The 144,179-nt window shown below is 32.3% G+C and overlaps 3 protein-coding genes, 1 long non-coding RNA gene and 2 other non-coding genes across 10 annotated transcripts in view; 4 read left to right on the forward strand and 2 right to left on the reverse strand.

Annotated features, from left to right (window-relative positions):
* The first annotated feature begins 11,545 nt into the window (after positions 1 to 11,545).
* Positions 11,546 to 15,955, forward strand: LOC143238944 (cytochrome P450 2J3-like). Of its 2 annotated transcripts, XM_076479610.1 has the most exons (4): positions 11,546 to 11,893; positions 13,195 to 13,305; positions 14,782 to 14,877; positions 15,822 to 15,955. In XM_076479610.1, exons 1-3 carry the CDS (start codon positions 11,670 to 11,672, stop codon positions 14,846 to 14,848), a joined length of 402 nt encoding a protein of 133 aa, XP_076335725.1. In that variant the 5' UTR covers positions 11,546 to 11,669; the 3' UTR covers positions 14,849 to 14,877; positions 15,822 to 15,955. The 2 variants fall into 2 exon arrangements, with proteins under 2 accessions (XP_076335725.1, XP_076335724.1); XM_076479609.1 differs by lacking the exon at positions 15,822 to 15,955 and having other exon boundaries at positions 14,782 to 15,241.
* Positions 15,956 to 19,273: 3,318 nt separating this feature from the next.
* On the forward strand, positions 19,274 to 19,346 carry TRNAK-CUU (transfer RNA lysine (anticodon CUU)). Its single transcript has one exon. It is a non-coding gene; the product is annotated as a tRNA-Lys (tRNA).
* Positions 19,347 to 25,695: 6,349 nt separating this feature from the next.
* Positions 25,696 to 77,904, forward strand: LOC143236881 (RNA exonuclease 1 homolog). Its single transcript, XM_076475532.1, has 15 exons — positions 25,696 to 26,006; positions 27,274 to 28,853; positions 38,325 to 38,414; positions 45,245 to 45,349; positions 47,845 to 48,060; positions 55,394 to 55,528; positions 56,049 to 56,361; positions 60,691 to 60,831; positions 62,694 to 62,807; positions 63,785 to 63,858; positions 65,703 to 65,816; positions 69,898 to 70,013; positions 71,144 to 71,282; positions 74,055 to 74,175; positions 76,054 to 77,904. The coding sequence occupies exons 1-15, from the start codon at positions 25,907 to 25,909 to the stop codon at positions 76,143 to 76,145; spliced, it is 3,450 nt and encodes a 1,149-aa protein (XP_076331647.1). The 5' UTR covers positions 25,696 to 25,906; the 3' UTR covers positions 76,146 to 77,904.
* A 4,514-nt stretch (positions 77,905 to 82,418) lies between these two features.
* LOC143238138 (uncharacterized) lies at positions 82,419 to 90,864 on the forward strand. 2 transcript variants are annotated; one of them, XR_013020424.1, is made up of 2 exons: positions 82,419 to 82,792; positions 90,538 to 90,864. It is a non-coding gene; the product is annotated as an uncharacterized LOC143238138 (long non-coding RNA). The 2 variants fall into 2 exon arrangements; XR_013020425.1 differs by lacking the exon at positions 90,538 to 90,864 and adding an exon at positions 83,185 to 83,595 and having other exon boundaries at positions 82,424 to 82,792.
* On the reverse strand, positions 87,789 to 87,861 carry TRNAK-CUU (transfer RNA lysine (anticodon CUU)). The gene has a single exon. It is a non-coding gene; the product is annotated as a tRNA-Lys (tRNA).
* Positions 90,865 to 100,408: 9,544 nt separating the features above from the next.
* The window catches only part of Rip11 (Rab11 interacting protein), a 71,976-nt gene continuing 28,205 nt past the window's right edge, over positions 100,409 to 144,179 (reverse strand). The window contains exons 4-12 of one of the 3 annotated variants that reach the window (XM_076475557.1): positions 142,602 to 142,733; positions 141,500 to 141,666; positions 138,186 to 138,448; positions 135,360 to 135,509; positions 128,389 to 128,530; positions 124,119 to 124,220; positions 118,621 to 118,835; positions 112,386 to 112,543; positions 100,409 to 107,023 (exon numbers count right to left, since the gene is read on the reverse strand). In XM_076475557.1, coding sequence (XP_076331672.1) covers positions 106,966 to 107,023; positions 112,386 to 112,543; positions 118,621 to 118,835; positions 124,119 to 124,220; positions 128,389 to 128,530; positions 135,360 to 135,509; positions 138,186 to 138,448; positions 141,500 to 141,666; positions 142,602 to 142,733 — 1,387 coding nt within the window. In that variant the 3' untranslated portion in view covers positions 100,409 to 106,965. The other 2 variants (XM_076475559.1, XM_076475558.1) reach the window with 2 other exon arrangements.

The following is a 144,179-nucleotide window of genomic DNA, read 5'->3' on the forward strand; positions in this document are numbered from 1 at the left end:
TATACAGGTATACATGATTATAAAACAGGTAGATTTGATTATAATGTAAATAGACTTCATTAGAATAGTGATAGACATGATTATAATGCGGGTAATCTTGATTATAATATAGGTAGACTTGATAATAATTGAGATATACTTGATTATAATATAGGTAGATTGGTCAGAATGAAGATAGACTTGATCGTAATACACGTATACTTTTTTCATAATGCAAACAGACTAGATTGTAATACAGATAGACTTAAATATAATAAGGCAAACATGACTGTAATATAGGTAGACTTGATTGTAATATGGGTAGACTTGAGTATAATAGAGGTAAACATAATTATAATATAGATAGACTTGGTCATAATGCAAATAGACTTGCTGTTATACTGCTGTACTTGATTATAATATGGGTAGACTTAATAAAAATACATTTAGAGTTGATCATAATAGAGGGGGGACTTGATAAAAATATAGGTAGCCTGGATAATAATACAGGTAGACTTTATTACAATACAGGTAGACTTGATCGTGATACATTGAGACTTTATTCTAATACAGGTAGACTTGATTATAATACAGGTAAAGTTGGTCATAATATAGGTAAACTTGATTATAATATACGTAGATTTGATCGTAATGAACTTATACTTGATCATAATAAGGCTATATTTGGTCATAACGTAATTAGATTTGGTCATAATACTGGTAGACTTGTTTATAATATAGGTAGACTTTATTACAATATAGGGTGACTTCATTATAATACAGATAGACATAATTATAATTCTAGTAGACTTTATTATAATACAGGTAGACTGGATCATAATACAGTTAGATTTGATCATAATATATGCACTCGTGATTACAATATAAGTAGTCTAAATTAGAATGCAGTTAAACTTTATTAAAATCTAGGTAGACTTGATTGTAATACAGAAAAACTTGATTTTACTACAGGTTGACTTCGTCATAATGCAAATAGACTTGATTATAACACTGGTAGACTTGATTATAATACTGGTAGACTTGATCATAATACCGCTAGATTTGATTATAATAGAAGTATACCTGATTATAATCTAGACATACTTCGTCATAGTGCAGATAGACTTGCTTTTAATACATATAGACTTGGTCATAAGGCAGATAGACTTGATTGTAATACAGGTACACTTAATTATAATTCAGATATACTCCATTATAATACAGTTCGACCACGTGATAATGCAGATAAACTTGATTATAATTCAGGTGGATTTTATTATTATGTTAGTAGAATTGATTACAATATAGGTAATCTTCATTATAATACAAGTAGATTTCATTGTAATACCGGTAGACTTTATTACAATATAAATAGACTTGATTATTACATAACTAAACATGACTATAGTGCAGGTAGACTTGATTATAATACAGGTAGAATTGATTTTAATAGAGATAGACTTGATTATACTACAGGTAGATTTAGTCATGATACAGGTAGACTTGACAGGTAGATTTGGTCATGATGCAGGTAGACCATTCCGACATACTCGAGTAGCAATGTTTGAAGATAAAGTATAGTGTTTAAAAATCTCTGTTGAATTTGAGTTTTCTATCAGACATGGCAGATCGGTATTGTAATTTAGGGCGTACGTTTGACAGTAACTTGGCATTTCTGAATCATGTCGATTTTCCGTTGGCCGAATTAACATCATCTTTTGTTAATCACTTAAGTTAGCTTTCACTATTTCAGGAACGTAGCACCAGTGGTCTGGAACTGACATAATAAAAACCTGATTATAACTAACCCAGCTAATAGGAATGCAAAGAAGTAAGAAAAAATAAAACAATAAACGTTTCTGGAAGATTCCATAATTTCCGACTTCCGCGAGAATGTCTTCGAATTCCATATTTACTTCCAATATTTTTTCCCTCTCTCTCTCCTTTTCGTTTCTTCTATTTTCGATCTTCCCTTTTTCAGTTTCTGACTGCATTTTATTTGTTGTTCTTTGGCCCTCAAGCGACCTTTCTTAATTAAACTCATAAACTGTTTGCGGAAAACAGAAGAGACAATCTTCACCAACAGACATATGTCTTCTTGAGTACCTTTGTGGTACGTTTCAATAATACAGCTACAACCAACAGTTTGTGTGAATGCGAAACGTGTTGAAAGAATTGTGTTTAGAATTAAGCACAAAGCTACACAATGGGTTATTTGTGCTCTACCCAACCACCCGATTTTGGTGGTGTGAGTCCGCAGACACACAGCTGTACCATTGATAGGGGCCATCAAAAGAAGAATACATCCTTGCATTGATGAGTTTACATTAAGGTATGCCTAGTCTTTCTCCTTATATATGTATATATGTCGAAATATATGTGTCTACATTGAAGTACATATAAAGGAACTGTGAAGTTACAATTAATTTTTTAAATTTTAAACAGTCTCAAAATACGCTGTCTAAAAGAAATATGGCCATACGTCTGGTATTTACGTTCATATTTTTGACTCCAATGGTGGGTGACTTATTGGACAATAAGATACAACCTAGTCTTTCTCGTTATATATGTACACTACAGCGTGTACCTTTAAACCTTGATGTTGTTATTTCTTGTATGTGAATTATATTAACAGTCGAACATAAGTTTTTAAGATGTGGTATCTCTTTATTTAACGTAAAATCAGTGAAAGAAGTTGTACAAGTAACATTTTTACTTTTATTAAAATATTTATGTCCAGTCTAATAACTTTTAACATATTACAATCTATACTGGAAGACTTATTAACATTTGAAGGAAAGTACATAAATTTAATAAACTTATATTAACTCATAAAGGACTATTTAGACCAACATATACGATTTATCTTGAAGTTACGAAGTAGTTCTAGGATTGTACAATCAAGTCTTATTTCAATACTGGTATTTCGTATCTGTAAACGTTTGCTTATTAATCTATCTCTAACTTGTATACTGACATTCTTAAAATTTAACTTTTCCACAACGTTTACTAAAATTATAAGTAACTGTAGATAACGATTCCTATTATCATAGACAAAAAAATACATCCTTACTTTTTAAACATTGGTGACATCCTTTTTCTTGTAAGACCCAAATAACCAAACTTTTCCTAGAAATGTATATTGATTATACTGATGGAGATGTTCCAGTTCATAAATGAAAATAATTGTGATTATAAACGTCCATTGGACATAAATAAGATGTTTATTGTATAATATACTATACTGAAATTTACTAGATACCACAGACAGGCTAAGACATCTCCACGACTAAACCTGCCTTCCGTCCCAAATATAAAAAAAAAATTTTTAACAGTAGTTCTAATTTAAATTTGGTTATGGTCAACCTTCATATTATGCTGTCTCACGCTGAATGGCTATTTCATATGACAGGGGCAGCTCGAGACCAGGGAATTACATGATGCCATAGTGCATGAGTTTGTACCATAGGACATTGAAATGGACAGATAATGTGTAATCACATAGTTGCAGAAGTGTAACAGGTGAGATTATCTATAAAGGGCGTCCAGGAGGTTTGCAATCGAATCAACAGAGAGTATAATAGAGTTTGTAAGGTATCTGAGCATGCAATCTTTGTGGGACAACAGAGGATCTATTGGTCCATCTTCTCTTCTATTACCTAAATGATATTAAAATAATTTTTTAAAAAATCTTCGAGCTAACTTTTATCATTCACATACATTTCAAGCTTTTTCTTAAAGTCACCTAAATTTACTGCTTCTACAACATCAGAATGCAACCCACTCCAGGGGACAACCACCCTGTTGGAAAAATGAAACAGTATTAGCTAAAAATGACACCTACTTTGCCACAATTTCTTCTCGTGTCCTTTAGTCTTGGTAGGCTATTCTCACTGTTAATTATAAAACAATTTAATGTCTTTCCTAAGGTAAGGCGCCTAAGACTGAACATAATATTCCAATTTGATCTAACAAGTGGCTTGTAAAATGAAACAATGATCTCTTGAGACTTGTATTTCATAGATAAAACCGATAATCCTATTTGCCCTACAACAAACAACAGGACACTGCTTGGATGGCTTTTGAGACTGAACCAGTAGTACACACAATTCTTGTTCCTTCATAACACTGTTAAAGTTATTTCACATGAATTATTATTATAATCCAATTTATGGTAGCCCACAAGTATTATATTGCATTTATTGTAAGTAAAACTCATCTGCAATTTATTTAAATTATCTAAATTCTTTTGTAATTAAGAAACATCCTATTCTCAGCCAGCAATACACAAGATATTAATACTATCTACAAACTTAACTAATTTATTGGCTATTCCTTTACCTATGTAAAGCTATGAGGTACCCCATTTGTGACATTAATCAGGTTTGACTGAACTGTATTTGTAACAAACCTCTGTTTTTTGTATATCTACCCACTCTTCTATCTATTTACTAATTTATCCTCCCCATAAAATCGATATTTTTATAAGCCTTTTGATCACACCTTACTAAATGATTTTTAAAAATTCAAATATTTTTAGTGAAATTACATTGTCTATCTAATATAATTCTAAACTTTGTTAAATGACTTTACAAAATATCTTTTAAGAAACTTTCCAAAATTTTCACATATTGATGTAAGACTAATGGGCCTTTTATTATTAGAACACTTTTCACCTCCCTTGGATAAAAAAGTAACATTGGCTAACTTCCAATCTCTGGTGCTTGCTCACTGTCCAAGTACTGACAATATGTATTAGCAAGTGGCTTACATATCCAACTTTTAAATTCATTCAAAACCCTCAAAAAATATTAGACCCCGCTAGTACAGTGGTAAGTCTACGGATTTATAACACTAAAATCAAGGGTTCAATTCCCTCGGTGGGCTCCGCAGATAGCTCGATGTGGCTTTGCTACAAGAAGACACAAACACTGAAAAATGTTATGTGGATCAGGAGACTTATCGGTTTTTTTTCATTTCCAATTTTGTTTCTTAACCATCTCATAACGATCAGATACTAACCTTCTTTACTATCCCTCAAAGGTCCTACCACCATCCTTTACTTACTCTCAGATTACTTAAAGAAATTATTCCTGTTAACATTTACGTCTTCAACAAACCTTTTCTCGTACATTTATTTTGATGTCCTAATTTCCTGTTGCACCAACTTTCTTGATCATATATAATAATCTAAATCTCCTATTTAACCGGTCAGTTTAATTTTTAAATTTATTACGTTTCTCTCTAAATTTCTCTTTTAATTTCTTCGTGACTCAACCTACTTTTCAGTAGAAACTACATTCTTCTTTTTATAAGAAATATGATTATCTTTAATATTTAAACATTTTCGTCACTTGATCAATGTCTTCAACTACCTCACATACCAAGTTTACAATATTAAGTTCTTTTCACCAATTTGTGACCAAAACATCAAATCTAATAGATCACTTGCACCTAGATGTTCTCCAGTTTACATTCTCTCGATCATTTCTCTGTTTGAAGTTAACAGTAAATCTAATATAACATTGTTTTATAAGATCATTCACCAATTGGTGAAGAAAGCCATCCTGAAGAATTTCCATCCTTCATGGTTGGACTTTAGAATTTTCCACTCTACATTCCTGAAATTAAGTTCACCCATGATTATGACTTTTTAAAAAACTGTAATATCAGTCTCATTGTAAAGTTTCTTTCTTACAAATCCCCACTAAAATACTTCATTTGTATTCATTGATATGACCCCAAATGGATTCGCTCTTGTTGCTATAATCCTTAATATCCTATACTTCAAGAGGATGTAACATACATCTCACATACAAAGCCACTCCTTCCTCCTCTTTAATACTCTATTCATATTAAATAACCTGTAACCTTGTATTTCAAAGAAACTTCTGTCATCAAAATTTTGTGCGTTTAACTACGTTTCAGTTATTCCCAGTATATCAAACCTATGAACTTCTCACCAGTTTCATTATAGTCATCTGTTTTATTTCTTATACTTTTTGCCTATCGATAGTAACAGTTAAGCCTATCCTTATAACTACTTCTAAACTCATTTCCTATCCTCATCTATTCTCTGCCTTTAATTATTTTATTAAATAATAACGAAATCTATAAATTAATATTATATTTAATTTGCATGAGGTAATTGTTTTAATTGTACTACTTTATCAATTAGTCCTAAAAGGATTATTACGGATCGTTTTATACGTAAAATATTCCAACTACATATATAACAAATGTTTCACTAATTATAATGTATAACTTTACAGACTAGACATGTTCTAATGTAGTCAATGTACACATGTAGTAGTATAGCTACGTTTTCATCGTGTCTTTATTTTTTTCAAACAAATTATTAAATACTCATTCTTGGTCCAACTACACACATAATGTTCGTACTTTTATAAAACGTAACATTTACTCTCAAATAAAAACTTTGATGCAGCTAAGTAAATTTTTCGTATTTTCTTATAAGATAAATTAAAATGTCAATACTGGTCAACCAAGATAATTTAAATCACTGGAACTGGTAAAACATATGGTAATTATAATGTTAACATGTCACACAAGTGAAATTAGAAATTTTCTTTACTGTATATCGTTTACACATAAGTATTTGAAGTACATTTTCTATTAAGCTGAACATATACTGTTGTTTGAACAGCTGGTTTGATGACATATATTATAGTTCAGATGATGAAGCTTTACGAAGTAAGGTTAATGAGTGACCTCACTGATCTGTACTGGAAAGAAACACAAGGATTAAAATTCCGAGTTACGTTTGTTATATTCATGGTAAGATTACTCGTGTAAGTTTCTCTTATTTATAGAAAATCAAGCAAGATAACGGATAGTATAAAGACGGATCAATCAAATAGTGTAAAACCACTAAATGGACTGATTAATATAAACTTGAAATAATTAAGTAGTGTATTATTTGAAGGACTGATTAGGGTAAGGTTGCCTTGAATAAAGAATGAACGTATGTTGGATTTACTTCGAAGCCTACTTTAACCTGAATATAATTGATCTATAATCACAAGATTTATCACTGATTAGGGTAAGGTTGCCTTGAATAAAGAATGAACGTATGTTGGATTTACTTCGAAGCCTACTTTAACCTGAATATAATATATAATATCAACATAGGATGTAACATATCTGTTTGATAAGCAATTTACTAACTAATAATGATCACCCTGGTTAAAATAATCTTGTTAATTAAATTAACGAACCAAATAACTGTGATGTAGAATTAAAATTTTTCATACTCTCGTGTTTTTTTACCTACTAACCTACTTCTAAAAGTAATTTTAATATCCACATATTTTCTTAGTTTGTTCACAACATCAACTCTATTTACGACAGAACAGAAGACATTTTATTATTTTATCTAAACAACGTCCATCTTTGGGTCAACTCTTAAGTTCGCGAACATGCGATCCTACAATCTGTACAGAGCACAGAAAGTCCATTCAGTAGCTTTGCGCTCAACGAATGACGTAAAATTGTTTTATGATCTATAATCACAAGATTTATCACTGATTATTGAATTTCTATACATTTCATGAAATGACGAGTCAAATCCGTATCGTAAATAAAACATCTAGCTTTATACACAAGTAACGATATTAGTTACGTTTTTAGAAGTCCTAAAGAAATAAAATGTTCAGTTATAATCCCAATTTTTGGGCACGCTAGACCAGAGAAATATGATTATAAAGTATACCTATAAATATTCTTAGTTTAATTTGTATTTTGTATCAGAAATAGGAACCAGTGATGTAATTTTGGGCATGCATTTGACATTGGCTATGCTTTTATAATTCAGGTCGATTTTTAATTGGCTGAATTAACATGACACTTGACTAGTTCAGAAATGCAACACCAGTGGTCTGGAACTGACATAATAAAAATCTTATTATAAACAACCTACATTATAGGAATACAAATAGATAACAATTAACAATACAGTAGTTTCTTTCACAAAACTACCTGATTTTCTATTTCCACAAGAATATCTTTGAATTCCATGTTTTGTTCCGGCATTCTTCGTACTCTTTCTTTCCGTTATTTGTTTGGTGTTAATAATTCTTTATATCAATTTCGGATTATATTTTGTTTATTATATCGATTTTTTTTCTTTTTATCCCAAAAATACTTTTTACCACACCAAAACTTATGACGGTCGTCGACTACAAAGAATTTTTGACTTGAGATAAAGAGAATGAAAAACTAAATTCGTAGCAGCTTTGGTCATGGTGAGTTTTACGAAAGTAAACACGATACTGGTTTAAAACTCGACAAATATGTTGGAACATGTGCACCTTTAAACCTAATGCTAATAGCAAATAGTTGTTCGTATCCATAAATATAAACGCTTGTAGTTATTACATGTACAATTTCTTGGACAATTTAATCTTTAAATAAAAAAAACCTGTACACACTAACAAATGTAATTATGTGCTTCTTTCGTTTAACTTGGTAAATGTTATGGACCACTTTAAAGGACTCTCAAGATATTTCCGAATAACAGGCGGGTGGCTGTTTAGCAGTATTTAAAGGAAACTGTAATTGGAAAATATTTCAATATTAAAACGTAATTCTTGTGTATGACATATTCATGTGTTGATTTTCTGGTGCTTTCATGAATGAATCTGTAAGAACATGACCAGTTCTGATAATCTTAATATACTGTTACACACAAGTTGTTTTGATAGTAAAAAATACAAGGAATATTAGGAAGTTCATGACGTTCACAATTTATGTATTTTAAGTCTTTATCTCCTTTTGTATTTATATTAGATAAAATTAATATTAATAAAGTTGTGTAAACAAAATTAAAATGAAGGACTGCATTAGAAAAAGCAAATCCAAGCATCTGACTAATTATATTAGTTCGTTATAACCTAAAAACAAGCCGAAACAAGAATAAATTAAAAAATTATAGACAAACGTCTGTAACCATCAATGGTTTAGAAGCTCTTCTTAATTTTTGTTACGTGACTGGTTATGGCGATGTCAAAACACGAGAAGGTTGAGGTAGTTATGATGTTACTTCAAACTTGTTTTGAATTAAAAGGACAACAAGTGGAACATCCTTTGAAACATCTATGGTTCTATACATTTTAGACACCCTGTGCATGTATATGTGTGTATATATATACACTCCTGGCCAAAATCTTAAGGCCAATAAACATACGGAAAAAATATGCATTTTGCGTTTTTACACTCAACCACTTATTTGACTAGAGCTTCGAAAAATGAAAATAAAAAAAAGGAAAATAAAATAAAAAACCTTTTTTAGCATTTAATAGGGAAAATATGAACACTATGAAATTAGCCTAAATACTAGCTGGTCCAAAGTTTAAGACCATACTGAAACAAAGAGTTAATCGGAAAACATGTAACGAAATTTAGTCATTTGTGTTCAAGCATTAGCGTTGTCAACATTTCCCACTGACATCTGTGTTACATTGGGTAAAAACATGGCAAACTCTAAAACGTTAACAGAGTTTGAACGTGACAGAATTGTCGATCTGTGAAAGCAAGGTCTCTCTCAACATGCCATCGCTGGTGAGATTGGGCGTAGTAAAACTGTTGTTGCAAATTTCTTAAAAGACCCTGAGGGATACGAAACAAAAATTTCAAGTGATCGGCCCAACAAAACTTTGCCGTCGTTGAGCAATACGATTCGACGGGTTGTCCGGCAAAACACCTGCCCATCGCCGAACCAGATTAAGGTCCTTACGGACGCAGAATGCAGCTCAAGAACAATAAGATGGCATCTTCGAGAGAAAGGCTTTAAAAACCGTAAACATCTTCAAAAGCCACGCCTCCTTCCACACCATGAAACAGCTCGGTTAAACTTTGATGACAAGCACCAAACATGTGACGTAGAAAAGTGGACGAAGGTTTTGTTCTCTTATGAGAAAAAATTAAACCTGGATGGTCCAATGGCTTTCAACGTTACTGGCACGATAAGGATATCCCACCGGAGACGTTTGCTACATGACACAGTGGAGAATGTTACATCGTTATCTGGGATGCTTTCTCCTTCCATGGAACAATGGAAGTTTAGGTTATACAGGGGCGTCAAACAACAGCTGGCTACATTGGCATGTTGGGGAGAGCATCCTTATTGACTGAAGGGCCTCGGTCGTGTGGAAATAAAAACTGGATCTTTCAGCAAGACAATGTTGCAATCCACAATGTCAGTAGGACAAAGAACTTTTTCATGGCAAATAGCGTGATTCTTTTGGACCGTCCAGCATGTCCGCCCGAACTGAACCCCATTGAAATGTTTGGGGGTGAATAGCAAGGGAAGTCTATAGAAATGGACCTCAATTCCGAACAGTGCATGATCTTCGTGAATCCATCTTCACCACTTGAATTTACATTCCAGCCAGCCTTCTGCAAACGCTTTTTTCGATCATGCCAAAACAAATCTTTGAATTTATTCGCAATATCGGCCGTGCAACTCACTTCTGAGACCTCTTGTTGGGCATTTTCTACCCTGTTTAGGACTTCTTTTTTGGTATGGTATTAATCTTTTAACCAGTTAGTATTTAGATAATTTTATATTTTTCACATTTTCCCTATTTAATGATAAAAGGTTTTTTTTTCCTTTTCTTATTTTCATCTTTCAAAGTTCTTCTTAAATAAGTGGTTGAGTCTGACAACTCAAAATGCATATTTTTTCTTTATGCTCACTGGCCTTAAGATTTTGGCCAGCAACGTATATATATTAGTAGATTCGTCATAGCTTTACTCTAACAATTTCAAATAAAAGTCAGGAAATATTTTTCGTAACCTTTTAGTGAATTTTAACTTTACCTTGAATTTTAGAGTGTTACATTGCCTTAACAACAAACACATCTAGTATTCATCTTCTTGTCAGGCAGACAAAACTCATTGAAACACATACTTCCTTATTAACTATAATACGTTACAAATCTTATATTCGTAGAATGACCTCTCCTCAAGGTTAACAGATTACATATTGGATTTTCAATTAAAAATCACCTCACCTATCTATTGCTTAGGGAAACTTTAAAATGCAACGAGTATGGTATACGATGGCACAATATCGTTGTTATCACATTAAAACTGGCTTCGATTTCAGGTTTAGTTTTTTTATTTGTCAAATACTTCATAAAACAACATTTTTTGAGTGCAATTTCTTTAAAAGTTGAACATTACATTAAGTACAATTTCTATTGGTCTACTGAGATCTAACATACACGTGCGTAGTCCGTTCGAAACAGTACGCTTATCACTTTTAGAACACGCCTTTAGACGTTTCTACATAACCAACTAAGTTTGCGTTAATTTACAACTTTACTTCGTGCGAAATTCTACAAATGAATATTGAACTTTGGATTTCGATCTCGATAAATCTGCACTCTGACATTGCATAGTTCAAAAGTAACCTACATTCAAATATATTTTTGTTGTTCAAGAAATAAAATACTAGAACTGTTATTTACATGTCCCACGAACTCCTTGACCTAAATGTGTGTGCATTATGTCAGTACGAATATTAGATTAACGTAAATATACGATAAACCTCAGCTCCAAGCAACAGAAATCTTCGTTTCATCTCATCAACTACAATGCACTGAAGTATAGAAAGCAGATGATAAACTATTTGTTTGGGCACTTTCTCTTTCAGACCAGTACTTAAAATGATAGAAGAAAACTTAACAGGAACGTTGGTGAATCCTACTTTTGCTACAACATTTACTTCAGTTTTTTTCGTGTTCGTGATCCTTCATTGGTTCTTAAGACGACCACGCAACTTTCCATCAGGTCCCTTCGGTCTTCCCATCGTCGGATGTCTTCCTTTCCTTAGCAATAAACCTTTCCTGGATTTCTCAAAACTCAGTAAGAAGTATGGAAACGTGTTCAGGTATTCGTACTTTATAAACTGTGAATTTTCAAGATTGGTATTTTTATTTATTTCTTGTTTATTAATGTTTCGTTTAGCAGGAGTGTATTTATTAGTTACTATAAAAACTCTTTATTAGCTCAAAATGTATTGGAATAAAGGTAAATTGCGATGCGAATTTGTCAAATCGAAATATTTTCTGTATTAAACATCTTGTATTGTATACTTTTATCTTCGTATTTCATGTGAATAAATATTTTATCGGTGTAAAGTTTATTTTATGAAATTGTCGGGCCGACTTTCGATAAATCAAATTTTAATATATATACAATGGATGAAACAATTGTAAAATAAATAATTAATCATAATTTAATCCATAATAAATTTAGACAAATATTATTACAAATGCACACAAATCATATTTCTCTATACTGTAAATGCACGAATAGTTAATGTTAAAAACAGTTTATTTTTTTAACTACACAGTGTAAATACACGAGAAAAGAGATTTTATGAAACGTATTAAGTAATATCTCTAGCTTCATGGTTTACACATCATTTTTAATTTTTGTCATATGATAAACTGACTGTAAACTTCAAAATATAAATGAAACGATGTAAACTTCGTGTCTCACTGTCTTTACGTGTATACTCGAAACTTATTCATCGTGAGTTATCAGCGCCATCAAGGTTTACTTCATAACAATGACTGCTTATTTGTTTTTTTGGGTTCTTGGTCATATGATTTCTGAAACAGAGAGAGTGTAATTAATACCATGGTAGGAAGAAAAACATTTTTTGTGATTAATAGTGAAATTATTTATGTTAACAGAATAAAATATTGGTAAAGATATATATGTATTGGACTTAATGGTTTTGCACGTTAGGCATAAAAAGTGTTGACCCGGCATGGCCAAGCGTGTTATAGCGTGCGACTCGTAATCTGTGGGTCGCGGGTTCGCATCCCTGTCGCATCAAACATGCTCGCCCTTTTAGCCTTGAGGGCGTTATAATGTGACGGTCAATCCCACTCCGTTGGTAAAAGAGTAGCCCAAGAGTTGGCGGTAGGATTTTCATAAACATGTCTTTTATCATTCTTCTTTTTTATCACATTTAAGCACATATCTTCTGCAGACTCTCAGGTGGTATAATTTATTAACTTACTTTATGTTTTGTATATCCACTTTGACAATAAATACGTAATCATCATGCACTTTGTTTTCCCATAGTTAACACTTAAACCTTTCTTCTCACTTTCACTAATAATATCTAATTTGTTTATAGTTTCTATTGTGAATGAGTTATTAAAACTGTGTTCTTAGCACAATGCAAGCTGTTCGAATTCTGACTACCAATGGTACATCCTCTATCTTTCTGGATATGACGTCAAACTTCATCCATCAATGGATGTCAGTTGTCAGGATAACAGTAAGGTAAATATCCTTTATTTAGTAGCTGTAGTCTTTTGGTCACTATTAGACAAGGTGTAGCTCCCATTAGCCTGTCTTAGCAAGGTTACAGTTGAAGCTGTTTGAGTACAGGATGGCGAATCATCTTGTCTAGAAGAGAACTGTAACCGTCAACCAGAAATGGCAGCCGACAGCAATATTTTGCAAACTATAATGTATGATATCTTAAAAATGAAATGAAAATCACAGTGGCACGAAGAAAATGGTCCCTGATGGAAATGGGTAAGATACCTCACACAACAAAGAAAGTCAAATGCGACAAGTGACTCTTTATTGTCACCATCCAGAACAGAGCAGTACAAGTGGCAGTGTAGAATATGAGGACTTTATATTGTATTGAAAAACTGTTTAATGTTTTAACCCACGTTATCTTTGTTAAACCACTATATATATATTTGTTTGGGTGTGTATATTTGCAGTATTTGTTTTGCTACAAATAGTCTAGAAACATTAATTTTTCTCCAAATTAAAAGTATAAAGCACAACATAATTTTCTGTTTTTAATATCGTTCTTGAGTAAATTTATTTTGAAAAACCTACTTTTATTACTTCTTTGAGCTTAGGATGAAATCAACATTACCTTGGCTTATCTGGCCTCTTTCGACGGTACTGTTTGTGACACAAGAACACTTCTAGTCCAAAGCATGTCTAACATAATATCTGCATTTGTCTTTGGTCGGAGATTTGACTACGATGACCCAACAATAAAATACCTAGATAAAAGAGCCACTGAATTTCAATATCACATCAACAGTTTGACCTGAAAACTTTCCTTCCCTGGATGAAACCCTTTTTGTCTTTATTAAAACCTAAGAAATCAAGGAAATTCCAAGAAAAATCAGAACAATTACTGTCGTTTATTCAGTAAGCACATACATTTAATTTAAATAACCAATGTTCTTCAAAATACACTTTGAATTTCACGAAGTAGAATAACATGTTAAAGCACTTCCAGGGTAATTGATTTCGTGATATACTAGAACTTTACCAAGCAAAATAAATCCGTTTAGTTCATTATTAAAGAATAATTATATTACTGTAGTTGTGTTAAATCCAAGATCTTTTGTTAACAGTGATATTTTTTATAATATCAGTGTTGTATACATTTTCATAACTAATGTATTTCACAGATGACGCTATTGGTTTTAAGAATTAGGTTGATTTATATCTTTCTTGTGTACATTTGCTCATAACCTTTACTTTAAACTACAATAGCTGATTTTCTTTCTTTTTTGTTCTCTGGTAAAAAAATTCATCTCCCCATCAGGTTTTATTGATGTAACAATGCGTTTGTTTAAGAATGTCAGTTACAACAGTGTCCATTATTGGTATGACGTTTGATATCTAGAGGTTAAAGTGTTCATTATGTTTAACAAATTTACTAGTTACATGAACATCAACAAGTTGCTGTGGATAAACCTAATGTTTTCCATTATGTAGAAAAATATTAGATTTGGCCAGTCTGTGCAGGATTTCAAGTTCATTGGTTGACGGGAAGACATCTTGAGGGAAGATAACTCGTCAGTCATTGTTCAGGTAAAGTACAAGACATCCATCCAGCTCCCTTACCAAAATGTGTACACTGTGCTTGACTTTCATTTGAATAAAGACGGTTTAATCTTGTATGAAACATTGTTTCCAGTCTGTATTACTTAGTATGAATTATGTTAGTTTATAAATGTTCATATTTACCTTTCAGTATGTTTTATCGCTTCACACAAAATAAAATTGTACAAATTAATCATCTTAAAGGTTATGCAATTAACCTACGAATTCCACAAGTAAGGATGTAATTTTGTTGAATAGGTCAGTCATTACTGTTTGTTTATGTTTGTAATCTGATGACACAGTGATGCGGTAACTTTTCTGTTGACGGTAGTTGTGTATTTGTGTGTTTAAACTATTGGGGTATTACAGACAATCTTTGGAAAATGTTCATAGCATCTGGTACTGGCGTTGTATCTTGTGTTTATTGGTATGTTTCTCATACTTTTGGTATCTTTGTGTTATTACTGATATTTGACAAGTAAACCTCAGTGCTTGCTTGTCTTGCTCAGTAATAATATGATATATCTAACTAATAACTTCTTTTTTTCCTACAATTGATAAATTTCAGATAAATATTTTTATCGAAAGCTAATTTACATGACATTTATTTCTGCCTATTCTTACTTAAATATTATTTGACAAAGATCTCATAAAATATTTAACATCGTATCACATTTTAATAACATTTAAATATTTATATGTAACATGTCTGTTGGCCAACCTTAAAAACATTCAACACCTGAGAAAATTTTATAAAAGCTAGAATGTATAACTTTCGCCGATGATTGAAATGCAATGAATAAAATATGTTTTAACATTTATAATAAGAATACTGATTCTTTCATAGATTTCTAGGACAGTAATGTAGATAATTTAACCATATGTTTAATGACTTCTTTCTTGGAAACGTCTTAAACTGAAAATTATTTTAGTGAAGAAACCGATAACCACAAGAAGACTTTGGACGAAAACAATGTCCGTGATTATATTGACGCCTTTCTGATGGAAATGAAGGAAAGGCAGAAATGAAACAAAACGTCATCTTTCTCAGGCAAGTTTGAATATTTTACACCAAAATAAATAAATAACACCTTATCTTGGCCGGGCCAACTTTGTAACTAAAATCTCCCTTTTAATAAAGTAATTATTTATTGTTTATTCGGTTTCAAATTAGTTGAAGTTAAATCATTACCGTGTCTTCAAGGCACATAATGCCGGTGGTTTTGTACTCCGGTTTCACGCGACACCATCTTCGTAGAGGTAAAGTGTTTTATTAAAGGATACAACGATAAACAGCTTCGTACCTCCAATTCAACGACGAAAAGGGGCCAAATCACGAAACCTTTGAGTCGCGCTGTTCTGTCAGTTCTGACTAGCATCAGGTTATTAACTCTCTGGTTTGAAATTACAAAATAGAATATGCCATACATAAGGGCCCGGTATGACCAAGCGTGTTAAGGCGTGCGACTCGTAATCTGAGGGTCGCGGGTTCGCATCCCGGTCGCGCCAAACATGCTCGCCCTTTCAGCCGTGGGGGCGTTATAAGTGACGGTGAATCCCACTATTTCTTGGTAAAAGAGTAGCCCAAGAGTTGGCGGTGGGTGGTGATAACTAGCTGCCTTCCCTCTAGTCTTACACTGCTAAATTAGGGACGGCTAGCACAGATAGCCCTCGAGTAGCTTTGTGCGAAATTTCAAAACAAACAAAACCATACATAATTCTATTCTGATGTTTTATATATGATAATATGCTTTACATATCCTATACTATTAATAAAAATCGGACTTACGTAAGTGAATATTACCTTAATAAAGATATATATTATCCTAGTTTTCTTAGAGTGAAGTATGTAAGTTCTTTCAACTGTACCATACTTCGCTACAGCTGTAAGTTAGAATAAGTGGAGGGCATTCGTGTCTTTCTGTTTCAATAATTTGTTTCTAAGCTATACAAAAAGATATCTGTGTACAGTTACCCATAATTTTAAAATGATAGAACAGAGGGAAGAATGTTACTAGAGCTAGAGTAGCCCATAATTTGACTGTTGTTCTGTTTACTTCTTTCTTTTCTGTCAATCGAAAGATACGTAATTCTTGTCCGAACAACCTTGTGTTCCTTTTGCTACAGTATTTTACTATGTGTCCTTTATACAAAATTTTAAAGTTCGTTAACATTTATATAAATCTTTGTATAAAGGTAAACGTTCTTGTCCTGGTGTGAAGTTGCCCAAAATTGGAATGTTTCTGTGTTTCGTTTCCATACTTCGACATTTTACTGTGGCTCTACCTGCTGGTGAGAAAGCAAATTTCGATGGAGTTTTCGAACTCAGCTGAGATACCAAGTTTCATCATATTGTCTTTTTATCTCGTTAAGTTGAAAATTTACAACATTTTACGAATGAATTATATTAAACATATTTGAAACAATCCAAACAAAATTACAAGTGGAAAATCATGAAAATACAATACTTTTATCATGTCAGAAATGGACCAACAAAAGTGCTAAATTTTTCATATCCAAATTTTTATTAGAAATTTGATATGAACTAAACAGCCCTAAACTTAAATATCACACTTCATCATTTCGTGAACAAAAAAACCTTACTTTCGGGAGCGTGTGAACAAGGTTTAAGATCTAGATTATTTTTATATTTTGTACTACTACTTATACAGTAACCCACTATAAAACATGTTTTGTAACTATCATTTAGTTTTACTTGTAGTTAGCCGAACTAACGTGAACACTGATTTATTACTATTACTTATATGTATATTATAATTTAAACTTTTTTATAATAGGGTTATGAAATATATATATGTTTTCTTTGCTGTATTTTTCACAAGGTTATGTGACTATAATTCGTACATGTGCTCGTATTTCTCCAGTCATTAAACAAATTTGCTGTACTTTTTAATTATATAAATATTCATACACCTTATTTGTCTTCCTACTAAAAGTAATATCACTACAAATTAATGCTAACATTTTCAATTGACTATTTTGTTGTCTGTTATGATTTTTACTGAAGAAAATGTATGATTTGGTTTGGTTTGGTTTCAATTTTGCACATAGCTACACGAGGGCAATTTACACCAGCCGTCCCTAATTTAGCAGTGTAAGACTAGAGAGAGAGTAGCTAGTCATCACCAACCACCGCCAACTCTTTTACCAACGAATAGTGGGACTGACCGTTGTATTATAACGTCCCCACGACTGAGAGGGTGGGAATGTTTGGTGTGACGGGGTGTCGAACCAAGGACCCTCAGATTACAAGTTGAGCGCCCAAACCACTTGGTCATGCCGGGCAGCACAGCCTGTATGTATGCGGAATTATACTGCCAGAAACAGGGTTTCGATAACAGTGATGGGCAGAGCACAGATAGCCCTTTGTGTAGCTTTGTGCTTAATAACAAACAATACCTATTCAATTATTTCTATTTTTCATCTAATTTCTGTATTCATCTGTAAAAATGTGTTTGTTCGAATATTGCCCCTAGTGGCTGAGAACTTAAAACTCTAAAATTCGGAGAACAATCCATGCAAATTAGGAAGACTTTTGTTTCACCAACATTTTTGAATGAAAATTCTATATACGTGTTGTTGTTCTCCAGAGCTATACAATGGACTATCTATGCTCTACCAATCACGGGTATCGAACCCTGGTTTTTAGTATTGTACGTCCGCAGATATACCGCTGAGCCACTGGGGGTCGCTTCTATATGTATCAGTGAACACTTAAGATTTAAAATACTTAAAAGCTAAGACGTAAATACATTTTATAATATAAGTGTTCTCCTGAATTGAAATACCGGAAAAAAATACTTGAAAAGGGTAGTTTATTGCATTTGTTTAATTCTATAAAAGCGTACATTAATTATATTTAGTTTTCAATTTCAAAATGTTTACAGTTTATGAAATGTTCTCTTTTGTGATATTCCAATATTCTTTTCTTCTATTTTTTTAAAATAATTTAATAGATATTCTTTTCAAAAGAAATATTAAACACGAAATTATTATCTTTTCCAAAAATTTATTATGATATGAGATTTCACAATCCGCACTATTACCCTAGCGCTTTGAGGCAATTCACATATATCATTCTGATTTTGTGGTGTTTTTCATTGGTTTTGTTTTGTAGTTCAGCACAAAGTTAAACCATGAACTATGTATTCCAAGCCTATTACGAAAACTTCTAGAATTATAAGACGTATATTAGAGTTTGCTAAAACTTTTACGTAATTTAGAATGATTAGGATATTTCCATATTCTGTGAACCATTAATTCAAGAAAGTTACTGTTAAAACACAATCATCACCGAAATCTTTTGTTTCTGTGCAGTGTTTATTATTTTGTTTTTATTAGTTTTAAGAAGCACAATTGAAAGGTCCGGATAGCTCAGTCGGTAGAGCGTTAGGCTCTTAACCTAACGGTCCAGGGTTCGAGTCCCTGTTCGGGCGATGTTATGTTGGGCCCGGCATGGCCTAGCGCGTTAAGGCGTGCGCTTCGTAATCTGAGGGTCGCGGGTTCGCGCCCGAGTCGCGTCAAACATGCTCGCCCTCCCAGCCGTGGGGGTGTATAATGTGACGGTCAATCCCACTATTCGTTGGTAAAAGAGTAGCCCAAGATTTGGCGGTGTGTGGTGATGACTAGCTGCCTTCCCTCTAGTCTTACGCTTCTAAATTAGGGACGGCTAGCACAGATAGCCCTCGAGTAGCTTTGTGCGAAATTCCAAAAACAAACAAACAAGCACAATTGATTAATTTTATTAAAACATATAAAAAACACTTTCAAAACATAAGAGTCTATTATTAATCGTCTGTGGCTTCAAATGACAACATGTAACCTCTCCTAGAGAATTAAATTTCTGGTATTTTATAGGTAATTTTATAGGTGTTAAAATGGTGCTGTCAACAAAATAAAAGAAACGTGCGGTTTAGGTGAATGAAATCCAACCTGGTGGCCAAATTAATAACTGCACTTATAGTATTGATAAGAATTTTACAGCAAATATACACTCATTAGTTAGCCGGCCCGTTGAAGCGTTCGGCTCGCAATTTGAGGGTTGCGGGTTAGATTCCCCGTCGCACCAAACATGCCATTTCAGCCGAGGGTGCGTTATAATGTTACAGTCAATCCCACTATTCGTTAATAAAAGAGTAGTCCAACAGTTGGCGGTAGGTGGTGATGACTAGCTGCCTTCCCTCTAGTCTTACACTACTAAATTAGAGACGGCTAGCCCAGATAGCCCTCGAGTAGCTTTGCGCGAAATTAATAAGCAAACAAATATAAGTAAGCCAGACCGCATTTTTTATTAATTGTAGAACGTGATGGTGGGTAAAAAAACGCGGTTTGGCATGCTATAAAATTCCTATCAGTGCTACAAGTTGGCTACCAGTTTGGTTTCCAGCTTTCATTTCATTTGCATACTGTATTCCTTGTTGGCCGCAACTATTTTAACACCTAAGTTGTTTTTTATTAGATACTATGATGTTTTGTCAATACACACCAACAAACGACAGCAACTGGAAAAGTAACATTCGAAAGCATCCAACATTATTTTCAGAATCGCGATCCTGTTATTCGGAATAGACTTACACTTTACAGAACCAATTAAATTCCTTAAAATATATGGTGATAATTTAACTCTCTAAAAGAGTGCTAATAACTTTCTTTATAGTAATGCCATGGAATCTAGATCAACAGCTTTTTGTCATCACCCGCAAGTACTTGATACAACAGTGCCAAGCATCATTATTTACGCTGTAGTGAAAAGTTTAAATCGATATTTCATGTGATTTTTTGTTAGGCTTACAGTTAAAACAGATTTGACACTTAACATTTGGTTGTAAAGATATTTCAGTGTGCCAAATTGGATTTACAAAAAATCATTTAAAGTTAAATGTATTTTTATATCGAATAAAGTTTCCGTACTTGCGGTTTCTAAGAAATATGAAAGGGGGAGAATTTTAGATTTCTTGTGTTATTTCTTAATAAATTGCCTTAACATCTAGTATGTGAAGTATGGGTCTAGTAGAACGCATCTACGGAAAATATGTGATGGTTTTTGTTCGCAAGAGACTGAACTGCAGAAAGTGACAAATCGCTAACTGTCACTCCTATTAATAACACACAGTGTATCCTGAAAGTTAATCTGAAGATCGCGGGTTCAAATCCCTGTCACACCAAACACGCTCGCTCTTTAAACTGTGGAGACGTTATAATGTGACGGTCAATCCCACTATTCATTGGTAAAAGATAGCCCAAGAGTTAGCGGTGAAAATTTTCTCAGCCCAAAAGAGCCGTTTTTACATATATATTTCTCAACAAGTGGGTTTTCTCGTCATCACTGATTAAACAAACAATCCTTTTGACAGCGCCTTGCATTACCCCCAATTATTTATAAAACTTTCAGTTTCAAAAAAATGTCGAAACATTTAACATAAATAACAAAATGTTTCAGTCGAAGTAATAACTTCTGCTAATGTACATTTATAAAACGTATGTTCATACGATTTCCGTGCCTTTGCAATTTCTTTTTCTCTGATGTAGGTGCCTTTTCATGATCACACATTGCTAGCCTTACACACCCATTTACCATCACATTATAACGCCCCCACGACTGAAAGGGCGAGCATGTTTAGTGCGACAGGGATTCAAATCCACGACACTCAGATTACGAGTCGAGCACTTTAGCCACCTGGCCATGCCGGCCCTCCTACAGCAAATAATCAAAACCTTACAATACAGTATATTAAAAACACTTTAGAAAAATATTATTTTAACGCGGACAGCAGAGAAGGAATAAACACATACAAGTATTCAAATAAAATAAACTTTTATTCATTCAAGAATAATACGTGTTAAGGTTTTTTGCCTATTACTAACTAGTTTCTATGTTCTCTGATAATTAACTTAATAACTGTTGAAGCAGACTGAAAGGGTGTCTATATCAAATGAAGACAAGAGCAAAGTTTTAATACAATGTTATGTCCAATAAATCGTTATATTACCTATGCCAATGAATATTTTATCATACATAAATTAAATAAAACCCATGTTCATACTAACCGTACAACATGAAGAACATGACACAAAAGACAAACAGCCATGAACTGTGCGGAAAAGTCATTTTACGTAACTTTGTTTAAGTTACAAGATTAACTTCTGTATATCTAGTTTAGAATATCTCTGATACACGCACAACGTATGCACAAATATTTCAAACAAATACTCAAGTATATCCAATAAAATATATTTTTAAACCATTTATGAAAGAAGGGTGGTATTAGTAAATCCTTCACATGTGACACCACATATCACGCTGTTTCAATACCACATGTATAGGTTCAGTTATGTAGTTTATAAGGGCACATTTACACATTGTTGAATTTCTTGGTGAAAAACAGCAAGGAAAGGTAAGGAAATGTTTTAGCCTCTGAAATCACAGCAATCCTCTCTACAGAGGATTGTAGAGCCCTTCTACAGCTCTAATAGGCTATTGGTCTTCACAGGACCTTGAATATTAGCAGTTTAAGCTACAATCAACTGGAATTTTGGTTTGCACAGGATCTTGAATATTAGCAGTTTAAGCTGAAACAACTCTTCTTTATACACACGGGCTCCTTGTAACTACAAAGTATGTAATAAAAATAAACTTTAGTTTCAGAATCTAAATAAAGTAGCTTCACTATAAGTATACTCTGGTTATCTAATACAAGAATAATATTGTGTTGAGTGGCATACTCTTGTTCTTAAATGTTCATGCATTAAATAAATAGCCCGGTATGGCCAAGCGCGTAAGGCGCGCGACTCGTAATCTGAGGGTCGCGGGTTCGCGCCCACGTCGCGGTAAACATGCTCGCCCTCCCAGTCGTGGGGGCGTTATAATGTGACGGTCAATCCCACTATTCGTTGGTAAAAGAGTAGCCCAAGAGTTGGCGGTGAGTGGTGATGACTAGCTGCCTTCCCTCTAGTCTTACACTGCTAAATTATGGACGGCTAGCACAGATAGCCCTCGAGTAGCTTTGTGCGAAATTCCAAACAAACAAAATTAAATAAATATGGTATATTTACCACTAAAGTGAATCATAAACCTACTATGAACTGTTAACTGAGTGAGATAAGAAAAGAATCTATCTCACAGGGAAAACATAAAATAATTCTAAAGTTGGTGTGTGTATGTTGGGAATGTAATTGTATGCGTCTTCAAAGAAATTCCTTAAATATTAAATCACTTTTTTTTTATTTTGATGTTACAGTGGCTTCATCTTGTGGTTGAAAGTCAAACCATCCATGAAGGCAATAATGTAATGAACAACAGTCTATTAATTAAACATAAACCAATATTCTTAATGGTTAGGGTCGATATAGGTACAATATTTGTTTTCTGGTCTTAAAAACGCAAATGTCTTATTATTTATGAGGTAAAACGAAAATTATAATTTATGAAATGTAACTAAATGTTTTTAATTAAAAAATGGTTTGCAGTTCGAATTTTCAACCTCAAAGATCTTGTGGGGATATTGGATAAAGTGACAAGGCCAAAGACCCCATACGTTCAAACATAGCCATACACAATTTTGAGTCATTGATTAAGAAAAGATAGCCAACTAACAGCATCCCCCACCAAAATGTCTTTCTCTGGCTCTTTAAATGGAATATCAGAATGGATTGACACATTTACTAAGTGTTCATGAGTGGAAGTATAGAGTATTTTCATCAGGATCAAGTCTAGAATCATGGATTCTTTGATATGCAACTCGACACATTAACTACAAGGTCATGTCTGCCCCTAACTGGATTTTGTTCGTTTGTTTTTGAATTATACGAAAAGCTACTTGAGGGCTGTCTGTGCTAGCAGTCCATAATTTAGCATTGTAGACTAGAGGGAAGGCAGCTAGTCATCACCACCCGCCGCCAACTTTTGGGCTACTCTTTTATCATATAATAGTGGGATTGACCGTTACCTATAACGCCCACACGATTGAAAGAGTGAGCATGTTTTAGTGTGTCAGGTATTCGAACCCGCGACCCTCAGATTACGAGAAGAGCACCCTAACCATCTGGCCAAGCCAGTCCTCCCTAACTGGAAAAAAACGTATGATTTATTGTATCCAAAACAAATGTGTATATGTTTACCTTTACTACGGTCAGCCGCTGTATTTGGCACTGCTCAATTTAATTTCTAGCCACTTTCAATTATACTATCTTACTTAGTGTAACTCGGCCCAGCAAGGCCAAGTGGTTAGGGCGCTTGACTCGCGGTTTGAGGGTCCTGGTTCAAATCCTAGTACCATCAAACAGGCTCACCATTTCAGCCGTGGGGAAATTATTACGAGACTGTCAGTCCCGCTGTTTATTGGTAAAAAGAGTAGCCCAATAGTTGATGGTGGGTGGTAATGACTGGCTGCTTTCCCTCTAGTCTTACACTGCTACATTAAAGACAGCTAGTGAAGATAGCTCTCTGTAGCTTTGCGCGAAATTCATAACAAAGTATTACTAAACAAGTGTAGCTCAAGCCAAAAGTCATCTCTATCATTGCCTATAAGGAATAAATAGATCATGCAACATTGGAACGGCTAAACATTAAGATGTCTTCAGATATTTCTGAAGTACATTTTAACATTATACATTGCTCTGGGTAGAACCCTGAAAAAGTTGATGCATTCTATAGAAGATCACGTGTTGACGAATATTGTAAATGCTGTGAGATGCATCAATTAAAGATAACCAATTTAAATACAACATGTAACTTACTTTTACACTTCATGTATTATAGGCCAGTCTATAGGCATCCACAAATAATAATGAACTAATGCAATTCAATTCTCAACTAAAATATGTTAAAGCAAAATATGTGAATTTAAAACCAGTTATTAACTGCATCACGAATTTTGCAGAAAAACCAGTGAGAAACAGCCTAGCGCTACGAGCACAAAGACAAGGATATACTAAACACAGCATTTTATCTACAGTATAACTTATTATGTTCGAAACTGAAAGACATCAGTGAATAGAAACAATGATTACATATGATAATTTTACAGTATCTGCATTCAAAGACTATCTATTATCTCTGCAACCTTCCAGTAGCTGGATACTTAAGTGTTGAAAGACAATGGAAAGAATACTTGGGTTGGATTACGTGTTGGTAATCTATAAAGAATAGGTATAAATTATATTAACTATTCAATAAGTGAAAATATTCATGAAACAGGTAGCAAGAGCGTTATCTCAGAACGGCTGGTATCTATATTAACACTTTTGTTATCAGGAGAGAACAACGTTTCTCACCTTCCTAAGTCATCTTCAGATTAAGAAACCTGCAAATTTTCATTACTTAATAAAAGGGGGCATTTATTACGTCCATGCAGGTTTTTTTTTAATAATGTTTACACAAATTTGTGAAATATTATTATTTTATACCAAAAATAGTAATTCAATGATTGTGCCTACCAGTGGATCAGTGATAAGTTTACGGATTTACAACACTATAATTAAGGGTTCGCTTAATCATGGTGAACAGAAAACAAATAACTATTGTGTAACTCTGTAACACTAATAAATAAACTTTACAGCGTACCAGTACTGATAAGTATGATTTACGCAATCAGCGACAAAGATCTAGTTTATTAATATAAAACTTCATTATTAAGCTAACATTAACTCATTCAAAACAGTTATTACTTCGTAATATTTTAATAAATTTTTATAGTAAATTTTTTCCATCAGTTTTACTTTCATCGTAACATAAATGGACTGCTCTGAAACGTGCACGACAGAATCAAATTATTTCCTTTCGTATATATGTATATAAACGCCCTCTTTTAACAGATCATGAAACATTGTTGTGATAATATGTTAAATGGTGACTTCTGGTTTGGTTACAATGTTGTATTAACCTTCAAAATCATGACTCGTGTAAATTAAAAGGTATATATTAAAAAGCAATTCGCTTTTAAAATGACCTACTTTAAATCTCGTTATAACGGTGTTTAAATTACGTAGTTTTCCGGATATGTTACCGTTGTCGGGCTATTTTAAAGCTATTCCCTGTCCTTTCTTTAACAGTGGATTGTGTGAAAGACCGCATTGTCATTTCAAACATGTCAAACGAGGTGAGATTTTGAAAGATACTATAACTTATAGATGCTTTCAAGCTTCATTGTGTAATAAATGTTTTAGAAACTAATTTTGAGGTAAATATCTTAATATTTATTCAAAGATACTTAGAAAATATAAAACTTAAATAATATGAAAACTTACCAAGTCAATAAGAACAGTGGCATGAATAAAATTACTTAATTTTTGTAGGAATGTATTTTTGAAAGCTGGATGTTTGATTTGTAAGAGTAAAAGGTTCTTTTCTGTTTTTACAAAAGAATATAAATGAATTTTTGACACTGAACATTATGTGGGATATATTGGAATTATCCTGAATTGTGAAAATATTAATTTCCTTGTGGTAATTAAGTAGAAACGTGAAATTATAACTTAAATGGGATGCACCTAAGAATGGGAGTGTTTTAATGTTATTCCTATTTTTTTTAAAATGTGGCACATATTGTTATGGAAATTATGCTTCTTAATTTTACTGGCTTATAATGTATAAAGTGTAAAAGTAAGTTACAAGTTGCACTGTAATTTAAAGAGTACTGATGAAGTAAGCATAACAAAAATGTTTTAGTGAAATATGATATGACTGAAAACCATCATGGATTCACCAGAGAGGAAACATTGTCTTACTAATCTGTTTTTTTAATATGTATTAATTTTGAGGAAGTTATGCAATTTCTGGTCAAACAAAAGGATGTTTTTGGTGCACTTTTCAAAAGGTTTTTTTTTAATGTACTATACCAAAGATTAGTTGGTAAAATGACATTGGTAAGGGTTGAGGAAAGAATCATTTAATTGGATTGTATGGTGATTGGATGGGAAAAACTAAATGTATTGCTTTACTTAGACATTAAGAGACAACAGGTATGTTGGTCTATTAAGGCTATTTTGCTCAAAAGTAAAACCAAAACAGAAAATCAAATTTAGCTCAGATCAGTTAAATATTTTTCAAGCCATCCAGTAAACTCCTGAATTTACTGCATCCACCACATCTGAAAGTAACTTATTTCAAAGGCCAACCACTCCAACCATGCCAAACTTATGTCCCCTTGTCCTATTACTGTAACCATTAAACATGAAAAACTTGCATCAGTACTGTCAGTTGGTCCTTCAAAGCTGTCCTTACATATCCACCCTTAAGAAAGCAAAATGGTCTAGAACATAAATTCAAAGTTCAATCATATTATTTTATTCATATAATATTTGTTGGATTTTTTTTAGTCTGTATGAGTGAATTGATTTTAATTTTTTTCCCCTAAACAAAAACAGATGTGGTTACTAGAAAAGAACTGCACAGCTATTCAACAGAAGAAACTGCTTCTGCCAATGTTTCATTATTGTATGAAGCTAAAGAAAAGGAAGATGCATTGCATAAGGTTAATGAAGCTATCCGACAAGTACTGGAAGAGATGGAGAGAGACAAGGCACAGATGCAGGCAAGTGCTATTGGCATGGGATGTACTGAATCAAAACAATATGCTAATAATATTTCATATATCCCAACTCCAGTCACCAAGTGTTCAGCTAAATCTCATTATACAGAAAAGAAAACTGTGTTAAAATCACACTTGCCTGTGTATGATATGCCTGTTTATAAACCTACGCCTCTTGATCGCTTAACTAAAAATAAAAAACGCAAAAAAATCGAATATGATCCATGTATTGCTAGTATTAATTGTGAGAAAAGGGAAAAAAATATAAAACATTCTACTGCAAAATATTCTCTCTTGGATTTATCTCAGGGAAGTTCTTCCTCAGAGGAAGGTTATGTGCCAAAAAGGATAAAGCTTAGTAATATAGAAAAACCTGAGGATACAGAAGCTGGTAGGACTTATGAAAGACAGTCTCCAAAATTCAGTGATGAAGATGAAGGTAATAATGTAATGCATGTGTTTCCATCTGAATGGAGTGAAACAAGAGGGGTAGAGGTTGAAAAGAACAAAAATATAAGTGAATGTGAAAAAGAAAGTGATTATGATTTTGTGAATAAGATACTGAAGGAAAGCAAAGAGCATGACATTAGTAGGGAGATGCCAATAAACATTGATAGTAAGCATGGGACGTCACAAAATGGGAAGAAATTAAAGGATGAAACAAAAGTTAAGGCAAATGCAAGAAAATTAAAAATTGACCCGAAATCAAGTAACATTATTAAGTCTTCTAAAAAAGAATTGACTGGAAAAAATCATGCAGAAAAATCCATAAAACCAGATTCTTCATCAAAAGTGAAAACTGATTCAGATAAAGTTTCAAAATTATCTGAAGATACCTCTGTGAAATTTCCATTGAACGTGAAGAAAACAAAGCAAAAACTAAACACACAAGAAGTTCACAAAAAGCTCAAAGACTGCAAAGATAAGAACATGATAAAAGAAAGTAAAACAAAAGATGAACATCTTTCCATTTGTGAAAAAGATAAAAGGTGTTCTAAAACAGCAAGTACTAAAAAATGTGTTAAGAGTAAAACTCAAATAAGCAAGGAAGCAAACATTTCAACACAACAGAAGAAGAAATGTTTAGATCTTCTTGAAAAAGAACAAGACAGTGCAGTTAGTAGTAGTTGTAGACCCCACTCACCAGTTGTCATCAGCAAATCAACTTCAAATGATTACAATTCATCTGATAGTCAAAGTGTGAGTTCAACTTCTAAAAATCAGGTTCAACCTATCATTCAAGCTCAACCCAGTGTTGGTAATGCAGAGAACTCAAGCTTGAGTGAAGAAGAATTATTTGATTCTAGTGCCTTGGACACAGATCTTGATGAACATGATACTTATGAGGAATGTTGGAGAATATTCAATGAAGATCAAACTTTGACATCTCAAGACCAAAATCCTAGTATGAACAAAGTAAGCCTTTTTAATGTTTTAAATTAATATACACCAATATGAAGTGTTGTGTATTTATAGCCCCTCTACACACACACACACACACACACACACACACACACACACACACACACACACACACACACAATATAATACAAAGTATCTTCAGTCTTGTATACTTACTTTTTGTGATCCTTATTTACATGTTTTTAAATTCCCAGTTATTTATTTATCTTATGATTGATTCTTTACAATATCATTGAAAATATTAATATGAAAATGAAACAACTGGTCAACTTGTGTTTTTTCCTCAGTTATTCAAAGTGTCAACTAATTCAGATATTGCATTTGTGATTTCTTATTATTTTTGATTAATTCAAGATTGTTGATTCACTTTATAAAATGGTCAACTACTTGAAATTACTTTTTTACTTATTACTGTTTTATTAGTTTTTGCAGCTATTCGGATCTTGTCAGTATAATGGATTAGTTGAATGTAATAATTTAATGAGACAGGTGATTTAATTGATGTTCAAATTCCACTTAATGCATTTAAGGTTGAATTGTAACTGTTGTAACTGATAAGTTTTATATATGCACTACTGTGGTCTATTACCTCGATTACAACTACTACAAACCTTGAATAAATGCCCACCATTGCATGTGTCTGTATATACTGCACTAGTCTATATGACTGTATAATCCAGTCACAGTAATACCTATGAGCTTTACATGTGATAGTCTTATTCTTTCCTTAGTATTACCTGTCTTCAGAATTCTTTTTCTCATGCAGTACTTACCCTTACTCACAAAAGTAACTATTCTTGTTCATTGCTGCCCTGTGCATGAACTTTTTCTTCCCACAAACATTCTGCTCACTTCCCATTGGAATTGAAATATTCTAACGTGTCTCTCACAAATCATCAGCATCACTTCACCACCAATAGGAGCACGAAGTGCTGGCATGACACGTGACTCCCTCTGTACTCCTTTAGTAGGTTATTGTTTCTTGTTTGGTAGTGTTTGTATTTGGTTGTGCTTCTTGTTTGTTTTTCAGTTCATGTTACATTTTCTCATGAATTGGTTTTCTTTAATTTTCATTCAGACAGTTTCTTCATTTTAAAATTTTCATCAGTTAGCTCCAGTCACATTTTCACAGATTGATTTAGGTGGACTCTTCATTACTTTGAATTCCAAAGTTTGTGTGGGAGTCACACCAGTAACTAATATTTTTCTCATGCTTCAGGTGCAGGTGACCCAACAATGAATTTATCCACTTCTATTCACCAGGAGATTGGATATTACATAGGCCAGCTTTTGTCTCTGGCCCTAGTCCAGTTCCTCCTGAACAAACTAACAAGGAATTGGATCATCTGTTTTCACCTCCTGATTTTGCCATACCTTCCCATTCCCCTACCTAAGGAATCAGTTAGACATAACAAGGCCTTTTTGAATTTTGTTTATTTATCATTGTACATGATGTTTTTTTTTTCCTTTCTCCTTTTTCTTATAGGTTATGTACTTCCTTATTCCATGATCAATTTTTCCACCCATTTTTGGTTTTTCCAAAAACTCCTGGTTTGTACTGATCAATTTGTCTTGCAGTTAAGTGACAGAATTAACATATCTCGCCCACATGGGCTTCAGATCAGTGTGAACTTTGATATCATGCTGACTGTTCCTTTTTGGACAAACAGTTCTTATATTCCATATTGCCTGTTTGGGGGAGTGACATCTGAATCACCTGTCAGTGTGGCCCATGCATAGTATTTTTGCTTGTGTGTTACCCTTACAACTCTTAGGTTACCTTTCTTCTCTACATCTCTTCTCTCCAAAGAAGTCCTGAGGGTTTTTCTAGGGATACCCTTTACCTTTTTTCCTCCACACTAGCCTGTTTATTATCTTTGGCTCTGCCTTTGCATATGTGGTTTCTCTGTTGTTGAGACCTTCTAGATCATGATGCAATTTTATATTTGGTCCATTTACCATTAGCTTATTTTTGGGATTTATGTATGACCCCATTTCAGTGGGGATATATTTCTGACACAATCCCAAAAGCACTAATCACAGGTGGCATCTGTCCAACAACAGTCTACCCTTACCAATGTAGTTGCATGTTTTTCTCAGTCAGAGCCTCATGTGCCACCTATGACCATTTCCTGTCCTCATTCCCAACTCTTAATGTACTATTTTCTTAGAGTGCCTCATATACCTATATCACCTGTCTCATCTTTATCTTCTGTTTGTCCATCTCTGGGTGGTTTATCAATTTCGAGCCTTACCGTTTGGGCTTAATTTGGCTCCTTATGTTTTCTGTTGGTTTATCCAAGCATTTGCTTGACATCTTGATGTTTTGTGGTTGAGTTTTCACTATTACATGAATGACTGGCTTCTTCTGGCTCACCCTGACAGGAATTGGGCAGGTTAATGAAACAGGAGAAGTCCTTTCTCAGCCTTACTCAGTATCTCATCCATTTGAGGGTCCTTTTTGACCCTTGTATTAGTCAGGTTTAGCTTTCTTCTTTAAGACATCGCTCTATGGAATTATTAGTTTGCCATAGCCTCTAGCTTTATCACTTACTGGTTAGGTTCTCCCCATGTAGATGCAATTACTTTGAGCTACAGTCACAAGTTACTTCTCTTTTGGTCACCACTCCATTGGGCTATAGCAACCAATACCTTAAGTCAAGATTGGTTCCACATATATCTTCATGTTTATCCTCCTATCTGATTGCTTCATAGGGTTACCTCTATCATCCATACCACTTCTTGTTGGGCCCTTCTGATTACATCACCTGCTACTCTCCCCTCCTGTATTTCTTCTGCATTGCTTTGTGAATATTGGTTCTCATTAGCATGTGTTTTGAATGTAGTTGACTTTCCAAATACAGCTCATCTCACCCTAGCCACTATACACCTGATGTCCCATTTGTTGTTTTACCCATTTTTCTACTTGTGGGATTGAATTATATATATTTGATATGGTTTGGAACACAATCCTAATGTAGTTCTCTCCTACTTTGGTGTGCTCCTCTCCTTTACTACTCTTCTCCACTTTTCATAAATGAGTGAAGAGTAAACCTGTTTCAGAAGTGGTGCAGTTATTTTTGTACATTTTATGGAAATATTTTTATATTTCCCTGACATTGGTCTCTCATCTTATTCAGTGTGGGATTCTAGCTAATTTTTGTGAAATGGGGGGGTAAGTACTAGATATGAAGATATAAATTTCCTATACACATTGTTACTTTTCAATTCCATGGGGAAAGCTGAAAATTTGTGGCATATGTATAGAATGAGTTTGCATATAGAGGGCAGCACTGAATAAGAATAGCTAATTTCATGAGTAGAGGTAAGTAACTATCAGAAATACAATTTCAATATAGGGAAATTATAACATTTCTATGCTTTTTCAGTTCTTAACCACTTTGATCAATTGTCTTTATCTCTGTTACAATGTTTTTATCCTTGCTGCATGTTTTCTCTGTCCACCTGTTTGCAACTTTATTTTCTCTTGCTACCATATTTTTTTCTTTATGCTACTTCAAACTGTGAAAGCATAAAACAAAGTCCCAATACATAGACATTTGTCTTTGCACATTTTTTCTCATCTGATGTCAAAGGCAACCAGTAAGACACTTATCTCTTGGAGCTTACAGTTAGTAGTTATCCCTATTACTTACTGGTGTGTGTGATAGGTCTTGGATTTCAACACATAGGCAAGAACTCTAAATGTTTATAGAAATTTTGTTAACATAATCTTATGGAGCCATGATAAGACATGCTCACTGGTGATGTTTTCTTTTTATAAGATATTACCACTATAGTATTAGGTTTCTTTATACCAAATATAGGCCCCTCATAGTTCTGTATTATTGCCTTCATCTCGCACGTGGTTAATTTTGTTAGTGTTTCTACTTCTAGGTATGGTTATAACTCGGTAATGTGATTTTCTCTCTCTTTTGCCTATGTATCATAATGTCTTTTGGGTTACATCACATTGTGGGCTTCCTTCTGTCATGAATTTATATTAATCAACATCATCATGGTCTTCTTTATCTTCATAATGTCTTTATTATGGCTTAAAGTTATGATCTTTCTATATTCCTTGAATCCAGTCTCTTGTGTTCTGTCTGTCTGTTTTGAGTACTGCTTTTTTTTCTTTCTTTCTTGTAATTTGCCTGGTTTTCTTTTACTCATTTGCTGTATCTCCATCCTGTATCTTTTCACTGTGGTTCTTTATTAAGACCCAGTATTTGTTTGGTGACAAATTCTTTACTTGCCTCTTTATCTTTTACTTTGTCTATTCTGTCCTGGTTTCTTTGTTCTTGATATCTCCTCAGTCTGGACAATTTCCTTCATGGTGTCTGACTCTGTTCCTTTTCACTCCTTCATCTAATTCTTGCCCCATTTCCAATTGCACTGGTCTTTGATATTTCCAATTCCTTCTAATCTAATCTAAGCTAGGGCTACTCACCAACAATCTTCCTTCAATTCTCTGATTTTTCTTTTTCATTCACTAATTACACAACATCAAGAGTTTAATGGAGCTTCTCCTTTTATTAACCTGTCACTTCTGTTTACTATTCCCCATTGCATTGGTTGGTATTAGAATGTTCAATGGGAACTTCTTCTTGAAACCAATTTTTGGTTTTGAAACCTTGAGTACCTGCCTCTCCATTTGCACTTTTATAGTCTCCTTTTGTCAGCAGCTCTTTACTTGTGCAAGATTGTTCTCCAGGTCTGCCCCTGCTTGTCATTCTCTACCTCTTCTTTCTCTTCATCTTCTTACTTATCCATTCTTCTGTGGTTTTCTGAATCACATGATCACCAGTCTATCCAGAAGTTTTAGTGTGGCATGTTTTGCTTGTTGATTTTAGTTTCCAGCTTCATTCCATTAGATCTGTGTAGGGATGGATGTTTGTTTAGAGCATGTGGCATGCACAGGAAGTCCCACAGCAGTTGCATTTGAAGTAATAGCTTGTAGTAGTACAGAAAAGTAAGATTTAACTGAAGTATATTTTCAAGTAAGGGAAGTGTTAAGTTCTTTTTCATTAACTACATAGGTATATTTATTTCTTCTGGATATTTATCCAAGTTTCTTCATTTCTTTTACACTTTTTATTTTAGTTTTCTCTGTCTCAACATTTTTATGAATGTTTGTTATACAGGCAGGTTAATTCTCATGTTACTTATTTTTAGTATTTAAACCAAGTAGACTCACCTCTGAAATGTTCAAATCCATTTCTCATTGAGAATTGCTTTCTTGTTGTCAACAACCATGTGACTTCAAATTCTGAATGTCTTCGTAAAATGCAAACTATGCATTAATGTGCCTAAAATTATCTACTCTTTCACATTACTTATTGCTCATACATGAGGATTAGTGTACAAAAGTCCTTCTGTCCTGCAATAATTCATATTTTCTTCTGGAAAGTTGTACTGTTACCTTCACTCACTATAAGTTGATGATGTTGGTCTAGCTGCCAAAATCAGACCCTTTGGAATCCTTACTCATGTAATCTGCCTTCAGCATCTAGTGAGATTGCAAGATGTAACTGTCACTTTTTTTTTCCTTTTTTTTTTCCAACAAGTTCAGTTCCTTAATTCTGCTTTTGTCAGCTGGTGCCATTGAGTTTCATGTTAATAATCACTCTTCTAATTGTGGTGATGATGATAAACAAAGCATCTTTCCATTAGACCTTTTCATCTTCATTGTGTGAAGAGCAAGATTGGTCAGCTATCCCAAATTACAAAGAAACTACTGCTGGTTTGAATTCTTTCTCAAATATGTTCTGTTTTAGTTATTAAATAAATTCTGTTACCTGTGCATGCTAATGTGACGTTGGACAATTCCATTCATCAGTTTTTATGTTCTATCTCCTGATTTTTTAGTGATTGTTGAAACAGCCTAAATGTTAATATTCTTTTATTATTTTCTTGATTGCTTTTAGTTAAGAGTATTTGCTACAGTTTTTAAGGTGTAGCTCTCATGTTTCATTGACATTTTAGCCTTTCATGTTAGTTTCTTGAGCAGGAGCAGATTAGGAATTTTATGCTTCAATGTCTGGAAACAATTTTTGTGACAACCTGCTAGTTGTATTTGTCTGTCTGTCTTGCATCTTTTGTCAACTACTTCTTATTCCTTTGAACCCCACTAAGTGACTAGATCTAGATAAAAGCAATAGAAGTCTTTTTGATCCACATAATCACGCTTTTCTATTCTGGGCAAATCTCCCATCTGGGCTGCTGGAGCTGTTGTTTCAGATCATTGGTGTTTCTGTAGAACTTTGTTTTTTACAGATCCTTCAGGTTGGCCTCAATGCCTTCCTCTTCCAGTCACTTCTACATTCTGGATCGGGAGGTATCAACTGTTATTGAGGAAAAAGAAGTCAAAATTGTTTATGACACTCCTAGGTTTTTTACTTATGTCCCTTTGTGGTCCCTAAGTAAGGAGAAACTTCCAGACCTGTTCTGGAAGCACCGAGGTTTGAAATTGGAAATGTAGTTGCTATAAAAGTCTTTTCTTACAACTTTTGTATTATGTTGATGGATATATAGGATGTCTTTATTCACATTCCTGTCTTTGCAACTGAGATTTCTTTATCATCCTGTTAGTGAATAGTGATCATTTTGGAAGATTTACTATTCTAGGATCTTTGAAATTGAATGTGTAAAATAACACAATAATGATGGAGAGAGTTAAAAGCTCAAGTTAAATGTTCAGAATAGCTGAATCCTGACATCTTGATGTGAGCTTGTACATCCAGAGAAGTCCAACCCAAAATGACTTATTCTTCAACACACTGCTTCAAATGAGATTGAGAAATCTGTGAACAAGTTAAGATCTACAGGATAAATGAGAAAGGTAGATTTTGGATATTAATTGTGTTCAACTAAAACTAAAGAAATGTGATTAGTACTAGAAGAAAAATGTGCATTAATTGAAAACAGATGTAAAGTCAAACACCAATAAAGAGCAATATTGCACTGAAGATGTTGTCTGTGAGCACACCTAAAGGGAATAATAATGTGACATCAAGCCATCATCCCCATTGCAGATATAGTGTCTTTGTGATAGGTTCACTGGTCTTCATGGCTTGCAGAACTATAGAAAACATTGAAATGTTTCTTTAGTTACATTGATACAAAGCCTCAGATGCACCAAATAATTGTGTTAATATTGAATGAGAATTGCAGGTATGGGTAATTCACCTGTGAGAGATTGCCATTTTAGTGGTCAAATGAACATTAAGAGATTGAAAGGATGAAAGAAACTAAATAAGCCAATCATCCATGTAAAAGTAATAGTCCAGAATATTTAAACTACTCAACATAATATGTATGAAGCTAAAAGGAAGAACAGTGATGTGACAAACTATCCCCTCACCCTTCAATGGCAAAAGATTTTGGGATTATTGATAAATAAGAATCTTAATCAATGTATCCTGTATATCCACCAAGGACTGTGATAACATCTTTATCTAAGAAGATAAATTGTTTTTCTTTGATTTTTTTTCATTTTTATTTTTATATTTATTTTCCCTGCTAGAATGTAAATCACTAGCACTGCCTTTCTAAGTATGTGCATTACATACAACGTTTGTTCTAGGCACAATTCTACCATCTTTGAAGGAGCTCCATGAGAGATAATGCTTAAAAGTGAACAGAGAATGCTATCTGATAGCTGATGTTGGCTAGCTAGGTATTCTTTGTATATCTTATAGCTCCAACCTGGACTCTGATCATGTTATATCTTTTTTTTTCTCTTTAAATCTTACTTGTGCTATCATTGTGCTGCCCTATGATTGTTGAGTCCATTTTGGGATCTGCTTAGGATTTTTCATTGCTCTGTAACTGCTTACCAGTGACTGAATGTATTTCTTGACTTGGACAGCATTTTCAGAGTAGGATGAAGTTATTTTAGTCCTAAGAGCATTTGTATTCTTATTTGTCACCGGTTGTTTCCTTTGAGAATTTGCCATGACAGATATAGCAATACTTTGTGCTTTGACCCTGCTTAAGTGTTATGATAATACCCGATAATGTGTGTGGCTATATACCACTTGCTTACCACCAATGGTAGAACCTTATTTTCTTTTTTCTTTTTTTTCTTTACTTTGGAGAGCAGTCACCGTCACCTTCTCACAACTGTCTGCAGGCAATAAAGGTATGTATGCTTGAGACGTTATGGGCTTGAGCACCCACATTTCACTCTCCTAATTTCTATTGCTATTCATTTACTTTATTTCTTTATGTGAAACTGGCAAATAGAGGTTAAAACTGATAGACTGTGTGTCCCCACCACAATATGGGTCCTACTTCATCAGTTACCTCCAAAACCTAGGATAAATTTTATATCTCACATTATAGCTTGTACCTTGAGATCCTTTAAATTAGTGCAACATTTTTATTTTTGTTTCAGTTTGTTTTTGGTTATAACACACTAATATAATTAGTCAGAAGTTTGGATTTGCTGTTTTAATTTACTTTATCAGTATTAATTTTCTCTTTAGAAAAAATTATTATTAACAGGTGTCAGTGATGGAGAAGTAATTTATTGAAAATATTGTCTTTCTGAGCACATTTATTCTGTTTTCTTTAGGCTAGTCACTTCACTCATTACTTCCATTGTTCTTTACACTGGGTTTGAATTGTGCCTAAGCTCTGCTTCATTTATTTCATTTGTGGTCAAGGTTGTTGCCTTCCTGCCTAGGATTATAGTTTTTGGAGAACCAGTATTTATTATGAAACTCTAGTTTACTGCTCAGTATTAGGGTAGGTATTATGTGTTATAATACCTCAGAGGAACACTTACCTGCTTTTAATTTTGTTTTTAAAATCATAATAATTTTCAAGCAGGTACTTACCTCTGAAATACAGTTCCATTCAGTTAGTTAAACTATATTATCAGGATTGCAAACACACAAAAATTTGAATTATGGCAGAAAATTGAAGCATTTTTTGATTTGTGTAATAAGTTGCATAGAAGGTGAAAGAGTGAGTAATTCTGGGTAAGTTGACATGTGCTTTTCATTGAACCAAGGAGATTCAAGATTTGAAGGCATATGGTTGATGAGTAAATGGAAACAAATCAACAAGTAAATGCTTTTAGTATTATAGAATCAGTTACCTGTTTTATATTCATTTTGATTCTAAATATATGTTTGTGTAAAAGACTAAACAAAACTGTGACTGCTGCTTCGTTACCCCTGACCTTACAGTAAATACTTATGTTTTATGCTATGTTCAATGAAGTAGGTGTTATGTAACATCTTTCTTACTCAGTTTTCATTTGTATTTTCTATCGTTCATAAGATATCATAGTATTAGCTGAAGATTAGTGATTTAGTCCTGTGGAATTAAAGTGGTGAAATCTGTTTTATTCAAGTTTTAAGCCCTTTGTCATGTTTGATAATAGAATTTTAGGCTTATGTTTACTCCCTAAGATAACACAATATTTGTAGCAATCCATTAAATAAACTTTTGCAGGTTCGCAGAATGCGAGAAGCAGTAAAGACTGAAGCTGATGTAGTTGTATTGGGAAAGAAAAGAGTCGCACATCAACCATCCTTGTCACGTGTAAGACAGTTATGTGTATATAATCTTTTTTTTTTCTATGAATGTATGATTGAAAGTAATAAAGAATTATTAATTTGTCAACTATACAATATATAGTGTATCCAACATTGGTAAGGCCTTGTGTTGAATACCAGCTCTCTTCAACTGAGATACAAGAGTTCTGGTAAAAGTTGAAATACTGTTTGTATTCACCAAAATTATTATGGTGAGAATAAGATTCATAAAATTGAAAAATATTTCATTTAAAGTTATTTACAAATAAGAAACAGAGTAACAGTTAATAAGATATTACTGATTTATTTTTATCTGTTGTTCAAGTAGAATATGATTGTTTTTTCTAATTTATTAAACTACAGAGTGCACATTAAAAACATGACTTGAATTATTTGTCTTTCATGAGTGTGCTCCTATTGAGTCCCTGCCATAAGGTGTTGCACCTCTAGGGGCTTCTTATTGGCACTCTTGGAAGAAAGCTTATGGAGATAATTTCTGCATCAGTCCTTCTACTATCTCAGTGTGAGATTCTAGCTAGCCTGTGTATGAAAGCAAGTGGTTTTATTTGTAATTAACATTTTCTTTACCTGATAATATGTTTTGAATAGATACCACTATCTATTGTACCACATGTTCCTGCCTTTCCTCTCCACTTTCCCAGTGTACTTTTATTGTCTCATCAAATAATGATTTTTATGTGTAAATGTTGGGTAGTATTTGCATGATAATTCGTGATGACAAGAAAACTCACTTGTAGAGAATTATATATTTAAAAATGGCTAGTATGGGTAAAGAAAGCACTAGAAGAGGAGCAAACAACATTTCGACCTTCTTCGGTCATCGTCAGGTTCACAAAGGAAGAAAGGGTTACTGACAGTATTCAACATTTAAGCATGCCCTCTACATTCCTACACTCAATTACACAACTACCTTAAAAATTTGGTGAGTAACTCTTTCTTTCTTTGTGAACCTGACAATGACCAAAGAAGGTCAAAACATTGTTCACTCCTCTACTAGTGCTTTCTCTACCCATACCAGCCGTTTTTAAATATAGTATTTACACAAGATGTGTCACAGTTCTGTTGGTGGAAGGTTGTTTTTGCATGGCATGTCATCATGCAGTTGTACAATTGCACATATTTTCTAGTGAATTTGATAAGAGAATTTTTCAAGGCTGGTGTGTGGAAGTCTTTTAAATAAGAAGGTGTAACTTCAAGAGGAAATTGGCTAACCTGTATAGAGGTGAGTATCTGTGGGAAGTGCATTTTCAGATAAGTTAAAATAGGCAAAATTACTCATTTTTCCCAACTATCTCGCAACTTCAGGAAATTTGTAATAGAGCTGTTGCTAATGCTACCTTTGTTTTAGAAACCTATGAAGCCCAAGTTGGGTTTAGTCAGTGGGCTGGAGAAACACAGCAGTCAGCTTCAATCATGAGGTTTTGGCAGTATTTGATACATTCCAATAAAGGTTTGCAGATGTGTTTTCAAATTCCTTTGGATAATGGAGCCATCAAAACCATTGTTGGTTGTATAGTTTATCAGGCTTTCAGTATTTAACCAATACTCTTTATTTAAACTGTTATAGACTTTATTCTGGCAAATAGTGATTGTTAAATGTGAAAGGGAGGCATTTATGACTATGACTAAGTAAAGTCATCTCTCAAACAAATGTCATGTCTGATCTTGTTTCAGGTGTTGAGATTATGAAAACAGACCCTTATCTATTCAAGTAGTGTAGTATTATGGTGCCAAATATTGCTTAGCTTCTCCATACTAGCTGCTGTAATATTTTTATGATGATGGTATGATAAGTGCCAACTTTTTAAAAATTATATGTGTAACTCTATAATTAAGTTTTTAGTATTTTAAATCTATTGATGTCCACCATTTGCTTTAAAGTGACCTAAATAAGTCAAACAAAGTGGAAATATTAATATGTTCAGCAATATAAAAGTTTTAGTTATACTTTTGCCTTAAAACACTTAAAACACAATATTGAAAAGTAATGAAAAAAAACTCAAAACATAATCGGGTAACTAAGTAAATCGACACTGTAAATCCTGAACTAACAATGTGGTCTAATGAATGAGAAATTCATCCTATATTACTAAACACCTATGGCTTTTAAATATATGTATACAAGGCTTCCTTGGCCTTTTTTTTCTTTTTAAGAGTATTCTGGAAACCTTAAAATGTCCTTCACATTGCATTACTTATAATATTTGATTTTCTTTAACTTATTTCATATGCATTGTAGAAACTCACTGCTGTTATTGTTTTATATTTTACAAGCCAAGGAGCCTACCCTTTGTACACATCATAAATTGGTTGATGCTGTAACATATAACAGAAAAATCATAAATTTCACACAATGTTTTAATAATATATTATTATACACTATTACCTCACCAAAACATGGTATGCTTGGCAAAATAGATTTACTGTTGTACATTTATTTTAGTGTCTACATTTGTTTCAGTGTAGTTGTTGTTTTTGCCAGTGAAATATATTGTTGATTGTGTATTGCACAAGTCCTGTTTTATTCTGAAAATTTTAGAAGGTTCTTATGTTCAGTGTATTAGGTGTGTATGTACTACTAGTGATTGACATTGTTGTTGTCAAGTGAACTTTGGTGAAGATTCTATAGTCTTGTGTGATTCATATAAAACGCTACTAGCGTAAGACAAAGAGTAATATTATTGGGGAGCTACAGTCAATGTGCTATAGGCCTCAAAAACTATAATTGTGATTAATGTCTATTAATATGAAAACTAAAGAATTTGACAAGGAACATTTATAGATTTCAAACATTACAAATTGTTCAACTTCAATGAATTATATCCCTCATTATTATTTCTACAAGAACAATAAATATCTTCATTGGTAAGAAATGAACTTGTAAGTGGTGTGTAACAGTATGAACTCAGACTTAATTTATTTAATGTAGACTTGGATCTTTAATAAAATATTCGGTTGTAGACTGGATGTAAGTTTCAGTATTGTTTGTAAAACTTGTGTATAAAACCATCATTTGTAATACCTTAGTAATAAGCATTATTATAAGGTGTATTTTTTTAATTTGCACATTAAAAATATTTATGTAAAAAATGAAAATTGTGTATCACTCTTTTTGGCAAATACCATAAATCTGATACATATTATCATTTAATTAACTTCTCAATTAAAATGAAATTTTCTGATTATTAGATATAGTAATACATTAACATACATAAGAAATTGGATACTCGAAATAAATAATACATAACTGTGGTTAAAAATCACAAAACAAATGGAACAAATGCTACAGTTTGGATTCAGCAAATGCAATCGGAGAGATTTATACATGGCAGTCCTTTCTGACACAGCAATCGTACAAAAGTGCCTTTTTTTTTTTCATTTCCTGTTCCTTCACAGCCAGATTATGCACACAACACTCACAATTCCAGTGCAGATTCTTACAATCTCTGGTGTGTATTTATTATTTACAATACTTTTCAGTAGTTCCTGTATCTACTGATGACCAGAAACTATGTGAAGTCTGGCATTTTCTATACAGAATCCTAACATTACCAAATACTTCAGCTGTAATCTTGAAACTAACAGAGTACCTTACAGCAAAGAACGAATAACTCCTAAGAGTCATGTGAATAATAGTATTATTATAATAGTATAACTAGAAATTCTATTTATTTTATGTTTCTTCCATTGTTTGTTTTTTTCCTGATGTTATAAAAAAAAAAAAAACTGAGTATTGGGATTCTACAGTTGGTATCAGCATCAAGATGCTAAATATTGATATCACCCACCACTGAAAGAAAGTTCACCATTCATGTGAACCTCATGATACTAAATTGGGTTATGGACTTTAAAAACCAACAGTGGATCATTGCATGTTTGATAATAATATTCCAAAAGTATGACCTTGCTGTACAGCTTTGGGCGAGCCAACAACGTGGAAATTTAAAGGGAAAGTCTGTGAATGGTGAGAGCTTTCTCCTTTGTTGTAAATCTTGAATAGCATTTAGGAGTATGAGACACTGGCAGATGAGCACCATGAATGGCACAGAGCAACTGAATGAACTGTATCTAGCATGATGTTTATATAATATGCAACAGGCTGAAGCACAACTGCAACAGATTGATTAATATAGTGCAGGCACATGTAACTGTTGGCACGTGTAGGAGCGTTTCAGAGTGCAGAATGTGTGCACTTTTGTTATAAACCACATATTAATATCTGCTGAAGCTAGTGACCCATAAGACCTTTTAAGTAAGACACACATTTGACTGCAGCCTTTCTTGTCACATTTGCTTTAAGATTCTCGGTAATAATGCATATGCTGCATGGTATGTGCTTTATTAGTATAGAAATGGCCAAAACTGGGTTAAATTGCTGCAAAGAATTGTAGATTTTCCATTGTAAAGAATAGCACTGAATATAGTTAGTCCTCTTCTGGAAACTGAATGGAATAATCAGTGTATACTTTTCAATATTGATTAGTTAACCACATGAGCCGACACTTTTCTGTTGTTTGATATGTTAGCTTTTATTCTCACCATTTCCAGTGTTTAATTTCTCTCATTTTCTTCTCTCTCCCATTATCTTTCTTCTCTTCTGATGCTTCTCTCTCTCTAAGTCTTGTTGTTTAACAAACTCTCACAGATAACCATGTTTGAGCCCAAATTGTTTTCTCTTCTCTATCCACTTGTTGAAATCAGTCATCATAGTTTTATCATTGAATTGTAAGTTCTACAGTATTTTTGCTAACACATATAGCTGTGCATATATAGGCCTATTTCTGCTGTCATTCACATCATCATCTTCTTCTGCTGTTTGCCACTTTATAATCTTGTCAGGTTTTTATTTATGTATGAACCTGATTTGTTACACTAAGTGTCTGACTTATAATGAACAAACAGCATACAACCTGTTTTAAAATAATATAGTAAAACAAGTCAAACATAAATACAAATGTTTGTTACATTGTTGGTTATTACAGTTGTATCCAGGGTTTTAATTCACTTTAAAAAAACACCACTACATGCTTTTACTTGTCTCTATTTCAGTTACTGTCTAACTTACTTAAACTAGATTTTAAACATGTGTTTATAGATTGACAGAAGCCTGGAATGTTCTAAACACTGCAAGATATTATGTTGCAATAATATTGAATCAAAACAATGAGAAAAACATAGGTTCTAGTAATATGATGCAATAATAGAAACAAGTACAAATTCACAACAGTTAAGCTACACAACATATGACTTATACACAGTTATGTGGACAAACTTGTGATAAACTTTCATTTCTAAAAATAAGTAAATTTAACAGTTACATCAAACTTAAATTGAAGCAGTCAAGTATATCTAAAGATAGGCAGTTTAACTAAGTGTAAGCTTTGTATTAGTTTCATTTGTTTTTTAAATTGGAAAATAGAGATTATATTAATTCTAGTAGTACATTTTTTAGGTAGCTTCTTATAAAAGCTCTTTAGAACCACAACTCTCCTTTCTCTACACCACCATGTGTTGCAGGTCTTGAACAAAGCTCTCACCCATGTTCATGTTATTGAGTATTGTGACTTAATCATCCTTATACTATTGTTCTCCATCAGTAGGAGAGTAACACATACTCCATGTGCAGTAAACCTTATTAATACTATCATTTAAATGTAGGCTTATCTCTTTCTCAGTAGTACTTGTCTTTAGACATTATTTTTATATTATTTACTGGAATTTCTGCACTTGTTGATTCAACCTATTACTATTACCATTAAGTCTTTCTTGCCATAAGAGTATATGAAAGAATGATACATAAGTTTACTTTTCATTTAGAACTTTCACTTAAATTATCCTTTTCTCGTTCGACTTTGTACTTTTGAGACAAACTTCTCATTGTCTTTTCCCATTGTTTATTCCTAAGTATGGGTTTCATCCAGTACTTTTCAAGGTCATCTTAGGCCTATGTACCTTTGCTGTACCTGACTCTTTATGGAGCCACTCCCCAGCTCCAGTCGTGTAGAAGCTATGATCTTCCAATTTGTTCTTTAGATGAGACTCCCTTTTATACAGCCAGTTGAGTCTGTCAAGTGTTTTTTCAGGATTTTTCCTGTACTCTTACTTGCCATCTCATCTGTTTTGAATGCCATGAGACAATTTCTCAATCCTACTTTGTCGTTGTACTTCTGTCTTTTTTATTATTTCAAGAAAATGGGAGGTTGTCAGCCAGATATCACTATAATCCACTTTACCATATTTTGTCTTTCCTTATATAATGATGAACAGTTTTCTCAGTCTACAGTGGAGACTTTCTCAAGTAGTAAATGATATGATTCAGAATCCCAAACACTTTTTTCACATCTGACTATGTATGCCTATATTTTTCCTCCTTCACTTCATTTACAGTGGTCAAATATTTGTTTTTGAGTCCTTCTCCATGTTAACCTGCAGATGATCTAAGATGTTCAAAACTTTATTTAAATTAAAGTTTTAATACCTATACCAGCTGTCTTTAGAATATCATAGAATTATTTTCATGTTTTAAGGCTCCATCAGGCTTTTTCTTATATGACCAAACCCTATCTTTTCATCTTATGATTATAATTGTAGTGTGAACAACATAGAGCACATGATGAGAACCACAAAATGTCAACAGAGGAAAAAGGAATTTCACCTAAGTAAATCTGTGAACAAACCTGATACCCAATACCATAAATTCTGGTTAAAAAAAACAAATATACTGTAATTGAATAACAAATGAGATAACTCTAATTCTTATTATATTATCCAATGTGTTGACTTTGCATTTTAATTGTTTAGTTGTTATTTTTGCAGCCCCAAGCTCAGATTAAAGCAGTGCGAAAACTGTCAGCAGCTGAAGTTATGCTGAATCGTCACTTACTGGTTCAACAACAGTATAACAAAACCAGCTCAAACAAGGTAAGACCTTTTAAGAAGAATTGCTCTTGTATTTTTTAAATCTACACTTTGTGTACTTACATAGACTGAAAAATAAGTTATGCAATGTGGTGCACCACAAAACATAGTGTTACTTGGAGGAGTTGATCCCCATTTTTAATAAATGAGATGTTATTGTGCAATAAATCACCTATGTGTATATGTGTGTGTTAATTGTTTATTTGTACATACCACTTGTACAAATCAATATTTTCTCTAATATAAAACATAACATCTTTCTCTGCTGTTCAGGCATCTATTTATATTCCCTCTCTTTAACTAACAGTGATGCAACAATGAGTACAAACTTACAAAATTTTATTGTTTTATCCTGTTTTTTCTTTCTCTTTTATGGTTTTCAATAACTGATGAACTTCTAGAAATATGGTGATTTCTGTAATGACGTTGAAAATTGTATCTTATCAACAATGAAGGAATTGACAGGTTTCTAAGCCTTTCTTCTGATGAGCTTTTATTTAAAGACATTGTAATCTGAGAATGTGGGAAAGCATGTAGAGTACAAGGACTGAAATACTATATATATATCATGTATAGTCAATAATATTTTAATTTATCCATCTGCTATAAGGTTACTACAAGTATACAGTTTCGTTATTGGAGATACCTGCCCTAACCCTATTGGTTACTTACCATCATAATTTAATATTCAATCAACTGAAACAAAAATCATTATATGTGCACATCATATACATGACAAATCATTTGCACTTGCAACAACTAAATTCTCGCATGTTTGATAGGCATGTTGGAAAATAAATATCTCCTATAATTGTGAATAAAAGAACCTTTATATGCTCGTCACCCCTATTAACCCTCATCAGCGTAGCTTTTAAAAGTTACATTATGGAACACCTGGGGTCCAACCAGTCTCCAGCACAAATTATTATTATAATACAAAAACCAATTGCATTATAACTTTTAATTGGGTTAGTATGCAATGTAAACAACATAAAAATAAATTTATTCTAGAAGAAATATGTTAAAAAATCAAGAAATTACAAATCTTACGTTGTTCCTCATTATACAGAAAGCAGTATTAAACTATTTACAGTATATCAAAAGTATACCAGTCTATAATACTCCTATATTTAAATCATTATCCACCAATTCAGTAAAATAGGCCATTATAAGTAGTCATCACAGAAAACTTGTTGAGGAATGAGATATGCATACATGCTAACCACAGTAATGTTATAAACAGATGAAATGATACTGTACTACATTGATGGATTGTCCCTTATAAAGCCTATATAGTGAAACAGTATTATAGGGCAAAGTGTATGTATCATGATGGTCAATGATAGTAAGGGATCTGTGTAGGCCCCAGATAAATATTAGGTTATAACTACATTTTTAGTTTGTCTGTTTTGGAATCAGTAATGTCATATTGATCGAGGGTTTCTGTTTGACAATAACATGAATTGATATAAATTTCTAATGATTTTGTAAAAAAGTCATATACGACTGACAAAATTGTTGGGTTCATGTACACCCCAGGTGTATTGATGAGGGTTAAAACATCCTCACATAGAGGTACTGTCTTAAAAGGAAAGTTGTAAATTGCACAGGATTGTGATATTTTACCATTTTTGGAAAACTAAAAAAATCATAACCAAGAAGGAAAACTACAACTAAGTTTCATGGTACAAAAGTATATTTTTCTGATGCACAAATTGTGAACAAGGACTGTTGTGAAGCATTCTTAATTTATAACAACTACCTGGTTAGTGATTTTGTATCCAGTTACTGCTGATACCCTAACCACACATGAGTAACAGTGCTAGTCATATGTCTAGGATGTTACTTTGCATCAGTTCTTTATGTTGCCATAGGTTAGTGACCAGACAGTGGTTTGATTGTGTCATTATGTTGAATCGACTATATTTTTCTGTTATTTATTCGTTGTTATTTATGAAAATTGTAAGTTTATAATTGAAAGCTTAAACTTACCATGATACTTTTGGCCACATGAAGTTTATTAACATTTATAAATCAATTACTTTATTTGTATTTTTAGACTTTCATTCTTGTATATAGGTTATTAATGTATGTAAGATGTCAATGCATGTTTCTTACTGCTTTTAAGGTTGGTTTGCTAAAAGTATTACTGTTGTGTTCATTAGTCAGTTTTCTTATATATTGAATTAAAGAGAATGAACATGTTAAAAATACCTTCATCATTTGACACTCAGTCCATTTTTAAGTGGCAGGAATAACTTACTATGCTGTAGACAGTAATGGTCAACCTTTGAATGTGATATCAAATTTGTTTGTGTTAATCAAGTATGAATAGTTGTGTTAAAGCGTTTTCATGTTTCAAGTTCTTTTTTTAATGTATTCTTCTATAATCTAGTGATTAACTTTTAGTTTAGAAATTATTTTTAATTGACTTAGCTAATTTTTTTCAAGTATTAAAATGATAATTTTATCTGATGTTTTTGATTGTTGTATCTCAGGTCCATAGTGCCTTCTTAAACTGTGTTAGCCAGTCTTTTGATGGGAGCAAAAAGAGGATTGCACATGTACCAAATGCTCTGAAGTTGGCTGAGGCAGCAACTGTGAAAAAGGCAACTTTAAACCATCTTCTCACAGTATCACCTAAGAAAACATCAGCAACATGTGCCACAAGTGCACCAAAAGGAGGGAGACGAGTTGCTCATGTCCCTTCATTAGTTAGTGTGAAAGCTTTTCATTTGATAGTTGTGTTTAAAGCTGGTTTTAAAAAAAAAAGTGTTAATAAATTACTATATCTCCCAACAACGAAGCATGCCAAATAAAACTAATATAGTATAATACAAAATGTTAATGATCATCTGACGGTGTTAACTCTCTTGGGACCAGCATGTATCTTTTAAAATAGAATTTTATTTTAGCAATGTTTTAGTCAGAGATATCTTAAATTTATGTTTCATCATTATATTACAAAACAAGCTAAAAATGTTGTAACTTTCATTTCTGTCTAGCTTTGAGAAGCCTCAAAGTACAGGTTTGTATTTTGTAAGCAATTAACATTCACTGAAAATGATTCATGTGATTTTTTTCCTTCTCTGTCAATGTTGTTTATTGCTGTAGCCCTTTGTTTGAACCCCTTTTCATGACATGACCCCATCTACTCTCAATAATTACTAATGAAGCTTAGTTTTGAAAACATCAAGAACCAACAGTTAGATGATTATATAGAATAGATTCCAGTCTACAGATATCATAAATAATAAATAAAGTTGCTTTAACACTAATATGTGGTTTGCTTTCATATTGGTTAAGATACTCAACCCTTTTATATTTTTTGTATGTAATACTATTCTTAAGTGTATCATGTTCATACAACCATAAAAATTAAATAGCTTGTTTATTTATTTTAAACAAATTCCTAATAAATTGATCAAATAGAAAAATGATAAGTTGTGTAACACTGACAATATTGAGAAAATCCTTGAGTGAACCCTTGAGCAGGGTTTGAAATTGCCTGCAGCCTCATAAAAAGTGTCTACTAGATAACTTTTAAAATCAAGGTCCATTTAAGCATTTTTTAACTGAGCATAAATTATGATAATCCATTAATGGGCCTTCCAAACTTTACAAATATTCATCAGTCATGTGCAGTCCACAAATGCCATCTCTATGAAGGCTCATGCAAGAAGTGTTTAGCCCAAGCACATGTATGATAGCTGCAAGGGTGTTTGATGTATATTGAACAAGCATTGTGTGTTCAAAATGGTGTTTTCCAAATGGTTCATAGTCTTTGCCAAGGCTGTCATGGCTAAAGTACCCTCACTCTTTGCACTATCCCAAAAGACCCATGCTGCTAAGCTGCAAACAAAGTTGCTTTCTGATACTTCACAATATTTATATCCATAGAAAAAAAAAAAAAAGCAGAATTCCTTATTAGGTATTTTGGTTTGAAACCTTCAGGTCCAGAAGGGGCATGAAAGGTAACCAAAGGCAGCCAGAGACTGTAATTTCTCTTTGCCCTTCATGTGAAAACATTGGAGCTTAATGTTGTTGAAGCACGAGAGACTGATTAACAATCATAATGCTGGTGAATAAGGTAAGCAAAGTGCATTGATGCCTTGTAACAAATGTTTGGGAAGACTGAGACAATTGGGAGTTGGAGACAGGAAGTTTGTTGAAAGAAAAATAGAGGTTGATACTGAGACTGAAGAAGGCTGCTCTTTGTATATGAAGGCTTGATTATAAAAGATTGTTCTTTGTCAAACAGATGTGAATATTGAAGGAACCAAGACTGTACCAAGGATATCTGGTTCAAAGTAAGCACAAGGTGTATAAATATGCGAGATAATTAGGATCTGAAGTGACTGACTAATTCTTGATAGGGGGTGAATACATATAAAGCTAGTAAATATATTAACCTTTAAATGGGCTTTGATTTATTAAAATTGATGAAAAAGTGATTAAATAGCTTGGGCTGAAATAGTACATAAATATGTAATTTAAGTTTTCAGTACAGAATATGAAGGGCAAAAGCCCTTCTCAGGGCAGGGATCTATGGATTCAATGAAAATTATTTTGCTGTGGGGGAAAATGGGAGTACCCTGAGAAAACCCACTCTCACTAGTTAGGCTCCATATAATCCACCTGATCAGTGCATAAATTGTTAAAGGTTAAGTGGAGATTACAAAACTATTTCATACTTTTATTTTCCTAAAAAAGGCTATTGCTTGGATGGGTTGAGAGCAGCTACATGCCACTTGTCACACCAGTCTGATACCACACTGAGTGATGTTTGAACCTTAAATGTTCTGGTTGATATAAGAACTCCACATAGTAACATCATCTAGATTTTGAAATGTAAGTGTATAATTTAAATGAGGGATCAATATATCATTGACAAAGAGGTTGTATAATGTTGGGCTTAACATTGACTCTTGAGGAATACTGATTCAGAACATAAAGGCCCTGGATATTGATCTCAACTTCAGCTGTTCTGGTAGTATGAAAGCTGAATATTCAGTGTACAGTTATGGGTAGGTATGTGATTATTAATTAACTTTTACTGAAGTCCATTGTGTCATACCAAATCAAAAGCTTTTGGATGTCCAGAAAGGTAGCTGTGATTGTATTCCTTCATTTGAAATTGCAATACATGGTTTCAAAGAATTGGATGAGGTAGTCAGTTTTTGTATACATTTTCTGCTTGAATTTTCTATGTTGTTAATAATATTGTTGGTTTCTAGGCAAGAGCAAGTATCTATCTGATTCGTGATCAATTTCTTCATCAACTTACCAAGTGTGTTTAGCAAGTTGATGGATCTGTAGCTTTCAGGATTAGATAAGTTATTTTTCATAGGAATTACCTTAATTACAGCTGATTTCAAAATAGGTGGGTAATATCCTGATAGTAACTACAAGTTATTAGTTGTTTTTAAGTGAGTTATGATTTTGTTAGGAAGGATTTCAGGATTAAATTGTTAATTCCATCATCCTTTTGGGTTTTGCATTTGATTTTCCTAAGGTTAATTTTGATTTCTGCTAGAGTTATAAAATAGGTATGCAAATCATTAGAACCAGGAAGTTTGGTGAAAAAAAAATATATTGATTATTGGAACTGTAATGTTTTTACATTGTCAAAATGTTGTGTGTTAAACGAGGTGCTTCGAAAATATTGGAAAAAAAATTCAGACTGTTTTGTACTGGTAGTGGCAGTGTTGTTAATATTTAATTTTATTTATGGTTTTGTTTAGTTTGTTGTTCGTGATAGACTTGCATTTCTGTTAGAATTTGGAAGGGTCAAGTTTGGATTTATCTACTAGTTGGCAGAAGTTTTCCAAATTATGTTGTGGTAAAATAAGTTTGTTAATAAGATTATATTCAAAGCATTAAAGAATGGTTTAAGTGTAATATGACAAGTTCATATGAAGTCAGTTTGTATGAATGACTTGGGCTATGGCACTGATTATAACAAAAGTTTAATTATTAATTAATGTTTGGTTGTACACAGCTGCAATGTGCCTTGTTTAAAGCCTAAGCAGTTCAGTACACTGAAATTGGCATGTAAAAGGTTAGAATTGGCTTGTAAAATGTTAGCATGCCTGCATTGAGCACCATGGAAACATTCTAAATAGCAATCATAAATGAAAAAGGAAATACACCTGTGGAAAGAAATGTTACTGCCCTATGAACAGTGTGACAGAATTGCATTAGAAATGCTTTATGCAGAGTACGAGTTCCATGCATAAAACTATGGGTCCAAGTCTTACCTAGTATGACCTTGTGATAATTGGATTAGTATGTTTGTCAGTTGTCTGGTGTGTAAAAACATTTAACATTTGCATTACTTGAGCAGTTATGAAAAGTGTAAAATACATGATGGAAAGTAAGACTGTCAAATCCAAAGATTAGATCTATTATTTCCAGTAAGTGTATTGGTCTTTCTGTGATGAAATATCCTTGTGCGTGTTAGACATTTTTGGTCTTTTTTTTATTAAACATGTACATTTTAATTTATGTTTAGTAAATGTGTTTTCAATTAAAAATTCGAGAACTCAAAGTGATGCAAAGATTTTCTTTCATTATTTATTTTGAATAGGAAAAGACACAACTTTAAAGGGAACAAAAGAATTGATTACACTAACAGTAGTGTTTAATTTTTTTTTAATATTTGTTTTAATTATTAAAGGACACTACTTTAATGTGAAATAAAAAGTCACTATTATACATTGCTTTAGAGAAAAATTAAAGATTATATGTGAAATAATAACAGTTTAAGTGGTCTGAAAAACTGCTCATTTGACTTGGGTTTTTTTGCAAAATATGACTTCACAACAAAATAAATTGAGGTATGTTTATATTTATATAGTTTCCTTCCTTTAAATTTATGTAACATCAGCTATTTAATTATGTGATTTTTCGACATCATCCACTATTAGAGTACATTTTACAATGAGATTTAGAACTAGCCTCTAAACCTGCTTGTGGGCTTTTAGAAATGCATGTAAAATGTATGCTCCCTAAAAAGGTTTAAACATGAGCCCTGTTTGAGTAAGCAGGTATGGTACTAAGTGAACCCTTGAATGATCTGTTGTGATATGCAAGTGAATCCTTGAATGATCTGTTGTGATGTGTAAGTGAACCCTAGAGTGATATGTTGTAATGCGTAAGTGAACCCTAGAGTGATATGTTGTGATGTGTAAGTGAACCCTAGAGTGATCTGTTGCGATGCGTAAGTGAACCCTAGAGTGACCTGTTGTGATGCGTAAGTGAACCCTGGAGTGACCTGTTGTGATGCGTAAGTGAACCCTGGAGTGACCTGTTGTGATGCGTAAGTGAACCCTGGAGTGACCTGTTGTGATGCATAAGTGAACCCTGGAGTGACCTGTTGTGATGCGTAAGTGAACCCTGGAGTGACCTGTTGTGATGCGTAAGTGAACCCTGGAGTGACCTGTTGTGATGCGTAAGTGAACCCTAGAGTGACCTGTTGTGATGCGTAAGTGAACCCTAGAGTGATATGTTGTGATGCGTAAGTGAACCCTAGAGTGATATGTTGTGATGTGTAAGTGAATCCTGGAGTGACCTGTTGCGATGCATAAGTGAAGCCTGGAGTGACCTGTTGCGATGCATAAGTGAACCCTGGAGTGACCTGTTGGGATGCGTAAGTGAACCCTGGAGTGACCTGTTGGGATGCGTAAGTGAACCCTGGAGTGACCTGTTGGGATGCGTAAGTGAACCCTGGAGTGACCTGTTGCGATGCGTAAGTGAACCCTGGAGTGACCTGTTGCGATGCGTAAGTGAACCCTGGAGTGACCTGTTGCGATGCGTAAGTGAACCCTGGAGTGACCTGTTGCGATGCGTAAGTGAACCCTGGAGTGACCTGTTGCGATGCGTAAGTGAACCCTGGAGTGATCTGCTGCGATGCATAAGTGAACTTCTGATAAAGCTGTTGTGATACTTCAATAAGTGTCTAAAAATCTTGATATTGACAAAATAAGTTAATAAAATATTCTAAAGTAATTTCTAATTCATTATTTATTCTCTCAATATCATCTAGACTCAAGTCCATTTTGCAAACAAAAAAAATTGACTTTTCAGTTTGCCACATTTGTAATTTTTTATTTTGACAATTAAACTGTCATATTTAGATACATTTTTGCCATATTATACAATGTTATCAGTATATTATCAATCATAATCTATTAACCAAGTACAATGAAAGATTTTGGGAATACCAAGAGTACACATATAATATCAAAGAAATCTGAAATAATAGTTTTATTTAGGTATTATACTGAAGATACTGTGAATTTCCATGTTATTTATGTAATAAATGAAATAATGGCCAATAATTATGTATGTGATTGTTCAGATGATTTTGAATCCATATAGCTTTGAGAGAATAATACAGCACAATTAAATAGAAATCACTGTACAAACATGTCATTAATGTATAAACAAATTTGGTTTAGCTAGTAATGTGTAAAGCTGTTAGTTTGTGTTTGGCTTAGTATATTACGCTTTAAGAAAATTAGTTGCTCGGAATGTTACTAAACAAAATAAATTTGTTTGTGTTTCACTGTTGTGTTTGTACAGTGATTTTAGTTGAGATATTCAGAGTTTCCATAGTATTTACACAATACTTGAAACTCGAATATAAGGTTTGCACAGGTCCAGGACATATGGAAATTCAATTTCCAAGCCTAGAAAGCCTTTTAGAAATATCTTTACACAATACTTGAAACTCGAATATAAGGTTTGCACAGGTCCAGGACATATGGAAATTCAATTTCCAAGCCTAGAAAGCCTTTTAGAAATATCTTTTAGAAAAAGAATTGTCGTGTTAAAACTAAAATATGTAAAACGTATGTATTCAGAATTTCTTATATATAAACAAATAAACATTTTCTCCTTTGTTCAATTATTATTTTAAATCCTATATCTTATAATTGTAAGATAATTAACTCACCAGAAAAACTAAATTTTTGAAATCAGTTGTAGGTACTTACAGAACCCTAAATATGTAATTAATCATTTATTATCTGAACTGAATAATAATGAAACCTAGAAAATATTTCTGCGCATTCTGGAAATATACCAATAGAAGTATTATAAGTTTCTGTATTACCTAAATATTTGAAACCTGGAAGATGTGCTCACAAATTAACCCAACAACAAAAATATAATGAGTTTCTGTAATATTTGCTCAATACTTAAAACCTAGAAAAAATTCCATCACCAAAGTGCTATAATACAAATACTGTTCTTTTATATTTTATGTAGAAAACTTAAAAACTAGATAGTATTCAAGTGTCTTGGGTATTACAAATGAATTATCTGTTGCTAGAAACCTCGTAAGTAATATATTAAAATGATGTATAAAAAATACTTTACAATAGTGACATTTAGTGCATAACAAAGCTTATATAAGTGTTTGAAAAAATTCAAGTAAATTTACAGTTCAGTTCTACTCTTATGATCATTTGAGTTTATTAAACTTGCACATTATATTACCATCCATATTTTAAGATAAAGACAAGAATAATTCTTCATAGATTTGTTAGTTGTAACTTTTATAATTATGACAATAATCAGTGCATGTTTATCGTACTAAACTCAACATTACAAGTATAATTTTCCACATATTTTAAAACTGTCTGTGTGTGGACCTCTATATAAAACTTCAGTCTTTCTGTAGTAATAGTACAGTAAGTTGTTTCTACATTACTCTTTAAGACATTTTTATTTTTTGTGTGAACTATGAAATAAAGACCTGTTTTTATATCCATTTGAGAATTTCTGTTTTACCTAATAAAATATTTTATTACCATAGCAATTAGATTTGTTTGGCATATGTTTCTAAATGTGATTAGAAAATAACTGGACATTTTGTTTTTATCCTATCACACATTAGGATTTATTAAATACTGTTCTTAACAATGCATTTTCTAACAGTAGTTTTAGAAATTTTCTAAGCACCTTTGACCTTGTAGTTTTTATTTTATCTGTAAATTATATGCAGTATTTTCATGTGTTGTTGTTTTGTTTTCTTTATAGACAATTCTGAAACGACCCGTTATACCTTGTGAATATGGAAGTAAAGTTCCAACCAATATCAGACAGAGATATTTGAATGTTTTTATTGATGAATGTCTAAAGATGTATGTCCATGAAGAGCAAGCATTTAAACGTGTAAGTTAGACACTGGTTTTATTTTTACATAATAAAAACATGATAAATGTGTTGCTTTCCTTTGTAAGTTAAATTAATAAAACAACATTTAAAATGTTGTTCTCTGTGGAAATTGTACTTTGGAAAAAAAAAAAATTTGTTTGTTTTATATCATTTTGGCATTATGCCAGACATCTTGTAGTATTAGAACAGTTAGGGTTCAGGCATTGTACCAAGATATTTATTTTTTTAGGTATTGGGATGATAGTATAAGCACAGGTACTCAATTGTTAAAAAATATATACTACATATTATTTTTTTACAGCTATATGTTTATTTAATTTGGGAATTAATTACTTATAATTTATTTTTATTCATTCTTTCATAGGCTTAATGTGACATTGAACATTAAAGAAAGGGTCATGATTTCGTACAACATTCTTTTAAATGCTGTGAATGTTTGTGAAATTGTACTGTTGCTATATGCTCTAAGTAGAACAAATGTTATGAAACTGTGTGATTTGTTCTTTCTTACATTCAGGCTCTTGAAGAAGAAAAGAATACTTATAATCGTAGCTCTAACAAAACATTATACCTCAATTTGGCTGTTAATACTCTGAAACGATTACGAGATGAAGCAGAAACTACACTGCATGAATCACCTGGAGCTGACTCTACTGTAGATGATGACATTGCCACTACCTCTAAAACCAACTCTTCATCATTGCTCAGAACTCAAAAAACCCATAATAAAGTTATCTCCCATGAATACGTCTTGGGAGGATCAAAGGCTGCTAAAACAAGTTTTAGCATTGAACGACGGAAGAGTAAACCAGAAAAGGAAGAAGTTAAAGGTAAATATTCCATCAGAAGATTACTTGTGATGGTTCTGAAAAAGAGTTCAATTAGCTGTTTATTTGGGGTTCAAAAGTTTCTGATCTTATTTTAATTGACTTAGTCATCCATTTTGTGAATAAAATGATAGACACATTTGGTTCATGGTCCTTGTTTACTCAGAAACCAAAATTGAAGCTGTGTTTTTAGTTTTAATATATATTACTAATTTTTCTTTGTCCGTAATAATAATTCAGTAACACTTAAGAAATGTTTTTCCAATCTTTACACAGAATTTGTTTTTAAAGTTTACAGAGGTTGGTCTTTGTCAAAAGATGTAAAAAGTATTTCTAATTACTAGTTCAATAAGTACTCAGTATATCTTTCAGTTTCATTTGCTAGAAGATATAAGAGCTTTGATCAGATGAAAGGAATTAATTCCCATATTCACAATCAAAACATAATTGGGTTGAGTTAATGTGCCAAAATTGCACTTTGAACTGTTAGTGCAATATAAGAGTGATGGTCAAATGCCACTCTTCTGTAAGACAAGAATAAAGAGATTAAAGTAATATTGACTATCTACCTTCCATCTTATTGGTCTGTTAAAATTTAGAGATTATTAGCACAGATGGCCCTTGCACAACTTTGTACAGATATCTGTAAACAAACAACATTTTTATAGCACAGCTATTAAGCCATTAGTAAGAATATTATTATTTATTTTTGTTTGACATTTGTGTAGCATGGTCACTTGTAATTCATTCCAAAAGAAACTCACTATTCCAGAATAAATATGTTTTATGATAGCATTTTAACTTGATTATAAATAAGCAAGATTTGTTAACGATTAGGATATTACTTTCGAAAATTAATATATTGTTATGAAAGTATTTTTTGTGTGTTGTGTGTGTAAAAGATTTTATTCAGTGCTTGTATTTGTTGTCGAGGAACCTGAAAATGAATTAATTACAGACATATTGGTGTGTGAATTTACATGTTCAAATATATGTAAATCTTTAAATAGTAATTTTTTAAATTATTAAATAGTAATTATTTTTAAATAGTAATATTTTTTTAATATAATGACGCATTTAATATTTGTTTGCATTCTGTTTTTATTCCTTTTTTAAATCTTAAGTTTTTTAATTTGTAAAATTTTTATTCCTTAGAAATTTTCAGTTATTTAAATTGTCAAAATTAATTATTTCACTTTATCGTAAGTCTCGTAATACTTGATATGTCTTGTTTATCATTTAGATAACAGTTAAGTTAGAATAGTAATTCTGCATCACAGAATACTTTAAAAATCTTTACACACTCACATTTTTTACCACAAAAAAGCTTGCATTTAAACTTTATTATTGTGCATTTAGTTCAAATTAGTTACTTTGTAACTGAATAAACAGTTGTGTAGGAAATTATAGTATGATAATTACATTCCTCATTGCAACATTTTAGTATATATGCTGTACAGACATACTGAAATTTTTCCACATAATTCAGATTTTTTAAAGATAGATTTTCCCAAAGATATATTACACAAAATATAATTTTTTTACAGACTTAGAAAAGTTTAAACATTTTGTGACAATTTGGATCCAGTATTGGATTTCTGACCAGGCATTTACTTTATAATAATTATGGAAATGGTTAAAGCTATGTTAAGATTAATCATTTGTTACTGAAAAATGTTCTATGTACTAAAACATCAATGAATTTTGTCACATTTAAATATTAGCCCTTCCTCCAGCCTCATGAATATTGCATAACCTTGTAACCACTATGCAAGTATTTTGTAACCATGAAGGTATATATACTTAATGTGCTCTGAAAGTACTTAAAGTTCATTTAAAAAATTTGGGAAGTTTTCACTAAACATTATCTTTTTCTAGACAAGAAATAATAATAAGTCATAAATATATGGATGCAGTGTTGCTGTTTCAATAAAGTGAATTTTTCATTTTAAAATTAAAAGTACTTTTCTTTATTTTCAAATTTCATTAAGCAATCTTCATTTGACTGACCTTGTAACTGCCCTAAAACATCAGGAAATAATTACAAATCACCTTTTTTTTAAGAATGACTGCAAATTGTAACAAGAAATTACAGTTTTTTTATCCTAAATTGCTCAAAGTTCATAACAATATGCATCTATTTATACTTAGTTTTGTTGTTTCACTGTCCATTGAATGGCACCTAACTATTAATCTTGTCACAAAACTGATCTGATGATACCATATCAAATTGCTGCAATTTTATCCTTATTTTCATAACATACCTAATTTTACCTTGTCTAAACTAATAAGTTTATTTTTTATTTCAGTTAATTTTACAATAATATGTGGTATAAAAAAAAGGTAATTACTTGGGTCTTCTTTTCTTTTGTTGTTGACTGTCAGTGAAATTTAATTTAAGACTACTTTATGTTAATGGCACTACTACACTAAATATTTTGTTTTATCTAACTAAATACTGCACCTAAGAGAACTAAGTAATACCATGCAAAAAATAATATAACAGTCATAATGTTTCTGGTTTTGTAACTGTGTAATAAGAGCTTTTAAAAAAATTGCCCAAGCATGTCAGTGTAATTCCTGTGAAAATAAATTTAAATAACTAAATATCACTCAGAAAACAACATAACACATCATTTGATAGATTACAATTCTGACTTCTGTACTGGTTTTAAATAATATAAAATGTTGGAGAAAACTTTGCAATTTTTTAATATGTGGGTGTGGCAAATGGATTTGATTTTCTAGTTTATGGCTTCATAAACAGACAAGATCACAGGCTATAAAAATTATGCTTTGCCTGACTGGTATCTATACTATAATGAGCAATTTGTCTTGTCCCTCCTTCTTGAGGGAGTAGTAAATTATTTATTGAAGAGGGAAGACTTAGAGAATAAATATCTTAGTTCTTATACTTGGGGTGACTGATGATTTTTAATATATTTTTTATAAGCTCAGCCCATTTGACCAACCTTGAAACTACCACAAAAATACAAATATTCATTTTCTTTATAGAATAACTATATTGTTACAGACAATTACATGGTTTTTATTCTAACAGCTAAGACTAATGCTTTACAAATCTCCCAGTCATTTAAATTTTTTGCTTTAATATCACTCAGAACCAAGATGAATATCACAGTGGAAAAGCTTTTTTTCTTCCTTTCTATAAATAGAGCTTCAAATTACCATTGTGCTCAGTGAAATAACGTATTGTCATAAAATGTGATTGTGCTATAGAATGTCTTTTACATATATATAGCCTTCTCCATTTAGTTTTTCTTATCTAACCTTATAACTTTCTAATTTGTATATTTTAGTCATTTGTATAAAGAATTAATAACAAATATACATAAAATAATAAAAACTCTGCCTATAATTGGTTCTTGTACTTTTTCTCTCAGTGTATTACAACTTTTTATGTTAATACATTCCATAATTTTATTTATTGTAAATGTGCTACTTAAAATGTTACTATTAACATAAAACAAAAGAAAACATGTCATAAAACTTTTAAAATGTAACCGACTTTCTAACTAAGCTGTATGGGCATTAAAATGTTTCCTTAACAGCTCTAGGCAATCTGAAAATTTCTACATAAACAACATCTGTGTAACTCATTACTTAGCATGCTACGAGTTATTTTGTGATGCTCTTCAAAGATGTTGAAAAATTATCTGCTACCATGAATAAGGAGATCTTTTTTTCATGGTATTAACTCTCTACTAAATAATGCAAATTTGAATTCATCTCTTTATCACATTATATCTCATGACTGTGTATTAGATGTATCCTGCTAATTGTCCTATTCAGGTTATGGCCAACACTGGTATAAAAAAAAAACCTCTTATTTGGCATTGGTATCTTTGAGCATGTACTTTATTTTTACTTTCTATATATCAGGTCCATTTCTTTAATCTTCCTACACATTTTGACATTGGGAAAAGTTTTATTCTTTCACAAAAATATTATTTTTTGGTTTACTTGATGATAACCAACTTCCAAATCTCATGTTCATGACTCCCACTTGTGGAATTTTAGGAATTTTTGATGACAATTTTTTTCAAGGCTGAATAAAGCTAGGAGGAATTTAGTACATTTCAAGAAATCTTGAGACAATAACGCACTTCGTTAACTGTTTCTGACCAATGCTACATAAATATTGTAAGTTTGAAATTCATAAGTGTAACTTGTGGAGCTGTAATAAATTCTTGGTTTATTTTGTTGTATGCATAAATCAGTTTTCAATCTTTTTTAATGGATATGTATTTTCAGACTGTTTTCTATACTTTTCCAGCAAATAATTTATATTAATTGATTTCATTTTTTTAGGACTTCAACTTTACAAGCTGTTATTACCATACACCCTCACACCTAAACAACTTGAAGAACATGGGTTTCCAAAGCTTCACCCTTCCGAACCAGGAAGAGCTATAATCCACACCAAAGAGAACAAAAAACAAACGTCAGATTGTAAGCATTCGTTAAATAAAATATTTGATCAAAATCTCTTACCTGTGTTATTTATTCCTGGTTAATGTGAAACATATTTCACTGTAGGTGTTAACAGAGAAAATGAGCAACAATTTCACTGATAAAGTAACTAAACTGCCATGTTTAACTACAAAATTTAGTTATTGAACCAAATCTGTACTTGTTTTACTTATAGATGTTTAAGTACAAAAATCTGAAACTAAATGGGTTTTAATTATTTTCACTACATACTAGGATTCTGAGTACTTTAAAATTTTTTCTTTAGCTTCCACTTGCTGCTTTATTTTGGATGGTTTAACTGTGCTTGTTATCTTTTATTCAAAACCAAATAGCCTGGCATGATCCGTCACACAAACATGCTCGCCCTTTCAGCTGTGTGGGTGTTATAATGTTATGGTCAATCCCATTATTCATTGGTAAAAGAGTAGCCCAAGAAGGATGGCTAGTGCAGATAGCCCTCATGTAGCTTTGCCTGAAATTCAAAAACAAACCAAGCAAAACCACATAGTATCTATCTGTCCTCTCTTAAGAGAATATATTTCCCCCAGCATCAGTTTTTTGACCAATAGTTCATCTGTTATGTCATGGCAAGACACAAGACGTATTCTCAACAATGTGTAAAGTTTTAGCTGTAGAAATTGTAGACATAATCAGAGGTTGAATTTAATAAAAAAGATAAGATGAGCAATTTTCATCTTCAGATTGTCTTAAATAAGAATATAACACATGTATTATTACATATATTTTTTAATTATAATGCCATTCTACATTGATTATACAAGTTGAAACACAGCCACACTCATTTTTAGAAAAGAAAATAGTAATTAATTTTCAAGACATTCAGTCTTTGTCATGTACAACATTTTACAGTGAGTTTGAAAACACTAAAATTCTATTATTAACAGATACCACTAGCACAAATGTAATTTAACTTTTGTTAAGATAACATATTCATTTTCTTTATTATAAGATGCAAAAACTTTCCCATGTAAATCAGTCACAAAAACACTTCATTCCCACTTAGTTTAAATGGCAACAGTGGTGATCTATAATAATTTATATTCTTGTGTCAGACGTACCTGAATCATGATTTTTTTTAATCTTCATAAATTAGTCTTATATAGAAGATGTGTATATAATGGTATAAGATGTATATATATAATGATATAAAGTTTTTCAAACAAAGCATCACATTGTTGATGCCATCACTGGTGTCACTTTAGTAGCCACACAAAACTTTTCAACCCAGAATTGTGTAATCAGATTATCACTGATGCCATCATTAGTGTCACTTCAGAAGGTATACAAAGCTTCGAATGCATTCCATCAGATTTCTTGGGGTTTTATCATTAATTTTGTCAGTGGTGAAAGAAAACTGAAAATGAAGCATCAGATTGCATGGGTGTAGTAATTGACTCCTTGAGCTGTACTTAACATGATAAATCTAGAAATGAAGATTCAAATATTAAGTAAAAAATTTTTCTTTAAAGTAAAAATATATGTTATAGAATACGACAGACAGGAACCAATTGTAACTAAAATAATGCCTAAACATAATTGTAAAGGATATTTTTTGTTGACCATAACAATCAGTGATCATTTGTACTATTATTTACATGAGAAACTGGCACAGAATTGAAGGTCAATAGCTTTGATGTCATATGCACTGATAATGATAAAAATCAGGGAATATAGAGGTTGAAATTTTATTAGCATCGCCTGTTGTTACCCTTGGTATAGGAAAATAGATTAAGAAATAATTTTTGAAATTATGTATGCAATCATTGATAAACATGTTTTTGCAGATTAATGCATAATATACTCATATTTCTCCTATGCAGCATTTGAGAGGACTTGCAGCCGTTGCCAGACTGTTTACCGTGTAAATACTAGAAAACATTATGTGAATGAAGAGGAATGCGTTTATCACTGGGGCCGCGTTTGGAAGAAAAGAAGTAAGTTGAAGTAAATTAAAACTTGTGTTTGTGAACACATCTCATTTAAATGGTAGATCAGCCATTGATACTTTCTGCGTATAACTATAGTAAAGAGAAGAAGGGTGTATCAGAATGGATAATCAATGTCTGGAAGAAATTTTAAAACCTATAAATAACTATGTAATTGCATATTTCTCTTGGATCACAATTAATTATGAATGAGTACAACTGAATATTTCTCACTGTTTAGTTTTTGATCTAAAGAGTGAAAGGATCAGGTTTATGTTATATCAGACATCCAATTAAATATCATTGTTGAGTTCTTAGTGTTAAAAAATTCTGTGATGTATATGCTGTGTTACCAAGTATACAACTGAATATTTTCACTATTTAGTTCTTATTACAAATGTTTAGAGAACAGATTGCTCTCTTGTCAAGTTTCCACCTGAATATTTTCTTGTTACAAAGCCAACTTCAGGTGACTAACACTGCTGTTTGAACAACCTGCTAGTTATCCTGGGAAGTTTTAAGACTTTTATTACTTTATCTTTTGAAAATGGCCATAATGAACCAGGACTGCAAAGGCCAACCTCAGGTGACTGACAGTGGTTTTTGTACTTATCTGTTAGTCTTCCTGGTGAGTTATGATAATTACAGTTAATCTACAGAAAGTCCTTTACAACGTGAATTACTGTAGTTTTGCTCTTAACGTTGTAGACTAGATGTAAACATTGGTTTTATGCTATTTATGTGTTGTTGTTTTTTGGTTTATTTTACTTTGTTTTGTTTTACCTTAATTTCCTATTATGAATTTTGCTAAATTTACTTTTAACTTTTCACTGGATGTTTGGCACAGTAAGCCTAGCTGCTTTGTGCCATAAAACACTAAATCAACCAACCAACTTGTTACAAAAATGTGTGGAACAGATCATTCTGCTATCATGTACACAATTTTTTTTTTATTTGCATTCTGATTAACTGTTAATTACTCTTAGTTGCAGGAAATCTGGAGAGCAGATATTCTTGTTGTCAAGGTGATACTCAATCAGAAGGCTGTTGTGTGGCTGCTGTAAGTCATATTCTTTAGCTTTTTATATATCTACTCATCTTTGTTCGTATCATATACTCTATGCAGTTTTATTTGTTATTACTGCTTGTATAGGAAACAGTGTTCAATTATATCAAAAGTAGAATAAAGTATATGTGGGAAAACATCTTAACCCTCTCTGTCTGGGCATCATTTACTGTACGTGTCACAACAAGATTTTAGTGACTTGTATTCAAAATTTGATTAAACTGCTTTCTTATTTATGTTATACCAATTAGTATGGCACAAAATCATAGCAAATAATCCATATTTTAATGGTATATACATTTTAAGTTCTTAATTTTATAAGGCAATATTTTTAAAGAATCCTGAATTTTTGTGAGTGTAAGCATTCCATCTTCTCTGTTTTATTCACTATCCCTTCAATAAATAAGAAAGTTAATGAAAGGTATTCATTATAAAACCATAATTTTTATAGCTTTAAAATTTGTTTGGCTACAGAGCCATCAAATAGAAAGTCAGATCTCTCCTGCTACACCCTCCTATTAAATGCTCTCTTTCAGGATTTATTAATAGCTCTCTCTTACTTTTAATTCTATATTATATATAACCAATAGAAAGCCAAGGTTTTCATTTATTAAAGGATGTGTTATGTTATGTCCTAAACAAGGAATTGTTAATTTTTCTTTAAATACAAGCTTGGTTCCAACAGGAAAGGTAACGACTAGCTTGGATGAATTTGTAACGGTTCTTGTCACATAGTTAGAAAGCCAAAACAAATTTTGATAGTTAGATAAAGATGCTGTCTTTTGTGTGCTATTATTCTATGCTTTTTGGTGCATTATTTATTTAAATAAGAATTATTTGGTGTATTACTACTATTAGTATAAAAGAAAAAAGTAGGGTTAAGTATCTTCAATAGTTGACAACAAAAAAGAAAACATGGGTAAGGACTTTATTTCTTCTTTTTCATATTTCTTCTTTATTAATTATTATAAATGTATCTGAAATGTAAAAATAGGAATCACTTTGGGTTACTTAAGGTTAGGTTAGGTAAAATAAATAACAATATAATGAAAATGTTTCATGAGGCACACATGCAAGCATCTCATTGGTATCACAATTTGATAGTGTAACATAAGCTGCAAATTCCACAAGTAATTTACAACTTATAATGGCATATAAGTAGTTAGATTCAGTTCAAAAGGCAATAAAACAAAAAAATTTTGATTGTAAATAGATGTGTACCATTGCAAGCTTAAAACTACTTAGGATAAACAAATATAGTTTCATGTTACAATATGAAGTAATTCTAAAAAGAAAAAAAGGATAATTGATTTTTTGTGGTTACAATGTCAATCAAATTGACCAATCTTGTATAGAGTTAGAGTAGGGAAAATAACAATGAAAATTTAAAAGTTTACTGAAAACAATCACTTGGTATGTATTTGGGAGATTTCAGAGATGAAAAAAAAATATTGTAACCTTAACATGAAAATCACTTTGCACATGCATTATTTAAAACAAATAATGTTGAAAATCTCAATATATTCATAGACAAATCTGTTATTAGTTTATTAAAAACACTTCACTGAAAAATATTTTTTTATGTTTACTGAAAGATTGACAAATTTCTTGAAGATTTACACATTATTTTAAAAGTTAGTAGTATCAAATTCATGAAGACTTCAAACAAGTACAAAGAGGTCACATGATCAGTTAGGTTGACCAAGCCCATATTGAGAGAGCTCATAAATACACATCAGTTTCTTTCTTCTAAGATCATACATTACTGATACTTAATTGATTGTTTTTCTAGCTTCATGAACCTATGTAGTATATGAAAATATTTTTGAAATGTTTAGGGACATGTTCATGAAGGTTGTGAAGAAGATATATTGAAAGGCTTTGTGAAGACACTTCCTAAAACACCTCCCATTAATGGAGACTATAAAGTCTATTCTTTAGATTGTGAAATGGTAAGTAAAACCAAAGAACTACAGTCAGAGGACAACTTCATGTGAGTGTCATTGTTAAAGAATTATATTTCATCCTTCAATAATTAGAAAATATTATTATTCAAGGAAATGTTTCAAGTTTTCATCCAAGTATTCTAGGTTTGATAATTTAATGCCCTTGTTAACAGAGTGTCAGAGGTTGTAAACATGCATTAACTCTTTTACTACTTTTGAATCAAAATGTGCATGCCATGACCTTATACAGAGATACATCTAAAATTTAGTTAAATTACTTTAATTTATGTCATTAAACTTGGTATAGATTATAGTGCAAATTTTGATGTTAAAAAATTGTAATTTCTTATTTAGAATAGTATGAAACTTCTTCAGACTAAACTGTTCATTTTAGTATTTTTGGCTACATTTCTAAAGCATTGTAACTTTCCATGAAATTTCTCACTTGTAGATATCCCAAAGCTAATCTGTCAATTTATAACAAATTTTTTTTTTTTTTGCTACATGGAAATAAAAGCAACAAAGTAAAGGCCACATGCCATGCCTTTCACATACAGTTCTGTTTTCAAAACTTTACAAGTTCTCTAGGACATTTGCCATTGTATTATTAAAAGCAAACATTTCATGCAAGTGACATTTACAGGTCATAAAGGCCTTGGACTAAGCAGATATGAACATTTTTGGATAATTTTCTTTGAATGTTGTTGACATGGTGTGAGAATTATTTTAAGCTATTTCTATGTTAGATAGGAAGCCACATAAATTATGTAAGTTGTAGGATATTCTACTTTATATGCTTGGAAATATTTAGAATTCTAAATTGGGTAATTCAATTTAAAAAAAAGAAAAGAAAAATAATTTCAAAGACTACATTTTAATTGTGTCGAATTAGGGTAACATTTCAATGTCAACCTTTATTGTATAAGGGCAAAACCTTGAAGACAAGATTTCAAAGGTACTTGTATGTATTAAGTTGCTGTATTTTTTAGTAATTGTCACAAAAGTATCTGAAATATAAAAAATTAGAAACTTATTATAAGTAATTTTAAATTATATAAACAAACAAAATAATCTTAATTAATGATATCACTGGCCAAATTTGATCATTGTTGTATAATCCAACATGAGCGTATCTGTAACTGGATCAGTAGTTTGCACAAAATTATCTGGAACAATGAATAATTATCACCACAGTCTGAGAGGATCAAAGTTAAACTGTAAGAGAAACAATAATAATAGCAATTATGTGGAAAAATGTGTTAGCTCTGGTTTAAAAGTAAATATTATGTAATTGTCTTTTGTAGGCTGCACATATTTTTAAAATGAAAAAGTCCATATACAGATATGTTAGAGAAAGTAGCAGCTAAAATGTAATGTTTCATTTTAAAAAAAACGTTTGATATGCATTTAAGAGGATTTAGACATTATTCATATGAAGTTTGATATATTTTCAGCTGAATAAGTGTATTTTCAATCTTAACATGAAAATTACTTTCCACTAAAACCAGTTATCACTCTGACTCCATATATTCATCAATAAATCTTTAGTAAAAATATTTAAATAAAAATTTGATTTGTTTTGTACAAAAGTTCCATGAAATGCTACTGCCTTATTAAAAGTTGTAGTATGAATACTCTCATGTTTACTATATGGTTACAAGGTTGGTTGGTATAATCCACCAACCCCAGGTCAAAAGGGTTAATCTTATATCTTTGAGGATTATATATCACAATATTTCAATAAGACATACTCTCTTAGCATGACCATATTTCTGTGTCATCTCTTCCATGGAATGTGTGTGTACTCAGATCAGAATGTGGGACAGAGACTGACACAGGTTCATGGGAGGTGGGAATTTTCTTCCTTGGGTATGTATAATAGGAATGATTATTCAAATAGGCAGTCTTAGACCATGGGATACCACATTACAGTTTTGGTTTCCTTGTGTATAAATCGGGGTTAAGGTGCATGTGTCATGACCTTTTACTAATTAAATTCTCAGTCTTCACTAATATGTTCCATGTGATGCTTCTTTGCTCCAAACTGTCAATTTTAGGTTTTCTTTCTACCCATATGTGGATGTCTGATTATCCTATAAATTACATATTTAATATACTCATTTGGAAAGGTTCTCAAAAGCTCAGTTGGCAAAAATGCTGGCAGTCACTAGTGTTTACATACACATATCATACACATCATAAAAAATTCTTACACTACAGAATATTTTGCAAATTTAGAAGATGGGTAGGACTTTCACAACAGACATTTAACAGTGTAAATTACAACGGAAACAAACACGGGAATTAAAATATATAGTAATAGTAAATTTCTTACAGCTATTAGATTGTTTATAACAACTAGAAAGAAAGGCCACTGATATACTGATTATCTACTAGGATCATTCAGATAACAGGTTTTATTTTCTTTGTTTCTTATTGTGTAAGTTCAGCTAAACCACTTATTGAACTTTTTTAATCCAATTATACCTTAGCCAATTAAATTATGAGTTATAAGATATTCTGTGTACTTCTCAATATTTTGTATTCTAAGTTGCATATTTAAATTTAAAATAAATTAATATTTACTACCAACATCCCTACCAAACAAAATCAAGTGTCCTTACGTATGTACGTACTATTTTTTGTTTTTTTATGTATTTTTTATTTATTGTTATAAAAATACTAGATTAAGAAATGGAAACTTGGTAGGTTAGATAAACAACTTTAAAAAAAATTAAATAAAAAGATTTATCGTTGAGAAATGTATACAGACTGCTGGTTTTTTTACACTGTTTTAGCATTTTGATATTATTCTGAAAATAATAAAAACAATGCTGAAAGTTTAGGAAACTGAATATCTTAGGATAAGTAAGTGTGATTGTCTGTTACAATATGCAGTAATTTTAGATAAAGCAAAGGGGAAGTTATATTTTGTATTTTTGTTTTACATGGTGGTTATAAAGTCAGACAGATCGGCTGAGCTTTTATACAGTTAGTGGTGGAGAAAATAACAGGCAAAATATATAAAATTTTCTATAAATCCTCCTGATATTCCTTTAGGATGGTTTAGAGACAACTGGAATATAAAATTAACACTGAAAAAAAAATGTTTTCATTCTAGGCATGAAAATCACCTTCTTTATTAAATTGACAGACAAATCTTTAGTAGAAGTACTTTATCAAAACTTGTAATTTGCTGTATACAAAAGACTTATAATGGATTCTGAGACTTAAAATATTTATGTAATGTAGTATTCCTCTGATTAATGTTATATTTTCTATCACCAGTTTCATCACTATTCTCACCTTAATGATTACACTATTATTGCTCATTTCAATGGTACACAACAGTGAATGTAGGACTTTCAACAAGACAGTGATAACTATTATTGTTTTAATTTACAGAACATTGATTGTAGGACTTTCAAGAATGGCAGATATTCTATTATTACTTGTTTCATTGTTAAACAGCAGTGAAAGTAGAACTTTCAATAAGACAGTGATAACTATTACTGTTTCAATTTACAAAACAGTGAATGTAGGACTTTCAAGAATAGCAGATATTCTATTATTACTTGTTTCATTGTTACAGGACAGTGAATGTAGGGCTTTCAACAAGAATATCAGTTATTCTGTTATTACTCTTTTCATTGTTACAGAACAGTGAATGTAGGGCTTTTAACAAGATAGTGATAACCTTTATTGTTTCAATTTACAGAACAGTGAATGTAGGGCTTTCAAGAAGAATAGTAGTTATTCTATTATTACTTGTTTCATTGTTAAACAACAGTAAAAGTAGAACAAGACAGTGATAACTATTATTGTTTCAATTTACAGAACAGTGATTGTAGGACTTTCAAGAATAGCAGATATTCTATTATTACTTGTTTCATTGTTACAGAACAGTGAATGTAGGACTTTCAACAATAATAATAGTTATTCTGTTATTTCTCATTTTATTGTTACACAACAGTGAATGCAGAACTCTGAAGAACAGTAGTTATTCTATTATTTCTTGTTTATTGTTACACAATAACTAATATAGATCTTTCAACAAGAGCAGTGATTCTATTATTGTTTGTTTCAGTGTTATACAACAGCAGGTATGGAACTTACAAGAATAACAGTGATTGGTCCAACACTCCAGCCTGTTTATGAAGCTTTAGTGAAGCCAGAAAATCCAATTTTGGACTATAACACAAGGTAGGTTGTACAGCTGTAGTGCTAGTTAAATGACTTGTTTTGAACTTATCTGCTTTTGAAAATGATGAAGTAATTCAGGTCTTGTTCATAAATTTTAGAATGAAGAAATGTATTTCTTAAATACAACAAGCTTTGGAAGAAATTAATTTTGTATAGAAACTGTTATTTCTTGTTGTGAAAGTTGTGGAGAGCTATAATGAGCATATCTGGGTGTGACTATTGTGCATTCACCTCAGTCATTCTTCCATAGTCTAGCTAATAAACATAAAGAAACTCGATTTGGAAAACTTTCTTTGTCGGAAAGAACAAGTGTTGTGTATTTCAAGTCTCTTAACTTTTATATAATTAATTATCCAGTCTACATTCTCCAGATGCTATTGTGATTAAACCAGATGTTCCAAGTACTTTGTATAAGTTATGAAGTTTGATATTATTGTCTCTGAATAACTTTACTTGCATCAACTAATACATTCTTGAACAAACATTTTGGAATTATTTTAAATTTTACCACTGTGGGTAAATATAGTCACTCATTACATAAGACTTATGACAACTCTCAACAGTTACATGATTAAATCTCACAGTGTCATCTGTTTGTAAGAGTATGTGAACAATAGTTTTCACACTTTTGCTGTTAATACTGAAATATTAATTTACAAACCTTGCTTTTTTTTAATCTCAAATTCTGTTTGATGCTTGATTTACCATAATGAGTTTTGAAATATTTATTTAAAAGTGAATCATAAAAAGTTAATATTTATATATTTTCAAAGATTTATTATCTCAGAATTGTTTAGTATCAGCTTTGAAATTATAGTTTGTCTAAAGCATTGACATTTTAAAGTCAGGATATTTAGATAGGTGTTTTTTCTTAGAAGTTAATTTACTTATCCCTAATATTTTGAAAAGCACTTGTATACGTATTTGATTTTATAGTTTCTATACAAAATAAATCTTTTTGATGCAGCATTATTTTTATGTTACTAACTTTTATCTGTAACTTTTCAAACAGATTTGATCACTTATTTTATAATTTCATGAAATACTAATTCTGATAAAATTATAAATGCATAAGTTTGTAAGGCTTGAAAAGAATTGGACATTAAATAGCTGTACAATGATTGTTTCAGATTTAGTGGTATTACAGAAAAAGACATGGAAGGAGTTACAACTAGGCTGCGAGATATTCAAGCAGTTCTTCTCAGTTTGTTTAGTGATAAAACAATTTTGATTGGACACAGCCTTGAAAGTGATCTGAAAGCACTCAAGGTAAGTCTTTCTATGAGGAAAACACTTAAATCTAGTGTTGGAACTCATTCTAATTATTTCTAAAATAAGGTGTTATCTGTTTAGAACCATTTGGTGGTTATAATGTTATGGTCAATTCCACTCTTTGATGGTAGTCACCAAAGACTTGGCAGTGGGCATTCCCTAGTGATTTCATTCCCTTTGGTTAGCATTTCAGAATTAGGAGAGGCAGCAGTTAGGTTAATTTTTTTGCCTTTTATATAAAACAAATAAATAAAACTTCAAATTATCTATTTTGTACTTCTGTGTTACATATTCAATGATTTTTAAATCATAAAAACTTTAATTTTAAATTATTTACCATACTGCAGTGGATACGTTTTCGTTTTCCCACATAAACAGGTTTCACTTTTAAAACAAGTCCTACAAACCCTCATAGAAACTTAATTAGGCAGCAGATAGGCTTACAGCTTTGACATAAAGTTTCATAATTTTATTTTTATTTAATATTTTTTTAGTTTACTACTCTTTTGAACTACAACCTAAGTAAATACATCAACTGTATTTAGAAACCTTATGTTTCTAAAATAAGCACCCAATTATAAAACACTTCACACCTCCTACAACACTAATATAGTTTAAAAAGTAAAATCATTTTGTCTAGCTTTAATATCATAAACTTATTCCCTCAAACCCCTTATCATGAGACAGCACAACAAACTGCTGAAGAATCGTTGTCAAATTTATTGCCAGACAATGAAGAATCACCATAAATATTCAAAATTCCAAAAACAACTTAATGAACAATTTCCCTTTTCAAATCAAAAGCAAGTCCATTAAAAATTCTTAGATGAAGTTAGTAAAAAAACAAAAAAAAAACTTCAAAGGTACAAAACATGGGGAGCCTATAACTCAAATTTTGATATTAGCTTAACAAAAAGTCTTAAAACTTCTTAGAAATAAGAAAGTCATTGTCATCCAAAGATCTGATGAAAGAAACTCTGTCATGATGTCTAACAGCTAAACAGTATTATTCCTTAATGGTAAATATATTGATTTGATATGTTCAAATTTACTCCATCAAATACTGACTTTAACCAAACAAACTACAAAATGTTGAACACACTACACAAGATATTATTAAAAGAAAACTATTACTTTTAAACTTTACAATTTTTTTGCATACAAACCAACCAAGAACATCAAAACTGTGGTTTATCAAAAGTCCATAAAACCTCAGTAACTTTATATCCAGCTTTGTCTTCTTATAACTCTCTAAACTGCAACTTTGGTAAATACATCAACTGAATTTTGAAACCTTATGTTTTCAAAATAAATACCCAATAAAGAAACACTTTACACTCCCCTACAACAGTTACATAGTTTAGACAGTAACATCATTATGTCTAGCTTTGTTGTTGTAAATCTATTTCCTCAAACCCCGTGTCATGAGGCAATACAACTTATTCCACAAGACTCCAAAAAGAGAATGAACATAAAACAGGAACACCTAATTGAACTGTTACAACTAGTCACATTTATTTGGTTCCAGCATAGAAATGTGTACTTCCTTCAGTTTCGTGGGCTTGCCATGGGAAATTGATTATCAGGACCTTAGCCACTCTTTTCCTACATCTCTAGAACAAATGAGATAGTTTCTTCCTTACATAAGTCTGCATTTTGACTTAGATATGTATATTATGTTTTATTGTGGCGCTACTTGTCAAGATGAACAAACAAAATTTCTTCAATGCATAAACAATCTACATAAAGACATACAATTCAATGTTGAAAACGAAAATAACTACACAAATATTACATAAACTGATTTTCTAATTATGTAACCCACCAGAAGCTAAGTGTTCTAAAAAGCATCCCAAATTTATCATATACAACATGCAAAACAGAAAGCATTGAGGAAGAAGTTGTACACTTAACAGAATGCTTTACTGACGTAACCTAATTCATTTCTACAGTATTTACACAAACTATTAATGGACATAAAAAACACAGACAAGAAACATCTAATAAATAAACAAACTGAAGAAATGCTTTGCAGAACAAAAGAAACCAAATGACTTGCACTATCCCTTATACAGAAAATATTAGTATACATCTATCAGAAATTTAGAAAAAAAAACTTATCATGAAAATATAACCTTGATATGAGGACAAGGTTCACTTTTACCCCTGGAATGAAAATTAAAAATATTAAGAAAATTATATTACAAACCAATTCCACAAATAAACATTTACAAAATATAGTGTTAACAGTTGCTTACCCTTTTACACTGATGAAAACGGGACATGTTTCTCCAAGTCCATAAGTATGTGAATGTAAACATGAGCCTGACATTAACATAATGAAAATCAGAGAAACTTGGATAATAAAATCAATCGTTCCCACAATTAACAAATATCCAGACACATCTCTATATGTCTTTTATCATTATTATCCCAGACATTCCTAATCTTGTGTAGGTACTTTACACAATATCATGTTTATTCTTTTTTTTTTTTTCATGTTCAACACTATAGATAAATAATTTGTCATCTCATGTGGATTGATATGTACACATGAAAGTAACCAGTATCTATTTTAAAATTTAAGTACTGAAATATTTTTTTACCTTTAAACTTGAGTATGTATAAATGATTGCACCAGTGATCAAAACATTGTACCTGTTTTAAAAGTATTCTTCCTTGCTGTAACTTGTAATAAAATATGTTTTTATTTATTTTTGTGTTGCATATTTAATGATTCTTTTAAGTTGTGGAATCTTTCCTTTCCAGATTGCTCACAATACTGTGGTAGATACATCTGTTGTTTTCCCACACAAGAGGGGCTTACCTTTCAAACGAGCCCTACGAACTCTGATGGCAGAAAATCTTAATAAAATTATACAGAATGATGGTAAGTTCTCAAATTACATGAAATGTTGTGTTAAACTTAATAATTATATAGAATGATGGTAAATTCTCAAGTGACATGGAATATTGTATTAAACTTAATAATTATAAGGAATAATGGTAAACTCTCAAGTGACGTAAAACATTGTGTTAAATTTAATAATTGTAAGGAATGATGGTAAGTGCTCAAGTGACATGGAATATTGTATTAAACTTAATAATTATGAGGAATGATAGTACGTTCTTAAGTAAAGTGCAGTATCGTGTTATAGACTTGACAATATATAAGTAGCAATAATAAATTATCATGTATCATTAAATGTGGTGTTACACTTGATAATCATACAGAATAATGCTATGTTCTTAAGTAACTGGAATGTTGTGTTAAATGTAATAATTTATTCTGAACTTTTGTAATAACATAAATTTCTCTTGGAAAACAGGGTAAGAAAATGTCAGAATAATAGTAACTTTATGGCTCTTATCACTACAGTGTGTTTTTAATAAAATTGTGTTTATTTTAATGAAAACTAAATCACTATGTTGCCACTATCAAAGTATTCAAAACTTAGATAAGTATACAGTTTATTGATACAAGGTACTGCATAGTTCTGCTGATTTAAAATCAATCTATATTTAGTAGTCATTACTAATAATTAAAAAGGTAATGGCTGTGTTATCAATCATTCTGTGAGTATTGATTTACAAGTTCTCAATTTTACCACAAGTCAATTCTTTCATACAAGTGGAAAACACCTAATGGGGAGAAACCAAAACTGTGTTGTTTATGGGATTAAAGTTTATTCTAAAAGTGGCCTGGCATAGCCAAGTGATTAGGGTGCTTAACTGGTAATCTGATGATCATAGGTTCTAATACCCATCACACCAAACATGCTTGCCCTTTCATTCCTGGGGACATTATAATGTGATGGTCAGTCCTGCTGTTCATTGTTTAACAAGAGTAGTCCAAGAGTTGGTAGTGGATGATGATGACCAGTTACCTTCTCTCTTGTCTTACACTGCAAAATTAGGGATGGCTAGTGCAGATAGCCCTTGTGTAACTTCATGCAAAAATTCAAAACAAACACAAATACAAAATTATTTTAAAAGAAGATGCATTAATGAGAGTTTGCTCTTTTCTAAGGTATCTCAGTAACTCAAAACATCACTAAAAGTACTTTTAACCAGTTAGAAAATTTCACTTATTCCCTCAGCTCGGAATGGGATACCTATGTTATAAAAAACGTTTGTTTTTATGTGCTTGTGTTGGCTATGTAAAAACTGTAAATTCTTAATTACTTTTACATGACAAAAAATAATTTTCTAAAGAAAAGTTATTTCCTATTTATCACCTTATATGAAGTATTCAAATATTATTTTAACATTTACTACTACTAGTCATTTTTGTCTCTCAAGTCACCTAACATTTAGCATCAAACTCAAAATAATAAAGACAAACTTTCTGGTAGAATTTGGGCATAATTTTTTTACCTTTTTTCTTTGACGTATTAAATTATATAAAAATTAGTATTTTGTAAGTTAAAGAAACAACTTTCATCTCTAGATTATTTTGATTTACATTTCTAATGAACAGTTCTTCACATTTCTGTAAAATAGCCTTTTAACTATCATGCACAGTAGTCTTGCATTTTAAACATTTCTGCAAGTTATAGCAGTGTACATAGCTATCATTTAGACTGTGAAATTTTTCTGTCTCCCTAATAAAATGTGTGATGTTTTACAGTGTACATAGCTTTAATGTAGAGCTAGCCTACGTCCAGAACATAGTGTGTGCTATTTTTAATATTATATCTGTTATTACACCACTTAATCTTACTTTCAATCAAATGGTCAAGAATCTAATGTCTTTGTTTATTTCCAGTGGAAGGACATGATAGCCAAGAGGATGCAGTCGCTTGTTATGAACTAATGCTGTGGAAAGTAAAAGAAGATCTTCGAAAAATGAATCGATGACACAAAATGCCTGAAGTCATTGATGTATATACTATATCAGTACTTTTCACTTAGTCAACACTTATGTAGTAAATTAAGGAGTTATCATTTTAATGCAGTAGAACTGCAGTAGCTTGTTACTTTATATGATTAATCATCCACTATTTATTACGTTGCTTTGTTGTCACAGAAGTTAGGAAAAAACAGTAGCTTTTTTTATACAAATTATGATATAAAATGTTTTTTCTTGTTTTCAGTCAGTTTTGTAAGTAATGTTTCAAAACATCGAGATATAGGGAAAAAAGTGAAGTTTATATCTTAGGTGTACATACTTTCTTCATCAGTGGTTAAATATGTGATTAAAATTTTCATTATGTCTAGGATTAAGTAATTCATCATTTTGCAAAAAAAGTAGAACCTGGAAACTAGTTATGCTAAAAGTATCCAAGTCTTTCTTTCAGTCAGAATCAATACTTAAGTACAAGAAGAGCTGTAGGTTCCACAACATACTTCATTCATAAAATATTCCTAACTTAAGTGTATCCTAACTATATAATTTATGAGCTGAAGAACAAACACTGAGTAAATTAAAACTCAAGCTCAAGGAGGTCATTTAAATGTAACCAAAACCTTGAAACCTTAAGAAAACAGAAATAGGAGTGAAAATATATACATATATATATATATATATATATATATATGATATTTCAGTTGATCTTTCCACCAGTATGTTTTGATGATATTCTTAAAGTACAAACTTCATTTCAGAAGATCAGAAATTCCTTATTCTTAGTACACTTAAAAAGTCTGAAATAGTAAATGATAGTACTGAGGAGGATGTTTATATCTTGAGGACTAGGATTACCAGGACCATAGAGAAGATCTTTCAAAGAAAGATCTAGCCATAATATTGAACAGAACATAGATATACCATTCAAGTTTCCAGTCCCAGATTTTGTAAGATATGAATACTAAGAGTAAAAACACACCTTCAGAGAATGAGATATGTACATTATAACACTGAGTTATACAGTCAGTAGCACTTAATTTAAGGATATGATGTCTACATTAATAGTAGAGTAGTTTTTTAAAAACAGTAACTTGCAAAGTTTTGAATTGATTAGAAATAATGCTGCATTAAAACTGGAATGTACCCCATTTTCACTTAATGCTGCATCCTTCAACTTAACTTGGTGGTGACATTTGAAGTGTTGTAGTCTTTGACAATCCCATAGTCAATAAATACACACACTGGTTTTCTGCTACAATAGCTAACAAAAACGACAGACTTATGTTACTTTTTTCTTTTTTTTTTCTGACTTTAGTACAGTTAGTATGTGATCTGATAATCAAAGAGGCTTTTCAGGATGTTGTCTTCTAGGAAGTTACATTTCTCAAATTTGAAGAAATCTTTCTTGAAATAGGATACTTAAGAAAATTGTACTGAAACATATGTGCATGTGTTTGTGATAGTCCTTTCTGTTTACTTATTGTTAAGAAATAAGCACAAATATAAATATGATGATGAGAATGTACTGAATAAACGTGAATGATTTTACAACAAACTGGGCACAAGAAAGGTAACTAACCAGTTAGTCAGCATGTTGTAGCTTTTAAGGTATTTCTTTAAAAATAACAACCATATTTAATAACTGTTCTTCAGTAAATCGGGAATGTTTCCAGCTAAGTTTTACAGTTAGCAATGTATAAAAGTTCTGGTTATTTAAAAAAAAAATTGTATCAAATCAAATACTGTAACCAATAAAGAAGTTATCTCCTATATGCTAGTTTCTGGTGTTACTCAATGGAATGATTTCCATTGCTAATCCTATTGGTTTCATACACTTCCACTTTCAGGTGAACGTGCATATGCAACTTATAAAAACTAACTATTATGTTATTGTACTTTCAACACATTCAGATGTCCCATTAAATAACCTTTTAGGCTGTTATATTCCCATTTCCAAATTATCATGCTTACATTTTTATTTGTAAGTTCTATTTCAGTTTTTCTACTCATATATAATTGGTGGTAACGTTTCATGGTCTCTTTCTCTCTTATTTTTCTGCCAATTGACAAGTACTTTGTATTTCATTTGTTATTCTGTGGTTTTACAACTAGAAAACTTTGTTGTAGTAACAGTGGATAAATAAAATGTTATAAAAACTTCATGTAGCTCTAGGAGTAAGGTAGAATTCTGCTAACATTAGAAGAAAAGTAGGTTTGAAAATGAATAGGATTGATAAATAACAAAACATGAAAGACACTATCCAAAGAGAAAAATAGCTGATTCTGAATAACATATAAACACACAAATATTACCACTGCCATAGAAAGAAATAGCAAAACTACATACAGAGTTTTCTAAAACATTTTAGGTAGAAAAATACCAATATAACAGAATTAACACACAAAGGATAATTTCATGGGATTAAGTTTGATAAATTGCAAAATGAGAATACCTAAATGTTTTTGAGAGATTTCTTCTTGTTTATAGACTCGTTAAAAAAAATCTTCCAAAGTTGTTGGGTTCTGTATGTGTGTGTGTTACATAGATGGAAAGAAGAGGTACTTGACCTAAAGCTTAAATCTACTAACCTTTGACCATGTATAATATACTAGCAACACTTGAAAGGTATGAGATTTGGTGAAGCATTAGAAAATACAATTACAGAAGACACAGAAATGACCAATAAAAGTTCCACTAGAAATAATTAAAGATTTAAAGCTTTGAGTGAAAAGGTGTTAAGAAATTAGAAAAATTGATAAAATACAGGTGTTACTATTAAGTAGAGCTTATATTTTCAGTTTTCCCCTTTATTAAAACAATCGTCAAATATAATTATTAAGTAATGGTCAGCTGTATAATAGCCAATTATTAATTAGATGTAATGCCATAATATTACTCATGCATATATATTAGCGTAGGTTACTACATAATGAAAGGATTTTTTTTTTACCAATTATTAAACCGAGTACCAACGTTGGACGTTTTCAACGGGTGTTGTGGACATTGTGTCTGACAATGGTGTTCAGGTATAGTGCTCACGAAACCCTGGCGTTGCTGCAGTGTCCTTGTTTGACATTGTAGTGCGTCCCCTGTAGAGGCCCATGGTGGGTGGCGTCAGTGGACACTGAAATGTAGCATCTTAATTATGGAAACCCCCATTTATAAAGAAAAAATAAAATTGAAAAAATAATATCATAGGAAGACGACTACATATGGATAACTCTGCTCTACAGTCAACGTCACAGTCAGATTCTGTACATCGACTTCTAATTATCCATTCCTCATTCGAGAAATCCTTTGGGCAGATGTCACCCTTTTATATTCAAAAGGAATTAGAGGGGCTTGTGACTCCCCTAAGTCAGTAAAGAAGTTGCGCTGTGGAGACATTTTGGTGGAAACATCCTCACCACAAGATACTAAAATCCTCTTGAAATCGAAGGCTATTTGGGGATATACCCATCGAGGCTACTCCCCATACAACTTTGAAATTTTCCAGAGGACTTATAGCTGAGAGGAATTTAAAGAACATTCTTGAGTCGGAGATCCTTACTGGTTTTTCCAGCCAAGGCTGCAATGCGCCGAATTTCCATTCACAAAGACGGAATTATGATGCCTGTTAGTGTTATATATTGACGTTTACATCACTACGTCCTTCTGCCACAATCAAAGCAGGTTATCTGAACTGTAAGGTACGGCTATACATTCCCAACCCTCTCAAATATTTCCAGTGTCAACGGTTCAATCACTCAAAAACATGTCGCGGACAACGACGCATACGAGTGTAAGCTAAAACCACGCTGTGTTAACTGTAGTGGTTCACACCCCTCTTATTCTATTTCTTTCCCAAAATGGGTGCAGGGGATACAATTGCAACGCTTGAAGACTATAAATAATATTTCCCACCCAGAAGCTCGGAAATTATTGTTCCCAACTCTGTTTTAAAATGACTCCTTTTTACATATCTTAATGATTTTACTTTTTTATCTTTTTACCAACTGTCTGACGCAGATAGTCCAGTTGCTTTGCGCCAATAAACGTTAAGCAACCAATTAAATCAATTTTATTCTTTTTGGTCTTGCTAGTTGAGAAAAGTGACTGTTTCAAGTGGTCACAACTTAAAAGTGGCTAGCCCAAAAAATAAAAAAACTCGGCTTTGCTTATTTATGGGGAGGCCTGGCATGGTCAAGCGCGTAAGGCGTGCACTTCGTAATCTGAGGGTCGCGAGTTTGCGCCTTAGTCGTGCCAAAATGCTCGCCCTCCCAGCCGTGGGAGCGTTATAATGTGACGGTCAATCCCACTATTCGTTGGTAAAAGAGTAGCCCAAGAGTTGGCGGTGGGTGGTGATGACTAGCTGCCTTCCCTCTAGTCTTACACTGCTAAATTAGGGACGGCTAGCACAGATAGCCCTCGAGTAGCTTTGTGCGAAATTCCCAAACAAACAAACAAAATTTATGGAGATTAATTGGGATTTTTTCCACTTTTTAAATTTAATTGTGAAAATTTATTTTTCTTTGATAAGCGATTATAAAATAATATATAGTTTGCTCCATTTTATTTGACTCCCGAGTGGCTCAGTGATAAGTCAGTAAGCTTTTAACGATAACATTCAGTTTTCAGTACCAATTTTGTAGCTTTGGTTATTTTCATAATTGACCAATCAGGATCATTCATATTTTTCTGAATAAGATGCTGGTTAACCAAAAGCTTTGAGAAAACAATGGAAGTTAATAAGTAATTGGTTTGGTTGTTACATTAAGCACAGATCCATATATTGGACTATTTGTGCTCTACCCACAACGGGTATCAAAACCTGATATTTTAGGGTCGAGAATCATTAAGTAAAAAAATGAAATAAGCTAGTTACCTTTTTTTAATCAGTTTTAAGTAAACTATAAACTTGCTGAATTTGGTAAGCAAATGTTCAGTTATTTTGATAAACGATATGAGTTTCTTATCAACTCCAAAAGTAGTGAGATATATACCATTCCTGTTTAGAACAAGATCACTGTAAGAAGATTCTATTATCAAAAAGTAACTAAAATGGCGTGCACATTTTCTGGCAAGTAGAACTAAATCGTTTAAATATTTGTCTTGTGACAAATACCATTAAATTCAACGATAAATCGATACGAACTATGTGAAAAAGAGCCAATCATTTTTAAAGTTCTAAATATTTATTCACAATTTATTCAAGTTTCTGAACCTATTAAATGAACACAGAGTATTAAGCTATCACAGCACATTTTAACATTACACACAGACAGCAAGGGACCAGTTGATACTTTAAGGAATTACTTCCACGTCTACCCAATGTAACAATAAAAATATCAACCTCTCTTTTGTATTTTTTTTCATGAAAGCGTCGATTTCCTCTTTTAAACTCCTATAAACGGCTAATTTATACCACTATCGATGGAAGCTCATTATATAAACCAATCACTTTGTTATTGAGAGATAAGCAAAGTTGTGTTTTACAAAAGGCTCCAATTTGTGCTAAGAATAAAACAATTAATAATGTTGTTCACATAATTGAAATCAAGGTATTGTATGTGAAAATCATTAGATTTGTTGCATTTTAAATGTTTTGTTTAAAATAAACATAAACGTGTATCATAAAAATCATTTTGCATTATTATAATTCAAGATTTTAATCACGCAAAATACAAATTATTTAGAATTTAAAAGAAAAGTTGCTATTGAGCAGAAAGCTACACAAAGGACTATATATGTGCTCTGCCACTCACGGATATCGAAACACTATTTCGTAGGGGTAGAAGTCTATAGACGTAAAATCAGTCTTCTTGTTCTTTGCGCAAGTCACACCATAGAATATCTGCGCTCTGTCTACTACAAGGAATTGAACACCAAATTTTAGTGTTGTAAATCCATAAATATACCGTTGACCCACTGGTGAAGAAACTAATGGAAGTAATAATAGTAATAAAAACCACACTGCAATTTTAATGTATTTCTGTCTTGCTACGCGATTTTAATTTGAACTCTCGAATGGATTGATTGTGGAAGAAGAAATCTACACTATAGTGTGATTTTTATAAGTATTATTAGGCCTAACCAATAAAAGGCCTAAAGATGGCGCTATTATAACGGCGCATACAAAAACACACATTTATATATATACATATATATATATAAGAAGTGTTCTTCTTTTATTTAATTGAGACGTCAAATAATAATAGTTTATTTATGTCTTTTGATTTTTCGTCGAACCATTAAAAACAATCAAGTAATTTATGACGTCATACTCTCATATAAAGGAATTCTTCTACCAACAGCACGTGAGTAAGAAACTTAGAAGCGGTCTGGTAAGTGTTGTTCTTGAACTTCTAATCGAAGTTATAGCATTGGCTATTTTATTTTTTGAATATGTCTGAAAGTCATTTTGACAAATACGAACATTACAACTTCGATCAAGATAAATATCTGTATTCAGGACACAGCGGTAAACAGCGAACCAAGAAAGAAGCTAGTGCACATACCAACTTCTCTGATCCTAGCGGACATTCTCGCAAACTGGTTACTAAAATGCATAACACGGAGCAAAATAAAAATGATAAAGTATGTAAAGAAAAGAAACGAAATTCTTAGGTCAGTGATGTGAAAAAGTATTACCGACTGCCAACAGCACTGCTTTCACAGGTAATGATATGTTGCGTTCTAGCAGGAAATATGAAATAAACAACTACTTATTACCTTAGTATAAACTTAAGCCTAGGCTAGGAATTATTATTAGTAGAACTGCTGTTTCCTAATATAAATAGTTGTGGCTAAATCATAAGTGGTTACTTAGGTAATGTACGGTTAAAAACAGCAAGAACACTAAGTTTAAGTGATATTATGAACACAATATTTTATTCCTAGCCGTACATAGCTCGTACTTGAGTTTGAAATAAATAATCGCCAACAGAATTTTATATGTATCAAGTAGTGTTAGTATAAGTGATAAAAATTGATTGATTCCTTACTGATTATATTAATTATTCTTGATAATAAAAAATGCTGACTTTAGATTGCATTTTATTATTTTACAGATATCCTGTTTTCGAGCCAAATCAACCTAGATATTTTGATGATGCTGATAACTAGTGATAGAGAATGTTATGCCCCAAAGGCTACTTATAATTAGTTATACACACGTATATAGTACACTCTTTCATAGCGCAAGCATGTGAGACTGTTTATCCGTCGCCCTCTAGATCCATCACTTGAGCATCTATCACCGACTGTAGATGATAGTATTTGTTCATATTGGATAACAAGTTCCATACGATTCCAAGCTGTATAAACTTACCTTTGCACTAGCCCAGCGAGATGTAGATAAGAGTGAAGAATGTGCGTATGTCACATGAAAATATTCTTTTTTCGACATCTCTAGGCAAGAGAGTTGTAATCAGACGTTGTCTTACATATGTTCACTAAATAATAAAGTTTGGAAAAATTGTCATATTCGTTTCTTTTTAAATCAGCTAATGGCTTCCTCTCTGTTCTCGAACTGTGATTAATGTAGTAGTTGTTTATTCTTGTGGTAAGGTTTATAAATGTGTGAAATATAAAAGAAATTGCAAGGTATATACATAAAACAGTATATGTAATTCAATAACTCACAACATTATACTGTCTTTTCAACGCTTAGTAATGGTTAATTAGGCGTTAACCCAATAACCTGAACACAAAATCTTACTTATCAACGTTTATATCTATCTAGCCTTCCATACGCCTCGACCAATCTTATCGTTTTGAAATGAACTGTTACACAATTAACTTTTATATGTTTCTTTTAGCGCGTAGCTGTACAGTCAGATGCACATGTAAATACGCTGCTGGCCAAAATCATAAGGTCAATGAAAACAAAGAAAAAATATGCATTTTGTGTTGTTTGACTCAACCATTTATTTCAGTAGAGTTTCGAAAGATGAAAATAAGAAAAGGGAAAATAAAAATAAACTTTTTTAGCATTTAATAGGGAAAATGTGAACACTATAAAATTAGCTTAAATACTAGCTGGTCAAATGTTTAAGACCACACACAAAAAAGTCCTAAACAGGGTAGAAAATGCCCAACAAGAGGTCTTAGTAGTGAGTTGCACGGCCGTCGTTGCGAATAACTTCAAACATTCGCTTTGGCATGGTCGATATAAGCGTTGGCAGAAGGCTGGCTGGAATGTTATTCCAAGTGGTAAAGATGGCTTCACGAAGATCATGCACTATTTGGAGTTGACGTCCATTTCTATAGATTTTCCTTGCCATCCACCACCAAACATTTTCAATTGGGTTCAGTTCAGACGAACACACTGGATGGTCCAAAAGAATCACGTTATTTCGCCATGAAAAAATCCTTTGTCCTGCGGGCACTGTAGATTGCAGCGTTGTCCTGCTGAAAGATCCAGTCATTTCCACACAAGCGAGGGCCTTCAGTCAATAAGGATGCAGTCTCCAACATGACAGTGTAGCCACCTGCTGTTTGACGTACCTGTATAACCTGAAGCTCCATTGTTCCACGGAAGGAAAAAGCACCCCAGATCATGATGGAACATCCTCCACTGTGTCGTGTAGAAAATATCCGATGGGATATGTTTATTGTGCTAGTAACGTTGGAAGCCATCTGGACCATCCAGGTTAAATTTTCTCTCATCAGAGAACAAAATCTTCGTCCACTTTTCTACGTCCCATGTTTGGTGCCTCTCAGCAAAGTTTTACCGAGCTGTTTCGTGGTATGGAAGAAAGCGTGGCCTGTTTTTTTGTTTTTTTAACGTGGTAGTCGTTTAGGTTTTTAAAGACCTTTGAGGGGAAAACCTCAAAGGCAAACCAGGGGTGCTCAGAAACGTTTGTTTCTCTTCAGCTCCACACGCGTTTAAGGGTTAAACGTGTCTTGAAGGGTAAGGTAGAAAACGATAAAACTTGAATTGTTTTTGTCGAAGAAAACCTAGAAAATAGGAAAGCTGAGAAGCAGGACAGCTGGGCTATTTCGATTAGGACGAGTTACATCTGATTACAAGTACTTCAACAACTGGAAAATTCGTTGTAGAGCAGGGAGATCCAGGCTGCAGTACATTACGCGTTTTCAAAGGAACCGGCGTCACAAGTAAAGAAAGAGAAGATGAAGAAAGGAAAAAAAGAAAAGAAGGGGGACAGGGAAAAAGAGAGGGAAACGTGTAAGAGAATGACAGGAAATAAAGAGATAAAGGGGGAGTGGTAAAAAAATGGATAAAGAGAAAGAGGGAGACAGAGACAGGGGTCCTTTCAGGGCCGGCGTGCCAGGGATCTATAAATCCAATGGCAAAGATTTAGATGTGGGGGGAAACCAGAGTGCCTGGAGAAAACCACTTTCACTGGTGGGCGCTGAAAAATCTACCCACCTAGTGTCCAACGTGAAATATAAGACATTAACAACATATAAATGAGATAATACTAATCAGTGTGGTTGGTGATCCAGATTAGTGGTGATGTGTACTTAGCCCAAATTGAGGTGTGTCTGCTAGTTGGAGTACCTGGTGTGTTTGGAGATTTCTGTTTTTAGCTTTCATGTAGTAGTGATCAGCTAGTTTGATGAACCTATCTTGGATTGGTAAGAGCTCAGTTAAGGAGTTGACGCATGATATGGGAGTGTAATTGGGAAGGCAGAAAGCAATCTTGATAGTGCGATTCTGGAGGTACTGTAATATTGTATATTGTTTTTCAGACATGTTACACGTAACTGCATTACCATATTCAGACAGTGGTCTAATGAATAATTTGTATATGGTGAGAATGAATGTGGGGGACCAACCTTTGTTAGGGCCACTAATACATTTAAAAAGAAAATTCTGTTACTTGGGTAGAGATTTTTTGGAAATGTCGTGTCCAAGATAGATTCTGAGTCATGATGAGGCCAAGGAAGGTGATGGAATTAGTGAAGATGATATCGACGTTATTGAGGTTTAATTTTATACTGTTAATTTTTTTCTGTAGTTAACGTTTCTATGGAAGGCTATTGCTTGCGTTTTTGTGGGGTTTAAGACAACGCGTTACACTGCTGAGAAACTGCGTCTAATGTTGATTGCCTCCTGGAGGCAGTAGTAAGGGGGTTGCTAGAGGTGCTCCAAATAGCAATATCGTCAGCATATTGGGAAATAATGGTGTAGTTAAGAGGGGAAAATGGAATGTCATTAACATATATATTGTAAAGTATTGGACTAAGGACTGAGCCATGGGGCATGCCTGCACTTAAGCTGAGTGAGTTTGAAACTGATGTATTGATTTTGACAACTGCTGTGCAATTAGTTAAGAAGCTGGATATCCATCAAACAAGAAGTTGTGGAAGGATAACAACGTACGCCATTATGCCAGACTCAGTCGAATGCTTTTTGGACATCTAAAGAAGTCACGATAGTTGTTTGTTTCCGGTTAAACCCTTTAAACACGGATTCGATGAGATGGACAAGATGGTCTATGGTTTGTCTATTTCTTCTACCTGCGTTTTGGTTTTCACTGATCAGATTATTGGTTTCAAGAAAGCAGTTAATTCTGTTGGTGATTGATTTTTCCATGAGTTTGCCAAGGGTGTTCAGGAGACTGATTGGTCTGTAGTTACTCGGATTACTTGGATTATTGTCCTTTTTGGGTATGACTTTAATTACAGCAGATTTTCATATGTTCGGGTAGTATCCTGAAAACAGGGATAAGTTAAAAATTAAGACTAGGTGACTGAGATTGTTGTCAGACAAGTTCTTAAGAACAATATTACTGATATTATCTGGTCCAGGGGCTTTGTTTCTAATTTTCTTTAGAATTAGCCTTATCTCTGTTTTAGTTATAGGGCGAGCGTGATAGGATAAAGACTGATTATCTAGATTGATATTAACAGGAAATCGAGTGGAGAAAGTAGTGTAATTTGAACTGATGATCTGATTGATATGGTTGTAGTGAGATTGGTCAAAGGTTGGAATGTTAGGGGTGACGAAAGTGTGCGTGAAATATTGAACAAATAAGTTGGCTTTATCAGGGTCAGTAGTTGCTATGATACTGTTGTACTTGATTTCTGTAAAGGTATTGATTGGTTGTGTATTAGTCATGGATTTAGAAAAGAAAAGAGTGGGATTTGGATTGGATTTTTAATGGTATTACGAAGTTTGTTCCAATTGTGAGCTTGGAAAGTTTTAATCAATGTTCTGATCCTGTTGTTAGTGTTGTTGATCTAAGTTTTAATGTTTGGATTACAAGTGCTAATGAACTGTCGCCGTAGTCGACGTCTATGAATAATTGCTTGATGTAATTAGGGGTTAATTTTCCAAGAAATGGGATAGTACAGCGTTTTGTATTAAATATAGCTTTTTGATAGCTTGATTGATGGCATTGGTTATTTGGGATGCGTAATTATCAATATCATATTTGTAGGAAGCTACAATCTTTATTAGAGGTAATTGTTTTTCAGTATGTTTATTAAACTGAGACCAATCTGCGTGAGAATAATCAGGCATTAGCAGTCGTATGTTTGATTTTGGTAAGATATTAGGGAAAATTTCGATGTAAATTGAATAGTGATTGCTTCCGGCGTCATTAAGAAGCTGAAAGTTGCGTAGATGCTGAGACTGTTCCATAAGGGCTATTATTAGGTCAAGGATGTCTTCACTGCCATCACTGTGCATGAAAAGTTAAACCATCCAACGTGAGGCTCGAATCCACGACCCTGAGATTAAGAGTCTCATGCTCTACTAACTGAGCTAGCTGGGCTTGTCAGCGTGGCCTTTGAAGACATTTGTGGTTTTTAAAGCCTTTCTTTCGTAGATGCTGTCTTATTGTTCTTGAACTGCATTCTGTGTCCATAAGGGCCTTAATCGGGTTCGACGATTGGCTGGTGTCTTGCCGGACAACCCGTCGAATCCTCCTGCTCAACGTTGGCGAAATTTTCTTGGGCCGACCACTTGAAATTCTTGTTTCGTATCCCTCATGGTCTTTTAAGATATTGGCAACAGTGGTTTTACTATGCTCAATCTCACCAGCAATGGCACGTTGAGAGAGACCATGCTTTTGCAGCTCGACAATTCTGCCACGTTTAAATTCTGTCAACTTTTTAGCCTTTGCCATGTTTTTACCCATTGTAACACAGGAGATGTCAGTGGGAGATGTTCGAGCATAAGCGTTGTCAACATTTCCCAGTGGCATCTCCTGTCAGTGGGAGATGTCCGAAGCGTTAATCGGTAAAAACGTAACGAAATTTAGTATGGTCTTAAACTTTTGACCAGCTAGTATTTAGGCTAATTTCATAGTGTTCACGTTTTCCCTATTAAATTCTAAAAAAAGTTTTCTTTTTCCCTTTTCTTATTTTCATTTTTTGAAGCTCTACTCAAATAAGTAGTTGTGTCTAACAACACAAAATGCATATTTCTTCTTTATGTTCATTGGCTTTAAGATGTTGACCAGCAGTGTATATATATTTATACACTGTTGGGACCTAACGTCAATTTTCAGTGTTATTAGCCTTAAAGTTTATCGATGAGCCACCACCGAAGGCATGGATTATTCCATTGACCCTGTACCCAGATCCTCTCAGACATTGAGAAAGGCCTGGCCTATAATATAGAGAAAACATAATGGCATATTATAAAATAACACAATCATTAGTTCAAAAGAAAAGTAAAACATAATTTAAACATTTCTATTTAACATAAAATAAATGCATTTTTATGCACAAAAACATGCGTTTCAAATTTGAGGTACGGGCCAACTAGCCCTTACGACATGCATATCATTAAAGAATATTTATATAATATGTTATCGATGGAATACAATACTTGCAAATTGACGTTTGTTTTGTATAACCAATGTTACTATAAAAACACGGGTTTGCCAAATCGTGACTGAACCAGCAGAGACAACCTCAATTGTTTCAAAGTGAAAGCATATTTTCATGTTTTGAATTTTTGTAATATTTCCAAAAATGTTTTTTTGGTCAAGGGTTTTCTTTGTGAGCAGTTTATCATAAATTTTAAAAATATTCGTGCAGTTGAAAATTCACCTACACCCTTGTGCAAATTAATTGAAACAAATGGTCATTTTACACTATTTTCAGCATGGCAGCTGGTGTAGGCTCGCTGGACCTGCAGATTTCCTTTAATAGTCATTTTTTCACACAGACGGCGTAATTAACTGTGTTTTGCAGTATGGTCGATCTATTTTTGTGATATATGACGAAATTTTGAGGAATATTACGTCATTCGAAATTGCGTTAGAAGGGCAAGGAGACCAGTCAAAAACCTCTTACCAACTCAATGAATAAAAAATGGTATCAGTGGGGTCTGAAATTCAAGAACTGGACGCAAGAACAATGGAGGAAGGTGTTATTCAGTGACGAGACTCATTTCTTCATACAGGGTCAAAGAAGTCTGCATGTTCGCAGATCTCCAGGTGAGAAATTTCGAGAATCTCACATCAATCAGTTCGTAAGACATCCCTTGAAGAAGATGTTTTGGGGCTTTTTCAGCTACTATGGCATCGGAGGCTTACATATTGTAGAAGGTATGATGCTAGGACCACAGTACATCGAAGTTTTGCAGAGAAGAGTCATTCCAGAATTGAAAAAGAGATTTCCAGATGGATCTGGCATTTTTCAGCAAGATCTGGCTCCATGCCACACATCAAAACTTGTGAATAATTTTATGACTATAACACGAATAAAGGTGCTGGACTGACCTAGAAACTCTCCGGACTTAAATCTTATTGAAAATCTTTTGGTGATTTGTAAAGAAAGACTTCGGGGAAAAGACTGTACTACGAAAGATAAGCTAATTGAGGCCATAATTGACGTGTGGTACCGCGATACAAAAATTAGTAAAGATTGCAGTCAACTCGTGGAATCGATGCCAAAGCAGATTAATAATCTGAAAAATAAAGGTGGTCATGTCATGTTTTAATTTGTGAGTAATTTTTGGATTCTCGGAAATTAAACGCAGAAAATTGAAAAAATCGTAATTTTCCGTCTTGTTTCAATTAATTTGCACAAGGGTGTATATAAGTGACTTCAAGTAAATAAATATTAAAGAAAAATATTTAAGGTTATAATATTCCATTCCAGTGTTGATAAATAAATGTATTTACTAGAATATTCTTTTAAATTAAAATAAAATTGTGTAGCTGAACAACAACAAAATCTTAGGAAAACTCTTTCTGTGTCAGTTTTCTACTGTGACGGTAGTAAGTACGGATTTATAACGCTAAATTTAGGGGTTTGATTCCCTTTGGTGAACACAGCAGATAGCCTTGTGTGAGTTTAGTACATGAAAAACATGTAACAGATACGATATGTGTCAAATACTATACATTTTTAACAAAATTAAATTATCACTTTGTTAACACGTGTATTTTAGTAGTAAGAATTCGTTGCATCTCACTGTCCCATTTCTTTTCCAGACTTCTAATGGACTGATGCAAGCATGAGTAGTGGAAAAAAAATCGATTGAAAGAAAAAATAAAATAAAGCCATCTGGTGGATAGAAATATCAGTTTGGAAGCATATAGTTTAATAAATGTTAACCTTTTTATACAGTCTGCATTTTGGAGTAATGGTTTTCGAAAAGTATAGTTACGGGATATATTATTTCTTACATGCATTTGAATACTTGTCTTTGTAAATGTTTAAATATGATGCACTATTTTAGCAATTTGTAAAACGCCAATATTTTTTGTAAATGTTGAATGATACTTTTTATGTTTCACTAATAAATGTTTTTCCTTGTTTGTTCAGCTGTAATATTCAATAATGATATGCTACTTGGGAATTATTATTGTATCCTTAATTAAACATGGTGGAATAAAATGTTCCTACAGTGTATAAATGTACATGATCTCACTGCTTGGATATTGGTTGTTATAGCAATTTGTAGAATCCTTGATGTTAAACTCAGGCACAGGTTGTTTTCTCTCTTTTACACAAACTCGAATTAATTACTTGTACACAGTTCGATTCGTCTTTTTATTTTTGTTGTTATTATTGCATGTTTTGGAATATTTACACTATAGCATGCGACCTGTATAGAAACTGGCACCATCACCGTTTTAAGGATTCACTAAAGCATAATTTCTTGATAAATGATTTATTTCTATCCACGCTTTTGTTCAACAAATAATAATGAATTAATTTTTGTAAGAAAAAAAACACCTTAAACATAGGCTGTAATTGCGCTAGTTTTGATTGATGGAACTTATTTCATTTCGATTATATTTGCACCAATACCGTTATGTAATGGTATTTTTATACTTTATTCATAATAACTGGCGCCAGTTGCAAATAAACTGAGAATTAATGCCTCAACGAGAACTTTAAAAATGCCAAGCAAAACAAAACGTACAGACCTGTTACCAGAGATCTAGAATATTTACTTCTCGCACATGTGACTATCCACATGGAATTGGCCATAGTGGAGCTGAAATATCTGGCAATCTTCATCATTTATACTGAATACACTCTTCCTGCCAATGAGTTTCCAGAATATCTCCTTTCGGTTTACTTTCCCTCTAGAGTCATCACATTTATTACTAATTATGCTTGTCTCAACCATATGCTTTTTCATGATGTCTTTATTATGGTAAATGATCGTTTTCTAGCGATTTTATAATGGTCGACTTCAATATTTACAGCCAAACACTCTGAATTCAACAACTTCTACCCGATGTTGTGTGACATCTTGGATTCCCCGTTGCCCCCTCATTATCCTAGTTAGCTAGATCGAGTTATTCTCCTAGTAGTGTTCTTACTTTGCTAACACAGCTCCTTCTTTGTCCATCTCTGTGCTTTTTCCAGTTGGGTTCGGTCATCTCCTATTTCGCATCTGTCTGTAAAATCATCATACCAACACATTCATTGACACACATATTGTTTTAAACAGTCTTTATAACGCCAGCTGTGTAGAACATTGTTATCATGTTGCTATTAGTGTCATCTAGATGGAATTGTCATTTTCCTCACAAGACAAGGATAATTCCGTTTCCACTTCACTAGAATATGTCTTACCTTTGTCAGGGCCTGGTGGGTTAAGGCGTTCGATTCGTAATCTAAGGGTCGCGTGTTCGAATCCCCATCGCACCAAACATACTCGCCCTTTCAGCTGTGGGAGCGTTATAATGTGATGATCAATCCCACTATTTGTTGGTAAAAGAGTATTCAAAGTGTTGGAGGTGGGTTGTGATGACTAGTTGCTTTCCCAGTAGTCTTACACTGCTAAATTATGGACGGTTATCGCAGATAGCCCTCGAGTAGCTTTACGCGAAATTCAAAAACAAACAAACAAACCTCTGTCAGTTCGCTTCATATTCCTACTACTTATTACGCCCCTCGTTTTCTAACTTTATCTGCGCATGTATTGCATCTTCAGTACTTCTATATAACTTTGTTGCAGAATTATTCTTGCGTCTAAGACTCTCCCCTGAATGCAAGTTCTCGTGGTTTTCGACAAACAGCCAGGAACTTCATTTTCGAAATGAAGTGACGTCGCTACCTGAGCCTTTGTTCTACGTTTTGAATGTTCCTCAAGCCAAAAGAAGTATACTGTTCAGGTCAAGTCTTATCGTCCTATCAGCTTCGCCCCCCGCTAGTACAGCGGTATGTCTCCGGATTTACAACGCTAAAATCAGGGGTTCGATTTCCCTCGGTGGGCTGAGCAGATAGCCTTTGTGGCTTTGCTAAAACAAAACGCACAAACACACCCTATCAGCTTCACTTGTATCTTTTGCAAAACCATGAATTACCTCCAGAAACTCTCTGATATTCTCACCAATCGTTTTATCTCTTCTAGAACCTTGAGTATTGTTCATACTTCACCGTTTTTCACTTCTTTTACATCATTTGTTCAACTCTTCTCATTGGTTGCAGTGTCACGGTTTCTATCGATGATGTTCCTTCTCGTTTCTTCTTAGTATTCACTGAAGTGCCTCAATGTTCAGTGCTGTCTTCTCCCCTTTGTGTCTTATATCTTGCTGATATGCCACACCCTATATGATACAGCTCTTGTTGCCACCTGCTCAACAATGATCATCTTCAATAGAGTTTTACAGTCTGCTTTTAACACCTTCTTCACTTAAAGCTATTGGAAGTGTCGTTCCATCAACACCTCCAAAACCAAAGCTATACATTTTAGTTCTACTCGACACGAATTCCATCCTTGTCATAATCCACTTCTCATTGACGTCTGAATTTACAGTGTTCAAAATGAGCTTTCTTATACCATCAAATATCTAAATGTTTACAAACATCTTGCTTGGAAGGCTTAAAGTATGGCTATCAACTAATACCTCACCTCTTACTTGCAACTCCTCCATCACTTATCAGGAACTACGCGGAGTTTGAATCCATCCCTTCTGTTGCATACATCCAAGACTTTCATTTGTCTTTGTCCTATGTGCAGTCACAATGCTTGAGTTTTAGCTTATTCTAATTTTTATACCACCTCTAGGTACTGGAAAGTTATGCTTTTGCCTCACTTTTCATCTCAAACTACAGTTACGACAGAAAGTGTTCGTACCACTGCGTCGTGAGTAGTTTTTCCTCATAACGTAAAAAGTATCACGATTAGGATAATGAAAGTATTGTATATCATAAATGTTATACTAACGCACATCTAGATAAATTTTTTGTGTGAATTGAACGACAAATAAACTGTTTATAAACAAATAAACATAGGAAGGGCAGAAAGTGTTCGTGCGTCTACTTTAATGGTCAGTTGTGTAGCCTTGCAGGTGAATTACTTGGCATAATATTTCCTCATAGCCCTCCATGATCGTTTGACAGTACTCGACTAGTATTTTCTTCCATTTTTCTTTACAGAAGGCCTCCAACTCTTGGAAGCTTCTCAGATGATGCTGATGAATCCTGGTCTTCAACTCATGCCAAACGTTTTCAATTGGGTTGAGATCGGGTGACTGCGATGGCCTCTCCCAAATGCTTATATGGTTCCTCTGCAACCAGAATTGCAATATTTCGATGTGTGTTTAGGGTCATTGTCGTGCTGGAAGATCCAACGACGCCCAATTAGCAAGTTCCGAGCATCATTCTTGATATAAGTGCCTAATATATCAACGTACTCTGGAACGAAGGAGATTAGCAGTTGATCCTGTAAGCTTAAACTTGGCAATTATGCTTTTAACAGTAGATTTCGGCACATTAAAGTATGTAGCAATACCAGAAAGAGACACATGAGACTTGTATTTTACAATAATTCGGTTTTTTAAATCACTGGACAGTTGTTTCCTGTTCGCCATGATGACCAAGCAGACAATGACAGAGACAGCGCTAAATTGCCGGAAGTAAATGTTTTGCTGGCTAAATTCCAATAATTATGAACCCAGTGTCTAGTTCTGGAATGGTATAATGTAGTTTGTTTGCCAAACTAAACAAAATCTTTTTGGGAATATCAGTTTTTTCACATGTTCTGAAATGTACGAACACTTTCTGCTCCTCCTATTTTTGGTTATTCGTTTATAAACAGTTTATTTGTCGTTTAATTTACATAAAAATTTATGTAGATGTGTGTTAGTATAATATTTATAATATACTATACGTCTATTAGCCAATTAATGATACCTTTTAAATTATGAACAAAAACTACTCGGGACGCAGGGATACGAACACTTTCTGTCGTAACTGTACCTAGTTGCACATCGGAATTCTATAATTGTATCTCCTTCCCACTGAATATTCACCATCTCCACGACCTTCTGAATCAAAATATCAAGGCTGCTTACCTGTTTTCCATACAACTGAGAATTTATTGCAAAGCCTTACCACCCTGAACCTCTTTGTGTTGTTGCTTGCACTGTATGATCCCAACCTTGTGTTTGCCAAAACCAAATCTACCAGGTTACATTTATGCCACGAACTGCTGAATTGATCTTCTTATTACTTCCATCATTAATCCACATGGTATACTTCTTACAGTCCCGACTGTTATCATACCCATCATTTTGATATTTTTCACCCCCTTCATGTACATGACTTTTTCATCAGGATCTCTTAGTCATCACTTATAACTTTCTAACGCTGTACTTTCGTTCATTTCTTGGTCGAAAATAAAACATGGCCTTCTGATGGTCTACCAGACCTCACGGGAATAGAATGAAATGACATTGAAAAAAAAAATATTTTCCAACTCACGGATTCCCGTCAAGCAGATGCCCAATTTGTCAACAGAAAAGACAGTTATCTTCTGTGAAAGAAAATTTGATTGATGGCCAATTGCCAAATACAAGGGTAATGCACAAGAGAAAGGATAGTTGAGTTGTTTACTTGAATGGCTCTGTACATAAGTGAACTGGAAACAAAATACAGAAATTTTGAAAAAAAATTACCTATTGACTGAGTAAGGAGCTAACGTATGGTATAGATATATAAAACACATACCTGTCGTATCCCAGCGGTCTGAAGAGCCCTGAAATTGGGCTGAGGACTTCATCGGTACTGGATGTAACAGATATACTGTATAGTTGACATTTTATACATTGTTCTTTGCGTTCACTCAAGAGTGTTTATTAATAATTCGTTGTGGTTTTTCCTTCAGGCGTTTTCAGATAATAAAGAATAATGCTGATAAAGTACCCTAGATGTACTATTCGCTTGTAGTTTATAGTTTTGCATTAACAAGTTTATGTTCTTGAAATATGAAAAATTGTTGAAAGTTACCTCGGTAGATTTATTATTTTGGGTTTATTCAAAATATAAATTCACAGAGGATAACAAAACCCTATAACATTTCCGAGCAAAATTAAATCTAATCAGTGTAACTAGGTCGACAATGTCAGATTTAATCAGTGTAACCAGATCGACAATATCGTATTTAATCAGTGTAACTAAATCAACAATGTTAGATCTAATCGGTGTAACTAAATCCACAATATCAGGTCAATCCTCTTCCCGTCCACTGTCACATTTATCACTCTCCTATCAACATACTCCTCTCCAGTTAAGGCGAGTTTCTCTCATCTTCTCCATAAATAGCACTACTTTTATCCTGTCCCTAATATTTTCGTTCCTGGTACACTCTGTCTTTGGCACCCGTCATCCACCTCATCCTTTTCCATGTTAATCATTGACTTCTATCTCTTCCTTAAAGTCCAGTATTTAGTTTCATACAACATTACTGGTCTTATTACTGCCTTATAAATCTAAACCACATCATTTTGGATCAATTTCCATAACGTAGCAAGATTTGAGTTTTATAACCGGCTGCCTGTCTAACATCAACTCTTCTCCTTTTATAACTATCCTTAGGATAAGCTTCGACGGAGTTATTTATGTTTATTTGTGAAGTTTATTATTAATTATGAATATTTATACATATATATCGTCCTAAACGACTACAAATCTACCTGTTCAACGTGAGAGAGTATCTTCAAGCAAGAACTCAAAAAAAGTCACGTGACATTAAGAGAGTGTAAGATGTTCCAGAAGTTACCACGTTTTATAATCATGCGCTCTTACAGACACAGTTAAAAGGTCATTTCAAAGTCGTATCGCACCAGCTGAATAATTTAAAACCACGTACTCGGTTATCAGATGGACACTTTCCAAAACAACTCTATATATTTCATCATATCAGTATCCTAATCAGTATAAATCTTCCAAAGTATTTAGTTTCACTGACTGTAACGAGATAATTTCTTCGGAATTGATTTTTTTTTCCGCAGTTGTTACATAATTTCATTTGGGGTCGTTAAGCCGTTTGGCGGTTTAAAAGTGAAATAACTAATAGGTTTGTTTGTTTTTTAATTTCGCGCAAAACTATACGAGGGCTATCTGCACTAGCCGTCCCTAATTTAGCAGTGTAAAAACTAGAGGGAAGGCAGCTAGTCATCACCACCCACGCCAACACTTGGGCTATTCTTTTACTAACGAACAGTAGGATTGACCGTCACATTATAGCGCCTCCACGGCTGAAAAGGCGAGTATGTTTGGTATAAACTAATAGCTGACTCGATGAGTATGCATTTTCTGCTAACAGCGTATGAGCTTTATTATCCATCGTTGTCCCATACGACTGTCTCTACTGATTTACTATTCGGCTGCATACTATTTACTCCACAAGAAGAATTATGAATCTAATTATAATCACACATAAAAAAAACGTATTTTGTCTGATTGCCTAGTGTTCGAAATTTACTGACAATTATAACTCTGTAGTTCTATTCGCCATGATTAAATGTGTTTTTCCAACCAAGTTCTTTTCAAGCCAATTTTTCAGTGATGAGCAAGTTCTATCCGTATCATTAAGATGAAGAGTTAAACCTCTATGACTATAACTATGTGACATACTTATTGACCAGGTTTGTATATTTTTCTTATAGCAAAGCCACATCGGGCTATCTGGTAAGTCCACCGAGGGGACTCAACCCCCTGAGTTTAGCGTTGTAAATCCATAGACTTACCGCCGTACCAGCGGGGAATAAATGTATGATAATAATTATAGTACATATTTATGTCATTCTGGAAATCCGAATATCAAAGACACATGGTGAAATTCACAAGAAGCAAAACTCACACTCTTTACAAATGAAGGGTTGTTTTTGTTACTTACACACAGCTGGTTTCTTGCATTAATGAGAATGCTACATAACGGAGCATTGATCAACTAGAATGAGATTTTTGCAAGGGTAGTGAGTTTTAATCGTTGTTTGTAGTAAAGAAAAAGTAAGGTGAAAAGCGACTGAAAAAATATTTATCCTTCTTTGGTATATCACATATGTTTATTTCTTTATTGTAAAACACAAAGTTAGACAGTGGAGTATATATATGTAATGTTAGAAGCTTACTGATAAGCCATTAAGTGCAAGATAATGTTAGACAAGTTTTTGTTTTTATTTCTGAAAAATTTAAAGCTGGATACTGTTTATTGTTTGTTCAGGAATTAGTGACAAACCGTCATGAACTTTAACTGATTTGGAAGCATTTATTTTAAGGTTTTTCTAGGCATGTTCAAGGTTAGCATTGAGAAACTACATTATCTCTCTTGTCTATTACAAGAACACTCAACTTCTGTCTGTCCTGATGATGCGCGATATCTACTATTTAAATGCACCTGTACTCATTTTAATAGATATAAATATGCTATATTAGACACTTTGTACAACAACATATTAAAAGCTTATCATACTAAAGCAAACACGTACATAACTTTACTTCGAATTTCCGCCGCACCGAACATGCTCGTCCTTTCAGCCATGGGGTCATTATAATATTATGATCAGTCCCACTATTCGTTGGTAAAAAGAGTAGCCCAACAGTTGGCGGTGGGTGGTGATGACTAGCTGCTTTCGCTCTAGTTTTACGCTGCAAAATTAAGGGCGGCTTGCGCAGATAGCTCTCGTGTAGCTTTGCGCGAAATTAAAAAACAAACAAACATTAAAGGACGATTTAAATTAAAAAACAAACGTAACTTTACACTGTTATCTCTTTAATCGAATATAGACTACGTAATAATGGCTTAACTAATTTCAGGCCTAAGACAAATGGACTTACACTGTAAAATATTTTGGTATCTGCAATAAATATAATAATTTGCCACATAATTTTTTTTGCGGGTCTCTAACAGTTAATAAATGATATATCAAACCGTTTTTGACTTTAAAATATTCGTTCAGTTTGGAACCCTTGTTTTGCTTTAGTGGTATATTTCAAGGACAATTACGTGTTCACGTCTATACTCTGCGTAGCGAGTGCTGGCACATATGTTGTGGAATCAAAATTAACTGAGAATTAGAAAGTAAAGTTTACATCCAACATGTACTTTTTCATCATTTTAATCGATATAAATATATATAAACCTGGGGCTTGTGTATATATATATTTCACGAAAACTGATCAAGGGCCATGATTGTTCGTTTTAAATTTCGTGCAAAGCTACTCGAGGGCTATCTGCGCTAGCCGTCCCTTAGGGATGGCAGCTATTGATCACCACCCACCGCCAACTCTTGAGCTATTATTTTAGCAACAAATAGTGGGATTGACAGTCATATTACAACGCTCCCATGGCTGAAAGGGTGAGCATGTTTAATATGACGGGATTTGAACCCGCGACTTCGTATTACGAGTCAAGTGCCTTATCCACCTGGCCATGCAGGGCCTATTTACAGTTACTAGTCATTCTGAACGAGAAATCTGTAATTGAGTTCTCTAAAAATGTGCTTTACAAACTGAATTATTTGAAGCAATCACTTTTCTATATCGTGTTGCTTCTAGCTTTATACTCCAATCATAAGAACTGTTATGTGTTTTATTCATGTTCTTACGTGAATAAATATACGATGCTGTTAAAATATTGTTCAAACACCTGTTGCCTGTACAGTTATTGTTCTCCCTGAGAAATACTGGGAAGTTGGAAATACACGCTTTTACAAACATGGTTTAATATGTGCAGTTTTGATAACGAATATTCATGTCATATTAGTCGTTGAAATCCATAGTTATTGACTGTACCCACCACCATCTCTTAGGCTACCCTCATAATTGGATTTGACAGTCTCATTTATAGCTCAATTACGGTCTCAAATTGCAGAATGAGCTTACATCACAAAGGTTTGTTGAATTTCGTACTAGTCGTCCACAATTTTGAAGTGATAGACTAGAGGGAAGGTAGCTAGTCAAAACCTCCCTCTATCTACGCACATGGACTAGTCTTTACTAATGAACATTTAGATTGACTGTCCTTGTCTCCTTATATTGTCTCCAGAGAGGGGATGTTCGATGAGGGATTTTGGATTTGCTTAGTGAAAGTTATAAATCAAACGCCCTAACCCACCAGACCATGTTAGGCCTAATGGCAAGATACACGAACCATGAACCCTCTGCTTCACAGTCAAGCACAATAACCACAAAGCTACTCCCAGCCAGTTTAAATTGTATACGAGAAGTATTTCCTTTTACTGTACAGTCACAAGATGGTGATTTTGTGTAGAAATTTGTGAAGTACTAACTTTTGGCTAAAATACAAGTATTACATACAAGTTTGTAAGTTTTTGAGTCAACAACTGTACCATCCCACTCTGCTCAGATGCATTATTATCATTACATCATATGACAGCTATTTGTTTGAAAATAACAAAAAAAAAACCTTTAAAGAACACAGCTTACGTATAATGCTGATCGTCTGTGATAACCTCAGCATTAAATTTTAGTCAGAAATGTCATTGCAATTACGTGTTAAGTACTTTTCAAATAGAAATAAAAATTTACAAAAAGTGTTTGATGTGTGTGTGTGTTAATAATGGTTCACGAAAAACAAGATATAAAAAATAAACCTGAAAGACTTCAAAAACACCCATTTATTCATATATTTAACACTCTTACAAAGTTAATGAAAACAGTTGATTAAAAAAGTAAAAAAAACAGAATCAAGAAATAACTGAACACAGTAAAGCATTTTTTGAATTAAAAGGGTTAACTAATTAAAGTGTTTAAGTAAGATACTTAAATCGTGTACTTCAGATGAACTTCTATTAAATATTTGTTTCTATAGCTCTACAAATCTCTGTTGAACATAACTGATCAAAAGACAGATAAGCAATAAAGTATCAGATAAGTCATTATACATAAAAAAAATATGAATATTCTAAAAAACAAAGAAAGGAAACAGTAAATACATAAGTTTTAATTAGCCATAATTAAGATAGCTACTAATGAGCATTTATAAGTTTCTAAAGTGTACGAAAAAATAGAGTATTTAATAGTAGCAGGTACTCTTGAGAAAACATAGTATCTCTCTGAATGTATAGCATATAAAATATTTCTACACAAATTGAGCATCACAGTAAACAGAAAGAAACTTCCAAACCACCCCCCAAAAAATAAAGACATGAGGGTATCCAGCATTAAAAATTAAATTTAAAGAACACAAAAGTTACAGCAGTCAATATTATGCAAAACTTTTATGAAAATGTCAAGATATCGAATATTGGATAACAAATACTCTAACAGTAACAAACTTATTTATACACAACTGAAAATTATTATTCATATGTTTTCTAAGTATTTCATGTTCAAAAGTAAGGAGCAGGAGTCTAAATAGCTTGAGTGATAGATAAGAAAAGAAACAGAAACCAAAGTTATCCAAGATGTCAAATACTGAAAACACAGAATGTAGGGCACTCAAAGGGTCAATGTAGACAATAATGAACAAGATGGTTTGAACTTCACAAAATGTATGAATACAAAATATTAAGTATAGAAAACTAAACAAAAAATACATCACCAAATACAATAAATACATCATAAAAAGCAACCGACACCATGCTTAGTGAAGACAATTTAAATTTTCGGCTTTCTTGGAAAGGAACACATTTAAATCAATAGGTACACAGAAATATCTTCAATATCATGTTAAGAGACTAGAATACACTGAAAATGAACATTTTACAAAGAACTGTAATAACAACGCAACAAAAATGTAAAGCTCACAACATTAACCTCAAATTAAAAGATTACATTTAAATAATGTTTAATAATATATTTTAAAATGAGAAGCAGTAATGATATTAGACATCTAACCATATCATGTCTTGAGATTATTCCACGCATAAACCACTTTTTGTTTGTTATACACCTACTTTCTATATAAATGGAAAAATACAACAGTTATACCATTCAGAAATAATATTCAAATGGGTATTACTTATAAAACTGGTAAAATATAATTATTCCCACAAATTTCAATACTAAAAGAACCTTGGAAGATCTTTCTTTGACACCAGATAAAATTTCTAGCCCAGGAAGTAAAAATGCATTACCTATATTACTGACATATCAACACGTTTAAATACATTAAACTTGCCATTTCAGCATCTGAAACATCTTCAGTGTTTTCTTAAAGTGAAGATGTCATTATTTCACCTCTGTGTACACTCTGATTAATATGTATACAGTATTCATATTGCAACATCCAAGCTATGAGATGTGTGCATAGAAACTTTCAAAATGTTCCATGCTTCTTGGAATAACCACTGATATTTTGTGTTTATTCTTTTGATAATTTTGATGTCTAACCATACTGTTGACAAACATGTACAGCAATGTTCCCCCAGTTCTGTGTAACAACAATTCCAGATTATATTACAAAAGAACTTCTAAATCATAATCAACAAGGATAAAAGAATACAAAAACCTAAGATAAGATAGAAAAAATTATATAGATTTAGCTAAAGAAACATTTTATGAAAATCACCAGTCTTACTGACCAAGTGGAAATATAAAAAGAGCAAACAACAAATATCACTGCTTATTTCAAAAACTGTGGAACGTTTTGAACAAACGAACCATGGTATGAGTGCTACCATATTAGAATAATACCATATTATTCATTAACCAAGAGCTACAGGAGAGGGGCACAGTAACTGTTTCAATTCCAGAAATACTGAAAAGATAGTTGTCTGTCTCATGTGTCAGTAACAGAGGTTTTACATTCATTTGACTCATAGAATGACATAATAGTAAAAATTGCTGCTTCATGAAACAACACAGTGCTTATTAATTATTCTCCCAAAAACCCAACTTAGTACAGAATACTACTAAAGAATAACACTAAAAAAACAATCTTAGTATGTATATCACTTTCTAGAGATAATCTTGGCTTATATTTAAAGTACATAACAGTATTCAAAGATTACCATAAGACTTATTATTTAACACTGTTTAAATCTCATCTTGACACAATGTTGATATACCCACACCACTGTTTGATATTGTATCATGGATGTATTCAAAACAGATACAAAAAATATTAAGCTTGCTCAATATCATAACTTGGTTTGAAATGAAGTTTATATAAATTTTAACCCTAAACATACATAGACATGAGACTTGTTAAAAACCTTGATTTTCCCTCACATACACACCTCATACTTAAAACAACTTGAAATAAAAACATCTAACTCCTAAAAAATGTGTTCACAAATACTTAACCAGTTAAAACTTTCTAATGGCACAACTTGTAAGCACATAACCTTTTCTTATGTAACTTTCTTTATCATTTGCTTAAAAAAAACTGTTGCATGTATATACTTAACATGTTATGCAATAGGAATGTAAAGCCTCATTGTGAACTCTGTCTAAGATACTTCTAATGTTATGGCTTTATGTTACAATTCATGACTGAACGACTGCATTGATAGCTTTCTCTCTAGTGTGTGCTAGTGGTAATATGTTCTAGTGTCTTAGTCTTTACCCATTTAAGTTTAGGACCATCTGTGGTCCATACTAAAATTTAAATAATAATAATCAAATTATCTTAATATTTAACATGTTTTCTTTTTTTCACAGTAATTTTTATTGTTTTTAGAAGCATTATGGGTATTTCACAATTTTATAGTTGTAAAAGAAAGGGACATCAGATAAAATAGTCCCTAATGTGGATGATAATAGTTCATGGATTATGATGGGAAGCCTACAGTGTCCTTGGAGTGCAACAATAGCAAATACAAATGAAAATTAGAATGAATTGAACTAAAGGAAGGTGTAGCTTTACTGCAGCTGTCCATACAAAATAAATGCTTACGTGTCGCGTCTTGGAGATATGAGATGTAGTTGTATCTTATGGATGCTGCATATCATGGGGGCTCAAAACATCCAACAGAAAATATGCAAATGTACCACCAGTACTGATGTTGTGAATGTATTTAACTACACTTACTAAAAACTCTCCTGTCCAACAGTTCTCAGCACATCAATGCTGCAGAACCATTCTTTGTCCCTTAAGTCACAAATCATACACTTTATTTGATTCAATAGTTTCTTCTAAGTCATTCCTCTGACTGATAACAAAGAATCATCATTAATGTAGGCAAATACGAAAAGATCAACTTTCTTTATCCAAGAGGAAAAAGTTCAAAGTGTAAACTTCGTGCACTTTGAACTTTTCTTATGTTTGGCAATTTTTTTAGAAGATATGTTCATCTGCACTGCACAAGTTTTTAAAAATCTAAAACAATTTTTTTATTTTTTCTGGTTCTTCTATCTGACTTTACAATGTTTATAAGTTCAAATACATGAACTGTGTAGGACTTTGTAAAAGCAAAGCTGTACATTCTGAACTAGTGTTTAATTACAATTAAAAAATAAGCTTTTAGAAAATAGCAGAAGAATAATCCAGAAAATTCTGAATATGTGATATAGTCCACCAGACATGCTCTACATGGGAATTCAGTAAATATAAAAATATAAGCACACCAAAATATGTGGCATACTCTTCCCAGCATGCTCACCAAGGAAACTCAGCAAAAATAAAGACAAAAAAAAAAAAAAGCAGAGAGATAGATGCTATTGTTACAGTGCGGAAGATGCCGAAACCTTGTGAATTACGTATAACTATGGAAGACAATTTGTACACGCACCATGAAATGTGGAAATTAATAGATACAACACTCTTGATCTTTCATCCAAGATCTTAGTGGAAGGTGGTAATAACTCATTAGTACAACATGTGAAGTATGATAAAATCAGCACTTTTTTAGTTAGTGTAAAACTCACTCACTAGTACCATCACCTTAACAACTGGTCACAAATTTTGTGGAGTGATAACAGCCTATTAACCCAGTTATGTCTAAACATGGGTCTGAAGGCATTCTGTGAAATAAAGCTACCACGACTTCTTTTAACATTGGGGTAACAGATGTAATAATTTAATATTAGGCATGGGAACTATCTGTGAAGAGTCCACAAATTCATGTCCATGGGTATAAAATTATTTTAAATAGACATTTCTCCTGTGGTAATAACAGTTTTTGGTCCAGCAATATCATCATTCAAGATACCCCATTCAAACTCCATATTAAAAAACAACTGTAGGACATTCTGGAGGGGGGTGAGAATGGATTCTTTCGAAAATAATAGACCCCAGCCTTTTAGTCGTTATCAATTGACTATCAATTTTAATGAATAATTACTACAAATTGTCCCAGTCACTTGATGTAATCTGATTAAAATAGAGCTTTGGGAAATAACATTGACTTCTGGTTTGTCGCATGTAACACGCTGAAACATAGATAACACATCACTGTAGAGATGGACTAAAATATGGAAGAGTGTGACTAATAACATGCTCAAAGCAGATTTTGAATAAAATGGTAAAAATAAGTTATGCTTCATAAATCATCCACCAACTTCCTGGGAATTTGTCAAGTGGTGGGAAATTCTTATATTTACTATTTTATACAAATAACAGGTACACCTGAGAGTGTAAAAATATACAGCCATTTTAGGAAGTAGCTCACTTATACAGGATGTGATAATATCAAGTTTTTTTTATTTAGAAATTCAGTAGAAGACATTAATAAAGGAAGAATATGTACATATATCTTCTTATAACAAAGAGACATCAGGCTATCTAGTGTGTCCATTGATGGGAATCAAACCCCTGATTTTAGCATTGTAAATCCAAAGATTTACTGATGTCCCACTGGGATGAAGTTTAATTAAAGTTTGAAAAAAAAAGAATGTTAGAAAGTTATATATTGTGAGTGGATCCCTTACAGAGTAAATGGAACTATGTTGTTTGCAAGTTATAGATAAGTGTATGTCATATGCTGAGCATTCCTGTGGGTGAAGGGGTGAAAGAAACAGTTTCAGATCTAATAAGATAAGAATGCAGTGCCCAAATACATTTACACATTTTTTGTTCATAAATTACCAAACCCCTGAGCATAAATATGCATATTTAGATATGAGGTTTGTTTTATTTTAAAATATTAAAAAAAAATTTAGAAAGTTATGAACAGCTGTTCATTTCAAAATTACAAGCTTTCAACAAAACTTCCATTTAGGTCACTATGCAATTTTTTTTTCACCATATGACTTTTACCAACCTAAAGAAACCTCCATGTGTTAGAGAAACTTAAAAACAACAATTCTGTACATAGTTTTGTTTTCAATGCAAAACTCTTAAAGCATAAATAACATTTTTATTTTATGATAACTTTTAGGAAGAAGAATTGTGAAAAATGTGTCAAAATATTTTGTAAAAATATAACTTACTCTTGTAATGAAATCAGTAGTAAAATATAACAAATAATATCCTAAAAAATATCTAATGTAGCAATATTTCTACTGGACGGATTAACTGAAATGAACTGCTTCTCAAAGTGATGGAGGAAATGTACAAAACTACAAATAATAAGTAGTTTTAGGAAATACTTTTCCTTGGAGAGAAAGTTAACTCTCAACTGAATTTTAAGAAAAAAAGAATTCTGTACATTTTTTTTGAATTACGATATACCAACAAGGATTCAAGAACAAGAGTCTTTCCTGTATTGGATAATAAAACTAAATAACAGTAAATACCACAAAAAAACAAGAGAAATGTTGTTATAAACATATTTTAATTTAAGACCAATGTTCAAAGATTATGAAATTTTGATTATATGAAAATTGCTGAATATTTTATTTGAGAAAAATTAAATATATAACTTCTCACAAAAGTCTAACTTTTTTATTTAAATTATTTACCTTTATTTTCACAAATCGATATCCTAAAATATTTGTTCACATTTCTCTAATAGCTCAGTTTTTTCAGTTTGGTTAGAGGATGTAAATAAAAATAAATTATCAAAAATTCTTAAAAACAAAAATGTCTACAAAATACATGTATTACACATGAATTAGGAGGGCTTCAATCTAAGGTTTGCAAAACACTTTTAAGCACAAATGGTTTTATAAGATATTTCTGTTCTTGTTTCTTCTACATAGGTGAAAATGGAACTCTCAAACACTAAATTTGACAAATGAGTATCTAAATTTTTGTAAGTATTAACTATAGAAGAGACCAATATAAATTATATTGGAATGGAAGTAGCTTATGATAAGCCTGCATATTAGTTGTAGTAGAAGTAATTATAAAACATGTTCAGATGGAAGTAGTTTATGAAAAGTCTGCAAATGGAAATCAAAATACAATAAAAAATTTGAAATCATCTTGCATGGGCCACAAAAGTAACTAATCAATACTTCCAAAACTAAACTTAACTATTTAGAAACTGAACTTTTAGCTCATTTCACAATTTTGTGCAATTAGAAAAACTGGACCATTGCAAATTACAATTAACTTGTATAAATACTCTGTTTTGGAAGCAAATTTGTTCTGTTAAAAAAAAAATTACTCGCATAGACAAAGCTTGATAATGTTTTAATCTTTAGGAACTGAAAAGATAGCCCCAATTATAATTAGGAAAAAGAAATTCCAATAGACATTTAGATATTAAAAATTAAATCATTTATGTATACTATAAGGACACATTAAACTGTGCAAAAAATGCTTTCAAATGTTATTTACTGATATATTATTACATAGAATTTTTATCTAAAGTAAATAATGTAGGCCAATTATTGTTTTTGAAAACACATAATGATTTTTCATCTCAACATACATGTATGTATGTGTTTGTATATATATACAACACACAAAAAATTGCATTTTGGAAAGGCAGAAACGGGCCAAGTTATTCACTAATATACATATAGAATATATGAAATGAATTTCTGAACACAACAAACGTGAAATTTTTAATGGAAGAAAACAATATTAAATCTATACTAGTGTTTAGAGAAGATAGATATAAAATTGACTTAAATTATTAATTAAAGAAGGTGTAATTTTCAAGAAAAACAAAATGGCAACATTTCATACCAAACACAGTCAGAGAGTGTTGGTAAAGAAACTTAACTACAACAACATTCTTTGGTTTTTTTTTACCCACTATTTCAAATGGATATGCAGTTTGTATTATAATATCTTGTTAATGAATTTGTCCATAGATAGAATCACAAGGTAAGTAAGTTCACTGAACTAAAGACTGGAATTGGAGTTTCACCTACATGTTAAAAAAGAGAAAGATTGAGAAAAAAGTCAACTATATTCACCAAAAGACTCATTACATAATAGTAAACAAATTTCTCAAAATCTATAGAGTTGTACTTGCAATCCTAACAAAAACATAAAACAAAAAAGCCAGATCATTGTTACTTGAAGCCACAAAACAAATCAAGAGATAAGAAAAGAGTGAAACAGAACATAGCCTTTATCTAGAAATCTGAATTAAATTTAAAAATAATGTTAATGAAAAAAATGCATTGTTTCTGAAAGTATCATAAAATTACAATATTACTGCTTTTAACCTTAAAGTATTGTATGATGTTTATAAATTTTGTTTCTTAATTTCGTGCAAAGCAACTCGAGGGCTATCTGCACTAGCTGTCCTTAATTTTGCAGTGTAAGACTAGAGGAAAGGCAGCGAGTCATCACTGCCCACTGCCAAGTCTTGAGCTACTCTTTTACCAACAAATAATGGAATTGACCATCACATTATAATGTCCCCATGGCTGAAAAGGTCAGCATGTTTGGTGCGACAAGAATTTGAACCTGCAACCCTCAGCTTTCAAGTCAAGTACCTTAACCACTTGGCCATAAATTGAATAGATATTTTATCACAAACATCACACACTGAATCTCAAAAATATTACTCTGCAAAACTTGCACATTTTTAACATCAATACGTATTTAGCCAATCCTTTAAACAACTGATGATGAGAATTTCTCTTCATTTCTTCTTGCCACATCTAGAGATATCACTGATAACACACTTGTTTAATCAGCAAGTTTCATCTCCACTTACATACATGCAGATGGCTCTCTGTCGTGACTCGTAAATACTCTTTTTACAAAAACAAACAGATGTTCCATTTGAAAGAGCTATTCATTTCACCTTTTCATAAGAATTATAAATTTTAAAGTTTAATTAGGTATATTCAGTTAATTTCTAAATACTTTGTGCAGATGTTCTGAATATAGTTGTGATGAACTTGTCAACTGGATGTACAACTGTTGTAAACTTGCAATAATTCTCTACTGTTAAAGATCACAAATGATAATGTTCTTTAAGGCTTATACTTACTTGGCCATGTTTCTGTGTCACACCTTCCTGGAGTAAAGTAGGATATATACAGTTGCAACAGAAAGTGTTCGTACCCCTGCATCATGAGTAGTTTTTTCCTCATGACTTAAAACATATCACGATAAGGCTAATAGAAGTATCATATATTATAAACATTGTACTGACACACATCTACATAATTTTTTATGTAAATTTAACGACAAATAAACTATTTATAAACAAATAACCAAAAATAGGAGGAGTAGAAAGTGTTCGTACAGTTCATAACATGTGAAAAAAACTGATATTACCACAAAAAGTTTGTTTAATTTAGCGAATAAACTACATTATACCATTCCAGAACTAGACACTTGGTTTATAATTATTGGAATTTAGCCAGCAAAAACTGTACTTCCAGCAATTTAGCGATGTCTCCGTCCTTATCTGCTTGGTCGTCATGGCAAACAGGAAACAACTGTCCAGTAATTTAAAAACCAAATTATTGTAAAATACAAGTCTCATGTGTCTCTTTCCGGTATTGCTACACAATTAAATAAACTACATTATACCATTCCAGAACTAGACACTGGGCTTATAATTATTGGAATTTAGCCAGCAAAAACTGTACTTCTGGCAATTTAGCGACGTCTCCATCATTATCTGCTTGGTCATCATGGCGAACAGGAAACAACTGTCCAGTCACTTAAAAAACCAAATTATTGTAAAATACAAGTCTCATGTGTCTCTTTCTGGTATTGCTACATACTTTAATGTGCCGAAAGCTACTGTTAAAAGCATAATTGCCAAGTTTAAGCTTACAGGATCAACTGCTAACCTCCCTCGTTCCAGACACACCATCAAAATTCCAGAGAGAACCAAGAGGAAGGTTCTCAGAGAAGTTAGCAGGAACCCTCGTTTAACACATAATGACATACAGAAACTGGTGAGGGAAACTGAGGTTGAAATAAGCACCTCTACAGTTACGAACATGTTAAGCTCTTCTGGGTTCAAAGCATGTCACCCTCGTAGAACTCCATATTTAAAGCCTGTTCATTTAGAAGCACGATTGAGGTATACAAGAAAGCATGCAGATAAAGCATTTACCTATTGGAAGAGTATTCTTTGGTCAGACGAGACTAAAATCAAGCTTTTCGGCCACAATGATGTTCGCTATATTTTCCATAAAAAGAGGGAACAAAATCTTCCAAAGAACACTGTCCCTACAGTTAAACACGGAGGTGGCTCAATCATGCTATGGGGTTCCTTCAGCTCTTCTGGTGTAGGCAGCCTTCACCGCATCAATGGAATCATGAAAAAAGAAGAGTACGTCAATATATTAGGCACTTATATCAAGAATGATGCTTGGAACTTGCAGCTTGGGCATGATTGGATCTTCCAGCACAACAATGACCCTAAACACACATCGAAATACGTGCAATCATTGTTGCAGAGGAACCATATAAGCGTTTGGGAGTGGCCATCGCAGTCACCCGATCTCAACCCAATTGAAAACGTTTGGCATGAGTTGAAGACCAAGATTCATCAGCAACATCTGAAAAGCTTCCAAGACTTGGAGAAGAAGAAGTAAAGAAGAATGGAAGAAAATACTAGTCGAGTACTGTCAACGATCATGGAGGGCTATGAGGAAATTTTATGCCAAGTAATTCACCTGCAAGGCTACACAACTGACCATTAAGTAGATGCACGAACACTTTCTGCCCCTCCTATGTTTGTTTATAAAGGGTTTATTTGTTGTTCAATTTACATAAAAACTTATGTAGATGTGTGTTAGTATGATGTGTATAATATACTATACTTTCATTATCCTATTCATGATACTTTTTAAGTTTTAAGGAAAAAATTACTCACAACGCAGTGGTAGGAACACTATCTGTCATAACTGTACATACTTCTGTAAATGTAATATTATCCATCTCTATTCCAATAACTAGTTACAGTTGTAAAAAAAAACAGCAAGTAAATTCTTATACCTGCAGTGTATGAGTAAAGATCTGCTTTATTTTCATACTAGTGTGTCTGTTACTTTCCTGCTAAATCCATATTCTAAATTATTCTCTATACAATATTTACACAACTTTCACTTTGCATATACTTAAATCTTATCTGTTAGACATCAGTGTATCTAAATATTACAAAGGCAAGGGATGGATGAGTAAAAATCTAGGGATAATTAGTTACTTGATATCATTTCAATGCTAAATATGTTGATTTCAAATATATTGCTACATCTCTAGACAGAAACATAAGTAGAATCACCACAATGGTAAATGGAAAAGTGTGTGAGAGAATGAAGGACAGATATCCTAAAGGAGCATGGCATGTTAGAACCAATTACCACAGAGCACGTCAAAAAATGCAAATGTTGAAACGCAGATAGAAACATTTTGTCCAATAGATAGCTGAAGATGTTGGAAATAATAGCCAGAGTGTACAACAATAATATGTTTCCATTTTATCCAATGATTAGAACAAAATGCAGCTTGGAGAGAGCATTAGTATAGAACATACATGACAATTTGGTTGGGATTAATTATAAACAATTCACCCAATTCAGTAAACTGAAAATCAAAATATCTTTTGGCTTTAGTTACTTACAGATTATGAGTTGCAGTGCTATTTAGGCAGCACAATTCTGCAGTGTAAATTTTTGCAGCACAGTGAAAGCATGCTAATCCATTTAAGCTTAATTTAGAGCTTCACTAGTCTCAACAGCATTTATTAGAAATTTTGTGCTGAAATTAGACAAGTGCTTATTTTATACATTTATTTGTAAGATAAAATTATAAGGAGCTGTTATATTTTGAAAATTAAAAAAAAAATTCTAAATGTTATTGATTCTTAAAATGAAATCAGAATCTTCAAAGAAATGCTGAACATTAAGATTTACATATAGGATAAATATACTATGTTACAGCACTAATAAATAGGATTTTTGTAAAACTGAAAACAGAAGGGGGTAGAATAAAACAATCATTAACTGATAATTTTATGCAGAAAATTATGATGCCCTTATAACCACTGGATGCACAAGACCAAATGTGGTATTCAGAACTCACATGATCAGATTAGGGGCAATTTTTTGCTTCACAAAAAGTAAAAACTGACAGCTAATTGAACAGCTGATGGTTGCTTTTTGTTAAGCCTGCTCATCCACTTGGAGCTTTGCACAGATGTAAAAAATGGTCACTACAGTGAAGTCAGCGTAATCTGTCACTTTTCAAAAGTATGTTTTGTACCTTTAATTTACTAGGATTTCTCAAGGAATTGATACCTCAGTCTCATTCTATTTAATAAACTACGTATCTGAAATGTAAAATAAGTTAACTTGTTTTCAACTGTCTTACCTTGTACAGGTAACAGGCACATAAGGTTTCTGGAGAAGTATGGGAACATTTTCCATTACACGTAGTAAAAGGTTGTCAATGTAATTTTCTAAGTCCCTAATCTTGTTTTCTTTAAGATCTAAAGTTCTCTGCTGACAAATCACCAGTTCAACCAACTCCTGAAGAAAAGAGCAAGTACAAATGTCAGGTTAAATATTAAGGTTTATTTTATAAACAAGTTATACCATCATGTCAAGAAAATATTTATGAAACTAATTTTGCATTTTTGAAATTAAAATAAAATACTGAAAGCCCTTCCTTGTTGAGTTTGAACTTAGTCTATCAACAAAACATGCAATTCATAATTTCTGAGTGTCCTTTATGTATTGAAAAGCATACAGCTCTAGCCTATAATTCTCCACTCTCTCACCTTCCATGTGGCTTATTGCACAAGTATCAGAATATCTCATATATTTTTCTTTCAAGCTATAACTTAGTTTCTGTCAAAAATTGCAGTTGTTAAAAGTTTTGGTTGCAGACAGATGGGATGGAATAATATTTCAAAGGAAGGTATCTATCTGAAATTTATTTGAATTCTAAAAATGTAAAATTCAATTTAGATAAACTTACAAGTCAGAATGGACATGAACACCAATGAACATGAAAGTAAACAGAAAAGTCTACAAGTACAAGCTACAGGGAAGGAAGATAGTAATGTAGTCTTCAGGAAATATGCAACCAAACAGTCTGGGTAGAATCTAGAACTCAAAAATAATTCACTGAAAGATGGCATCATTTCCAAAGTAGTACATTTACACCCATAACTCCACTTAATTCAGTCAAAGGGTTAAATTCTGACAGCAGTAATGATGTATTAAAACCTTAGATCTAACAATAAGACACAAATGGTAGCAAAAACAGGTAATAGGAAGACTACAAACGACATTTGCAGAGAAACTCTTGAGAGGTAGTCCAAATATGTATTATGCAAGAACATATTTCAGAGGCAGTAGCCCTTCATCCATAATTAAAATGGCCATTGAGTCACATAACTGACTATATCAGTGGACATGCAAAGAGAACCAAAGAAAGGTCTAATCATTCCAAAAGAATGGGTTAAAATATTAGGACAGTGCTAAGGGAACATCAGAATATAAAGAAATAAGAATAGAATATAGGTGATGCACATCATGACTGGAGCTGAGACATTTCGTGACAATGGTAATCCCATTTTCAATGCCTCCAACATTATACAAAGATATACAAACAGGCTACAGCATCATAAGTCACCAGATAGTGTTCTAATGTAGAGGAGGAATTTTGTTCTAGGACAAAAATTAGGTACATGTAACATGCTGTGGATCCATGTATATGAATCCTTACATTGAATCACTAAACTTTATACATACATAAAATAATGTACCAGTCTCAGGTCCCACAGAACTGTTAACAGAGTTTTGAGACAAACACAGAAGTTAAAGTAATGAACGTGCAAATCAATATAGATACAAATTCTAAACATATAAGAAGAGAAACCATTTAATAATTTTATCTTTACAGTTTTATATATATTTTTCATTTTGAAGTCAAAATTATTTGGACATCCTGGAAAAGGTGAGCAATAGGTTTAGGGAAGAACATTTAAACAGTCACATATATGGACTCCATTGAGCCTGGATAATAAGAATAACCACAGGCAGGAAAGGAGTTTGTTTGTTTGTTATTAAGCACAAAGCTCTACAATAGGCTATCTGTGTTGTGCCTTTTACAGGTATCGAAACATTCTGTTTTAGTGTTATACGTCTTTGCACTTACTCTTGTGACATGGGAGGGGGAAAGGGGGATGAATTCTGAAACTGGAAAACAGTATGATAAAGATAAAATAGTGACAAAAAGTATTCAGATTTGTCTCAATGTCCATTAAAAGGTCCAGAGAGCAGAAGATCAAAGATATAACCAAATAGTAGATGTGATGTAAAGTAACCTGAAGTTAACTAATAAGCTGATTGGGAATATAATGATAAAAAAGACAAACAAGCCAGTTCATTAATATCCATGGAGTGAGAAATATCATGAGGTAGAAATAATCAATGTGATTTCTTCAAAAAGATTCCTTTCTGGCAAAAACTAAACAGCCTAAAAATGGCACATTACTTCTTGGGCAAAAATGTAACAACAGTCAAGTGACATCAACAAAAGACTGCATAAGAACTAGCCAATGATGAAGCTGCAAATTAAAAGTGTCACTGTGGAAGCTAGATTAAAAATAATGGAATAGAATCCTCTGAGATAAATAAAAAAATTGAACACCATAGTGTAGCAAGCCAGCACATGGCAATAAACACATACTGGAAAAAGCAACCAGTTGATCTTGGCTAATACCCCAAAAACAGAATGAAGAAGAAATAAAATTTCCCCAAATGGGCTCAAAGTACCCACTGCTAGAGAAGATGGACCTGAAACTAGAAATTAACAAAGCACCAGAAATGATGCCCTGCTATCAGGAATCAGCATGCATAGAATGGCAAAACTACTGAAACAAGCAATGAAACATCAGATCAGAGAAAGATTTGAAATGAACAGGTAAATGAAGCCAAAAAAGTAGAGATTACAGTAAATAAGGGCTGTGAATTTGACTCCTATCTTTTTTGTTGATTTAGTACATGAATTAAAAATTAATGGTTGTAAATGTTGGGTACTTATTAGAGATTTCACAATTTCTCTTATACATACTAGCCTTAAATTTCACTTTGCTAAAAGTGACTCTTTCAATATACCAGTTTAGAAGGATCAACTTCAGGTAGCTAAGCTTGCCTGACTTATACTTGAATAAGGTTGTCAAGGGAGAAAGATGGATGTTCAATTAGTATTGAACTATTTACTTATATAAGGGTTTATAGCTGCTATTATTTGACATTAACTGTTCAATGTGTAAAAGTTAGGTCTCTAACAAGAGTAGAAATTAATGATGGTTTTTAACAACAAATTAATTTCTACTATGATGCTACTTTTAAAATGTTCAAAATTTTATTTAAAGGTTACTACCATAAATGGTGGAGGTTTAGTATTTAACAAAGATAAAAATAAAGGGTGGTTCTTAACAACAAATTAATTTCTATTATGATATTAATTTTAAAATCTTAAACATTTTTTCTCAGGAGTAGCTGTATACCTTTACAAATGGCTGCAGATGGAGAATGGTATTAGGTATTGGGATATTGTGGGTTAAAGCGTTCAACACCGAACTCTAATTGATTTTCATAATAGTTATCTTATTATTAAATTATATATTTTTTATTAAGTATAGACAAATAACTTAGTGTGACTTATCACAATTGAGGTTAAATGTGAAAATATATTTCAGAATAAAAGAATTAAGACCATCAGAAGAGCCATCAGGGATACCACTAGCACAATAGCATACAAATTTAGCTCTGTAGACACCAAGAGCAAGAGATCAACCATCCTACAAAAACAAATTTATTGTTAAGCAACCCAAGTTTCCACATTAATTTGATATCTGCCAAGAATACCTGTATATAATAACACAAATATGTTGATCAATCATGGTTCACAAGGCAGCATGCAAGTTTAGAAATTCTGATAGTAATGGAAATAGTTGCTTCAGAAATAAAGTAACAGAAGAATTAACAGCATAGCTATCAACAAGTAAACCTATATTATGGCAGGAAACTAGAGCTTGTGCAGTAAGTCACATAGGAAGTGGCAGAATGGAGTATTATGGGTAAGTGATGTAGGATCCTGAAATTATTAGAGAATATTAGGAAATTCTGAGCTGTGTTTTAATTGCCGTCATGAGTTCAAACTCAAAATGCAAGGCTACCTGTATTTCACAAATATCTGATTTCAGATCACAGTAATTATGTTTTTAATCCAAACAAATAATGCCATTTAAATTGTTCTTGAAACTTGAATGTAAACAATGTTTGTGTTTCATAACATAACAACCACATCAATTACAAACTTTAAGTCTAATAATCTATTTACCCTTTAGCTCTTTCAATCCAGATATCCTTTACCACTCATGACAAGAAGTATATCTTACATTTAAAAGTTTATTGCACTATTTTCTGTTTATGTTACACCAATTAGTATAACATAAAATATCGGTTAATAATCCATACTTTAATAGTACACAACTTTTATGTTCCTAATTATAAGAGGAAATAATTTTAAAAATCTTAAATTTCCTATAGTATGACACACTTGACATTTTCTCTAGGCATCTTGTCTTCTCTATTTTTTCCACCACCCTTTGTAAGTGTAAAAAATTAAACATAAATTTTTCACTGTAACATCATTATTCCTTAGGCAAACCATAATTTTTATACCCTACAATTTTGTTTGGTTACTAAGTTATCAATAGAAAAACCAATCCTTGTTGCCACACTCACATCCTCTCTTTCAGAACATGTTCACAGTTCTCCCTTATATTTCATTATATATTATAGGTAACAGACAAGTGAAGGTTTGTCATCTGTCAAATGATGCATTGCATAATGCTATGTTCTGAACAAATAACAGTCAACATTACAGTGAAAAACTTAACGACTAGCTTGGATGAATTTGTAATGGCTCTTGTCACATAGTTATAAAGCCAGAGAAATTGTGGAAGGTAGGGGAAATGGTTTATTTTTGGCATGTTATTAATTTATGTTCTTTGGTGCATTAATTAATTACATAAAAATTATTCAGTGCATTATTACCATTAGTTTAAAAAAGTAGGCTTAAATGTCTTCGGCAATCAACAAGAAAAAAGGAGATTAGGTAAGTACTTCATTCCATGTTTATTCTTTATTTATATTATTATAAAAGTAACTAAAATGCAAAAATATACATCTTTTTAGGCTAGTTAAGATTAGATTAGGTAAAATAAATAACAATAATATAATAAAAATGTTTCATGAGACAAGCAAATGAGTAGCATGTGAGTAATATAATTTGATGGCATGAGTTGCAAGTGCCCCGAGTGATTGACAACTTGTAATGGTGCAGATTGTAGTTAGACACAGTTCAAAAGGCAATCAAAAGGGCAATAAAACAATGAAATTTAATTATCAATAGATGAATAGTGTTATGAGCTTAAAGCTACTTAGGATAAGCAAATGTGGTTTTATGTTACAATTTGATCACTGGAACTTTTTCATTAGATGTCCAAATTATCTCACCTGTTGTATGTTATGGGTTTATTTGTTTGCTTTTTGAATTTTGTCCAAAGCTACACAAAGGCTATCTGTGCTCTCCATCCTTAATTTAGCAATGAAAGACTAGAAGGAAGGTAGATAGTCATCACTGCCTACTGCAAACTTTTGGGCTACTCTTTTACCAGTGAATAGTTGGATTGACCATAACTTTATAATACCCTCACAACTGAGAGAGAAAGCATGTTTGGAGTGAGGGGGATTTAAACCCATGGCCCTCAGATTACAAGTTGAGCTCCCTAACCACCTGGTCATGCCAAGTCATTACATGGTGAGAATTGAGATCACACCCAGTTGTTGTCTGATGGCTCTATTTCTTATCTTTCTTTTAGTTATTCATTTCTGTTGTTACAATTTTTTTGTTTCAGTCTCTTTGTAAGAGTCCAAGATTGCAACGAACAGTAGTGTGTTGGAAAAAGGATAATTTATGTCAAGTTCAGTTTGTTGTTTGTTTGGAAATTGATGTATGTGAGAATTGTACACATACTTGACTGGTTTTTGCATATCTTATCTCAATCTCTCTACCCAGCTTCCCATCCTCAGTGAAAAAGATAATCAAATATTTGAACTCAGGGACATTTTTCTTGATTTGGCAATTATATGCAAGCTGCTGATTAATGTGTTTTCTGTTGAACACTACATCAAGTCTTTCTGATGCTTATTTTCATTTTGCATTACAGTACTAACAGTGTAAAAATGCACTATCTCACAAACTAAAATTAGCAATGAATTTAATGTCATCTAGAAAATTACTTTTATAATATATGATTTACTGTATCTGTTGATTCACAATATAAACAACTTTTATAAAACACTATATGATGGTTTTGGTACTCTACCTGTTGAATGACTGATTAAATAAAGTTTCTTTTGAACACTTTTCTGGCACACTGAACAAAGTCACTGAAATATCCCCTAAGAAAACTTACCTATAGAGATGATCTACAACTGTTAAAGAGTAGGTTAAAGACATTTATTTTTTTAAAACACATTATTTATTATTATATATGATGGATATCTCTGTGAACACTTGCCTGATGATTCAAGTTACTGTATTTCTCCAATAACCGTTTTGGACCTTTTGGAGTATCACTGACAGAGGATGTGGAGGAAAACCCAATTCTATCCTGATAATCAACAAAATCATTAAATGCAAAAATGTTTTCTGAGCTGGTAGTGCTGGGCCTTATTATATCAACAAAAGTATCTTTGTTCTCACAAGAAGTGTGAAAGGTATGTCTTCGTTCAGCTGAGAATGAGATGAAAAAAAACAAACAAACATTTTAATTGAGAAAAATTATCTGAATCAAACAGACTAAAATTTGTGTAGTTTAAAAAAAAGAACATAGATCTACAAAGAAAGATTGAAATAAAGCCAAAAGCTACATTCTAATGAAACTCCAATACAAATAACAATATAATTTAGGCACAGAAGAAAAATTACTTTTTAAAGAGTATCAACTTTCACGAATATTTTTTCATTATAAATAGTTCTCAAAATAAGTTAGTGATATATACAAATTAAAACACAAGGCAATCATAACTATTTTTGCAATGCAGTGCTGAAAAGTATGCATAATTATTCAGTCTGGTTTGACTGTTAGACACAATAAATTTTATCATATTGATCTGTTCAACCTGTTCATTGTAGCAATAAAAACCTGGTACAATCATTACAAAATAACAGTAAGGGCATTATATTGTGCTATATATGCCAAAGGGTTACAATATATTACTTTTGCAAGCAATCTGTATTTTCAAATAGAGCTAGTATTTGCTAACTGGAGTAATCAAAAACAGTAATTATTAGAAACTTATAATGATCAGTCGATTAATTGATTATCCTGCACAACCCTAATCTACACCACTAATAAATTATATTAATTAGCTGAAATAATAGCTAAGTGCTATTATCCAGAAGTAGTACACAAGTGAAACATAAGTACACCAGTGAAATGCTACAAGATGAACATTATAAACAAATCAAGTTGAACACCAGAAACTGATGGAATAAACTGTTGATAATACTATTTAGAAGCACAAAAATGAGGAATAAATTAGTGAAGGAAAAAAAAAAAGGGGGGGTTCTGTTTTACAATAAATGGTTGTAGAAGTTTGCCAATTTTAAATCGTAACCAAAACTAAAAATCAATTTTATTTTTACATTTGAATTGAAAACCATCAACTAATTAATGACTGAAGGTTTGAAAAATGAGATAAAAAATAAAATGTTGACTAAAGAGATGTTACTGTTCAATGATAAGCAATAAATGTACTAAGAAAAAAAAATATGTTGGATTGTAATTGAGGTCAATGGGGGTTCTTGTCTGACCCCACTATTAGTATAATTTTTCTAATTTTTTTGGTTAGTACAAAAAAAGAAATTCAAATTTACTGCTGTGATCACATTGAAGAAACTATAACAATTTCTGCCAACTTTCTGTTTGAGGTTTAAGACAATTAAAACATTTGCACATTATTAAAAATCAACCAATATTTGAATAATGGGCTTTATTTTAACTCTTATGAACAAATACCATGAAGAGTTGTCCAAAAGAAAGGATGTTAAATTGTCTATTTGTTCATGGCTGATCTACACACATGCACATACTTTGTAATTACATACACACTTATCTATCTTACTTATGCAGCATGTATGGTCTCATGCTATTGTTTTACAACTGCTTGCTGGTTCACAGTTATTTATATGTTAAAATGTTTTCATAAGAGTATTAGTACACACAGTTATCCATAAACCAGTATAAAAGCAATAATGGTAGACATTCATACCACATGTGGTACACAGCTAAAAATCTACAAATGCAAGCTAACCAGTGCATAGTTGCTAAACAAGTAAGAAGTTAAATAAAGTATCCACACATTCAAAAGCCACAGAAGGACCATAGAAATAATCTTGTGTAATTAGTCATTTAAAAGCCAGGATAGGTCAATATAAAGAAACTTAGATAGTCTCATTTTGAGTTTACTTATCAAATATTCGTATGATTTTATCACACGTTATAGCTTTCACACTAAGGAAATATGTTACTTAAAACAGATATAACATTTTGATCATTAATGCAATCATCCTCAAGTATGTCATACCAGTTCCAGAGATGCCAACCATTACGATTTGAGCATAATCATTACGATTTTGGTGTATACATTATGATTATACACTCATACAGACAAATATTACAACTTGTTGCAACACCCAAATTATTATATATTATATAGGCCTATATAATAGTGATAAATTGTTCCCCCAGGGCTTGAAAGGGGTGAAAAAAAATTTCTAATGAGATACAAATAAATTTTGTTAATAAATAAAAGACATAGTCCAAATAGCTACTTGCAATAACCATGTTTGTGTTTGAAATAATGAAAAATATTTGTATCTCCGACGTTTACCAATAGTTTGAGTGCAGTGTTTCTTCATACTAGGTAGTGGGGGAATCTATAGTTACGTCATCAGTGCTTGTCAGACAATCAGTGCTTGCGTAGATGGGTATTTCTTGTTTTCTAAGCGGCATAAAAACACCAATGCGATCATTTACAAGATGGAAAAAAAGAAGCCTCGTTCACAAGATTGTCTTGTTTCTGGCAAATCTAAAAGGACTAAAACTGTGAATCAAAAATTTAGGAAAGGGTATAGTGCAAAAATTTCCAGTCATTGCATCAAAGGTCAGTGACAGTCATGTGTTTTGTACAATTTGTCACATCAGTTTTTCTGTGGTGCATGGTGGGATAAACGATTGTTCCAGACATACAAAATCAGCATCTCACCAACAAAAGGCTGAGGCGAAGACAAAAACAATGCAGATAACGACACTTATGAGTAAGAATTCAGAATATGAAACCATAAATGCAGAAGTGATGTTCACGCAATTTGTCATTGCTCATAATTTACCCCAAGCTTTAGCTGATCATGCAGGACATCTATTCAGAAATATGTTCCCAGTCTCTGATATAGCGAAAAAATATGGCTGTGCTAAAACCAAAACTACAGCCATTGTACAAATGTTGGGTTGTGAAGATGACAAAATGATTTCAAGCATACTTACTAACAGTGTTTACAGTTTAGCCACAGATGGATCCACAGACATGGATGACTCAAAACTGTATCCAGTGGTTGTACGATATTTTGACCCTTTGTTTGGAAATATTGTTTGTTCTCTTTTGACAATGGTGGAATGGAAAGAAGCTTCAACAGGAGAGAATATTTTCAAGCGTTTGGACCATGAACTTACAAAGAGGAAAATTCCATGGGAAAACTGTTTTAGTTTTTCTTCAGACAATGCCTCAGTTATGTCTGGTATGGGTAAAGGTGTGATGGGACACATCTCAAGATGACAGCCTAGCATTTACTTCATGGGTTGTGCCTGTCACCTCATGAATATTGCTGCCCAGAAAGCTTCCAGAGAACTGCCCAGCCCAGTTTCTGATATACTGACTTGATAGATATCTACTATTTTCTGGACAAAAGTGCTAGCAGAAAACAACATTTCAAAGAGTTAAGGATTGTATGACAAAGAAATAAGAAAAATTCTACAACTTGTTAACACAAGATGGCTATCACTTGGGGTGTGCCCCAACAGAATATTGGACATGTGGAAGCCATTGAAAAAGTATTTTCACTGTGAAAAGGAAAAACTAGATTCAAAAGGATCTAAACGTGCAGCTCAGTCAGCCAGCAAGACTTTAACAGTCAGGATATCCTCTCAGCCACACAGGGACACAAGACAACAGTCTCCAAAAGCAGACAAAGAAACATTTGATATAACTCAATATATGTTTAGGCAGTCTGACCTTGAACTAAAGAAGAGACAATCAATGAAAAAAGAGAAGAAAATAAAAGCTAGCAAGGAAGTAACCAAGAAAAGTTATGCACAGAGCAAGTTAGATAAGTTAACAATTTTCTTCGACAACAAAATGAACTTGTTATTTTGTCTTTTTCATCAGTCTGCAATTCCTCTATTTGAGCAAGCCAATTTGATATTGCAAAGAGAAGAACCTTGCATACACATTATGCATAGAGCTCTGATTACACAAGTTAAAAATATACTTGTCAGATACATCAAGCCAGAATATCTTGAAAGCAACATCACTGAACTTGACTACAACAATGAATCCTTACACAAATCTGATGAGGCAGTTTCTATTGGAAATGCTGCCAAGGAATATATTGTTAAATATGTAAAGGATCTGGATCTGATCAGCTTCTACACCAGTGTTAAGAAATACTATATTGCAGCTACAAATTACATGATGAAACATTTCCCTCTAAATGATGAACTTCTGATTCACGCAAAGGTTGCTGATCCGAAACTGAAAGTCAGCAAAGATTTCTCTTCTCTACGCTTCTTCACAGACAAGTATGTTGTCCTTGTCAATACACATGAGCACAACACTATTGACAAGTTGTAAGGGCAATATTTGAACTATCAAATTGATACTTTCTCAGAAACTGTCCTTCAGTTGAATGTTGACAAGTTTTGGGTTCAGCTGTATACAGTTAAGGATGGAAATGGCAATCAGAAGTATGACATTCTGTGTAGGGTATTGCTTGGAATTCTCACAATCTTCCATTCTAATGGTGGCAGTGAAAGGATATTTAGTTTAGTGACTAAAAACAAAAGCAAGTTCAGACCAAACATGAGCACCTCAGTTTTGAACAGTATTATAACACACAAGATGTGTATGCAGTCAAATGGACAATGTTGTTATAACTCCCAACCATTCAGAGACATTCTCATGAAAGCAAAAGCTGCAACAGCTGCAAAACTATTAAAATAAGTGTCCTAAACATGATATAAACTAGTCCTTACACAAAGGCTTTTTCTGCTTACTGTTTGTGCATGTTCAATGTTGTTTTACCAGTATGTTTGTTACTTTGAACTAAATAAAAGGCATAATTTCAAAAGAATTTTTTAAAATTTATTTATCAAATACACAAAACAGTCATAAATGAACAATCTATAGCAGTAATACAAAATAATAGTTATAATATTAATATAATAATAAACAGCTTAGAGACATTGGTCAGGCCTAGTAGCCGCAAATGATAAATCTGTCTACAATCATTACGTTCAGTCATTTGAAATAGTTGGCATCTCTGCAGTTCTAAATAGTAATTTTCCTTAATGCAAAATCTGTAACCTGTGATAAAATAATTATCCAATATTGTGCACTAGTACAATCAGAATATAAAAAGAAACAAAAAAAACTTTATTAAAAGGTACAAACTAGTCTGAACAGAAACTTGACAATAAATTTCCACAACTACCTCACAGTACTTACATGTCTTATCTTTATACAAATACGCATAACAAAGTTTGATATATCATTATCAAGCCTTTCAGTTTTTAGTTACATTTAACACTTTAATGCAAAAAGTTAATACTCTACTGAACTATAAAACGTTTAAAAAACAGATAATCAAAAATTACATCAATGTGTTAACACATATTACACTCTTTTTTGAAATGTAAGCATTTCAGAATTTTTCTAACTAAGTATACAAAGTCCTTACTGTTTCTTATGATCCTTAGTTTTTGCCTCTTTTCTCTTAATGGGAGTTTCTGACCTTCTCTATGACTGATATGCTGTTCTTCATTATCACCAACAGAGATCACTAGAATAAATGAACAAGTAGAAAAGATATGCCACTAATAAATTATATACAAATTTTATGGAATTATATTGTAAATCAAGTACAGTGTAGCAATTCCATGGAGTAAGAAAATTTGTAGAATATCAAAATGTGTTCAAGATATTCCACACATCATTTTCTTCAAACAGGTTTATGTTTTTTATCAAAACTGTTCTTCATCAGAAATCTTTATTCATGTTCTGATAAAAAGATAAATTACTTACAGTACGAATAACAAGTAAGAATTATTATCATAACTTTTGTACATGTGAATACCAAGTGAGAATTATTGTTCTCATAACTCTTGTACACACGAACACCAAGTGAGACATTTTCTTCTTGTTATTAAGCTTGTATTGAACTAAAGAAAATGCCACTATAACCAGGGTAAAACAAAAACAATTTGCTAAATATAACAACTTTAAAACAACTATAAACAAATTTTTTCAGTTACAATAACTACACTAGCCTTATGCCTGACCAGATCTAGGTATACAAACAATAAAGAACAATACAATATATATTTCACTGATCAATTCCAATATTACAAAAATCAACAAAATTAAGAAACAAAGAGTGAGACAAATTTAAAAACTAATTCCCCAAAAAATGGTTTAAAATTAAACCACTTCTCAATATTAAGAACAATATCTATCAATAATTCTTTCTAAATATATCTTCTGAATTTTCCTCGGGGATACTGGGAGAATGAAATATCAAAAGTTTGAGATGGAGGGAATGAAACTTGGATTTTCTTGCTGGTAGATCTGTTATCATGTATGTTAGTGTTAGCACATATTCCATCAATACAGTCAGAGACGAATTCAAACTTGTACAACTAACTTCATTAACTTCCACAGTAACATCTTTGTATTAGAAATTAACATGTAATAACTGAATTTAAATTATTACTTAATTAACCACTTGACACTGATATGAAAAGCAATCGATTCAGTTGTGGGAAAAATTTTGGAAAGTCTGTTAAAAGATGCTTTCCGAAGTCATTTAATAAAGTTTAAACTTTTTTTGATAGTGAACATGGCTTCATTATAACAGAGTAGGTTTGGTGTATCTGAACTTTCAGAAAATACCTGACAAGGTGTCACATAAAAGTGTGATAGAAAACATTATCTCTATAGGTGTGAGGGATAAGTTAGCAAACTGGATAGGTTGGTAGGTTGGTTGATTTGGTGTTTTATAACACAAAGCAGCCAGGCTATCTGTGCTAAACATTTGGTAAAAAGTTAAAGTAAATTTAATAAAATTCATAAAAGGAAATTAAGGTAAAACAAAACAAGTTTAAAAAAAAAAGAAGCATAAACCCAATGTTTACATCTAGTCTAAAGCGTTAAGAGAAAAACAACAGTTATACAAGTTGTAAAGGACTTTCTGCAGCATAATTGTAATTATCATAATTTGCCAGGAAGAATAACAGGTAAGTTCAAAAACCACCATCAATCACCTGAAGTTGGCCTTTCTAGTCCTGGTTCCAAGTTATTTGACGTTATGACCATTTTCTAAAAGTAAAGTAATAAAAGTTTTAAAATACTTGAGACAAAACTTTAATAATAACTCACCAGGATTACTACCAGTGCTGCTCAGAATATTCAGGACATGCTCGTTTATTTGTGGACTGTTTTTTCACTATTTTATTTTAGTTTTTATTTGGAGGATCCATGATAAAAAAGGGAATATTTTGGTGCTCACTGATCCCACCCACCATGGAACCCTATGAAGGACGCACTACAATGTCAAACAAAGACACTGCAGCACTATACCAAAACACCAGCAACAGATACAATGTTCACAACACCTGTTGAGAACATCCAACATCGGTACTTGGTTGACTCTAGCCCACATGGACCAGCCGACTGACCGAAGGGTGGCCACCCCAAGATTACCTGTCTGTAGGAATTCAAGGCCAAAGTGGTGTGTTAGGATTGGGCCCCTCAACTACCAGGATCCTCTCCTCCCCTTCATGGATCCCCACACACGGCAAACACTTAGGTGGATGTTTAGATCCCAGGGGAGGTAAATTAAAAGAATAGAACCTACACTGAGAGGTCCCCTCACTACATACAGGAATCCACACTGAGGGAAAACTGGACAAAAGAGTGGTTTGATGGAAGAAAAAAAAGGGGTTGTTACAAAGGGAATTCAGTCAAACTGGATTAATGTTACAAGTTGGGTACCTCAGGACTTAATGTTAGGACCTTTGCACTTTCTGATTTACATCACTAAAATAGATGAAGGAACAGTCAATAATTATTTAAATTTACAGATGATATTAAGATCTTGAGTGTTGCTTATTTACAAAAGGATTTAGATCATTTAGAGTTGAGCAAGTAAATGGCAGATGGGTTTTAATTATAATAAATGACATATAATTCAAGCAAATTATAATAATTTGAATTATAAATATAATTTGCATAGGAATAATCTTAACAGTGTATGGAGAAAAAGGATCTTGATGTAATAACTGATCAGTCTCTTGAGCCATCCAAGCAGAGTTGTTGCTAGTGGTAATCAGTCTCTTTAGTCATCCATCTCAACTTTATTTGGTGTTTTTATACGATATTAATAATCCATTTTTTCTACTCTCTCTGTGAGAAACTCTGTGCATCAAGGTCATGAACATCTTATACAAAAATATTCTAACAATCTCTATTATCTTTTGGGTTTGTGTATTCTTATATGATAAGGTCTCATATTCCACAAGTTGCTAAAAAAACTGTTTTTAAATAACTTTAAACTATAAAAATATTTTTTAAATAAAAGATAGAGTACTATTTTTGTAATCATTTTCTTATTCTTAGAAAGTCACGAAAATTGATTTCTGAAGATGGTAGTGTACAATCTATCAAATGATTATCAGTATTGAGATTAAACAGAACAGCACAATAACTCACAACAAATGTAATGTTAGCAGGATTCATACATCACATATTTATACATTATAAAAGTCAATTTGGGTCAAAAATAATCAGTAAACGCTTTTTATAGGTGTATTGTACTTCAAAACTAATCTGTAATTTTTCAAATTAATACATATTTGAAAACCTTTATAACATTTACAAATATACTGTAAAAACTTAGTTTCATTTCACAAGATTCTTAGTTATTAAAAAAAATGAGGCAGTTGTTTAATTAGAAGAAAAAAACACTACAAAAATAATTTCCATCCCTTTCAGTGCAGCTTATCTACATGTGCATTATAGGATCTGTAACCACATTCATCTGTATCCCACATTCATTCAGGACTATGCTACAGCAAACTACCCATTATATTTTTTTTCTTTAATATATTTAGCTTTCTGTCAATTATTTCTATTATGTAGTCATGAGTTTTTCTTGTACTTCTTATTCTACCAATACATCCTCAAATTCATCATTAATTGGCTTAAAGAAAGTGTTTTAATGAATGTCCAATTGTGTTTTTGTATTCTACAGTGCAATATTTTGAGTGTGCTATGTGTGAATCTTGTTTAATCAATACTCCATCACACTGTAGGTGTGCTAATAATTTTCAGTTCTGGCATATTGGTTTTAATTTAACACATAGCAGTTTCATACCATGGATAAATAGTAACATTTGTTTGTTAGTCTGGATTTACTACAAGAAAACAAGAGTTATTAGTTTCAACACAACATGTTAGTACAACTGACTTTCAATATCATTATACCTGTGAAATACTTTGCAAAATTGGAGATGTAAGTTTATATCCCCATAATATTGGTATGAACATTACGACCCATTAAAAGCAAATGAACCACATGACTTTAATTAAACAAACTCTTAAAAACTTCTATGAATTTAGTGTGATCATATTAATTACCTACAGAATGAAACTGCATTGCATGCATAATGATATATGTTGGAACAAAATTACAGAGTTCATATTTGATGCTACTTACTACATCACACTAGAATGAAACTACTTTACACATATAATAATGAATGGCAGACCAAAGTAACACAGAGAATGATTTTTGAAACTAATCAGTAACTCGCACTAGAATGATTATTTGTTTGTCAAATCCTGTCATAATTATATTTAAGATAAGTTACCAGTAGTTGACACAGAAGTTTTAATGTAGTTGCATGGTATGAAACCCAGATCTTCCATTCGTTAATTTTTTGACAACATACTTTTAGGTTGACATAATCTTATCCAATCATGAGAAGGAAGAGAAAGCTGTCTTTGAGGATGGATATGTTTCTCCAGGCCTCCCAAGGGCATTATGTCAGTGGCGTTGGGTATGCTGTTTGTTCGTTTAATAGGCAAAATATCCTAGAATGACATTAAAAAAAATTACTTTGTTTATATCTTCACTAGTATGGCATTTGTAAATTTTAATTGTCTAACAGTTTTTCTCATTGAAGCAAATGTAAAAAAGAAAATTTCAGCATAATATTAACACTAATATTTCTAGATTAATTTATTATAAATAACATGTAAGCTCAGTGATATCAGTTTAAAACACTAAAATATACTAATTAATTAAAGCAAAGTTACTTCTGAAAAACACATTAAAGTGAAAGTTGCACTACATTAACAGACTATACACCTATAAGGTATGATATTGTCCTTAACACTATACCTATCTTTTTTTACTTATTTAATGTATAATCTATGAGAAGACTTACTTAATGACACTACTTTGTATGAGGCTGCTTTACACACAAAAATACAATGATCAATGTATAATTACACTATTAGAAAATTAATATTGTTACTAGCAGGTTGCTAGGGGCTGAGCCATGTGATATTGTAGTTACTTCTATTCAGAGATTCAGGTGTGAGAAAGAATTCTAGTTTTTTTCTCTTTTTTTATCAGTTGAAACTGAAACATCTCAAAAGGTAATATATCAATACAATGAATTATATAACAAAGTCTGATACAAGGGTGTAGTAAAAATATATACTTACTAGATGTAATTCTACAGTGTCCTCAAAAGTATCCAATTTCAAGAGTAAATAAAAACAAAACAAATAGTAAGAAATATTTCTATTTAATGCTTTTGAATATCATATGTCATGCTCTGTTGTAACTTACATTGTGCATAATTATTCTGGTGTTTCATGGCATGCACATGTTTATGGACATCACAACAGTACAAATTGTAATATTAAATGATGCCATTTTAATGTCTGCTGATTGACTGACAAACAAGATATTACTGTACAATGAAGCAAGTGGTTAAAATAGGTAACCCTCCAAGCAACCTTGAGTCTCCCCTTTTCAGAAATAAGCATAACAGACAAAAACTTTCTCACACGTAACAACAAAAATTAAGATTTATTTTAAGTAAAATTAGACATCAGTACATATTGCCACTAAGTTAAAGATACATAAAGAGAAAAAAAAACAAAAATCAAGATATAATTGAGATATCCAGATGTTCCAAATAATTTTTGCCAGGATCAGTACAGTACTTACTCAATTTTACCTCTATCTGTATCTGACATAGCATAGGTGGTTAATATTCTATTTATGTTTCCATGTATATAAAAGAGGCTAATGTCCACCTGTCCTCGAAACTCCTCCTACAGTTTAAGTTCAAGTTGGAAAAAAACTTACATGATTTTTCAAAAGGGTGTGTGTGTGCTTTCTTATAGCAAAGCAACACCATGCTGTCTGTTGAGTCCACCAAGGGGAATTGAACACCTGACTTTAGCTTTGTAAGTCCATATACTTACTGCTGTACCAGTGGGGGGCTTTTCAAAAGTAAATTTCCTAACAAAGTTTCATTATTCTTGGGTCTCTTAGAAAAGTTTATTTAGTGTACATGTCCACTTTTTTTCTTTTTTAAAGAAATAAGTCAATAACAGCTTTATACCACATTAAAATGAAAAAAAAAAATTACAAAATAAATATAATAGGACTTAATTTTATAAAATTCCTTCTGAACTGTTTCCCTACTGGAGAAATGGTACTTCTTTACATTTCAATAATGTACATTAATTTTGTACATTTGTAACATTTATTATTACCAACAAAATCAACTTTTAAATACAATTTCTAAAACTGTGGTAAAATGAAATTAATGCAAATTCCAAAGTAAGTCATCCTAGTGGAAAATCTGATATTTCAGATAAAATGTGACTTTTTCTGGTGTTTGTTGCATACAAATGTGCAGGATTATGAAGTAACTCGACCTTTGGTAAGTTACATCAGTATATTATGTCAGCATGAACAGAAAATTATCAAAGTTGTACAAAAATCATGACGCCTAATGGAAAAGTGACTTATCATGAAGAAACAAAACTTTGAGAGAGTAAATGATACACCATGATGGAAGTTACAGAAAGAAAGAGCAAATAAGAGATAGGCTTGATCACCAAGTTATGAGGCAAGATCGAATGGAGAGAAATCAGAAGCAGACTCACTAACAGTGGAGAAATCAGTAACAGATCCAGTTGAAAGAAGTCTGAAACAAACTCTAAATACAGAAACACATTAAACTGCTCACCAAGGTACAGTTGAAAGTCAAAAGTAATTTTGTGACAGAAAAGCACACTGTTCAGCTCACTTAGATCCTGACCAAATTGCTGTCCAAAAGAGTAGCATTTCTGCTTGTTCACTATAATTGACAAGCATCTATACTGCATGCTGGTTTGTGTAGCAGTTGAGTCATTTATATTATAAATGAATGTAGCAATATTACCTTATTTTAGCCTCAAGAAAGTACTATAAAACACATATAGTCAATTTATACATTTATTCATTTCTAATTTTCTTAACCTTCTGTTTGTGTGGTTGTGAAAGTCTCACCCTTCTTCTGTTCTTAGCACTGTCCCATATTTCAATTGTTGGACTGTTATCATACGATGTAATTTAACTGGAAATGGTGAAGCCAAATGATAAATTGTTGCTTTGAGCAGAAATGAGATTTTTGAAACCCAAATGGTTTAGTAAAAAAGCTAGATAAATTACAGTGGTTTTTAAGGTATCAATATATATAGCCTTTTGGTAATCTTCTAGTTTTCTAAACACATCTTGGAAATATACAAAAATTAATTTGTATTTCCTTTCCATTTGAGAGAATGAGGCTTAGCAAGCATGACCAGTGAGTACAAATCAATTTTGTAATACTCTAAGTACCAAAAACCATTTTTCTACATATTTTTTTTTATTTATTGTTCTATGTTTTAGGAGAAATAACTAAAATTAAGCATTTATGAGTAAACAGTAATAATATACATATCTACATATTCATACGTGTCAGGATTTTATGTATGTGTAAGCTGAGGATTCCTTCTACAGTTGGTGTCTGTGATTTGTTAGTAATAAATTTGACAAAAACGGAAAGCACACACTCCCCTTGTTTAAAAATAATATATTCAAAGCAAGTCAAACTATGTATAACTTTTTTTACACTATGGATATCACAGTTGCATCTAAAACTCTAAATAATTCTCTTTTCTTTCAAAAGTCCACTTAGGCTGATTCAATTACTTCAGAATCAAATTGACAAGACAAACTATTTTTCTCTGCTCTTCTCACAATGGTATCAGTAAATAATTCACTTACACTACACCCCATGGGTAACCACAGTTGTATTCCTAACTTCAAATAACTGTCTCCTTTTTATCAAAGTCCACACAGACAGGTTCAGTTGCTTTAGAACACCCTTTCACAAGACAAATTCTTCTTATCTCTATTAAACTCTGAAACTCACTACAAAATATCACCCATTATGGCTGATAGTTCAAACACCAGCTAACTTGACATTTTATTTCACTGACTAATTCTCTGACTGAACCACACTTAGCTTGACTTAACTTTGCTTCTCTCATTCTTCTTGACCTGCACACGTGAGCTACCCATATAAATATCTTATTCACTGATGCCTCATAAAATTGTAAAGATTTGAGTTATGAAATCAACACTACTAGTAAAGCTTTAACAACAGTGTAATTGCTAAAATAACATACATCTTTTACAAAGTTATGTAACCAAACTCATTATAACTATTGCTCTAAAATAATTATTTTTAACTATCTTGTTATGAAAAAGTAAAACAATCAGTAAATATTAACTCATCAAATAAATTAAATAATAATGCATACACTACCCAGTCTCATATATCCAACAATAAGTACCATATTTCCTGGTGTCGAAGACACTATTTTTTTCTCAGAATAAGTCTAAAATATTTACCCTGCATCTTCTGGTCGAAAAGTTACGTTGCTCTTAAGCCTAAACCTAAGCCTAGAGGAAGTGTTTCGATACTAAACAGTTATCTAAGCCCCTCTATACGACCCAAAATGAAATGTACAAGTTATTCAGTATTAAACAACAAATAAATAAACAAGAACAGGAGGTCACTGTACATATGGTGCTGTAATACCAGTACTCGTTTTAACTTCTTAGGCTTAGAGCAACATTATTACTGATAATAATACAGATATTCTAGTAGTAATATAAGGTACACACTTTTAAAGGTAGATATGATAAGCATATAGCTCACAAAAAATAAGAAGTGGGCAAGAGAATTTATGTACTGTAAATCACTGAAAAACCCATGAAATATCTTGGTAAGATTGGTGGAAGTGCTGCAATCTTGTTGTGTTTATCTTTTTTTTTTCAAAATTTAGCTCATCAAAATAAGGGTGCATCTTTGATGCCAGGAAATATGGTACTTACACTTTGTACACTTACATCATTAGATTCTGACCACCCCAAGAACATAGCTAACATCGAAATACCTATCAAGGTTATTATTGGTTTATAATATGTACTGAAAAATACTATAAACATTTTCTTGCAATTTTATTTTTATATAATTATTGTTTCAGTCACTGTACTGTAAATTCTAATAACTGTATAATAAACTGTAGGAAAGGTCTAGAAACTGTACCACAGAACTCACTTGTCATTGATAGTATCATATTATGATATCACAAAAACAGTATAGTTGCAGGAGCAATGATTTACTGTTTTATGTTTAGACAATTCTACTTTGACTGTGAACAGCAAAATACACATGAAAAGTAGACATGAGAAGGTTAAAAGTAGATATGCTTAGTACTTTGAAACATCATGGTCAATATTAAAAAGAGAACATTGTTTTTCAAAACATATTTTGTTCTTATTTAGAAAGTTTTATATATTATGCAAATGATGTCTGACAACTTTCAGACAAAGAAAAGTATTTTGTAATCTGAACATGAAAACCTCTTGAAGCAGTCAACACTCCGACTCCATATATTCACAGACAAATTATTAGCTAAGATACTTAATTAAAAATTCAGAATTTCTGTCTACAAACAGTTAGTAATGTTTAGTAACAGTTTGAACATTTTTGTGAAGATACAAAAAAACATGTTAAAGATTACAGTAATTCTGATAATTACCTTGAGGTCAAACAGTTGGTGTAAGAAAGTTAAAGAAATCTATGAAAAATATTTTAGACTTTCATTTTGTGGATTGGATGGCTTAGATGAGCCACTGGTCTATTGTTGTCCCTAAATTATACGTATATATGCTTGATTAACTAGACGTAGTTGTGTGCATTCTTTTCTTACAATGTGCTTGACTGTCTCAATATGCTTGTGTTTATATGAAACAATAAGCTTTATATAGTCGTTGTTAAGTTTTGTACTTTTGGATTTTTAATGAATGGTACAAAACAGCTCATCTTCAAATAGTTTTAGTACTCTGTGAAAACCTGTAGGAAGAAACTAAAGGAGTATTAATTGTATTTTCACCTGGTGCAGGTTTTGTACTATGAAACATTTACATGGACAACAGTTGATGATAAATAATCAGTTTAATCCTAAAGTATTGAGATTTCCATGAAAACAATCAATGTGTGAGTGTAAGAAATGAGCTTTGAATCTCATATTACAACCCATCTCTTTGAATTTATTAAGCATGTTAATTTCCTAAATCAGTTTCCTAGTCTGAGGCCAAACAAAAATCCCTTTTTTAAGTTTTACTTCTAAAAGAACTGGGAACTGGTCACACAGGTACTTGAAACGACTGCCATATTTGTTTAAGGTCTTTACAAACTGTTTCATCAAGCCCAGTTTTATGTAAAATAGAGGTAACAGGACTTTCTTTGCGTCAATCAAACTTTCGCATTCAGTTTTTTCGATCCTGGTATTAGGCTGACTCTGTATGTCTACCATTTCTTTATCCAGTACTAATTTCATGCTATGCTGTCCCATTCACACAAAAAAACTTTATAGCTTTGTGAACTAAACAACAGACAAAGGACTTGTAAGTCATCAAAAAGTAGCCAACCATGTTCTGTGTATCTGACCTTATTGAAAATAATTTTGAAATTTTAGTATGATTCCTTCATGTGAATTGTAGAATATGGTAGGGTATAAACTCTCTATCATGATTCCTGTACCAGTTAAATGATGTCCCTCGAGAAATTAAGTTCTTAGCCCAAAATCTGCATCCTAACCTCTCTAAATAATCATTTGGAAGGTCCAGATCCTTCACTAAATCCAAAAATAATTCATTATGCAGCCTGTTAGCCATTTATATGCTCTCAGTGTGTCACTCGTGTGTTCTAGAACAATTGGTAAAACTCTCATGTCATGATTGGTCTTAAAAAATCTATAGCTACTGGTTGTCAATGTTTTAAGAATAATAAAATTTGATCCAATTTCACTGAAAATCATTCACTTACATAGAAGTACACAAAACGTTTGGTGAAAAATCTGTATATGATGGAGAAAAATGGATATTTTCATAATTAGAGTACAGTAATTATTACAGAATACATTTCAAGACAATAAAATGATTGTAGACCTGTGCCATCTGTAGTCTGTACACTTGTCAGTATGGTGAATAGGCTTATTTGGTTAAGTAAAAAATTTGCATTTAAAAAATGTTAGTAATTTGAATTATGTGAGGGTGGCTTATTTCCCTAAAACCAAACTTTACAGTATAATCTTAATATGAACAGTATATTTACCAATTTAATAATACAGTTTGTTTTCATTTGCTATCAACACTCTAGTCTCACATTACTAAACTGTTTCTTAAATATATTTTACATTACTTTGCATTAGCAATATACAGATTATATTCTACGCTACTAATTATGTTCTCACTTAATCATAAATAAATACAATGGTCATCAATATTTATTCTCACCTGCATTAGTTTCTTTACTTCTGTCTTTTCCATGTTATCTTTTGCAGAATTTGAAAATTTTTCTGGTAAAACTTTATTTCCAGTATGTCTGAATGCAGATTCTGAGATGGTAGGTAATTCTGACTGCTGATCTGAGAGATTCACTTTATCCTAACAATAAAATAAACTAGGCTTATAAAACAAATAAAAAACGATTAAGCTGGCACTTGTTATGAATAATTAATATATTTAGCATTATGTTAGTATTTAAAATACTAATAAATTCCAACGAGAGCACTATTTTTGTTATAAATCCATAACAACACTTAAGCTAATTATAATGGTTTTGGATATTTGATTTTAATACATACTTTCAAATTTAGTCTTAGAATTTGAAATGTGAATTTTTAATTTTTTGTACATTTTAATTTTGTACATTTGTAACATTTATTATTACCAACAAAATCAACTTTTAAATACAATTTCTAAAACTGTGGTAAAATGAAATTAATGCAAATTTCAAAGTAAGTCATCCTAGTGGAAAATCTGATATTTCAGATAAAATGTGACTTTTTCTGGTGTTTGTTGCATACAAATGTGCAGGATTATGAAGTAACTCGACCTTTGGTAAGTTACATCAGTATTTTATGTCAGCATGAACAGAAAATTATCAAAGTTGTACAAAAATCATGACGCCTTATGGAAAAGTGACTTATCATGAAGAAACAAAACTTTGAGAGAGTAAATGATACACCATGATGGAAGTTACAGAAAGAAAGAGCAAATAAGAGATAGGCTTGATCACCAAGTTATGAGGCAAGATCGAATGGAAAGAAATCAGAAACAGACTCACTAACAGTGGAGAAATCAGTAACAGATCCAGTTGAAAGAAGTCTGAAACAAACTCTAAATACAGAAACACATTAAACTGCTCACCAAGATACAGTTGAAAGTCAAAAGTAATTTTGTGACAGAAAAGCACACTGAAATAATTTATGAACAAACTTATATAAATTAGTGACAGGTTATGATGACTGTGGAATAGTGTATCCAGTGTAGCTAAACTGAATGAACAATTATCAGTGTTAGATTTTACTTCTTACAGTGGAGTTACCCTGGGTGTAATAATGTCTCCACTAATAAATGATATGAAATTGAAAAGTCCCCTTATTCATATAATGCTAATCATAGTACAGTATATATGCACCACTTATATATTGGATTTGTTTCTTTTTATATAACTTCTGTTTGTGTATGTATGTGGTTTATTAAGAAATTCCCAACTTTTAGTAATATGTGCACTGTTGCAACAAGGAAAATATATAGAGGATAATGTAATTTAAAATAATTTATTCACCACTAATTGATTCATTGCTTTTGTGATATAATGCAGTTTGCAACTTAATTATTCATATATGTTTATATGCAATTTAGTAGTCGAGTCACATTTATAAAAATAATTTATATGATCCCAGTGAATTAACATGCAAAGTCCATCCAATTTATAAGATTTAAATTGGAAAACGGTTAGCAAAGTATACTGATGTTTTTTTTTAAACTATTGTGATCAAAAACACTGATGTATTCATCATTGGGCCAATACCCTCCTTTCTCACACAAAAGAAAAAAAATTAAGGCTAAGGTTTCCTACAGATCCTTCTATTGTGATCTCTTGTCACTTAAAATGAATCCATTGGTCCCTGACCCCACTAGATCATTACACTTCTTAACATCTTGGATCAAATAGTGCATGTTTACTTTACCACTAAAAAGTAAATTAAGCTGTTTTAAATCACAATAAAATTTGAATATCAAATCATTTTCACGTACTCTCTAAGTTTACCAACTTATGACAGAAGAGATGTCATTTGTCAACTTAAATTGAATTAAACTAAATAAGACTGTTTCTCTTGCCAGAAATTAAGATGTTACAGATATTACATTCCTGTTAAAAATTTATTTGGTATTATTTGGTAGCAGTCTGTCCTCTGCATTAAGTCAGTAAAGTACAGACAGATAAATTAAGAAACATCATTCATAAGCTTAAGGTTAATGTTTTGAACAATGAAATTAAACAATAAAATTTTCTAATTATTACAACAGTTGATAATGCCACGTAACCTTAGGAGCACCTTGTATTAAGAAGATCATTTTTAAGAGTATTTTAGTTGATTTAAAAGACTTCTAGATGTCTCTCTCCCCCTAAAACTAAAATTAGTATTTTCCTAATCTGGAAATGCATTTCCAGTATGTATTCACCTCTGCAATTTCCCTTACAATTTTTTCTATGAGATCTGCAAGTCACTAGAATTGAGCTTACTCCTATCTAAGATTTACATGATTAAATGTGAACTATACTAATACATAATGATGTCATCATACAATAATAGCTTTCTGCCAACAGAAAGATGACATAGCTTCCATGCAAAGTAACTCCCCTATGCACCTGTGCTTGAGGAAACTCCATTATTAGGCAAGACAAAAAGTAAGAAAGGGGCACTATATGTTGGAATATGTTTGAAAAATCAGAATTTTTAATTTCTTGTGCTAAATACATCTGCATTCTAAACAGATCTTCAGTTGTCATAGATTTAGTCAACTGACAAGTAGTGAAATAAATAAAAATTCTTAACTAATAAAATATTTTTGGGAGACAAAAATTTATATGAAATACACTATTATCATAGACATACCACTAATTAAATATTAATAATGGACCAAGTGTAAACATTTCCTTTGTATGTTGACACAAGCATTTCATGTTGCAGCATATTGTGAATGTTTTTTTTTCTTTTATCTTCTAGGATTCAAGCCAATATAATAATAATAATAATAATATCTACTTACCTCAGCACTTGGTATTTCCATTTCTTCTATTATTTTCTGTGATTCATTTACTTGCATAACAGTTGAATGTTGTTTTTTGGGATGCTCAGAATAAATCCATTCTTCAGTCAAAGCTTCTTTAGTTTCCTGAGGCTTCAGCTTTGTTTGGTAAGGATTTAAATGTCTCAGGTACTTTTCCTTGAAACGCATTGCTTGATATTGAGGGTCAAAATGGTCCAGCTTTAAAGATAAGGAACGACTTGGTAGATGATGCAGTTTATGACCTAAAAGAAAGTAATTGTTCAAAGTGAATCTTAAAGGAACCTTATAACATAAAAAAACTCACTTTTTAAAATAATTTTTCAAGATAAATCTCTTTCATAGTCTTAGAATATTATGTTTTTCTCACCTTAATTGCAAAAAACTATTCCTTACGATTATTTAATAATAAAGTAAAAAGCCAAGCATTCCTTTTTATATTTTAATTTAAAAATGTTTAGTATTTTAAAACAAATAGACCTTATTAAGTTGTGTACTAGACAACAATTTCAAAAGTTGTGCTGACTGGTGCTGGCTTTTCATGTGGAAGGTGAGTGCTTTGCAGGAACTACCAGAGTTACTTTTATTCTGGTTTTCTGTTTGTATAATGTCTTACTGAATATTCATCTTAGCTAATATTTATTTTCTTAGCTAAACCATACAGTACTTTGTTTTCCAGCAGTCTCATTCCCTTTGAATGTAAATTTAAGACTTTTCATGTCTGTCATTTTCACCTTGCTAATAGTATCCTGTGAGCAGAGCCATGCTGAATTTGACATATGGACTTATCTTGTAAGCTTGTACGTTTCTCATTTTGGTTAAGCCTGACACATACAACTAAATAATGGTCTTACCATGCAGTTGCTTTCCTTTTTGCCATCCATCTGTGAACCAATCATTATTAATTTCATGCATTACTGCTTGTGTGCCAGGTGCAAATATTATTTTGGTTACAGTGCCTATTTGTGGTTCCTTGCTTTCAGCAATCCAAAAGAAAGCTTGCTTTATGGTTTCAATAAGCCTGAAGCAGACAGTGTCGTTTCATGAGATGATGAATGACAACCAAATCCTTATTTACATGAAGGATAGGTCATCTGTGGTTATCATGACAGATGACTGTCCACTGCGATCTCTAAATAGGTGCTGATAAGCTGTTTTGTTTTGCTACATCCTCTGTTAGATCTCTATGTTTTATGCCTAGACTTAATTTAGCTGATCTATATAGTATCAGATGTTTATTTCACATAGAGATAGATACACAAGTTTTGTAGTGAGTGACGTATCGATCAGTTATTTCAGTGATGATTGTATGATACTTGTTCACCCATAAATATATACTGAACCTTCATTTAGGCAATCCCTGGTTTTGTTGGTATCTGCAGAGGATTGCAGACCTGTAATGTTCCAGTTAAAAAGACTAAGTCATGGAATGCATTGTCTTTACACTGCAAATTATTATGTTGTTTAGTTTCGTTTTTAAGAATTGATGGTTCTCCTTAATGTTGGTGAAACCTGTCAGGTATAGTAGAGCCTTGATAATGGTGGCTGAAGTACATCCTATGATAGATGTTAGATGGATATTTTGTATTATTTAAATTTATCTAGCTATGTATCGGATAAGGTTCTGGAAGCTCTATTTCCTTTTACAACTTTCATTATACTGATGCCTTTGATAGCTTTGGTTATCATTGTATTAACGTTGAGTTTTTCAGCAGAGGTCACCCTCTGGTACTTTAGTGTTTCTTACAGAGGAGTAACAGTGTCTGAGAAGGATGGTTTGTCCTCATCAGCATGTCAGTTATTGATTGTGCATAACAAAACAGTAGCTTTGGCATGACAGATGACCATTCCTGTAATCCTGTGACATAGCACCCTTACTCACCCTACTGATGAATGTTTGTGTCTTATTCTTATTTTCAGCTTTACTAGAGTTTCTATTGTACAAGAGCATGTTGTCAGCAAAGAGTATTGCATACCATCTAGTTGAACAGTCCAGGTGGGCTAGATTCATGTTGTAAATATTGAAGAGGACTGCAAAAGTGGTGACCCTCGAGCCAGACTGATATTGAAGATGTTCTTGTATGACTGCCAGTTTCCATAAGGCTCCTTCTGGTAATTATCACAGCTGTGACTACATATTACATTGATGCCTATTCTTAGAGTTGTCAGCAAGAATTGGTAGAAGGACTTTACTACTAAGTTATTCTTAAGAGTAACAAAGCCTTTTCATGCATCAACTGTAAGCTTAGATGCACAGAGCCAGGTTTTTCCTCCATAATGATAACCACCTAATGATGAGAGTAACTGTGGTTCAATCTGTGAGGTAAATTTTTATATATTTCTTTGGGGTCTTGCCAATAATATTTTACAGGGCATTGTTTTATATGTTCTAAAGGGGTGAACTCAGTAGGTGATGCAGTTTGTAACCTAAATCAGAGTAGTTGTCTAAAGTTAATCTTAAATGGATAGTATACCATAAAGACAACTTCCCATTTAAACTGATAATCCAACACTATCTTCAAAAAACTGGTCTCTGTAATGTTCTTAAAATTGGAGATTCTTACCCCTTCCAGACTTGGATATCCATTTTGAGATGTATTTATGACTGACTTTGAATGTTTCATCTAAGTTAAAGATAGCTCCCATATCTGCACACAGTTATAGTTTTGATAGGAACTGTTTTAGTTTGAGTTTTTCTTTTGCTTAAATATGGTCACCCTGATTAATGTAGTTTTACCATTCACTTCATTATAGCAGACTAACATTGCTATGCATTTGGTTCCTGTGCCAGCCACAAGTTTATGTAAGCAGTAAAATAAAGTGCCTTTAATATTTAGAGTATGTGAAACATAGATTAAGTATCATTGAATAAAATAATTATCTCCAGACTTGGAAAAAGTTCAAGAACTAATACGAAAGACAAACTTTCATCAGATGATAATTCCATCCTTCAATTTATCTAGACCAGTATGAGCTGGTGCTGTTAACAATCTCCTGAGGCATGACCATTTTCACTTGCTTTAAAACCAATCATATCTCGGAGTAAAGAGTGAAAATGGATGATGCTTTTGTATTATGAAATTTTAGCAAGACAGAGACACTTTTACTGAGCAATATTGTTTATTTTAGAAGTGAACTAATTAGAAGAATCTTACAAGTCTGCTTATTTATCATTTTACTTCTTAATGTATATGAGAACTTGGTAATGGTCATGTTAAAATGCAGCTAAATTATCATCATATTATTATCCCATTTGTTTAATCTTAAGTATGATGCACTTATTTATTATGACTTACCCACAGCACTGGCCATTCTCTTTAAGGAATTAGCTTTACTTTTCTTTGTCGTGCTCAGATCCATTAAACTCCCTGTAAAGGTAGTACTATGAACTACAAATGCAAACTGGATTTCAAGTTCTCCTCGATACTTCTCTTTCTTAGACTTTCCTTGAAGCTTAAACCACCTGTTAAAAAAAGAAAATTATTTACACTGAAAAAGTGTTTAAAACACTAGAGTGTTAAGGTATGACACCCAAAATACACAAAATAGCATGCTTCAAACAACAACAAAAAAGTGGTTACCAACTGATCATGATAATTGATTTAAACTTATTTTCTGTTAGATATTCTTGTCATATAACAGATTCTTCAACATCCCAGTTCACTGTTAAAACCTACATATATTAATGTTGTAATTTAGGTTTTAACTAGAAAGGCACACAATGTTAAAACAAAGTTGCAAAAATAGGCCAAAAATATTCTAAATTGGTGTCATAAAAATCCTCAGGCTTTGCAAAGTACTGAGAACAAGAATTACATACAAATATGAATGAGCCAATCAATAAGCTACATAAGCTTGCAGTGAAACATCAAGAAGGTAGAAAGTTGTTTTCTAACTGGTAGAATGAATTAGTCAGTGTTCTTATGTTTTTTTAACTTGTGCAAGGTTTCACACAGTGATTTTGTAGATTCATGTTGATTTTCACATTAATGTAGTGTGGGTGGCATGGCCATAAATGTAAGCCTACTACCACCTACAACCAAGATTAAAGAAAAATATAGACTAAATTGTTACTTTCACATAAACTGGGCAATGAATTATTTTTCTTTATCAGATAATTTACAACAACCCATCAATGAAAAGATAATTCTATAATAATGTCTTAATATCTAATTAATAAAACTTATAACAAGCAAAAAACACCTTTAACAGCAATTCTAAATGTTTAGGTAAACATGAGAACAATTGTAATAAGTAATTGTTAGAGAATTTTCTGTCTTCTTGGTATCATATTCTCCAGTACTTCAGTAGTCATATATGCTGTTTTCTTCTTTTCAATGTTAAGACAAAAAAAAAAAGAGCATTAAACCTTTTATTTTCACTGTTAATTGTTCTTACCTGCTTTGGGAAACTTCACGAATGTCATAGTCAGCTAAAGGTATAAATACTTGTCCCAAGAATTCATCCAGCCCAAGAAAATTACGGTGAAAAACAGTAAGATGGACACTGCTATTTTTTTCTGTGAATGTTCTGTTTTAAACAAAGAAAATTCTTGTTACTGTTCAGATGACCTGAATTTTAATTTCATTAATATTTTACTTAATACAAGTTAGGATAATGATTTTTAATAAAATAAATATATCCCAATTAAAAATACAGAAACATATTTCCCAAAAGTAAACTTTTAAAGGTTTGATAGATACTCATTAAATGATCAGATATTACCTCTGCTTTCATTATTTGTACAAGCAAGACACAAAATACAACTACAGGAAACTAAGTTTTCTTACCTACTATTGAACCAGGGTTATCTGTGAAAAACAAATAGAACCTTTGGAATATAGTTCTTAATGTTCTGAAAGTATGACTGATTCTCAATTAGTATAACCTTATGTGCAAAACTTGTCATTTTCATCTTGTATTACAAGTATAAAACAGCTTACAACAAGCCAAGTTAAAAATACACATTTCATCACCAAAATTATAGATTAAATTTAAGAAAAGATATATTTTTCTTAAAATAATAATTTTTACAAACAAATCTTAAAACAGAAAAAGCTTAACTTATAGATATGTAAATTGAATAAATAATTATTTGAAACAATAAAACTGTACTACAAATTAAATTATTTTATTCTTAAACTAATAATATAAACTATTTTTGTATTATAAGGCAACATACAATTAACCAATGTTATATCTTGTCTGGTTGCAAGAACTAAGCAAACTGCATGAAACTTTGTACAAATTTACTAAACAGTATCTAATTTTGGCTTTAATAAATTTGTATTATTTAATTTTGTTTCATATTTTAGGATATGAAATATCCAAAATTTTACTGTAAGAGGTAGTCAACATATTCGATCCAGTTTATACTTTCAAGTTCAAACAGTCCTACAAAGTAACTCACTGAAAATGTTTTGTTTTTTTACTTAAAGAAAACTGTAAAAAACATCATTTTAATTACCTGTAATTTCTGCTGATATGTGGGTTGTATTTAAATATATTTTAAAACCAATGGAGATACCTGATTAAACTTAATGAAAGCTTGATAAAAATCACCCTGTTCTCAAATTTAATTGCTTAAACTCTTAGATACTATATGACTCTTTAAGACTATAAAGGGAACTGATAGTGTTAATGCACATCATTTTTTTTTTTTATATACACAAGAGTGACAATAATAGGACTAGAGGACATCTTCAGCTGAGAATTTAATTTTTCTAAAAGGGAGGTTGGCATTTGGAATGGATTACCTTTGGTTATTGTGGAGGTAGTAAATATATGCTTAATGAATAATAAGGGCTGGCTTTAAGATTTTTTTTTATAGTTTTAATTTAGTTTCAAGGATGGAACACCTTCAAATGGACCATTAAGCCCCTTGTCTCTAAACATTATGTTATGTTCTTACTGGATGATTATGACATAGTTAGATTAATTCACAAAAGAGGGATTCAATTTAATAATCTAAGAATT

The sequence above is a fragment of the Tachypleus tridentatus genome, chromosome 13 (assembly GCF_004210375.1).
Source record: "Tachypleus tridentatus isolate NWPU-2018 chromosome 13, ASM421037v1, whole genome shotgun sequence".
Classification (NCBI taxonomy): Eukaryota; Metazoa; Arthropoda; class Merostomata; order Xiphosura; family Limulidae; genus Tachypleus; species Tachypleus tridentatus.

Bases quoted from the DNA above. Each gene is read 5' to 3' on its own strand.
- LOC143238944 (XM_076479610.1), top strand. From the start codon at position 11,670: ATGATAGAAGAAAACTTAACAGGAACGTTGGTGAATCCTACTTTTGCT. The intron at 11,894-13,194 runs GTATTCGTACTT...CTGTGTTCTTAG, and splicing joins AAGTATGGAAACGTGTTCAG to CACAATGCAAGCTGTTCGAA. The intron at 13,306-14,781 runs GTAAATATCCTT...TCCATTATGTAG, and splicing joins GTTGTCAGGATAACAGTAAG to AAAAATATTAGATTTGGCCA.
- LOC143236881 (XM_076475532.1), top strand. From the start codon at position 25,907: ATGTTACCGTTGTCGGGCTATTTTAAAGCTATTCCCTGTCCTTTCTTT. The intron at 38,415-45,244 runs GTAAGACAGTTA...TTATTTTTGCAG, and splicing joins ATCAACCATCCTTGTCACGT to CCCCAAGCTCAGATTAAAGC. The intron at 60,832-62,693 runs GTAAGCATTCGT...TCTCCTATGCAG, and splicing joins CAAAAAACAAACGTCAGATT to CATTTGAGAGGACTTGCAGC.